This window comes from Lissotriton helveticus, chromosome 9, assembly GCF_964261635.1.
Source record: "Lissotriton helveticus chromosome 9, aLisHel1.1, whole genome shotgun sequence".
Classification (NCBI taxonomy): Eukaryota; Metazoa; Chordata; class Amphibia; order Caudata; family Salamandridae; genus Lissotriton; species Lissotriton helveticus.
Window position 1 is genome coordinate 717,197,077 of NC_136070.1, and position 144,179 is coordinate 717,341,255.

A 144,179-nucleotide genomic window follows, 5' to 3' on the forward strand; every position below is an offset into this window, starting at 1 on the left:
CACAGTACACCCTGGCACTCACTCCCAACAACATAGCATCTATCCACTACACATACACATTGGCTAGAATGTCACACACACAACAGGTGCACACTCCAAGGTATTGCACACATCACTCACCTGATCCTCTGGTCTCCCATACAGCTTGCTGTAGTTAGGCAGGAGGGCATCCGGCAGGGCCTTGTTCTCACCATCAGTGAATGCAGGTGCCCTCTCCATGCTCAGCTAATCAGGGTCCAGAAGATACAGTGACAGCAGCTGTGGTAACCACTCCAATGTTGTGCAGGCAAGTGCCCTCCCACAGCCACATACTGCCTTATATTTGTGCTGCAGAGGGCCTGTGAGTCCAAGGAGTAGTGTGTGATAGGCCACCATAGTTAGCATCCTATGTTTCATCCAATCACATCACACATAAGGCCATGACACACATATGCATGGTTTGAAAACTGAGCCAGAGCTGAACAACAACTTTTGCAACATTGTATACTTTTGCCCAACTGAATTTTCTAGAACACCTGTAGGAGGCTCAACACTCTCTGTATCCATGACAACCTGGTTGCATTCTGATCATTCCACTGTTCCCCTAGATGTTCCCTATGTATTTATTTGAATACCCACACAAGTACGGTGCCATTGCCGTTGCAAATGCAACCCATTCAATGGTGTAACGAGGCGTACACACGCACGTACCATTGGGGTACGCTGTGCTCGCGTATGGCTAAAATGCAATTGGGAAACGAGGCGTACACACGCACGTACCATTGGAGTACGCTGTGCTCGCGTATTGCTAAAATGCAATTGGGAAACGAGGCGTACACACGCACGTACCATTGGGGTACGCTGTGCTCGCGTATGGCTAAAATGCAATTGGGAAACGAGGCGTACACACGCACGTACCATTGGGGTACGCTGTGCTCGCGTATGGCTAAAATGCAATTGGGAAACGAGGCGTACACACGCACTTACCATTGGGGTACGCTGTGCTCGCGTATGGCTAAAATGCAATTGGGAAACGAGGCGTACACACGCACGTACCATTGCGGTACGCTGTGCTCGCGTATTGCTAAAATGCAATTGGGAAACGAGGCGTACACACGCACGTACCATTGGGGTACGCTGTGCTCGCGTATGGCTAAAATGCTATTGGGAAACGAGGCGTACACACGCACGTACCATTGGGGTACGCTGTGCTCGCGTATGGCTACATTGCAATAGGGAAACGATGCCTACACATCCACGTACCATTGGGGTACAGTGCGTTAGACATGCTCAAGTGAACGCTTGTGTAGGCTGCGTTCCTGACCTCCTTCATGTCACCATTGGGAGAGTGACTCCAGGAAAGCACATTGCAGGGATGTAGTCTACACTCATGTTGACGATGTGGATGCATACATCAGCATGGCATCCTTACATCAGCATGCCCCAGGTGTGGCAGACATTGAAGAAGCACAGGGACTGTGACCTTGTGGCTCAGTTGATGTGTGAAGAGCTGTTGAGACATGTCATTAGTCATTTTGCACATGTGTATCACATACATTCAACACTGCGCACCTGAGTAACGTCTGCAACATATCGTGATGCACATCAACACTAGAATGTCACACCATTCAGTACAGGGAACTGTCACATGATGACAGCAACATGCCCACTGTCACAGAGGTCGAATTGATGCACAGCATGACCCTGTGTGACCACGTCATGTGTGTGCCATGTGCGACATTGTGCATGCTGTTTGCATATGAAATAAACAGGTCAATATTATATTCCTCACCTTAGAATATCCCCAAGTGTCATCCTGGATATGGCAATTTCCGCTTAGCAGTACACTTGTGTGTCGGTATGCATCTCCTGCGGCTCCGCGTGTGTCGTTGGCGTTGTGTGCGCCGTGATGATGTTGTCTGAGTACTCATACGTCGCCTCTGCGTGCTCACGTCAGGTCCTCTTTTTTCACACCACCAGCGCTGTTCCCGTATAAGTGTAACCTTACTCATTTGTCTTTTTCAAATCATAGTACGAACACTTCTGACCATTTAACTTGGATTGTCCGACTCAGGACGGTGCCAATAGGGATAGCCGTTTCCAAGCCTGTGAGGATTGCGACCGATTCATGTCGGTGACTGACCCTCACCGTCGGTGTCTCCACTGTTTTGACGTTAAGCACGACAACAAGAGCTGCTCCGACTGCCGGGACCAGACATATGAAGCTAGGTGTGAGTGGTCACACAAGTCGCTCGGACTCCAGCAGTTGGCCCTGCACTGCAATAGCTCATGGTCTGGACGTAGGTTGAGTGCCTGGGCGTGGGTGTTGAGACATCAGAGCCCCTGGATTTGACATCAGTCCTCCAGGGCAAAGTCATCAGGTAACCACAAGAAGTCAAAGAGGGGTCATCGCACTTCAAAATCACCACAATGCACGTGCAATGCTGCATGGGATTCAGGTGACACTGCCCACGCAGCTCCGTCAGATTTGCAGCCGTCGTAGCCTGAACCACGACCTCCGGTCCCTGGCCAGCATGCGACGCAGGAGGACTAAGTGCGCTTCCTCATGGCCATGATGTCCCTTACTCCACCGACGGACTACGCGGCGGCTTAGGGCCCAGCAGACTCGTCTGGGGGCACTAGCAGGTCTGGTGCTTTGTCCCCGACGCCATCACTCGCTTTGGCTCTGACGCCGGCGGCGCCATCGTCCCGGCCCCGCTGGGACAGACAGGATCCGATTGGTGATCCTGGTCCTTGCTGATTCACCTCACAACCTCACCGGCAACAGTCCCCCAGATGTCAACCTTGGCGCCGTACTCGGGTGGTGCTGTCCCCGATACCACACACTATACGGCTCCGGCGTGGGAACTTCGCGGCAGAACACCGCTTTTAATGCTGCATGGGGAGTTAAACTTCAACGATCCGGGCACAGCTTATGACAACCCTGTTTATCAGGGAATGGTTGATAAGGAGAATTGGGAGGGTTCTGAAGACCCACTGACACGTGAGTGTCAGTCCCAAGACGACAGGACTGGTGGACTGGGGGATGCGAGTGGTCTGGACACCTCGCCAGACACTGGTAATGTCTCTACTCCAAACGTGTCTTTGGATGAACGGGCAACGTACAGTGTTGTGTTTACGTGGGTGGCCAAAGCCTTGCCCCTTTAGCTCCACGTTGCGGCCGTGAGGACCAACCTCCTCACTGAGGTCCTTAAACTGCAGTCAAGCTCCGCTGAGCCTCTGCAGCCGTTTCATGAGGAATTGACTGATTCAATATTGGCCACCAAGTCCAGGCCCGCTGCAGGTTTGGCTGTAGATAGGCACGTTGCCAGACGCCCATACCCCTCCCCGGACGACCCATGTTTCCTGTCCTCCCACCCCACCCCAGAGAGCAGGGGCATCCAGGCCTCCAAATCACAGATCGCATTCCCGTTTACTCCGCGCTGGACAGGGTATCCAAGAGGTATGAGCAGTATGGAAAGATGGTATCATCCTCCCTGAGTCTGGGACTGAGGTCTTCCAACATCACATGCCTCTTCGTCCGCTACACACACTCTCTGTGTGACACGATTGTGGAACTGCTGCCAGAGTGCGCATTGTAGGTACGGGCAATACTTGGCCAAGCCCTTGTAGAATGCCGATCAGCGACACGTTATTCGATCCGGTGTGGGCTGGATAGCCCCGACTCACTGGGCAGAGCGATGGCATCCACAGAGGCAATTTGTTGCAAAGCCTGGTATGTATTCCAAGTTGGGAATATGCTACTAACTACTGTTCCTTACAGATAATTCGTTACAAAAGGTAAGTAACTAGTTCATACTGTTCAGTATATCTGCTGCAGGAGCATCTATGTTGGGTCCTTGCCGTGATGACTGGGTTTCTAATGTACGCACACCATGCCACTTGTGCAAATGAACCGCTCATATGTGTGATGGCATCACAGACCATTTGTCACAAATCAAACATTTATTCTGTCTGATGATGTCCATGTAATAGTTTGGGAAATTTCACACCGCAATAGGAATATGTCAGATTTGTGCAAATGATGGCACATGTGATGTGGGCGTGTGTATTGCTGTCAGCTGTCTGGATGTGCAGACAACCTCCTAATGCAATTCACGTGACGTGTGTCACTGACATGATACATTGTCATGCTCACTCAGACCTTCCCATCAGATCATTTGTATGCATGTCATATCCATTCCACAGACCACAGGTCTTTTACTTTTCACGGAGGAGTGGCTGGCAGCTGGCACATGTTTCCTCAGTGTGTATCCCACGCCACAATCAAAATTGTCTAGATTTGTTGAAGCAGTGTTGCTTGTGCCATGTACATTGTTATTGTCTTAGTCAGACAGTTGTACACATTTTCTACTACATTTGTTTTGCAGGGCACCCCCTCTGGAAAGGCCGTTGCCAGACTTGGAAGCCATGAGGGAACGTAATTGCATACGGCGTTACCGCTTCACCAGACAGTTGATCAAGGACCTGACAGACAGGATGGAAGATCACCTGCAACCACGACACAGGTATCCAACTGCGCTGACACCCAAGCTAAAGGTGATGGCAGCCTATATTTCTTTGCCACAGGTACGTTCCAATTTACCATAGCTGATGTGGGAGGGATGTCTCAGACAATGTTCAGCCGTGTATTGTCCGATGTATTGGCAGCTATGTTGCTGCACCTTGATGCATTCATTACATTCCCTACTCCAGAACAGTTGACACATGTCAAGGGGGAATTCTATGCCCTGGGACGCATGCCACATGTAATTGGTGCAATTGATGGTACACATGTTACTCTGGTGCCACCACAGGCTCAGGAGCAAGCGTACCGCAACAGGAAACACTACCACTCGATAAATGCCCTGGTGGTGTGTCTTGCCAACATGATTATCTCACATGTTTCTGCACGTTTTCCAGGATCGTGCCACGATGCTTTCATCATGAGGCGTAGCAGGGTACCACAGACGATGCTGCAGCTGCACAACCACCTGGCATGTCTTGTTGGTGGGTAAACTCTGTCAGCTATGTATGTCAGTATGTCAAAACTTCATGGACTGCATCATATTACACACTCATTTCCATGATGTCAATTTGCAGGAGACGCAGGATATCCAAACATGCCGTGGCTAATGACTCCGCTACGCAACCCCAGGAAAGCTGCAGACCAGCGGTATAACAATGCTCATGGGAAGACCAGGCCGGTGATCGAGCGAACATTTGGACTCCTGAAGAGCCGGTTCAGGTGCCTGGACAAGACAGGTGGAGCCCTCCAATACAGCCCATGCAAGGTGTGTGACATCTTCACCGTGTGCTGCATGCTACACAACATGGCAGTGGAGAAGGCCGGGCCACTCTACCTTGATCCTGATGAGCTGGAACATCCGCCCGTTGAGGATGAAGGCCTTGCCCAGGATGCCAGTGACAAGGAGGATGAAGATGATATCCGGAGTCACCTCATCCGCAACTTCTTTTCATAATGGTGAGTCATAGGTGCTTTCTGGTAAAACATGTACTATAGAGTTATATGGGTAGCATGCTGTGTATGCAACTGACTGTATGTAATGTCACTTGGATGTTTGTTGTGCAGTGTCACACAGGTGCAGATGTAATGCAACACACATACGTGCTATGTGTGTACTTGGAATGTACAGGTGTACTACAACATCAGGCTATTCAACAGGACAATGTCAGAATGACATTATACGGAACTTGACCCCTTGTGTGCCTCTCATCCACAGGTCGCCCTGCCTGTTGTCCGTTGGGGTCATCGTGGTCAGCCTGCTATTGCTCATTATGATTGCAACGTCAGCCGAATCAACGGAGCATGCATGGACATGTGGAGAAGTCAATTTGGGTAAGGACTCATATGAGGCTGTTTAGCGTTGGTGTGGTTTCAAATGTGTGGTACATGTTCATGCGCATGTAGTGAGACCATGCATACATGCAACAACATCATGTTTCTTTGTACATGTATGCCCACTCCCATTACAGGATAGTCACCCCATCTGACAGTCATCTGTTGTAGTTTTATACTCGGGTGAATGCATCAATGTGTGTAGACATTGACACTGCAACATTGCATATACCATGGTTTGACATTGTGTTAGAGGTCACAACCACGGACTCTGTGGGGGATTGCAGCCTCACTGTGTGCATTAGAATGTGTCTGGTCCTCACCTCCACCTTGTGGGCCAGTCCAGTTTGTTTACCACTAAACCATGTCGTGTAGGTGTGGCCCAGTGTATGTTCCACATGTTAAGACAACTGTCCTGTGATTCTGTTCGCATGGATGCATTGCCCCTTGTTGCAGTATGTCATGTCACTGTCATGTCGTTACCTCAGTGCAGGTTGAGAATACTGCTATGCCAGCCTTCACAGTGAGTAGCATTTCTGTTTTAATTCACAGTGCGTTCATTCACATGATTCTCTTGTCCCGTGCAGCATTTCTGTGCAATGGTAGGGTATCATTATGTGGCTTGGATCAACATCACTTGCTGATGAGTTATTTTCAAACTGCTTGTCATGTTTAGCATAGTGATGCAAAGTTGATAGATCAAAAGACTGGCTACAGAGTGCCTTCATTGCATGTAGGTCATTAGCTTCCTCATCATATGTGATTCTTACAGCTGTTGTGGGTGATGTCAAGTTTGCCTACATGGCCCTTACGGGTACACATAATCAAATACAGATTTTACACTTTGCGTAAGTAGCATTGCCATATGTTTTAATTTGTTTGTAGGGTCCACATCATCAGAGACAGTGAATTCGTTTTTGTCCACATAGATCTCATTGCATGGTAGCTGACTTGTGAGCGTTACACAAGACTCAAATAGATGACAGACTGTCCTAGGTTTTATGTGTTCGTGTTACAGCATCAGATCTCATGTGATAGCATGATGAGTGACCTCTAATTGGCTACAGTCGTTACACTTCACAGGTGTGACTGGTACAGTGTATCTCATGAGGTATTTGTAGTGTCTGTGACATTATAAACTACTCCTAATGGTTATTTGCCTCTGTTTCAGGTCTCCCTCCCTACAGTTCCCATCCTCTCCTTCCCTCGCCTGATCACCCTTTTGTGTCTGTCATTTGTACTCAGACCAAGGGACTATTTGGAGGTGGAACCCTTTGAGCATCACACCACTCTGATAAAGAAAGGTACAACCAGTCCCTGGCAGGCTTGTAGCGAATCGTTCTGCTGCATTACAGGTGACATCATTCATAGACTCTTTTTGTCTTCTTGCCAATTCCAATGACCATGTATGTTTGATAATGCTTCATGGGCTCACAAGGTAAATCATCATGTTGTGCATGACGTGTGATTTCAACTGAATCTTGTGCCTCCTTGATGTCAACGCACATGTCCTACTAATGTGCATGTATACTATATGGCATGAAGTAAGCTCATGCTTGTTATGTGTTTACGTGTACTTTGACTACATGCATGGTGTTGTTTAAGGCTAAAATACTATAATGTGTGTGAGGTCGATGGCTGTGTAGCTGCTGGTTAGCTTGGAACACACTAGTTGTAGTCTACACCTGCTGACGCTGTGTGTCCTGTGCCCCACTTGTCCCTAAGGGGCCTGATCCAGTGACCGTGATCTTTGGTGATTACTGTGCCATTTTATTTGCATGGACCCTGAGTGAAGCAGACACTCCTGCATTCACATACACATGTCACTTTGTGGCTTGCCAATGCCCTTGTGGTATGTGCTTGTTTTGCTAGTTGTCACACCCCTCCTGCTGTCATGTCTTCACTCATTCCTGCTGCTGCTTACACAGCCACAATGCAGCGCACACTATCCAGGACCACACACGCCTACAGGATACCCCTCCTTCCATCCATTTGTAGAGCATGCTCCAGCCACCCTACACACAGAGAACACCAGTCAATCATCCTCCTGGTATCAGGATGTCTCAAACTCAGCCATTACAACTTCTATGCCTGTGTGTGCAACACATACTGGCAAGACTATGCTGAGCCACATGACATTGTGTCTACGTACCACCAGGTCATGTGCCTTGTACAGCACACACACACCTTCCATAGGCACAATATTGTACAGTGTTACCTTGTCAACACCACAGCAGCAAAAATCGGCTTCCTTACAGTCACGTGGCAGTACACGACCCGGTCACACCACTTCAACATAGCCGTCACAGTCAGTCAAGTATCCACAGGGGACACACACCATGACCACGTCTCTTGGGTGTGGTGTGATTTGGCCGTTCTGGTGTAGATAATTGTCAGACGTGGGTAGTTGTTCTGGATGCGTTGCACCCATCACAGGAGTATAGTACTTGTAGCTCCATAGGAGGAGGTCACCTAATCAGGTGAGCTTGGGTAGAGTTATACAGCCCATTGCCCACAGTCTGTCCTGCCACCCTTGTCCTGTGCGCCATTCATCACATCAACAGTACAGCATCATGCTGATGATAGTTCACATACCTGAGGACACAGATGTAGGTACTCCCTACGTGGACAACTAGTCTTGTCACACTGATCTATACACCTCAAAGTGACTCTCCTGGACCTAGCTGTTATTGCAGTTTTGTGATCCAAACCCCCCTCCAGCATTTACTATCCCTCACAGGTGTGTGTTTCCATCCATGTATCTAGTTGTTAGGAATTTGTGACCCATGTGTGTCCTCACCCGGACTCAGATCCAAGTGTGTGGATGGCTGCAGTTTGTTGAATACCCTTGCATTTCATACATTTGCACACACATATCATTTTATACTGTGGGTACAAGATAACTCACCAAATGCGTATGATGTTTAGAATATTTATTGGGTGATCTTGTGCAGGAAATGTGAAGAGGTGCTGTACAGAAAGGGGGGGAATCCAAAGTTCACTGCTGGAGATGAGATGCCTTACAGTTTGAGTCAACAGATTCCAGGCCACAGTGGTTGGCATCATTGGGCAGACTGTGACCAGCAAGTCCATGTGGGAGAGTCTCATAGGTGATGCTGTTGCACTCAAGGGCAATATGCCAGGTCCGGTGTCCTGGGAGTTGTGCATGGCCCACTGCCTCTCAACGTCTTAGCCGTGGACGACCCACCTTCCTTGGGGGACCCTCACGTGCAGGCATGGACGATGCATGGGACGCTACGTCAGACAGTTTCTCCTCCTCCTCCTCCCTCCCTGTGTCTGCTGTTGCACTTTGCCTTGATGTAGCTGGCCTGGTGACACAGGGAGGGTGCCGCATGTTGGCAGAAATCTGACGTAGTGATTGGCTCATTTCCCGATGCACCGTCAAGAGCTGAGCCAGACTTGCCTCCACCCGTCCATAATGTTGGTCTTGCCTGGCTATTTGCTCTGCCTGCTGTTCTTTCACCTGGTTGAGGGCCTCCGCTAGCTGGCTTACCTCCCTGGTGTCCCGCCGGTATGCCTCCAGGATGTTAGTGAGTTCAGGCATACCGGGCTCTGCAGCTGACTGGCCAGAATCTCGCCTCCGCCTTGCGTCACTCCCACCACCCTGACCCACACGAGCACGGCCTGCGCTTGTGGGCACATCCGATCGACGGGCCCCCCGAGTGCTGGCAGGGTGGAGGTTGTCTGCCACCTCAGGGGCGCCCGACAAAGGGTGTTCCTCATTTTCAGACAGGTTCTCTGGTGGATCATGGGCAGGGCTCTGACCTGTCTGCTGGGATGTGGTGGGAATGGTTCCGGTGGTTGGCACAGATGTCGCAGGTACAGTTGCTGCAGGGGTTTGGGATCCAGAGGAGCCAGGTTGGTTGGGGTCATCCACAGTGCGTTGAGTGGCGTCGCTGTCGGTGGGGTCAGGGTCCTGCTGAGCCTGGGACTGGGATCCTTCTCCCCCCTGGTTGGGGGGGGTCTCCACACGTTGCCCTGTGTGTGGGAGAGACAGACACTGTTAATGCACTATCAAGTGACATCTTAATTATTTAGCCATTATCAGCATCACAGTTCCACAAGCTTTACATTGTTGTCATTGTTCAGTTGTGTATGTAGTGGTAGTAAATTGACATGTACTCTGGGGTATTTTCCTTCTTCCATTCTCTTGACAATGACTGACACAGCCATTGCTGTGTCTTGTCTTGCCGGCACAACACATATACAGCAGTGCTCTGGTTCACGCAACATCCAGGATACGGTGTTAATCCTTATGTCTGCGTCAAGCATGCACAGAGTTTAGATGCAGCATGTCCATGTAAGAGACAGAGCATTACTTTTTAGGGTACATTCTTCTACTTTGGATAGGTGTTGATGTTCCGTGATGGCCAACCAATGCCAACACCCCTGGACCTGTACACCCACTTCTAGATCATGGCTTTAGAACGTGGCACTTCTCCAAGACGCATCACCTTGTCAATACCCATGTCCATGTTAGTACTTAAGTGCATCCACAACGTTCATGAGATGGGGCACGTGCATTGTGTGAGAGGCACAATCGACTGGAGCATCTGCAATGTGCCTGTAAAAGTTGTATGCGTATTCATATGAGTGAGTGTTTAGTTGTGGTACATGACAATTGTGACAGTGTTGCACTCCATTGCCTGTCCCCAGGGGATGAGTTTCTGTAAGGGGGGTGTATGACAGGCCATTCTAGTAGTTTGCGTGTGATTTGCAAGCGTTCATCCTTCATGATTTGATTGTCCCCTCATGTAGCATGCTGGCTTAATCGTGGTTGTGAGTTCCTGCACAGGATGTGTGACCTTGTCCTGGTGTTTGTGTTTGCAATGATCACAGGAGGGACTTGTGCTGCCTACACCTGTTATGTTATGTTATGTTATGTTATGTTATGTTATGTTATGTTAGTGCTATTTGTATTGCGCACAGCTGCTCCAGCGAAGGAGCGTCCCGGCGCACCGACAAGGTGGCGAACACAACACAACAGGAGACAGAAAATATTAAAAAGGAGTTTAAAATTTAACAAAGCTGGGAAAACAGAAAGGTTTTAACGGCCTTGCGGAAGGAGAGCAAGTCGCCACCTGTGCCCATTGTGTACTACAGAGCTTTCCAAACTGTGTGTCCTGACACAGTACAGTGTCACCTGCAAATGGTGGATGTGTCGCAGGCACTTAGTACATGACTGCTGGTAATTAGGAGACATCCCTAAACACTCTGCACTATGCTCTTTAAAAGGCCTGTGCAGTGCTCGGGTGCAACTGTGTGTGTGCCCAGGGAGCTGGGGTGAGGTGTCAGAGGGAGGAACACTGAGGGATGGATACAGAGGGAGGGAGGGACACAGAGGGAGAGAGGGACACAGAGGGAGGGTGGGAGACAGAGGGAGGGAGACAGAGGGAGGAGGGCAACAGAGGGATGGAGACAGGGATGGAGGGAGTCAGAGGGAGGGAGGGAGATAGAGGGAGGGAGACAGAGGGAGGGAGACAGAGGGAGGGAGACAGAGGGTGGGAGACAGAGGGAGAGGGAGACAGGGATGGAGACAGGTTGTTTTTGCTTGCTCGCTTGCTACACTGCCTTACTGTGTCACGAAATGATGCATCTCCGGAAGGTGTGTCAGCAACATGAAATTGTTTAGGAGCAGTGGTCTACTATCTTGTGTGATATTTCCCTATCCCTGTGCATTGGGCATGGTGCTTGGGTGTGTCCCTGGGACATATGGTATGAGAGCAGCCTCCTACCCTCCATCTTCCACCCTTTGTGCCTCCCCCTTGCAACTAACCCCATTCGGTTGTGTCCTGCTGGGACTCATGGCCACCCACCCCATGCTGCTGGGCACTGTTGTAAGTCCACCCATGTAACATGTGTTTTTTGTACACTCACCAGACTCAATGGTTCCTTCAATTCCATGTACTCCCACCGGTGGTAGCAGGGCCATGACTTTCTCCTCCCAGGGATGGTATACAGGAGGTCTGCGGGGACCACCACCTCCAGTGTAGTGTGCAGAGGCGTAGTCCTGGTCCATTTTCTTCTTGACCATCCTCCGCAGATCATACCACCTGGACTGGCATTTCGGCCTGGTGCGCCTGATGGGTGCAACAGCATTGACCTTGTCTACGATCCTCTCCCACAGGCGTGTTTTTTCTGCCATGCTGGTCTGTCTGACCAATGCGCCAAACAGCTGTGGCTCGACTCTGATGACTTCATCTGTAAGGATCTCCATCTCTGGGTTAGTGAACTTTGGATTCTTGGGTGTGGTCATGGTGTGGGGTGTATGTGATTGAGGGTGTGATGGTATGTATGGATGAGGGTGTGTGGGTCTGATTGTGAAGGGGTGGTGTGGGTGTAGATGAGATAGGGTGTATGTGTGAAGGTGTGTGGCTGCAATTGTTGGTGAGATGTCTGTGTCTTCGCAATAATGGGTATGTTGCAAAGGATGATGGGTTGTATGTGTGGACCCTTTTATTGGTCAATTTGTGGGTGTGGCTTAATTTGGATTGGTGGTGTGTGTGTTATATGGGGTGGGTGTTAGTTTTGACCTCTGTTTGCCTGTTTGGCTGTGACCAGGACATTGATTCTCAATGGTGTGTACACAGGAGACATGCTCAGTGTTGTTGTGCGACTCGTTAGCAAAGTCCTTGTGCTGGTTTAGGTGTTGGCGTTATGTGTGCGTGTCATACTTGTGCGTGCGGTTGACTTGTACGGGCCGTTGGCGGGTGGGGGGGGTTCGCGTAGGCTTGTTGGGGGGGTGTGCGTGTCGTACTTGTGCGTGCGGTTGACTTGTACGGGCCGTTGGCGGGTGGGGGGGTTCGCGTAGGCTGGTTGGGGGGGTGTGCGTGTCGTACTTGTGCGTGCGGTTGACTTGTATGGGCTGTTGGCGGGGGGGTTCGCGTAGGCTTGTTGGGGGGGTGTGCGTGTCGTACTTGTGCGTGCGGTTGACTTGTACGGGCCGTTGGCGGGGGGGGTTCGCGTAGGCTTGTTGGGGGGGTGGTGCGTGTCATACTTGTGCGTGCGGTTGACTTGTATGGGCCGTTGGCAGGTGGGGGGTTTCACGTAGGCTTGTTGGGGGGGTGTGCGTGTCGTACTTGTGCGTGCGGTTGACTTGTACGGGCCATTGGCGGGGGGGGTTCACGTAGGCTTGTTGGGGGGGTGTGCGTGTTGTACTTGTGCGTGCGGTTGACTTGTACGGGCCGTTGGCGGGGGGGGGTTCGCATAGGCTTGAGCGAGGGGTACACGTGTGGTATGTGTTGATGCCGCTTGCTGTGAGGCGAATAATCCCGTACGAATCATTCTTCATGCGGGAATACTTTGGGCCTTACGATTCGCGGACCGGATTATCATACAGGATCGTACTAGTGTGTTTGTACAGCCTGGTTACGATTCATACGGTAGGATTCCCGATGCTCATTCGTACGGGTCATCGACTGTGGTTCGTACGGTTCGCTGATATTCGTACGGCAATCGTCGGGAATGGATCGGAATTCGCAGGTCGGACGGTAATTTCCCATTCGTACGGATTGGGATACGAATACGAATCGTACGGCGGAATATTTTACCGGATCGAAATCAACGCCAGAGTGTCAGAATATCGAATGTTAAAGTATAGTATTAGAATATCGAATGTTAAAATATAGAGTGTTATAATATTTATTTGTTAAATATAGGCTGTTTATTATGTAGAATTATTAATGTATTTGTATGTAATACAATTTTAAGTTGTTTAATAATGTCCAAAATATCTATTTATTATTTTTAAATTTATAAAAATATTTTAATTAAAAAAGTATAATACATTTTAGGAGCGACTTGTGGGTTTTTAGGGGAATAGGGTGGGAAGTGTTTTAAAATATATATATTATAATTTAGCAATATTTAAAAAAAAAATTGGGGGGAAAATTTGCGCCAAATTTTTAATTTGTTAATTAATATTAGAAATTATCAATATAAATTTATAAAAAATAAATAATTTTTTTTAAAAAAGTATAATAAATTTTAGGAGTGGGTTGTGGGTGTTTAGGGGAATAGGGTGGGAAGAGTTTTAAAAAATATATATTTTAAATTCGAAAAATTAAAAAAGTAAAAATGTTGGGAAAATTTTTAATACATTTTTAATTTGTTAATTAATATTAGAAATTATAAATATAATTTTTTTTTAAATTAAAATTAATTTTGTATAAAAAGAATAATATATTTTAGGAGTGTGTTGTGGGTTTTTAGGGGAATAGGGTGGGAAGTGTTTTAAAAAATATATATATTTTAAGATAGTCATATTTTTTTTAAATGAATTTTTTTTCAAAATTCAAAAAAAAATTAATATGTGTTTATTAATGTTGAATATTATTTATATAATTTAAAAAAACAAGAACTTTTTAAATAAAATACATAACACATTTTAGGAGTGGGTTGTGCATTTATAGGGGAAGTGTGAAGTGTGAAGTGTCGTACAATATATATATTTTAATTTAGTATTATTGTGAAAAGAAAATTTCAATTTAAAAAAAAAAATTGACATTTTTAAAAATACATTTAATTTTGAAATTGTGGGTTGTGGGTTTTTAGGGGCATTGTGTGGGAAGTGTTTAAAATATAGATTAATTAATTTGTATAAATTGTAAAAAAATAAAAAAAAATAAAAAAAAATAATTTTAAATTTCAAAACAAAAACTATTTAAATTTAAGTATGGGTTGTGGATTTATTAAAAATATGCAATTGATTTGAGTAAATATGTTAAAAATGTAACATATATTTTTTTTTAAATTTCCTTTACATATTTTTCAAAAATTCAGTTTATTTATTGGTTGGTTGTGGAATTTTAGGGAAATATTGTTAGAATTTGTTTAAAAAATGTTTTGGAAATTAAGCAAAAAAGAACAAAATGTATTTGGATTTTTTTTTTAATTAAATCATAAACAAAAATTTTAAAAAAAATTATTTGCAAAATTATACAAAAAATAATGTAAATAAAAAAGTTTAATTTGGAAATTAGGAAAATTAAATTAAAATTTGAGTGTAATATTTAAATTAGGAAATTTTTCATGAAAATTATTTAAAGAAATTTATACAATGAAATATTAGTTATAAATTTGTGACAAAAATATATAAACACATTTTTAATTTATTACATAGATGTGTTAAGAAGAGTAAAACATTATTGGAAATAAAATTTAAATCAATTTATAATTTTAAATGTATTCTAGGAAGTAAAATTGCATATTAAATTTAATAAAATGCAAATCATTGCTTAAAGTAAAAAAAGTTTTGATACTACAATAAATATTGATTTAAGAGAGGTATGTACACATTTTTATTGTTAATTGAATTGTTTTATTATGAAGCATATTGTTAGAGTTTATGCTTATTTGAGTTTTAGTAGTGTAATAAATGGGAATAATGTTCATTATCATTCTGGAGTTTATCATTGATGGTGGTGGAATAGTAAATTAACTGAGTTTAATGTCCAGCACCTTCCCTGAGTTTATACTTGGTGGGGTGGGAATAGTAAATTATATGGGTTTAATGTCCAGCACCTTCCCTAAGTATACACTTGGTGGAGTGGGAATAGTAAATTATATGGGTTTAATGTCCAGCACCTTCCCTAAGTATACACTTGGCGTAGTGGGAATAGTAAATTAAATGGGTTTAATGTCCAGCACCTTCCCTGACTTTACACTTGGTGGAGTGGGAATAGGAAATTAAATGGGTTTAATGTCCAGCACCTTCCCTGACTTTACACTTGGTGGAGTGGAAATAGTAAATTATATGGGCTTAATGTCCAGCACCTTCCCTAAGTATACACTTGGTGGAGTGGGAATAGTAAATTATATGGGTTTAAAGTCCAGCACCTTCCCTAAGTTTATACTTGGTGGAGTGGTAATAGTAAATTACATGGGTTAAATGTCCAGCACCTTCCCTGACTTTACACTTGGTGGAGTGGGAATAGTAAATTATATGGGTTTAATGTCCACCACCTTCCCTTTACACTTGGTGGAGTGGGAATAGTAAATTAAATGGGTTTAATGTCCAGCACCTTCCCTGACTTTACACTTGGTGGAGTGGAAATAGTAAATTATATGGGCTTAATGTCCAGCACCTTCCCTAAGTATACACTTGGTGGAGTTGGAATAGTAAATTATATGGGTTTACTGTCCAACACCTTCCATAAGTATACACTTGGTGGAGTGGGAATAGTAAATTATATGGGTTTAATGTCCAGCACCTTCCCTGACTTTACACTTGGTGGAGTGGGAATAGTAAATTATTTTTTTTAAATATATTTTTTATTTTCCAATTTGCACAGATTATACATCATAGCGCACTTGACATCCTAATGTATCAGTAGTTAATAAACAGTACATTTTGTTTGCAATTACATTTCATTACAACTTTATTATGACATAGCTTCACCTATTGGCTAAAAACAAAAACAACAAAAGAAAAACTAAAAAAGAAAGAAGAAAAACCAAGAAGAAAGAAAATGAACGACACCATTAATGAAAAAATATCACATAATCTAGTTCAAGCATTATTCCATACCCTCAGGGTAGCTCCAGACCCTCCTTCCATCTATTAATGGGCTCCCATATTCTTAGACCCAGCTGCCTCCCTTTCCTGCCTTTCCGTGCATAGATGGGTTTTTCCAAGTCATATACTGCCAGAAGATTAGCCAACCATACTTGCAATACCGGGGGATTTTTATCCAACCAAGCCTAGCTATACTTAATCTATACACTGCCATAGCAATAAACATAAATTCTCTCTGTGGGGTATTGACCTCTGGGCCTATCCCTAGTAATATTTGCGTAGGATTAAGCGTTGTTTGTATATCTAAAGATACATCCAGGAACTTCTCTATATCTCTGATTAGAGTATGTAGTTGGGGGAAGGTAGCAAATATATGTTTCATACCTGCTTCTAAAGAATTGCAACGTGGACAAGAGATACCCGTGGTGCCGCCCCACTTTGCTATCCTGGCTGGTGTAAAATACAATGAATATAAGGTTTTATAATGCTGTGATTGTAGGGGAGCTGAGCAGAGTATTGTAAGCCCCAAGTCCAGGGACTCCTGAAACCAGCCTACTTCACCATCCAGTTTCTCTGCCCACTTACTTATATTTATCTCTATCATCAAGTTTCCCTTCTGCAAGGCTTGCGTAGAAACTACGGATAGTACAGTCCCCCCCTAGCCTTATTTTCTCCAGTATTTCAATTTTGCCAAACCCCGCCGGTCCTCCCCGCTTAGTGCATAAAAAGCTCCTCACTTGCAGATATTTGAAAAAGTACCGCCTATCTAAACCATATTTATTTGCCAAATCTGAAAACTGCACGAGGACCTCAGAGTCCATCACATCCCCAATCTGGACCATCCCCTTCTCAACCCACCCTGCCATTGTCATATCTGCAAAGACTGCCACTGGAAAGGATCTGTTTTTATACATCCTGGTGTACCAATTGAATCTCCCCAAGCCAAATTTCTTTAAAAAAGCTTCCAGATTTTAATTGCTGCACCTACTGTCTTAAACCTCGTCCTCTTGTAATATCCGAAGTCAGTACAATTTAAAAAGCAGTTTTCCGCCTCAACCCCTAAAACCGCAGTATAGACTTTGGTGGAATTACTAGTGATTCTTTGATCGAGACCACCGCCCCCAATCAACCCCTGCATATTTTGTATGGCAGCTGCCCAATAATATAGTCTAAAATCTGGTGCACCCCACCCGCCCCTCTCTCTCGGGAGGGAGATGAACCTATAGGCCCTCCGCGTTTTACCCTACGCCCAGATGAATCTATTAAGAATTATCTCCAATGCATTGAACCATCTACCTTCAAAAAATAAAGGAATCAACCTAAAAAAATACAAAAATTTGGGCAATATCAAAATCTTTATAACGTTAGTACAACCCACTAGGGATAGATGCAAGTTATTCATTCTTTCCAAATCTGTCTTCACCCTCTTCATTAAGGGAGCCATATTATTCTGAAGCACGGTATCTAGATCTGCTGAGATTACCACACCCAAATATACAGCCGAACCTACCACCCTTTGATCATTACAACCTACATACCTATTGCCTACTATCTGGGTCTTGTTTCTATTCAAACTATACCCCGAGGCCTGCCCAAACCGCTGCGCCTCGGCTTCCACTTCTCTGATAGCCACAGACGGGTTAGGTGTCAAAATGGCCACGTCGTCCGCGTAAACCAACGTCTTAACCTCGCACCCGTTTAATCTCATTGGCAGAATCTCAGGGTTGCCTTCCAACCTTTGCAAGAGAGGGTCCGAATATAGCGCAAACAGAAGGGGGGATGATGGACAGCCTTGCCTGGTCCCCCTACAGATCTTAACTGCTGCTGAATACCCCCTGTTGACTCTTATCCTTGCCGTTGGATCTTTATATAAAGTCTGTATAGCTTTTATATAGCCCTCTCCTATGCCGCTCCATCTCAAAGTTTGCCACAGGTAGGCCCAGGAGACCCTATCGAACGCCTTCTCAGCGTCTAGAAGAAGCGCTGCCATAGGGTTTCCCAGGGTACCTGCCGCATCAAACATTGTGATCATCTGCCTCACATGTTGGGTAGTGCCCTTGCCAGGAATAAACCCGTGTTGTGAGGGGCTTACCAAACACTCTATAATCCCAGCTAGCTTCATGGCCAACATTTTGGAGTACATTTTGGCGTCTGCGTTCATTAGTGTGATCGGCCTATATGAGCCAGGTGCAATTGACGGTTTCCCTTTTTTTTAAATCACAATAATGTCCGCTCCCCCCCATGAATCAGGTATCGACTCCCCCTTTTGCGCCTGCAGCATAACATTAAACATATATATAATAATCACACCTTGGAAAACTTTGTAGAACTCCACCGGTATCTGGTCCGGGCTCGCTGCTTTACCAGAAGGGAGACTACTCAAAGCTGACATGAATTCCTCAAGGTGGAATGAGGAGTCTAACCCCTCCTTTTCTTCCTCTGCTATAGGCGGCGGAAGGATATCCCTTAGGTAGCTCTCTATCTCCACTAGTCCTCCTACGTTACCGCTAGCATATAAGTCCGTATAGAATTGCCTGAAGACTTCCCTCACTGAGTCTGCTTCGGAGACAGGGATACCCTGCCCGTCCATTATTTCCTTAATATCTGACGACGCTAGTCTCTGCCTGGTTCGTATGGCTAATATATCGCCCACCCTCTTGCTTAACTCATATGCGGCTTCCTTTTTAATCAGATAGTTCTCTGCTGCCTTCTTGGTGATATTTTCTGTGGCTTCTGCCCTGAGAGCCACAATTTTAAGCAGATGCTGGTCTAGAGGGAGATGCTGCTGTATAGCTAATGATAGTTCATCCTCTTCTTTAAGAAGATTTTTACATAGTTCCTCTATCCTGGCTTTTTCCCTTTTCTGTCTAGACAATACAAAACTCAATGTCTCGCCCCTGACCCCCGCCTTAAAAGCATCCCATACCACCCCCGGGGACGCTGTTTCTCTATTAATATCCCAATAGCTCTTGATCCACCCCTCCATATATTTTCGATATGCCTCGTCCTTCAATAGCGCTCTTTCGAATGTCCATTTTGTATCCCTTCTTTGCGTCTGACCTAATCTAACAGTTAAAATTAATGGACTATGGTCAGAGATAACTCGAGGTTGCCTTTCGATTTGTGCACCCGTCATCAGGGAGTTGGTGATCAAAAAATAGTCCAACCTAACCATGACTTTATGGGGAGTTGAAAAAAAGGTACTTCCATCCATATATGGGTGTATCTTGACCCATGGATCATCCAGGGAGTTATGTAACACCATATCTGAGAGTGCCCTATGTGTCCTCTTCTTCCTCCCTGTATACTGTCCACCTGGCTGTAAAAAAGTGCTACTAGGGTCATGTGTATTGAAGTCACCACAGCCTTCAATTGGCTCTGGCCACTGCGCCAGCTCTGCATCCAGATATTGGAAGACCTCGGGGTCATCCTCCGTTGACCCATGGATTGTGGCCAGTGTTAACTTCTTTCCTTTGAAACCTATCTCCAGTAACACCCATCTACCCCATTGGTCCTCTTTCTTCCTTGTCACCACCACATCCCTACTTCTCCCTAATACTGCTACCCCCCTAGTTCTTAATCCCTGTTTAGAGTTTGCCAGAACTGTAAACCCCAGGTGCTCCAGCAGGTATCCCTTTGAGGCCTCTATGTGTGTTTCTTGCAGGCAAACCAGATCCAACAGGAGTGTTCTAAGTAATGCGGCCACCCTAAGCCTTTTATTCATATCATTAAGCCCACAGACGTTAATTGTAGCAATCCTACAAGTCATTAAAACACAACAAAAGTCTTGCCCAAAATAGAAAAACGTTCATAAAACCTCGACTGATACTGGTGCTGGTATCCTTTTTCAGAGACACTCGATTCGTGGTGAGACGAAGATCGGAATTTAGAAGCCAGCGCTCGTTTTTTTGGCGATCTACCCAAGACGGACTAGAAAGTATAGTGACCAACTATCCTGACGATTTTAACTGCAAGTGAGGATTCCACCTACCTTTTTTATTTGATGATTAAAAAGGTGTACACCCCACAGAACCGCATATCAGCAGGCTTTTAGATACCGATGGTCAGGAGAAACTCTTTGGGAACAGTCATGTAAACCAAAGGAGAGTCAGGAAACAAGCAGCAAGTGACTGTCCTTTTGAACGCTGCCGACCAGAATCTTAGAGTGAAGAGGGGAACATCCAGAAAAAGTCGGATAATTATAAACAGAAGACCCAATGTGAATGACCGAAAAAACTAAGAACAAAAATCTAAAGAACTAAAAATGCAAATTAGAATAAGTGGATTATAAAAGGAACATGACTTAAGGATTTCTTCGAAATTGGCAACCATCCAGTGCCTGATATAGAAGAGACATATCTATTTGGTCTTGAAAAAGATGGTTGTAAGTCTATGTCCCCAAGGGATTTTCTTTCTTTTTACTACTTTATTTCAAAAACACATACAGAAAGTATATATTTGCTTGGTTAAAAAATTGAAAGATTTAAATCAAATATTTGGTAGGTTTATTCACATATTTGTACACATTTGTTTTACATAAAAAACATAATTTTCAAGTTTCAATTTTTTTAAAGATATTTACTGTATAAAACAAAATATAGAAATAGTTTCAGGATAAACATGATGAAAATAAATTTGAATATTTATGGAATATACCATTTTTTTTCTTAAAATACAGAAAATTGATAGATTAATTTTTGAGATAAACATAAAACATTTACATTTTTGTTGTTTACAAAATGGTAAGAGGTTAACCTAGAAATTAATAAAATTAATATTGAAAATATTAATAATATTAATTTTTACAAAGGTAAATATTCAAAATAATAATTAAATGCATTTGTTACATTTTTCATAACATGTACATATTGCAAAAATTATTGCTTAACATAAAATAATTTTTGAAGTAATTTTAACAATTAAATTAAGAATAAACTGTACATATAAATAAAAATTTCTCTTCATTAGTTAGTCATATAACAGTGTAAATAATTTTTGTTAAACACTAACATTTTATTATTAATAAAAAAAAATGTATATAATTTTTAACATATAGGGGCCGATTCCGATCCGGTAAAATTCTGGTCCGTACGATTCGCATCCGGAGCCGTCTCCGTACGACTCGTACACACACCGTACGACTCGACGAGTACGATCCGGACCGGATTATCAGGACGCGATTTGTACGGTCCATGTCAGGTAAGGGCGATTCGTACGGAAAAGCGCACATTCACATACACACCGTACGGTGCTTACCCCCCCATGATCGCAGGGGTATGTACCGTACCCCTGCAATCATGGGGGGTACACACCGTACACCCAGCGGACATGGGGTATGCACCGTACACCCAGCGTACATGGGGTACGGTGCGTACACCCCAAGATTGCAGGGTACGCTGCGTACACCCCGTGATCGCAGGGGTACGCACCATACCCCTGCGATCATGGGGTGTTAGCACCGTACCCGGAGAGGCCGTTCCGTACCTGTTTCGGGGCGTACTCTGCTTTTACGGCTGTTTTCAGCTCCCGTAGAAAAAGAGTCGTACGGTGCGTACCCAACACGAATCGTAATTGCCGGTTCGGAAAAAGCAGCCGCGAACCGTACAGATATCACGTACAGCGGGTTCCGAGGGAGATTCGTACGGGGACTTGATTCGTACGGTCCCTGTATCATTCGTATGTAGTACCGCTCCAGGTACGAATCGTACTTTGTCGTACATACGGGGGACGTTGCAGGGTACGATTCGTATGGGAAAAATGCTCCGAACGGCAATTCGGAGCGCTTTTTACCGGATCGGAATCGACCCCATAATGTAACACTTGTTTTTACATTTTTAAGTGTTAAGAAATAGATAATAAATAGAGATTTCTATTATTCAGGGACTACTTTATAACCGTGTAGTGTTATTTTGTGTTATTTGGTTCCGGAAGAGCTTGCGGTTGGAAGCTGCATCGCGTCTGAGAGGGTAAGTTAGATTTAAATTATTTTATTACTTCACAAAGTTATTTTGAGTGTATATGTGGTGTATTTAGGTTTAGTTAGATTGTATTATCGATCGTACGTTGTGTTTTAGGTGTTAGGTTGAGTTTGAGATATTTTATTTTTCCCGCGTTTAAGGCTTAGGTGTGTGAGGTGTTGGAATATGTTTTATAGTTATTACATCGATATGTTTAGAGAAATAAAATGTATTTAGATATGTGTATGGATGTATTTTTGTGGGTGGGTATGTTTCTTTCTATTTTTCAGGTTGTCGAAGAACTGTACGTTTTTGAAGGAGGCACCGTTTTTTTTAAAAGTAGTGTGACGAGTATTATATACTCATGTTTTTACACACTTACTTTCTTTTTCGGGTTTTCCTGGAGCGTTTTTTGATATAAATACCTATTTTCGGGTTTTGAAGGGTACATCGAATGGATTATTTTGGAGAGGTCTCGACATGGATTTGCTTGTATTTTTTCATTTTTTTTTGGGTTACCTTGGATTGTATGGATATTTTTAACACTATGCTATGGATTTGTCACATGGATTACTTTGGAAGCAGCTACAGAAACTGTAAGTATTTCTAAAATTATTTATGGGTGATAAAATTGTATTTATTTGTTATATTGTTAATGTATATGTAGCAGTTTGAAAATAAATTATCATAATACATTTTTTTTTTTTTGCAGAGTTTTATATAGCGCGAACTAGACCCAAACCGAATAAGGTATCAGAGCGTTTTACATATTTTTTTCCAGTTACACTTTCATTTTAGGCACGGGGAGATTAAGTGATTTGCCCAGAATCACAGGAGGTTTTGGCGTCGTTACCGAGACTCGAACCGAGATCCCCAGGTCCGAGGTCGAGCGCCCTAGCCGTTAGGCCAACTCCTCTCCCCTACATTTAATATATGTACTTAAAATGTATTTGATAATTTAATTTAAAATTGTTACTTATAGCGAAAAAATGAACAGTTATATTTAGAAATGTTGATTGTAGGATGTTAATTTATGATATTTTTTAGAGAATCGTTTTAGCTATCATTGAGAGATATTTTAGTCCTCTGGTACTTGGGTAGAGGGTAACTTGGCTTTGGACTGTGTTATACATTTTTTTGGTTTGCTTAGTTAATTTAGGGCCAATCAGGGTTATTGATTCCTCCATTCTGAGCTCTTGGTAACTCTGCTCTTTTTGTAGTGCTTGTAGTAATTTGTGAAGGGTAGGTGTCTCTCTGCCTGTGGTTGCCTGGAAGGCATTATGCCATCCTTCAACTGCGTTGTTTGTTTTGGCTTCTTTATTTAAGGTGCTGAGGTAGACATTCCACCAGGGGATTTGATATTTCGGTTTCCTTCTGTGGCCAGATTAGTGTAGCCTTCCTACCGAAGTATCTTCAAAGTAGTCAAGCATAGGGCTTAGTCTTTCCTCGTTTCTTTTATAATAGGGACTTTCTATGAGAATATTATAGTGTTCTGCAACTTCTGTCACAGGAACATAGGCCAGGGAAATTAGTTTTTTAATTTGGTAAGCAAAGGTGCTGTCAGTGTCATACTGGACACTTAGGGGTCCATTATGATGACGGGCGGACTTAGTCCGCCCGCCATCATACCGGGACACGGGCCCGCACACCATAAGGGCGGGGGTTCCGATCAGGGCATTAGGATGCGCCCGCCACACAGGCGGGCGCATCCTGTATATGTACCATTGCGGCGGGAGGAGCAGAAATCTCCGCCGGCCGCAATGGTAAAAGTGCATGTTGTGCTTTTCTAAGCGCGACATGACAGGCACCGCGCGGTGCCTGCCATGTTGCACTTAGAAATGCAGGGGGGGTACCATAGGTACCCCCCATGTGCACCCCCCAAGCCACGGACTCCCAGGGGGCACGCAAGGGACCCCCGCAGGGAGTCTCCGCATGCCTTTCCGTGGCAGCATCAGCAAAAGCCCATTGTAATATGGCGGGCGGTGTCTAACAGACACCGCCTCCATATTAATCATTACCGGGGCGGAAAACAGGCGGGCAGTGTTTCACACCGCCATGGTCCCCTCCGCCATCCTAATATGGCGGGGGGGAATTGGGCAATAGATGTCGGGCGTATTTCCTCCGCCAGGCTGGCGGTGGCCACCGTCAGCCTGGTGGAGGAAATCCACCCGACATCGTAATGGACCCCTTAATGTAGATTTTTGGAGGTGGCGCCATATACATTGATTAAAATGATAATAGCAACCTTGTATTGCTGAGTGAGGATATGTTTTCAGAATACTGTTTATCATTGCTTTCTCGAAATCAATGATAATTTTTTCTGGAAAATAGTCATTAGTTAGCTGTTTGACTTGGGTTAGGAGTTCTTGGTAGGTAGATTGCTGCTTGTTTGGTAGAAGGGCATATAGGAATGGAATATTAGCATTTTGATAATGGCCATGGATGGTATATAGTTGGTAAAAAGGTTTCGGACATACTGTAAAAGTACCGTCCATCATCCAAGTTCTGCATTGGTGTAGTTTAGTTATGTTGTCTACAGTAGCAAAAATTATAACTCTTTTATCTTTAGATTTGTGATCATATAGGATAAATGGGTCATTACTGTGAGTTACACTGAGTTCAGGGGGAATTTTTACTTGTTCGAAAGTTGTAGGTGTAGGAGGAGTAGCTGATGCAGCTCTTTTTTGTCTAGCTATTGTTCTTTTTAGTGAATCTATAGTTGGTAGATGGCTAGAGGCATTTTGGGGTAGAACTCTTAAATGCTGTTTTAGAATAGCAGTTGTTGTTCGATCAGTACTAGTACTAGCTTCCTTAAGGGAATCAAGCATTTCTCTAATCTCAATTTCTGTTACATTGGGTGGGTGGTTATGCTCTTTGGTATAAGTAACAGTGGTTTCCTGAGTTATAGCTCTACCATAACAATTAGAAGAATAGTAATTAGTGCATTTCCCAAAAACTTTCATATCTTTCTCTTTCTCTTGAGTATAAACATATCCCATGTAACAAAGAAGCATTTCCCCTTTCTGCAAACTCACAAATTTAGCTCCTTCAGTCATGCTTTTTTTTTCAAGCTAGAAGACATTAAATATTACAATATTAGGAAAGTTTTTAAATTATGCATGTTAAATAAAACATTTAGGGGGTCAGTAGGATGACGGGCGGACTTTGTCTGCCCGTCATCCTAGCGTGGTTTGGGACCGCCCGCCATAAGGGCGGGGGTCCCAGGGGTGGCATTAGGATGTGCCTGTCACTGTGGCGGGCACATCCTGCATTTCAAGCATTATGGCGGGCGGTGCTCTCTGCACCCCCCGCCACAATGCTAGAAATGCTTTTCAGCATTTGCATAAACAAAGCCGCTTTGTTTATGCAAATGAAGGGGGGGGTACCACATGTACCCCCCCATGTGTAATTCCCACCCCTCCTTCACTCTGGGGGCCCGTAGGGGGGCCTCAGAGTGAAGTCCGCATGCCTTTCAGTGGCGGCATCGCCGCCACGGAAAGGCATCTACCAAAGCCCATTGTAATATGGCTGGCGGTGTCTATTAGACACCGCCACCATATTAAACATTTTCCGCCTCGGCAGCAAGGCGAACGGGGCGGAAAAGTGGCGTGCAGTGTTTTGCTCCACTGCGGTCCCCCCGCCATTGTAATATGGCGGGGGGGGAATTCAGGGAAGGATGTTGGGCGGATTGCCCCCGCCAGGCTGGCGGTAGCTACCGCCAGCCTTGTGGGGGCAATCCGCCCAACATCCTAATGGGCCCCTTACTGTTTTGCACTTTGATTATTTACTAGGTTTTTTTTTTGTTGAATTGAGGTGTTTATTTTCTTTCACGTTTTCTTTGCTGTGTATTTCTTCAGTATCTGTGGAGATGAATAAAATGTGTTAGCATAATTTAAAAATAATTTTGATTGTTTTGATGTGCCCTGCTACCTTGTTTTTACTCCTTTGTTGCTTTTAATAGCGTTCTCAGTTATGTTTTAAATTATATACTTACTTTTTAAAAAAAATTCTGAAGTGCAGATGTTGTGCAGGTCTTCTTTGTTTTATTTCTCTCTGTAGGAAATAGAGTAAAATTAAAAGAGTAGTTTTAGTTATTTGTTTTCTAATACAGGTTAGCAGTTTTAGATTTACGTTTTTAAATATATTAAGTTGATAGTACTTACTTTAGATAGGTGTAGATAGTTTTGTGATGAAGTGAATTAGTTTTCTCTTAGCAATCCGGCAGAGTTTTCCCCTCCTTTTCGGTGGTGGTTAGTTGTGTAAATTTTGGTGGTTAGAATCTTTTTTTTATAGTGTTAATTAAATTGATTCTGGAAGTTCATTGGTGTTTTAAATTAATAGTGTTTTCTTATTTGTTAATGTGAATTGTTTTAATTGTTTTGTCAGTTAGTTTTATTGCATGCCTGATGCCAATACATTTTTTTTAAAGGGGGAAGGTCTTCTTTTGTGATTTAAAGTGAAAGAATCTTTCTATTGTGTATGTTGCAATGCTTTATTATTTGCAATGTTTTTTATGTGATTTAAAATATGTGTTTGATGTAAATGTTTATTTAGATTTTGTTGTTTTAATTTGTTTATGCTGTATTAATTTTTTTAATTATGTTATGTTTATTTATGCTGTGTAAAGTATGTTTTATTTAATAGTAACAGATTTTAGGATGTATTTTGTAAATTTTTGTGGTAGTCGATATTTTGGCTGTGTATCTTGTTAAGGTTTGAGAGTTTATATTTTTGACATGCGATATTATTGATGGTCGATATTGTTGTAGTCGATATGTTTTACTATCAATATTGTATAATCGATATTTATGTATTTCCTTGTTTAAATATAGGTAGTCGATATTAGTGTAGTCGATAATTAATCATTGATATTTTTTCTACTCGATATTCGGTCTGTCGAGGTTATGTCAGTGATTCAAAACATAGACTTAAAGCAATATGTCAGGACCATTGACATCTCTATGTGGAGAGCTGTAGCCTTGCAGACACCTAACCTCATACTACATTTTGCTTACAATTACAGTGCTTATAATTGTATTCCCCAGCTCACATCTAATTGAACACTACTCGGGCACAACAGTAATCACATTACAGCTTACATAGAGGTCATGCATGGTCAAACAATATCATTTCCTTTCGTCTCGCCTGTTTATTTCCCAACAAGGTATTGTTGGTTAAGCTCTTCAGACCGCTTTGAGGGGGCAACAGTTCATTGTACAATCCAACTGCGTATCTCAATATAACATATACCTGGCCCAGTCCGCTACTGTCGGGGCCGGCCTGCGAGCCCAGCACATTTCAATTCTATGCTTGGCAAGCAGTAGACCCATTGCTATCAAACACCTAACCCCCTTCTTCAGATGTTTGGTGTAACCTAGTAATGTCAACAGTGTCAGTGAGAGCCCTGTGATTTCATGTAGGGTGTGAATAATCTTCTCCCAAAATTCTGCGATCTTTGGGCAAAACCAGGCGACATGCATGAATCCTGCCATATCTGCCTTGCGGTGCTCACAGTCTGCTGTGTCTCTAAGACCGTATGGAAACAGTCTCTCTGGTGTATAATAGACCCTGTTGAGCAACTTGAAATGGATGAGGCGGTGTCTCCTGTTTAATGAAATATGCTGAGTAAATTCACAGCAATACCGACAAATACTATAGTCTAGAGTTACCCGCAGATCACCCTGCCGCTCTAGCCTGGCCTTGCTGGATTGCGACCTCCTGGATTCTTGCGACAAGTCATAAATGGTGGATATAATCTTATTAGGAATCATGGAGCGCAAAAGAAAAGTGCGGGACCTTAGTTGAGGAGGTTCGAGCATGTCTTCTCGTAGAAGAAGGAGCAGTGCGTAGTTGACTCTGTAAAAGTGAAGCTATGTGAGTAGTGTGGAATCATACCCCTCTGCCTCGATCTCAGCCCACCTGGAAGCTCCACCCTCGGTGAACAATCTCCCATTTTAGTGATGTTAAGTGTCTTCAGAGTCTTTAGCACTTATTTTTCTGTACTAACTGAAAGCCAGCAACACCACTTCACCGGGATGAAGGGGGAGTACAAAAGGGCGCAAGCCTGTTCATTTAACAAATTCTGCCATGCAATTGATAGATTCCAATATGCCGAAGCGCCTGGAAGGGGCTTGAAATAGCTGTTGGGGAAGAGGAGAGGGGCTGACTGCAACTCTTTCAATCTGCAGATGGGAAAGATTCTGTGGTCCTTGTATCCAATAATGTGTGTGTAAGCATTGTGCAGCCCTGTAATATAGTTCTAAGTCAGGGACATTAAGGCTGCCCATGGAATAGGGCAGTGTAAGTACCTACCATTTTACCCTAGGATGCTTTCCTGCCCCGGACAATTTGATTAGTAATGAACGAAGAATCTTGAACATATGTTTCGGGAGAACCATAGGGATGTTTTGAATAAAAACCTAGGAAGGACTACCATTTTCATAAGGGAGATGCGACCCAGTAGCGATAATGGGAGATGGATCCATTGATTAATATCCTCCTCAAGCCTGGAAATAGCTTTCCCATAGTTCTCGCAAAGCACCAGCTCAGAGTCTGTATGGACCTTCACTCCCAAATAAGGCACCAGCTCAGAGGACCAATGCAGTAGGTCATCCAATACCATAGGTGCCATTACAGGAGTCAAAGGAAAAATAATGTACTTAGCTCAGTTGATTTCGAAGCCTGCTATTTCACCAAAGTGCATCACCTCGCTAATTATAGGGGTTAGATTAGACCCTGGTTCTCGGATATACAAAAACATATCATCAGCATATAACGATACAAAAAGGTTGTAGTTAGGGAATCAAATTCCTCTTTGTCCATGATACTCTCTTAATACACACGCCAATGGTTCCTCCACTGTGGCTTATAACAACGGGGATAGCAGGTATCCCTGCCGTGTATCTCTCGAAATTTAAATGGGAGATGTGACTGCATCCCCAATTCTAACCCTGGCAACTGGTTTGTTAAATAGGACCGATATCAAGTTGACGAAAACCTCTCCCACCCCCACCCATCTCAATACTGCTTTCAGAAAGGCCCATTCCACAGAATCAAAAGCCTTCTCTGCATCCAGGAAGACCACTGCTGCTTGTATATCTGCCTAACTTTCTGAATAGCCCCAAATACAGCCCTCAGATTGTATGATAAAGTGCACCCCGGAACAAACCCAGTGTGCTCCGGTTTGACCAAGATCGGAACTAAAGGAGCTAATCTGTGCGCTAAAATTTTAGCAAATATTTTTGTGTCCACATTTAAAAGTGACCATGGCCTATAGGACACACATTCAGTTGGGGGCTTCCCCGGTTTCAGCAGAGTCACTATGAAAGCCTCCCTCATCAAAGGGAGCATCTCCCCTCTCTCCACAATCTCCTCAAATAAAGTAATCAGATGCTGTATAAGGAGCTCTATATATCCTTTATAAAAGGTCACTGTGAGCCCGTCTTGTCCCGGAGCACTACCATCACCAATGGCATTTAGCACAATGCATATTTCGTTTGAATCCAGAGGCCCACTTACGTGCTCCCTGTGTGCAGTTGTAAGCCATGGCATTTGTATGTGTTCTAAATAGTCAAGCATAGCTGTGCCATCTGTCACTAATTTGGAGCTACATAGATCCTTGTAGTATCTGCCAAATCTGTCAGCCATCTCTGTTGAATTACGCAGCAGTTCCATCATCATGCCCAGTTCTCTTTTGCGTTGTAACAATGCAGCGAGAACTAAGCCCGGCCTCTCACCGTCCCAGTACGTTTTTGCCATATGTTTCCCCTCACTGCCCGCTAACTCATGGTATTCCTCAAGTGTTTTTTTAAGATCTTCTATGATCTTAGCATCACCACCCTGTAAAAGCGTCTGCTCCACACCAACCAGTTGTCCCACAAGTGTGACAGCCTACTTCTCATGGAGCGGAGGATGCCTGCGTGTTTGGAGATTGCCACCCCCCTGACGAACACCTTAAACGTTTCCCATATTATGGAGATAAGGTTGACTGTGTCGATTTTATCTTTAAAAAATCTTCTATGGTTCCAGCCATCTCTGGCTTAAACACTGTGTCCAGTAAGGAGTAGGGAGGAAACCTCCAGGTGAAGGGAGCAGCCTTTCTTGGGGTGCCTTCGATATCCAGCACTACAGGGGAGTGATCAGAAAATGAGCGAGGAAGCGGTGTGCAAGCGCTTACGCGAGGAAGCAGTGATCCGGAAATTAGCCAATAATCAATTCTGGTGTGGATGTCTTGGGGAGCGGAATAGTGGGTGAAACCTCCTACTCCCAGGGACCTCATTTTCCAGACATAGCGGGCATCTAATTGAGTGGTGATGTCACATATCGCTCTGGCCGCGGACAAGGGGCATCAGGAAGGGCCCTTAGAGCGGTCTAGAGACAGATCCAATACACAATTAAGATCACCCCCGATATTTGAGGCATAGTGGATTCTTTCAGCATGCGTGCAGACAGTGCATAGTAAAACTGTGGGTCCTCATAGTTAGGGCCATAAATATTGACTACATGAGTTTCCACTCCTCTCCCATAACATCTGGAAATCACATATCTACCATTTAGGTCTATGTCCAGGGCTTCCAGTATGATACCTGATTTTGGATTAACCCATGCAAAAACCCCTCTATCATGAGTAGTAATACCTGCCACCTGAAATTGACCTAGTAGTCGATTGCGTGAGAGCATAAATCCAGAAAAAAATCCAGGATATTTACTCCTCCTTTCCACTCCCGGGACCACTATATTTTCCATCCCAAACATTGTGTGCAACTAGCACGTGGGCAGTCTTTCGCCCCTTAAAGCTAGAAACATCTGCCGGGGAGCCTAATATGATAAAATCAGGCTCTCTTGTGGACCCATGTCCGGACAGATTTTTTAAACTTTTTGCCCCTTGGTTTCTCCCGCTATTGAATGAGATCTGGAACTCCTCGCTGGTGACAGGGGTCTACCCGTCCAGCTGGAAAAATGCCTATGTCCAGCCCATTCTAAAAAAGGAAAATGCAGAGCACAAAACTTTTACACCAATTTCTCTTCTTCCTCCTCCGGCTAAAATTCTAGAAAAGGTAGTCCAGAAACAACTTAAGGACTTCCTAGAGTGGAACCATCACCTTCACGATCCCCAATCTGGTTTTGGCTCCGGATATAGCATGGAAAAGGCTCTGCTGGAAATGGCAGAGACTATCCGGGAAACTGCAGATCAAGGAAGCTGTGCGATGCTAGTGATGCTGGACTTATCCGCAGTTTTTTATAACGTGTTGCACAGGATCCTCTTAAAGAGACCCAAGGGTCTTGGGGTGTCAGGCACGGTCTGGGCCTGGTTCCGCTCCTTTTTAGAGGGGCGCACGCAGCAAGTGGTTCTCCAGTCTCACACCTCAACCCTTAGCCCCCTTAAGTGTGGGGTTCTGCAGTGCTCGACCCTAAGCCCAATGCTTTGTAATGTGTACCCTACTCCTTTGGCAGCAATAATTGAGAAATATGGGGTGAAGGTCGCCTCGTATGCGGACGACAAACAATTAGTGTTCTCCTTCAAAGATCATAGCGAGACAGCCTTTGTTAATTTTAAGCCGTGTCTTTTGAACATTTCATCCTGGATGACAGAGAACTGCTTAAAATTAAACAAAGACAAAAACTGAGGTTCTGTTCTTTAATCAACCTATTACCCCACGGCCAGAGCTTTGGTGGCCGGTTGAGCTCAATCCCCCATCTCTTCCAGTTACCTTTGCCATGAATCTGGGCTTCAAGTTTGACACACAATTGTCTAGCAAAGTGCAAATTGCCCATGTTTCAGGGCTGTGTTTTTGGAAGATGAAGGCTCTTCGGAGCTTTCTTCACTATCTTCCTATGGATTACAGGAAGACTGTGGTGCCTGCAGTGGTCACCTCTCAACTTGACTATGTGAACAGTCTTTACATGGGACTTCCGGAGTACTTACTCAGAAGACTGCAGACTATTCAGAACGCAGCAGCTAGGCTTGTGCGGAATGTGCCAATGCGTCACCACATAACCCCCCATCTGATCAGTCTTCACTGGTCACCAGTAAAAAGAAGAGTAGAGTACAAGGCCATTACAGTGGCACACAGAGCAATGAACAATATTGGTCTGCAAAATCTGAGGCGAAGACTTGTACAATACAGCAACAAGAGAGCTCTCAGATCTAATGACAAGAACTTTCTGGTCATCCCACGGTTTGCAAAGGCTTGGACCGGAGGTCGTTCCTTCTCGGTTAAAAAAGCCACTCTGTGGAATACCATGCTGGAGTACCTAAGGAAGATCCACTCTGAACAAATTTTAAGGAGAGCATTAAAAACATGGCTCTTTACTCTTCCCTAACTCCTCACCACCGGTTTCCCATGACTATGTCAACAGCACTGCTAGCACTGGGACACCTCCCCTAGGAGGTAGCCGCGTGCTTTATAAGTTATCTATTATTATTATTATTATTATATTAATGTCGGGAGGTAAGTGTATCTCTTGAAGTAACGCAACATCGATGCTTAGGATAAGTTACAACCTTGCTCAACTTTCTGAAGTCATTAAGGCCTCTCACTTTCCAAGTCATGAACTGAATTCTGGTAATATAGGCATGTGTCAATCAATGCGGTGTCATTCATACCTTGCTTCATCCATCTTTGACCACCCCTTCAAATGTAGCAGTCTCAGTGTTTGAACCTTATGTGTATTTTGCATGTATACTGTGGAGTCCAAATCAAAAACATTACCGTTCCCCCCACCCACACTATGCAGTCCCCAACTGAGCCTAGACGGTACATTACCCTCCCTCCAACTACTAAGCATTACTCTGATTAGTACCATTACCACAAAAAGAAAAATGCCCTCTTTGCCATACAGTGGGTAACACACAGGGGTGGATGCTACCGGCCGATACACTTTGTCCTCCTGTGTGACCTACCCGTCCCCCCACTATATGTTCCACCCATGGGACAGTGTCCTGATTTGTGATAATTTTAGACAGTTAACAATTCACCTCCGGAGGTGACTCTGTACAGCAGAAAAATGAGCTGGCGAACAATGGCAATGGCATTAACATAGTCATTCAACAGCAGATCTGGCGATACCTCATAGTTAGCCATTGCTGCTGCAACCTGTTGTTCCTGAGTTGCCAGTTTTTATCTAGTATGCCTTTCAAACTCCCATACCTATAAACCTTGTTTGATGCGCCTAACACTAGAAGCGAGAGGCGTGCAGGCTGGGCGCGTGCCAATCTTGTTTGTCCAATCCTCCGCAAGGTGCACTGGCTTGCTCATCTCCTTCAGGTGGTCACTTCTGTGTAGCCATCTTGCTATATTATTTGAGGGCCTTCTTCAGTGTCTTAGGATCAGTGTAGATCTTGGGCCTGTCGTTCATCATGACCTTTAGCCTGGCAGGGTATAGCATTGCATATTCAAGGTTGTGTTCTCGTAGCTTGCGTTCCATGGGTGCAAACTGTCATCTCGCATCTTGCACCCTCTGAGTAAAATCTGGGAAGAGCTAAAGCGAAGTACCCTCAAATTTGAATTCTCGCAGTTCTCTTGCTCGCTTTAGTGCAGCTTCTCTGTCCCTATAATTTAGCAACCTTGCTATCACTGGTCTAGGAGAGGCACCAGGAGGCAGTCTGGGGCCAAGGAGCAAGGAGCATGCTGTACAATGAACATTGGGGAGAATATGTCCTGACCAAGCAGGTTCACCAGCAGCTGCTCGGTGAACACCTCCATATTGCTAGTTGTTGCAGATTTGGGAAGACCAAGTATGTGTATATTGTTATGCCTTTATCTCGCTTCCAAATCCTCTGCCTTTTCTTGCATTGCAGTAAGGAGCTTCCCCATTTGTTTCTGGGTATTATCAGCCTCAGTTTGGGCATCTTAAACTTCTGACACCCCTCTTTCTGCCATGTCCAGGCATTCTGCATGTTTGTCGATCCGCTCGGTCATGCGATCCATTCAGTAGGACAAGGAGTCAATCTGCCTGTCGATCGTGGTGAGACTTTTTTGCACGGCCATCAACATTTGGTGTATATCGCCCCCTAGTTCTTCGACTAGGTTGACCTCATCTGATGCAGCTGAATCAGCCCCCTCCTCCCTATTCCTCATCAAATTGCAGCTTAGGTTGCATTTTGTCACCTTTCCCCATGATGACGTGACTCACCGTCCTCTTGTAATTTGCGAGCAGCCTTTGGACCACAGCAGCTCCTCATGTAGGGAATATTACAGAGTGTTGTTAGTAACTGGGTTTGGGCCAAAGTCCTGCGTTATGTTAACCCTTCAGCGATCAAAGACTAGCATATGGCACACAAAAAAACGGTGGAGCAGAATTACACACCGCAGTTCCCTTGATATCTTAAGGCGGTATTGAGCATTTGTGGCAAGGGAGCAGAACACAGCCAGGCCATGTGTGCCCATCCAAACGATAAACGTGCCCCCCTCTAAGAAGAAGCAACGCTGTTATTTCAGCTGATGTATTAATATTAGGCCACACACTGCAATGTTCCCAAGGCGTCCAGGTTCGCTGCTACCTGCTTTCAGTGCAGGTCTACGCAACTCCGTGGTTTCACTGCATCCTCCCAGGGCTATGGCACGCTGTTGGTCTCGGTGACCCTGTAGCTTTTCAGGCAGGTGGTCGGTACAAGCGTCTAGGACTCCTGCTGGTAAATGAGCGTGTGTCACCACACCTCCTCCAGCAGGCAGGGGCGCAGCTCTATCAATTTCCTCACTGCAGTGGAGGCCCTCAGCGCCTCCTCTCGCCCCCTTGTGATTCTTCTTGAGGGTATGCTCAATGGCACTACCCTAGGTTGTCATAGTGCAGCACGCAGCACTCACCGTCAGGCCGCTCTACACCATCAGCATCGCCGGCCAGGCGCCGCACACCATCATGTGTCTGCCGGTATTGTCTGTCTCTATTTCCTGATACAGTGGTCTATTAGCACCAGGCTGCAAAGCTTTCCGCCGCAGCAAGGCCTGCTCTGGCCGCTCCGCTTGTCCGCTCCGCTCAGTATAACTCAGCTAGGCCGTTCCTTCAGCCTTCACGAATCTGATCACTGCCAATGTCTCTGGCCACTAAAAGGACTTCCTCGTGTAGCGCTACTCAAGCTCTGGTATATACTTCATTTATCAGGTCGACTTCTGCCTCGGATGTAGCTAATAATTGACGGACATTGTATAAGGAGCTCACTTAGGCTGCAGCCATCTTGAAGCCAGGCAAGCACTGTCCCCCTTTAGTTTCCATTCTCAGTGACCGCCCACAAGTCTTTAATACTATATCTCTCGGCTGGGTTCAACACAATTGATCATGCAATTATAGTCTAACTGTAGTGTCTTGAGAGTTAGAATTGAGCAAACCCTTTTGACTCCTGATAGACTCAGTGGAACTGTGACATGTTAGAGCAGAATGCAATGAAATTTGGTTTAGAATGTAGAGTTTGCAGTTACACACAAATGAGTAAAGAAGAGTGAAACTAAGCTTGTGTGTGGCATAGTCATTGGCAGGTACACAGGCTGGGGAGGACACTCCAACTGGCAGTGAGTTATGGATAGGAAAACTGAAGATCAACAGGGCTCTCCTAGAGAGTTTGCTGTGGTCCTGATGCAGCGGTTCTCCGGAAATAATTTCTAAAACCATGACACCTTTCCCTGAAGTACAAAATCATACATATACTCGACAGTGGGGCCCATAACACCGCGAGTCACTCACAAAACACTTACACCCTACTTCATGGATCGGTGAGATTCAAAGGAGAGCCGCTGTATCATAGTGGAGTGTCTAAACTATAACTGGATATTTATACTATTTACACCTGCAGATTGAATGAGTTTACCATGGTTTTTATTATCAAAACATTTATATAGATACGCCACCACTGTGGTCGACGAATCTGCTAGTAAAAAGTAGGTGTAGGAAAACTCAAGACCAGCTTAATTCTCCATTTATCTACTTTTTATTAAAAGCAAATTTAACATGTCTAAAGTTTATTCACTTTATTTCTTTATTCAAAATGACATTTTAAAAGGAAATAAGGATTTTATTTCAAACAGTTAATTTCATTTATTTTTAGAAAGTTCCGAAATAGACATTTTATTTACATTTCAGAAATGCAAGTGTTTTAGCAAAAGACAGATAGTTTCCAAAATTCATCCTTTCTCCTAACTTCCCTGACTAATAACCTCACCTAAAGTTCAGACCTCATTCAGAATAAATAGAAAAATTATTTAAAGTCTTACATCTCAGGAAAATCATCATACGGACAGCATCTTGGGAGGAAATGGAAAAGGAGTTTTTTCCTCACTAAAACAGCACTTTTTATACCCTTTTCCCTAGCTCTATCTATCTAAAAGAGTAACTTTTAGCCTAAATTCAAGTCCTGAATGGAAAATTTAGGGTGGATGAGCATCACCTCATCATTATAATATTCAATTCTCTTCCGTTAGCTAGATTATTAAAAGGGTTCTTGTTTTGGGCCTAGTCCTGTTCTCAACTAGCAACTTTACGAGATCTTCTCACATTCAGAACCATTGTGCTCATCCTTTTTGGCAGCCATCTAGACTTCAAGGCCACACCGTCCTTGAACTGCATTCACTCCAGGCACAAGCAGCTTGCATTCGAACTCCGACTTGGGCTTGCGCATGCTCAGTTCATCTTCTATTCACAGTTTAATAAGTCAGCCATATTTTCACTAGGCCTCACAGGCCAGATGGGAACTATCATAGAAACAAACACAAATGAATGTTAATTTAGTTAATTTAACCCTTCTGTTTACCTCCTCCCTTACTAAGGTTTTCCCTATTAGTAGTTACCTAGCAAAATAAGCAACACTTAGGCGTAATATGCTCACCTGTCCTCAGGTTTTGCCACAAAAGACATAAACAAAAAGCACATTTATGCCGCATTTCATTATTTCAAAGCTGCTTATTAGTTTAGGACACAACAAAATCACATCATAAGTTAATTATGATTGCAACATAAGCAAAATTAGTTCCCACGTGTACTTGTGTATGTGCATTTCTTATTCTAGGTTGGTTAATTACACATACCACTCAATTAGTTCAAGTTATGGTTATGGAAGTGTGATTTTGCAAGGGGTACACAACATTTTGTTTCTCCACCTTGCTCCATCAACTCCCCCCTTCTGTGATTTAATCACCAAATATCTCCCAAAATTTAGCAAATTTTTATCAAAACATGTTTCAGGTTCTTCAGATTAGTATGGATTTATACTCTAGTATCTTTTTCTCTTGTCTCTTTAAAAACTTTTTCTCTGAACTCCTCCATTTCTATATCACTTTTTTCTCTTTCTCTTTCTTGTTTTTCTTTGATTATCTTCTTTAATGACTTTCTAACATTCCTTCTTTTTCTGTATATGCAACATAATCTTATCATTAAAATTACTAATACTATTACTGTTACTGGAATTAGTATTTTACCTATAATTGAACTACCTATTTCTTGAAACCAATGTTTAACTGCTGTAAAACGTTTACCAAGTCGTTCAAGAATACCATCAACCTCCAGTTGTTCAATTTCTCTATGCAACTCTGTAATATTTCTAATGTACTTTCCAATGTTTTGACTTTTGTCTGGAATGTAGGTGCAGCAGTGCTGTACCTTCAAAATTCCACAAACTCCTCCTTCTTTTGCTAATGTTATATCAAGAGCATGACGAGTTTGCATTACCCTAGTTCTCATAGCAATCATTGAGGTGTTTACCATTAAGAATCCACCTGCTCTACTATCGTTGACAATTTTCAAATTCGATTTGCATTGAAAAATACATCCCACTGCTGGTATCAGTACTCCAAAAACATCACCTTTTATTTCTATGACACTGTCACTTTTTCTACGACTTAAAGGTTTACCTATCTCATGGATGCCATTAGTACCTCTATCTACATGAAAGAATTTAGGAAAGACCAAGCCCACGTAGAAAGTCCCGTACCAGTGGTCAGGTAATCTATAATAAGCCTTGTTTCCACAAATGAAATAAACACCAGGAAAAACTGGATCTTTTCCCCCTTTAAATCCCCAACCCCCTTGGATTCTATAAGTGTCTTTACATTGACTTGCTCCCACAAAATAATTTTCATACACAGTGTTGTCTCTCCTAATACAGAATTTCCCTAACAATGGAGTGTCTATGTTTATAGCCACATTCACATTTCTTTCATCAAGATTCTCATCATCAAATGTCCAATATTTGGATTTCTCATGCTTTATCTTTTCTTTGCGTTTATAGGCGATTCTTCTTTCCTCAACCATATCTAAAAATGCTTTCTCTTCCACTCTCATTATACATGTCAAATTATTTTTAAAAGCGTAATCATGGCTCAATTCATCTATTTCTAAAAAGAATTCTCCCATAACTGTGGCAGGCTTTTTCTTATTCAATGCATTATCAATTTTTAATTTTGCAAAGACTTCATCCGAATTAGAATAATGATATTCTAATTTACCTGTCTGATAAAACAGGGTTGCAATCACACTACACGTGACTCGATATGTAAGTGGAAGGTGGTGATATGTCACCCCTTCGGAAACAGATTCAGGAAACTTTACACACACATAACAGTCACTAGCATCTATTGTCCTGACATATTCAGACAATAATCTTGAAAACTTATTTTTAGTGAAATCACTAATAGAACTATCCTGATGTATTTCTGGCCTATATACATGCTGCTTGTTGGACTTTGATTTCACATTTTGTTCACCTGAACTCACATTATGTTTTAATTTCACTAAGTTATCCTGAAAAGGAATGACAATAGCCAAAATTATCCACATCAATATTAGAAATCCATTACATATTAGACATGATCTACAACATTTTCTAAATATAGAACATTTCGTTTTGTGCTCATTGTTAACCATTTTTTTTCCACAGCTAGTTTTTCTAACAGATTTTCTTCGACCTTATGTCACCTACAAGCTTGTATTTTTCTAACAAGTTTTTTTCGACCTTGTGTCACCTATTCTAATTTTTCACTTACAGTGCCCTCTCTTTTATCAGGTTTTAACTTTACCTTGTCTTTTTAATCAATTACCACTTTTCTCTGTAATTCAATTCTTTACTCACTTTTCTGATTTGTCGTTGTGCAGTTCAGATTCTCTTGACTGCTGTTAACTTCTTCAATTGGAGGCAGTATTATATACGTCCATTCAGGTGATATGTACTTCTGATTTGGTCTTCTCAATCTTTTTGGCCTTTGGACAACTTCTATTCTTTTTCCCAAAGATTCTCTTTGACTGGTTATTTCATTGACCTATTCCTCTGGCTTTCTTTCTTTATTAACCATTATTAATCATTTCCTTTAGGCAAATTATCTCCTTTACAAACTCTTTTCATCTTAGGCTCCGTGGTGTTATGTTCCACTCTCCAAGCCTTTTTTCTTGGACTTTTTCTCAATGATGTTTCATCTGCACTGTGGTCAGTCTCTCTTTCAGTGTCCTCGACAGTTTCATTTATGACAAACTTTACAACGTCTTTCTCTTTTTCAGAGTCAGTTTTCTCTTTTGACAGTTCTTTCACTCTGTTAGGAACATCTCCATAGCTGATACTTGGAATCTCATACTTATCGTGAGTTTTTCCTCCTTTTCCAGTGTCAGGATTTTCGTCCCTGCTTCCAGAGCTTTCTGACTGTTCTTCGGGATTTTCTTGATCACCAGTTTTTTCTTTACTTTGCTCAGTGTCCTTACTGGTGTTATTTTCTACCAATTCTTGATCTTCAGATTGATCTTCAGAATCCGGTACTTTAATAATTTCTCCTTCTCCTTCAGAGGCAGAGCTATCATCTGATACTTCCAGATATCGACGTTCCTGTCGATCTTCAGTATCTGGACCTCTCTCTGGTTCACCTTCAGAGTCAGAATCAGTTATGCTTTCACCTTCTTCGTTTGGATTTTCAGGTTCAGGCACATGGATAGTATGGCTTGCGTGTACCCATCTCTTTACTCCGGCACACTTAACTGCGGTGGAGAATACCAATATGACCTGTCTTCGTCTCTGCCAACGAGGTACCAAACAGTTTCTTCTGCGGTGTACCTTTATGCGTACCCAGTCTCCAGGAACTAGATCATGAGCTGGATTTTTCTCTTTCGTGTTCGATTCAGTTCCCACTTGAGGGAACACAGAAGTCACCACGTCAGATAGGTTTTTGCAGTAATCCAGTATGATGTCATCATTTATTGTTAACAACTTATCAGCTGGTACAAATGCCTGTCTCATCACCCTGCCCTTTAAAATCTCATGTGGACTCAATCCAGTTTTTCTGTCAGGAATGCGTCTTAATGTCATTAAAGCAAGTGGCAAAGCATCTGGCAACTTCAGTCCTGTTGCCAGGCACATTTTTGCAATCCTGGTTTTAACTTTTCCATTTACCTGTTCAACTACTCCTGAAGCCTCAGGTCTGTAAGCCCAATGCAGTTTCTGACGAATGTCCAGTGCTTCACATACCATTTGCATGAGTTCATTTTGAAAATGTGGGCCACGATCAGTTTCAATTGTTACTGGGAAACCGAACCTAGGGATGATCTCACGCAGAAGTAACTTTGCAACAGTTAACCCAACGTTCCTCCTTGTGGGGAAAGCCTCTACCCATCGGGAGAACAAACAAATTATCACCAAAACATATCTGAGTCTGTTACAAGGCGGAAGCTCAATGAAATCCAATTGCATTCGCATAAATGGACCTCCCTCCCGTCCTATGGTTTCCAGACATACAATTGTTCTTCTGTTTGGATTAAACTGTTGACATACAAGACACCTCTGACATAAGCTTTCAGCAATCATTCTGAACTTTGGATTGTACCACGTCTGTCGGAATAGACGAAGCATGGCATCTCTCCCAATATGAGCTTGACCATGGTACATTCGGGCCATATTTGAGATCATGCCATCGGGCATTACTGGTCTCTCATCTTTGTATACCCAGATTTCATCTTCCTCTCTTTGTCTACATCCTGCTTTTAACCAGACATTTTTCTCTTCCTCATCAGCTTCTTCCTGCATTTGCCTCACTTCCTGCAAAGTTTCAACTACAGTTGTTAGCATTAAAGGACTTGAAACATGATTGATGGATGCAAGATTTTTAGCGCAGTATTTGGCAATTGAGTCTACATACCTGTTACCTCGGGTGATGTAGTCATCCCCCTTTGTATGTGCTGCACACTTCACCATAGCTATTTTGTCTGGCAGTTGAATTGCATCAATCAACATTCTCACGAACTCTGCATTACATATGGGAGATCCTGCAGAAGTCAAATAACCTCTTTGGGACCACAGCTGTCCGTAATCATGGAAAACCCTAAATCCATACTGACTATCAGTCACTATAGTAACCTTGATCTCCTTTCCCAATTCACATGCTCGAATCAAAGCAATCAATTCTGCTATTTGAGCAGAACGAATTCCTTTCAGACAAGAAGCTTCCAGTACATCTGCCACTGTACAAACAGCATATGCTGCACTCAAAACACCCTCATCTGTTCTCAGACAAGAACCATCAACAAACATCACATAGTCAGATTCAGGCAATGGCTCATCTCTGATGTCTGGTCTTGGTTTGGTACAGTATTCAAGAACATCTAGGCATTTGTGATCAACCTCATTTCTCACTTTGGTTTCCATAGTATCAGGCAATAATGTAGAAGGATTCACATTTACGCATCTAGAGATTGTCACATTTTCTGCTCCCAGAATTGTTTTTTCATATTTTGTCATCCTATTGTTGGTCAGGTACTGTGTTTTTGTTCTAGTAAGGAGAATCTCCATAGAGTGAGGTACATACACCCTCACAGGAAATCCAATCACTATTCCTTCACTTTGTTCTAGACTGACGCTTGTAGCTGCTACTGCTTTCAGACATCCTGGCAATGCTTTTGCAACAGGGTCCAAAACAGCTGAGAAATATGCAATAGGCTTTCTCAATTTTCCATGTTTCTGAATTAGTACTGACAATACACATCCTTCTCGTTCACTGCAGTACAATTCAAACTCTTTTTCATAGTCTGGCATCCCTAAAGCTGGTGCTTCACATAAGCTTGTTTTAACTGTTCAAATGCTTCCATCTCAGTTTTGGTCAGAACTATAGGGTCTATGATATCTGCTCTGGTTAATCTCTGCAATGGCTTTGCAATCAGTGAGAATCCACTAATACACTGTCTACAGTAACCTACCATTCCCAGGAACATTCTCACTTGTCTTTGAGTTTTTGGTGGCTGCATCCCTTGTATCATTTTAATTCTTTCTGCAGTAACTTGTCTTATTCCTTTGGCAATCTTATGACCTACGTATTGCACCTCTTTCTGACAAAAGTGTAGTTTTGATGGAGACACTTTATGTCCCTCTTTTGCCAAATAGTTCCGCAATGCAATAGTATCTGTTACACATGCATCTTTTGTCTTTGATGCCACTAGGAGATCATCGACATATTGAACCAATACAGACTCTCCAGGCAAGCTCAACCTTTCTAATGATTTCTTTAGCAACTGATTAAAGATAGATGGACTTTCAGTATACCCTTGAGGAATTCGGCACCATGCCAAAATACGATCTCTGAATCTGAACGCAAATATTGGCTGGTTTTCTGGGTGCAATGGAACTGTAAAGAACGCATTACACAAATCGATTACAGTGTACCATTCTGCATCATGTGGAATTTGATATAAAATCACTGCTGGATTTGGTACAATCGGACAACATGGGACACCTATTTTATTAACCTTTCTCAAATCCTGTACAATTCTAAATGTTCCATTTGGCTTTTTCAATCCCATTATCGGTGAATTACAAGGACTACTCTCTATTTCTCTCAGTATGCCTTGTTCAATCATTTTGTGTATCACTGGGGTTATTCCTTCAATTATTTCTGCAGTCATTTTGTAATGAGGAATGTTCAGGAAATTCGCACCTTCTTTTATAGAGACTTTTACAGGATCTACATCTTTCATCAACCCAATATCTTCTCCTGTGAAATCCCACACTTTCTCTTTCACTACCTCTTTTAATTAATCAGGTATCTTTTCTCGATCAAACACAGGGAACAATTCATTTTGCTCTGTCTCAAGCATAAGCATAGTCATTTTATACAGGCTATCTTCATCTGGGGTTTGCAGTTCTATGCCATCTGGTGAACAGTATATGGCACAGTTGATTTTACACAGAATGTCTTGTCCTAGCAAATTTACAGGGCTACTATCACACACCACAAATCGATGCATGTCTTTAAAATGTCCAATTTCTACTTCAACTGGTTGTGTCAAAGAAGTTTTAATCTATCTATTAGCTACACCTACAACTTGGATACTCTCTCCTGAGAGAGGAAGATTTTGGACTTCCACTGATCTAACAATAGAACGGGTAGCACCAGTGTCCACTAGGAAAGGTATTTCTACAACATTCACTTTTCTGTTTACAAATGGACCAGACTGATCTACCTCCAGAGTGGCTCCAAGCACACGCTCTTCTTCCTCTCTCAGGCACCGTCAAAAAATTTCATCCGACTCACTCCCACCTTCCTCTTGTAACCAATACTGGGGACTCACATTCACTCTGGGCGATCTATTTACCTGCTCACCTCCGCTGAATCCTGTCTCTGCACTGTATCTCTGATGGTTTACACCGTGTGGAAGTGGCGGTTGTGGCACCTGACTTTGCTGATTAACTATCTGCTGCTGTTGCAGTTGCTGTTGAATTACCTCATTCTGCACCTATGGATTCAATGATGTATTTTCTGGATTAACTCTTGGTGGATACTTACACTCTTTTCTCCTATTATGCCACAATTATGACAAGGGAACCTTTTCTTGAGCTCTTCTATATTTCCTACTAATTTTGTTTTGTTGAAATTTCCTTTCAATTTTCCCTGCCTTTCATCAGTATTTTTATTTTCCAATCGTGTTCTGCTACCTTCACTTGCGCTAACATAGCTTTTTCTTTTAATTTCTTTTGTTTGGCATCAATCTCTTCTCTACAATATTTTGCTTTTCTGAAAATATCATCTACAGTGCTCAACTGCCATCCTATCATACTATGCCTAATCATGTCTCCAATTTCTGGTCTTAATCCATACACAAATCGATATATAAAATGACTCATGTCCTTTTCGCTCAACTCTTCATATCCACTGTATTGTTTAAGAACCAACAGCAATCTTTCGTAAAATGCATGTACAGATTCTTTCGGTTCCTGTGTAGTTCTGTCTATTTTAACCCAATCTGTTTCTATTGGTGGAATTTTATTTTTCAAAAATACTATCACTTGTTCATATGTCCTCATCACTTCAGGTGACGGAGCACCTGTTACTTTGTCTCGAGGATATTCCTCTTTTGGCCAATTCACAGTTATTTTACATTCAGTCCATAAATCTGCTGGCACAACTATGTCAAATAATCCATCCAGATCAACCCATAGCACTTTTGAAACTTTCACAAATCGATCCACCCGTTGATACGATTCTACTGGTTTTTCTCTCAATCTGGGGAAACCATTTGTAAATGATAATATATCCTGTCTACTCCAAGGAACATGCACATATCCTCCTCCAGGTATTTCTCTCATAGGGAACTCATTTGCGACTGTCTCCTTATCTCTGACTGGAAAGCTAATGTGGATTTATCACTAGCCTCCTCTTTCTTCTTTGCCCATTTCACTCTCCATTTATTGACATCTCCCCATCTCCGTAACAGTACAATTAATTCTTTTATTTGGGTTAACCTTCCGGCAGTATTCATGTTTTTAAAGTCTTTTTCTGAAAAATCCACTCTATAGGATTTCTGTAATGTGTTATTCTTTGTAAATTCTACTTCATATTCATTTGCCAATCCTTCTAATTGATCATGTACAGACTTCGCTTTCCATGTTATGCTTTTACACATGAACATAAGTTCATCATCTTGGTATGTTTTTAATTTGCCTGTTTCAATAATTAATTCTTCCATGTCAACTTTTAATCTCGCTACATCCAGTACTTTAGGTTCATGCTTTTTTTATTTCAGAGTTTTAATCCAATCACTTAATTCTTGTTCTGATGGTCCTACAGGTGTCTGCATTAAATCTATTTTCTCTATATACTCTTTTCAGGTGTAGCAGAGTCAGACTCTGCCCCGGTGCATATTTATAGGGTAAACTCTGATTGAAAGTTAAGTCAGGCGGATTTACATTATTCATTCGTCTGATTTCTGACAAATCTGGATAAATATTTCCTTTCACTTTCTGCAAACTCTGTTGTAAAGGGATTGTCAAACTTGGTTCTTTTATTCTTTGGTTTTCAACACTGGAATTACAGGTCCTATCATTATTGGGACTGTTACTGCTTCTATGTTTTTCGTAAACTCTTGTATCTTTTCTGTCAATGCATTTGTAGTCCGTATATATTCAGCAGTACTTGCTTGCTCTCCAACTCGTATTTCTACCCTATTTACACTTTCTCGTTCATTGATTTGCTTTGGAGTACCAGTAAGTCTTGGTTCTGTTATTGAAGTACTCGGATTATATCTCACTTCTACTCTTTCTGGTACATCTCTAAAATTTGAAAATTGCCTTGGGGTTTCATTAATCCGTTCATCTACGGGTGGAGCATTTGGTGTAGTCCATAAAAAATTTGGTTGATATGGTGGCGGTCTCCTATTTAATATTTCTTCTAACACAGCATCCTCTGATTCACTGTCACCATAACCTTCTTTGCCTGTTTCTACATGTGTCCTCTTTTCTGTGCATTTCCGCCCTTCATAATCATCCACTAATCTGACTGGATACATGCCATCACACATGTTAGCATTTCTCCATCTACGCATTCTACTCTCATGTGTCTCTCCCCATAAATTACGAAATCTACCTCTTGGTCTGATGTGTCCTTTCAACCTTTCACTTTCCAATTCATGCATCTCATCTTCCCATCCAACTAAAGCTTCAAACTGGGTCGATCTAGGTCTTGGGTCAAGTTTCATCATCTTTTCTCTCAAATTTCTCAAAACTGCCACATCAAAAGATCCTCCTTCCGGGAAAGCCAACACACCATCATTTCTGGTATACCTTACCCAATTCTCTAGCCAAACACACGTATGGTAACCATGTTTTGACAACATATAGGAAGCAGGCATTTTCGGCGGAGGAAGTAATTTTCCCTCTCTTGTGACTATCGCCTTGTCCTTCACAAACACATTCTTCAATTTCTTAAACCATGAAGGTTTCTTCCTTTCCTCTTCGTTATAGTAATCCATTTTTCGGTAAATTGCCTGTTTTTCAAAAGATCGCGCACTATTCTGTCGCTGTTCCATAACACCAACCTATCACAGCGCAGTTCACACTAGCGTACCAATTAGAACAGGAGACATCTCTCTAGTGCTTAACCAATAGTTTTGCTGCTTTTCGTGATGCACCAATCAGCCTTTGCTCTGTCTTGGTCACGGGGACCAATCCCAGTGAACACTTTTGACGTCACCAGCGCTCCGGCTTCTGCAGCGCCGATTGACCTCTCCTTTACAAGGTTTATTGAGAAGCCGTATTTACAAGATATTTAACTGAATTGGTTAGTAACTTACACAAAACAACTCCATTCATCTGTTTCGCTAAACAAAGTGATAGAATGTTCTCAATCACACAAGTACTCTGTATTTCCAGTAGACAGCGCTTACCTCTTCTCTACCACAGAATTTTACATTCACCAATAAAGTAGCACCACTTTCTCTACTTTACCCTTCTCTCAAGCTCAGGTTAAGCTCTATTACTCTCCCAGCAGTACGTTTTAAATCAGGATACACAATGATCCCTGTACTTGAAAGCCAAGATTTTATAGACTGCCCTCGCTATACATTTTTCCTTTCATACGGAAAGTCCCTAAACCAGTGATGTGCGACAACACCACTTGTGATATACGACGATACAACTGCAGTATACGACGATACTACTTTTTGAAACAGACTATGCGATGTGCGACTTCATTGACACACTTCCTCTGCCTGCAGACTGAGTGACCAGCTTCACGCAATACTCAGAAGCCTTTTCAGGACTACATGTAACGTAATACAAACTCAACTCAACAGATGTTAGTTATACTTCTGTACATCAAAAACCCTTATATAGCGCTTTATACATGATCCTAGCTAATTCTATAGCAACCAATGCTCTGCTACCAAGCTAATTACTGATGCAGCAGTTCTCCGGAAATAATTTCTAAAACCATAAACCATGACACCTTTGCCTGAAGTACAAAATCATACATATATTCGACAGTGGGGCCCATTACACCGCGAGTCACTCACAAAACACTTATACCCTACTTCATGGATCGGTGAGATTCAAAGGAGAGCCGCTGTATCATAGTGGAGTATCTAAACTATAACTGGATATTTATACTATTTACACCTGCAGATTGAATGAGTTTACCATGGTTTTTATTATCAAAAAATGTATATAGACACACCATGTTAGACCTGTCAGCCTTAGGGTGGTCTTTCCCCGTGTTTTTTTTGCCCTGGCCTCATTTTTTCCACCTATTTTTTTTGTTGGCCCTTAGGTCTTCGGGCACCTTTTCACAGCTAACCTGTGTTAGGGTGCAGGTGCTCTCTACTTTCAACATGGCTGCCACTGGCCCCTCCTACTGCAGCGTGGTCTTTTTAGTGTAGCACCCTAGTTGCCAGGAGCAGGCTGGGTCCCCATACAATGTTGCAACACCAGCCACCCAGCCCCTGTCCATAGTTAGAGTGGGGAAGCTCCTGGAACCTTCCAGAAGGAAGGCGGACCTGACTTTTCCTGCCTTAGAGAGTGGTCACCTGACCTGGGCATATATAAGCCAGGGAGGGAACTTTTTCCAGTCAGTTGGGGCATCACTGACCTGGGGAACCCACGCAGGAGTTTTAGGCAGGAGGGCCTAGTGAGGAACCTATGCTACTGGGAGTGACAGGATCTAGGTGCTGCCTCTTAAGCTGGGTGAGGTGTCCAAAGCTAGCCCCCTGATCTGGCCCAGTGGTAGGGAACCCCAGGGCCCATCTGCAGTGACTGAGGAGAAATTCTTCAAGCCCTCAACTCATCCCCCCCCTGCTTCCTGGGACCAGGTACTGGACTGAGCTGCCCTGCGCATCCCCTGCCTCCAGCTGGGCCTACCTGTCTCCCCTTGACTGAACTGTGTGACAAGCGCTATAATTTCCCCCCATCCTGCCTGCAGTCGTGGCTAACTAACTTGCAGAGCGCTGTAATCTGCCCTCCTGCCAAGCGCTGTGACTCTGAGGCGCTTTTCACCTCAGAACCCCTTCTGCTGCAGTTGCCCCCAAGCGCTCTCCTGAGCCGACTGATTTACCCCCCCTCACAAGTAGCGCTGCGGTGCCCGACACCCTCTCCACGAGGCGCTATTCTGATCCCCACTCACCGCCGCAGCCCGGAGCTGTGGGAAGCCATCTGAGGCGCCTGACGAGGCCCGGCGACCATCGCGGCATTCACGCTGCCCCAGCGACGCCCCTGAGGTGAGGCTGCCTGGTCGGTGTGTGGCGCCTCGCGCCAGCCTCAATTACCCCATCGGCGGCCCCCGTATGTGAGGAGAGGGCCGCCGTTCTTCATCACGCTGGGCCGCGGTAGGCCGAAGCTAAGCTGTCCCCGATCACCTGACCGGGGAGCTCCTCCGCCCCGCCCCCGGGCACCGCGCTGCCATTGATCCCGGCAGACGCGCACTCGAGGCGGGCCACGCGGTTGGCTGGAGCCTCCCCGGCCACATCCTGCAGCGGCCCTGGCCCGGAGCCTTGCCGGTGGGCCCCGAGAAGGCCCATCAATAACGCGGAGGGGGCCGTGGAGCCTGAGTGCCCCCTCCCTTTAGCCCCGCATATCGCCCTTGCCACGGCCCCGGCACGGGTGCCCCGAGGCCACCCCTACCCCGTGCCGAGGGAGGCCCAGGGAGGGACGAACACCCCCTCCCCTCGGCCAGAACCAGCATCTCCGCAAGGGCCCCAGAGGGCCGAAGAAGAGAGGTAACCCCCTGGGGAGGAGGGCGGTAGGCCGAGTGAGGCCCGAGGTCGCCCCTCCCCCGGGGTTAACTGTGACTGGGCCCTGTTGGCCCCCTTTTGAATGTGCCTCACTTTATCGTTTAACCTGCATATTTACAATCCTGAATTACTCATCATGACCATATTTACAAGCCTGAAAGGTTCATCGTGTACTGTATTTACAAGCCTGTTAATGAGAGGGAGAGTCACTTCACTGTACTGAATTTTCTTGCAGAGATGGATTTGATCTGGGTCGCAGCCGACCTGTATTCACAAGAAGAAAGGCTTGTCACGGATGACTAAAGGCTGTGTTCTTTGAAGTTCTTTGTTTGACTGATAAGTACTTGCTGATATGTTTTATTCCTTTCTAGGAGAAGCGTCCATGAGAGGTTTGATGTGCTACTTAGATGCCTTATAATTGTCGCTTCTTGTAGGATCCTCCAGGTTTATACCATTACCCCTTTGCCTGTCCAAGAGTCTGATGCGACAGGCGGGGTCAGTTGATGTTTTATTGCATAGATGAGCTGGCTGTAATTTTAATGAAAAGCCTTACTGAAATGCTTACTCTTCACAGGAAATGCAACCTGCACGTGATATATGAAATGTCTTAATGAAATGCTTATGAATTACCAATGCCTTGCTCTAATTGAAAGCCTATATAAAAGATCTTGATTTTTCAAATACAACATCTGGTGTGGTCTCCATTATTGCGCCACTGTGTGTTACATTGGATGTGTGTGTTAAGTAGCTACTTTACACATAAGCCCCTGGCCGCCTTCCTGCTCGAGCCATGCTACCCCCCGGAGAACTGGCGGTCCCAGTTCTTACATTGGTGCCAAGCGGTGGGATCCAGGACCTGTAGCTACCTAACACCCTCCAGTGAGACAGGGTGTGCTGCAATTGATTGGACACCTATCGTGCTACAGGCAAACCCAATTGCTCACCACTGTCTAGCCTGCAGCAAAGTGTGTTGAACCAGTATTGTTGCCCACGTCCTAGAATTTTTCTTCCAGGTTATCTAGGTCCTCACCTGACAGAATGGAGTTCCAGCTGGCTGACCTTGATAGGTACACGGCAGTGCAGTTAAGGGAGTTTTGTCAGGGGATGGGGGTGCCTGTGGGGACGAGAGCTGTAAAAGAAGAGCTCCGTACCGCCTTAAGGGCATGGGTAAGGGCCCACCCAGAGGAAGAAGAGGATGGGGAACAGGTCACACATGGGGAGGTGGACATGTAGTGTAGTTCCTATCTTCCCAATAGGCTCTGCGCATTGGAATAATACCTACAGCAGTAAAGGCCTAGGCCAGACGTTAACTAGGTCTACTACTGTCGATACTAGACTTAAGTTTTGGGTTTGCCAGCGTAGCTCAGAGTTCGCTAGAAACTTTCTCGAATGTTCAGGAAAGAATTAACTCCCCTGATTAGACAAGAAGGGATTTAGTTTCTGACAACCATAGAACATGACAACTTTGCTCTCCCCTAATCAAGAGTGTATCTCCAGAGTCGTGTGAGCACAAGGCAATTATTTTACTCAGTCAGTACGTGCATTCTTAGTCTCATCAGATTGTAGAGAAAAGGAAGAGACGGGCGTGTTCAATAAAAAGGTGTTATTTATTGATCAGTCTCTTTTCTCGTACAAGAGAAATGGATCGATATTATTGCAATACTTATAGTTAAGTAAAGTGCATACATTAAAAGCAATAGTATAAAATAATACTGTAAAAACATTGATATGGTTTCTGAGCCATATGATGTTTAAAATGATTAAAATATATTACATACACATATACATTTGACTAAACGTACTCAACTGGTGTTTCTAAATACGCCTACCCCGTGTACCTGACCTAAGTCTAATGCGTGGGCGGGAATAGAAAGTTACAGTTTAAGTTAAGTTTGTTTTTGCCAAGTGAATAACTAAAGAATTCTCTGTGAGGGGTTATTCAGTTCTGTACCTGGAAGTTAGGATGAAATGAGGAATGGTATCTCTTTCTCTGCTCTCGATATTCCAGGCCGCCTGCGAGGGCTGCCCGAAAGCGCCGGTGCTGGGTCTCTCGGCAGGAGATAGCAGCGCGTCTCTCAGCGCGTCAGGAAGGCGGGGCTGCTGCCAGCGGGGTCTGCTCTGCTCTTGGCTTCGGCAAGTATGGCTGCTCCGTCTCGTCACCACGCGTGTGTTTGCATAGGGCAAGATCGGCAATATTTATACCTTAAAGGTGCCGAGATTGACGTAAGGATGGACATAGATACGTCAATAAAGATGTCATACGACTTGCTCGTTAGCACATTCTTTTACTGAAGTTCTCTGTGAAATCAAAACAATGGCCGCACGGATTTTCCAGGTTGTCATAGGTTTGATTTGTTATGAGAACGTCGTATGCCTTATCAGGGGCTGAGGAATGTCGCTTGTCTAATTAGATCTCAAGCGTTATGACCTAATCAGATAACACGTTCCTGTGCCGTAGTGTGACTGCGTCAGATAACGGTACCTGCATCATGGGGGCTTTTCTTGCCTCATGGGCTGACTGTTAGTTAACTTGATAGTTAGTTTAACCAGAATAGGGTCAGGAATAGGGGGATCGATTCAGAACCTATAGGAATACATGACACCCACTCCACGCTAACTATGGTCATATTTACTAATCTATGCATAGTATAACATAGTACAACATACTATAGAGTATAGTGTATACCTTACCACCCCAAAATACATAAATGCATTTGGAAACGTTCAAATATACTGAAAAATTGCAGTCATATGTATCGTATGCACTCAAGCTATGAATTAAATGCCAAAGTAAACACGCATTTGTATACATTATTGCTTATATGGTATATGAGAAATACACATGAAATGGCTCTTAATACGGCTATACAGAAAGAAAGTTCGAGACCATTTCATCACATAATAAAATATTTGTGAACATACCAGCGGGCAACTAAATTTTATAAAGTATCTAAAAATAGAAATCTTAGTTCTCTAGGAATAGTTTCTTACTTTAAGCAGAAGATAAGTGTCCCGAAATTTTTTGTATAAATTAATTTGGGGCTGCTAAAAAAATTGTTGTCCGTGAACTGGTGGGAAAAATTGTTCATGTGACTTTAATTTCAAAGTTGAAGGCCGAATTCAGGGAACGCCGTGTGCGAGCTTGCTCAAAAGTCTCTATTTCTGTTCTGGAGAGAACATCATATCATTAAGGCTTTCGAAAAAACTGTCAACAGCTTCATGGGAAAGTTCCACTAAGTCGGAAATAGGTGTAACCATGCATTCGTGCGCATGATTGTCTCCATTGACATTCTGATTCGCATTGCTGACAGAAGGTCGTACCTGATCGATGCTGCTTTCATCTTGAACTTCACTACTCTTCAATCGTAGTGGTGAAGACTCCACGAATGCCGTCATCAGGATTGGCAGCCTTTGAGGGCAGCACAAAGCGTGAACCTTGGTAGGAACCAACAATGTATCTGCATCCACTGGCGCATCCGATTGTAGCGTCAGACAGGTGTCTAACACGCATTCTTCTCCGCATAGCAGACACCTTAATACAGGTAAAACACACCTTTGCCACATTGGTCGAAATGATAGAAACCAAGTCATGTTCAGGTCTCTAAGCCGGGAGAGTCCCAGGATTTTTGATATCCGGTCCCGGTATCCAATGGCTAGGATTGTATCTTCCATTGTCGCGAGAGTTTGATCTGTGACATGGGTTGCCATAACGAAAAATAAGGACTAAAAATAGGATTCCTGCAATTAGTCCCAGGATCAGGGGAAGTCCGCCAAAAATCGAATGGACGAAATCTGGAAAAATACCCAGTATGGCTTTGAATGGTGTTAATGCCATCGAAAATACTGTCTTAAATACCTTTGAGACCCCAGTGGTATCAGAAATATTTAAGATTTCGCTCAGGATTTCCGCGAAATGTACGGGTGAATTAGTTGATAATAATGTATGTATCTCTGCAGTCGTCCTTGCGACTTGTAGATCATACGTTTCTTTTGATGACGTGAGCCTTGTAGGCGTCTGAAGAAGCACTGTTTTCATTCTGCTTAAAGTATCTATTCGAATAGAAGTAATTTTCAAATTGGGCCATGCCCTTGCCTCCCTGTCTGGAAAGGAGCTGGGGAACAAAGAACGTCCACAGCACTTGACCTTCGCAGTCGTAGTTACTAGATAAGGAGTCCCGGGCGTAAGACTACAACATCTGCGGTCTACAATAAGAATGTAACTCCCATTATAGAGTCTTTGAAAGAATGGTTCTATTTCAGTTGCAGGTGCGCCTTGCTGGTGACATGAAAGGTTGTATGAATTCCCTTCACAGGCTCCATGCAAACTAATTCCGTTACACAGAAGCGTGCCGCTTAGTGACATAGCACAATTGTTGCCACTAAGAAACACTTTCTGTCCTTTATTACTGACACATGCATGTGAATAGGGCAGGTTCCAAGTTGTTTTAAGGTACCCCTTTCCCAATCTCTCGTACATGCCAGCCTGTATATATTTTTGGCAGTATTGAAACCTGAAGGTTGAGATTGGAATATTTATGATTCCGTGTATTATCCATTCACTGACAGGTCGTTCTGACATTGTCATTGGTAATCTTTCTAGTTTTTCAATGCTCAAGATTGTATAATCAGCACCCTTTTGCGCCATACCGATTTGTCTATCAGTAAGGTTAAAGATTTGGAATAGTGACGTTGTGTTGATTAAACGCCAAGGCACATAGCCTGAACGAAGATTTTGTAACGTCCAGCCAAGCTGTACAATAGAACGCAATTGTGACTGACCATGTTGTAATAACAGTAAGTCTTGCGATAATATATCGATTGCTGAAGACACAATGCTGTCCAATGAAAAAATTCTGGAGGACAGAGTCATTAACCCATTGTCCACTACAGAAAGTGATTTTTCCAAATTAATACGGTCAATTTCCCGTATTCTCTCTGCTGTTTCAATTTGATTAACCTTCCAGGCCTCATTGTATGCTGCATATACAGAGGCTGCTATGAAACGCTTCTGACGCTGTTTTCGTGGTCCCAAAATGAAATCACGCAAGTCAGCACCATCAGTAAGTAAAGTTAGGTGTTGCTTAATTTCAGGCAGTGTGGACGTTTGTAGCCATTGAAGGCATAATTTGCCCACACTGTAGGTTGTTATTATCCCTGGGTGATGTCTTTGGGGATATCTAGGGTCTGGCCTGGTCATTTTGAACCCCTGTGTTTTATTCAGGAATCTGTCTTGACAGTTATTTGTATCTGTGGGCCAGATCAACCATTGTTTCCAATCAGGATGTGTTCTGTTTTGGTTTAATATATGGTTTACGTCTATCTCTTCATCCGTATCAGAGCTATTGCTAAACATTGTTGGCTTTGGAATAGACGGTTTATTTAAATCTTTGATTTTGGCTAGGCCAAGACAGGTGGTTTGTTGAACAGTGTCATTTAAAAATATCATTTGTTCTGGGATCATGCAAGCTCTAAACAAAGCTTCTAAACCCTGTACTTGCCATTCTTTTGTACCCCAAACACTTTTCAAATCAACATTTTTGTCCCAATAATCAAATCCAAAAGTATTCATTTGTTCAAAAAATGAGTCTGAATATAACAATTTTGTGTTGGTTATCATGGTTTTCATCCCTGTCTTGTTTGATAATTTAAAATAAAATGTTTCAGCATTACTTGTGTTAAAACCTGAAAAATATGAATATTTGTCGTAAACGGTTCTTGAGCTCCCTTTTGGAGGTGTCGCATAAGGTTCCCATTGATTATAATTTAACACATTTCTAGGTTGTGCAGATCTATGTAAAAAGTGATTACCATAGTGGTTATAGCAATACATACTGTCATAATTTGTAGAACCCTGCAAATAATCATGTTTGGTAAATTTAGCAGACATTACTAAATCAGACATCATGTTATTAATGCTTTCGAAGTCCCAATCATCAGCAAATGAGTTTGGTTTTACAAAGTCACTCAAGGAGATCTTAATTTGGTGTGGATATTTCAGGATTTCGACCGGACCATAAATTTCATAGTCAGTGTTGTCCCAGGCTACCCCACCAGGTATCGGATTGGCTGTGAAGTTGGCTGAAGAAAGTTCTCTGTTCTCGACGTGTGAAGATGTGTGTGGTTTGAGGATCAAGTTGATGTTCTGACTTGCTGTGTCCATTTTAGCATATTTTCCCTCAATGAAGCGTCCCAAAGTTAATACCATGATGAGCCAAAGTATGAGGATAAATGCACCAAAACCCACCCAAAATTCAATCCATGGAGAAATCAGATATGTTTCTTTCAGTTGGTTCAAAAGTTCATTAGCTTTTTCTTTAAAGGTTTTTGATGATGGCTGTGTCTTTGATTCACTGAAGCCTTCAGAGGAATCATCGAAGTTTATGAAGTAGCCGGATGCAGTTCTGTCAATTGTTCCAATTGGTTCAGGATTTCTGTTTCTTGCATTTTCACTTGGTACTTCATTATAGATTGGTGTGTCTCTGCTAAATGTTTTTATTTGGGTTTTCAGAGGTCTTAGTTCTATTGCATTGTTGCATAGTCCTTGTTGTTCTTCTGTAGGCGTTTCGAATGTGATGAGCCTCTTCGTTAGGACCTCTGTACTGGTAGCAAACCTTGGTGTTCTGCTACTTATTGGGAGTCCACTTGGCCTACTGTTTGTTATCGGCCACATGTTGTGGTTTTACCAGGTCGATGGATACAACTCGGTTCTCCTTTTTACCAGCAAGTGGCGGTAGTACAACTGATCTTGTCCCGTTGACAGACAAGACAGGAACTGCTTTTCTGTAAGAAGGCCCAAATTCCTTCTTTACCGCGATCTTCTCCCTGACTAGATCCCCGACTTTTGGAATCCAGACAGGTCTTGCTGGGACAGGTGGTGATTCTTCAGTGGTTGTTGGCTGTTGTTTCAACTGTATGTTGCTCAGGTCTTTTCTTGTTTTGTTTAAGTCCTGCAAAATAGCCAAACGGTCTTTGACATCAAAGCTTTTTTCTTTAACCACTGAAGTCTGACTGTTGAGGTCAGAGATAATCATTCTAGTTCCAAATAATAATTCGTACTGACTGAATCCCTTCAGAGAATTTCTTGGCAAGTTATTTAGACTACGTTGGACACTTATTAGATGTTTGACCCACCCAGCTCCCGAACCTAATATCCTTTCCATTATAGATTGCTTTCTGCCTTGGTTTTTTCTTTACACCATCCCGTACCCTCAGGAAGGAAGTGAGAAGATTCCCGCTGGGCTGTGCTCATTTGGCCATGTTTCCCCCCCGGCCGGAGGGCTAGAGTGAAGACAATGGTCAAACGTAACATGCTCTTAGCGTATATGCCATTTAGACTCGCAAATCTTTGTATAACAGTCCGGACGTCAGCCGAGTGCTGAGGATCGACATTATAAGTGGAAACTAGCCTGTATATGTTAATCGCAAGCCCTGCTTTTTACTGGTGATATTATCTGCCTTGATACGACGAGGTATTAAACTGTTTCTCTCCCCACTGCGATCTCTGTTGCAGTTTGGGCAGTTTTTTACAAACATGGTGTGATGCAGGCTCATGCCTGGCCACCAGTACCGTGATTGTAATTCTTCCAGAGAATCTTTTAATTTAAGGTGTCTGAGACCCTCGCCCATATGTGCGTCTGCGATTAACAAGTTTCTCCTGTCCATGTTTGGAATCACTCTATCCCCCACTCCAGGGATTCGAGCAAAAGGGACGGAGTTTGCATCGATTATGTATGTATAATTGAGTGGATAGTTGATCGGTAACGCTGAGCAGTCGCCTTTTGATGACGTTTTCACCGCCAGCACTGTTTCACCGTCAATGTATTTTAATGTATGCTTTTTTCGAACTACGGGAGCCGATTTAGTGGCTGCCGCTGCGGCTGCTTCAGCCAATGAATTCCCTACAACGTGAACGCCATCACGCTGATGACTCAGTGAGTGTGTCACGTGAGTCTTTGGTAGTTCTTTTTGTAAAAGAGCTACTTGTTCCCAGAGCAGTTTCTGCTTTATTGGTGCATCTGTGTCATCTTTGTAACCGTTTTGAATCCATGCCTGCAAATCGCTGTTATATGATTTGACACAGTAATATGAATCTGACACTATAAGTGTCGGGAATTCGCGATCCGCATTATCTAGCGCCATTTTCAATGCTATTATTTCAGTTTGTTGTTCTGAATTAGTTTCTACTGAGTGTGATTTTGTTAATAGAGGTTTTAGTTTACCTCCGCGCCACACTTCTTTTGTAATCTCACATGTGGGGTTGTATGCTTGTTCTCCCCAAACGGGGGGTTGAGCATGTCCGTCTTTATAGATTACACAGGCGTAATGTCGTAGAGGCAGAATGTCGATTGGCAGAGGATACGTCTTTTCATACTTTAGATTTTCTACTTCTTCTAGTTTTAGAAAATTGTCAGCCAGGCTATACTTGATAATTCATATCCTAAGAATAGGACTGTCAGATGGGCAATTCTGGATTTTTTAAAGTTGAATTTGTAACCCTCTGCTGCGAACCCAAGTATTATGGTGTTCACTCTTTTCAAGTGAGTCTCCAAGTCATCATCTGTTAAGTAAATGTCATCGACATAAGATAATGCTTCATCATCATATAGTTGTAGTAATTCTGTTACTCTCGCTGAGAATACCCCCGGGCTGTTCTTGTACCCCTGGGCTAACCGACAGAATTTTTTTTGAGTGCCATTTACCGAGAATGCAGTTAAATATCTGCTCTCTGGTGCTATGTTTTGACAAAAGAATCCATTGGAGATGTCCAAGGTTGTTTTGTATTTTTTGCGCACTATGTTATTCATTAGTGCAGCACTGTGTGAGTTTTGCACTGCAAAGGTTTTGCAACATGTGTTAAGGTGTCGGTAATCCAAAACTAGACGATATGTATTGTCTGGTTTGGAGACCGGAAACAAAGGGTTGTTCATTTGTGAGGTGCAAGTTTCAATCACCCCCTGGTATTCTAGCTGATCTAGTATTTCATTTACCTGTTTTTTAGCTTCTTGCTTAATTGGGTACTGCCTTTGTGCAGTAGGTTGTGATTTTAACTGGATTTTGTGAGGAGGGGAGTCCTCATCCCATCCTACATGATTTTGTATAAAGCAGGTGCTAGAGCCACTGCCCACTTTCTGGCAAGTGTATATTTTTTATGAATCGGGATTTGATTCGAGAAGGCAGGCATAATTATTTCTTCGCCATGAGGGCACTCCCTAACAAACTCTGGTGGCCAGTCTTTTTCAGCTAGAAGGATATCATAGCCCTTAGAGAGATTATCCCAAAATAGTCCCCTTATTTTCCTAGTCTTATCTCCCTCTATACGTAATGTTATCTCGTATATCTTGTGGGGTTTGCTAACTCTGGTGTCTGCAGTTTCCACTTGAAGATATTCATTCGTGTCCACTGTCTCCAGATGATTCATAAGGACTTTGCGAGCTATGCTCACTTCTGCTGCGCTGTCTAGCATTGTCTGAGCCCACTCTCCGTTTTTCAGTTGTGTCCTCAGTATTCTCGGCATTGTTAACTACCTTGATACTGGCTACCTTCTTTTTTGGAAATTGTAATTTCTTTTTTAGCTGAGCAGGTTCCTTGTCTTTGGACTTGGCGTGCTCTTCTCTTTGTTCTGATCGTCCTCTTCTTTCCGATTTCTGCGAGGAATTCTGAAAAGATTGAGAGGGACGTGTATCAATGTCTTGATATCTATCAGGTTTTTTAATATTATCCCTATTTCTAAGGTTATATCTTTTCCCAGAGGGGTCACTCTGGGGTGACCTGTGTCTTTGGTTCGGAGATTTCTCCCTTCGCCTAGAAGACCTTCCTCGGGACTGGAATTTCTTTTCTTTTGGATTGGATTGTTTGTTTCCATCCCAGTTCTTTTTTGGTGAATTATTAAAAAATATTTTTTCTGGACTTTCAGTCAGTTGCGGTTTTACTGGTATTCCCCCTAAACTATCTCTACCTAGTTCCTCATAGGATTTTTCTATGATTCTGGCAATTTCAGCTGGTTGGTCTGCTATATCTGTCTCTTTTAACCTTTGGCGGATCGCCACGTTTGCTGCTTCACCTTTTATATTGGCTAATAATATAGTCGAGACCTGCTTGAAGTCTTTCAGTAATTTCATACCAAGAGTTAAAGCTGGTTCTGGACCGTATTCATCTTGAATTTGTTTTAGCACATCTGGTATTACCGAAATGGATGGAACACCGTGCGTTTTTGTGTAGATTGAAGCAAAGACTGTACCCCAAGTGTCACAGTCCTCTATGTGTGGTGCGATTCCCATTGGGAGACATATAGTCAGAATCCTGTGTTTTTCTAGCGGGGTGGTGTCAGGAAACACCGCCTCTATTTGGGTGATTTTCTGTGCCAACCAGAATGGTATCTGTTCCCGTTTAGCCGGAACTTTACCTAGGCAGGATTGGATGTTCTGTGGTGTAATTTTATTTGTGTTCCCCTGGTGAGGGGTCAGCTGTGGAAGTTTAATCGCTGGCTGAATTGTTGAAGTCCGCATTACATACTGGACTAATTGTCTATGAATTTTTAGTAATTGTTTTAGCTGTATTAACAGCTCTCCAGTAGACATCCCTTCGATGTCTGGGTGTGGTGTGTATCCGGCTAAGACCGGCCACGTTGCTCCTGGTCTACCTAAAGGACCGAGCCTTGTAATGTGATTGTTATGTATTAGGGCGCCATCAAATAAGAGCAAATGCTCTTGGAATTTGAGTGGTACTTCCACCTCCTCGAAAGGAGTGTAAATGTCAGGTGGTACCTCTATTTTGTAATAGTGGAAGTACTTTGTTACAGCATTTGCTGCTGGAAAATGTATCCATGTATAGTATACCTCTGTCTGCCGATATTCGTGTGCCTCAATTACGAATATGACTGTGCCACCTCTAGGTGTCAGTCCATTTTCTATAAGTTTTAAGGTTATAGATCTCCTTTTGCTGACCGGAATGAGTATTATATCCGCGTCTGCATCCTTTAGTGCAGTATCTGCTGCTGCTATTTCAGCTGCTAATCTAACTGCCTCTCTTTCTTCATCACTGTCTCCCATTTTACCGACAGGATGGTATTATGCTTGTTTGCAGATCAGGTTTCTAATGGAACAAAGATTAGATGCACAATATTTCGGAACAGTGTATCCTTCAACGTTGACTGTACCAAGAACCATACATAGGAGTTCCCTCCTGCGAGGTTTTGGAGGATATTACCTTTCACCCACTCCAGACGTCTTTGGAGAATTTGGGAAAAGGGGTCTGAGTGAGAAAGCACGACTGAGTTACTCTAAATGTCTTACGTTAGTTTTATCGCCCTTTCCAAACGCGTTGGGCGCCATGTAGTGTAGTTCCTATCTTCCCAATAGGCTCTGCGCATTGGAATAATACCTACAGCAGTAAAGGCCTAGGCCAGACGTTAACTAGGTCTACTACTGTCGATACTAGACTTAAGTTTTGGGTTTGCCAGCGTAGCTCAGAGTTCGCTAGAAACTTTCTCGAATGTTCAGGAAAGAATTAACTCCCCTGATTAGACAAGAAGGGATTTAGTTTCTGACAACCATAGAACATGACAACTTTGCTCTCCCCTAATCAAGAGTGTATCTCCAGAGTCGTGTGAGCACAAGGCAATTATTTTACTCAGTCAGTACGTGCATTCTTAGTCTCATCAGATTGTAGAGAAAAGGAAGAGACGGGCGTGTTCAATAAAAAGGTGTTATTTATTGATCAGTCTCTTTTCTCGTACAAGAGAAATGGATCGATATTATTGCAATACTTATAGTTAAGTAAAGTGCATACATTAAAAGCAATAGTATAAAATAATACTGTAAAAACATTGATATGGTTTCTGAGCCATATGATGTTTAAAATGATTAAAATATATTACATACACATATACATTTGACTAAACGTACTCAACTGGTGTTTCTAAATACGCCTACCCCGTGTACCTGACCTAAGTCTAATGCGTGGGCGGGAATAGAAAGTTACAGTTTAAGTTAAGTTTGTTTTTGCCAAGTGAATAACTAAAGAATTCTCTGTGAGGGGTTATTCAGTTCTGTACCTGGAAGTTAGGATGAAATGAGGAATGGTATCTCTTTCTCTGCTCTCGATATTCCAGGCCGCCTGCGAGGGCTGCCCGAAAGCGCCGGTGCTGGGTCTCTCGGCCGGAGATAGCAGCGCGTCTCTCAGCGCGTCAGGAAGGCGGGGCTGCTGCCAGCGGGGTCTGCTCTGCTCTTGGCTTCGGCAAGTATGGCTGCTCCGTCTCGTCACCACGCGTGTGTTTGCATAGGGCAAGATCGGCAATATTTATACCTTAAAGGTGCCGAGATTGACGTAAGGATGGACATAGATACGTCAATAAAGATGTCATACGACTTGCTCGTTAGCACATTCTTTTACTGAAGTTCTCTGTGAAATCAAAACAATGGCCGCACGGATTTTCCAGGTTGTCATAGGTTTGATTTGTTATGAGAACGTCGTATGCCTTATCAGGGGCTGGAGGAATGTCGCTTGTCTAATTAGATCTCAAGCGTTATGGTTTAATCAGATAACACGTTCCTGTGCCGTAGTGTGACTGCGTCAGATAACGGTATCTGCATCATGGGGGCTTTTCTTGCCTCATGGGCTGACTGTTAGTTAACTTGATAGTTAGTTTAACCAGAATAGGGTCAGGAATAGGGGGATCGATTCAGAACCTATAGGAATACATGACAGACACTCAGGAAGACCCAGGCCTGCTCAACATTGACATGTCAGATAATGTGTTGCCAGGACCACGTTCCAGGGCAGGGAGCAATGTATCTAGGTGTGTCTAGAGTGTGTCACCGCAGGAGTACGAGGACAGGAGGGAGGAGAGGCGATTGAAGTGGGAGCTTGCCAAGTTAGAGCACGAGAGAGAGAGAGAAAGGGAAGATAAGAATCTGGCTTTAGAGAGAGAAAGCGAAGATAGGCAGTTTGCTTTGGAGAGAGAGAAATTAGCGTTGGAGGAAAAGAAGCTGGCGCACGAGCTGCAGCTCAAAGACATGGAGCTGCAAGCATTGCAGTTGAGTGCGCCAGGAAGTCCTAATGGTGGCAGCGGACCAGAGGCTCAGCAGGAGCCCAGATTCTGGTTACCCAAGGAGGTGATAGCGAGCTACACCAAGGGGGATGACATTGCCAGGTGGTTGGAGGCGTATGAAGTGGCCTTGACTGCCCATGGGGTGCCTGAGAAACACTGGGGAGGTGGTTTGTACCGGTATATACCTCCTGATGTCAGGGACTCACTCCTGTATTTGGAGAAGGCAGACCAGTTTAGGTATTCCCCCATGAAGGAGGCGCTTATCAAACATTTTGGCCTCACCCCTGAAAGGTATCGCCAGAGGTTTAGTGGCAGCCATAAGCTGTCCACGCAGAATTGGGTGGATTTTCTTGAGTATGCCCGAAAGGCTCTGGATGGTTGGGTGCGTGGCAGCGAGGTGCGTGATTTTGAGGGTCTGTATAACCTTTTTTTGAGAGAGCACCTCTTGGATAAGTGTTTTCCGGAGTTGCGCCAACATTTGGTGGACCGCAAGCTTACTGATTCCCGTGAGCTCGCGGAGGAGGCGGATATTTGGGTTAGCACCCGGGTGTCACACAAGGGCCCCGGGGGAGATGGCCCGAAAGGTGGACAGGGCGCCCCTCAGAAGAAAGAGGGTGGAGATAAAAGAACAGAGTTCTCACGAGGCCCACAAACTAGACAGTTTGGGAAAGGAGTAGGTACCCCACCTCAGAACCGTTCCCCAAAACCCACTTACCCTGACAAGAGTCAGCAGCCAAAAGTGGTCCGGTGCTATGAGTGTGGAGAGGTCGGACACTACAAGGGAGACCCCCAGTGTCGCAAACGACCCCCAGCCCCCACTGGTGGCAAGAGTCCCGGGGTGGCTAGTATAGTGCTTGGGTTGGAGCTGCCCCTAGATAGGGAAGGGGAGTGGACAGGCCTGACCCTGGTTTCACTCGGGGATAAAGAGATGGTCCCAGTGACGCCCTTACCATCGAATACTGCTAAGTACCAGCAGAGGGTGAAGGTCAATGGGGAGGAGGTGGACGCTCTGAGGGACACAGGAGCCAGCATGACCAACGTAGTGAGGCGGCTGGTGTCCCCTGAGCAGGTTGTTCCTGATGTGTACCATCCGGCCGTGTTGGCTGATGGCAGAATGAGCTACTATCCCGTGGCTCATGTTCCCTTTGAATGGGGAGGAGTGTCAGGCCCGTTGAGAGTTGCGATCAGCCCTGCCTTGCCTGTGGACTGTCTGCTCGGTAACGACCTCGAACATACCGCCTGGAAGGAAGTGGAGTTTAAGGCCCACACTGAGATGCTGGGATTACCAGGGTGGACGTGCATAGTCACGCGGTCCACGGCTGCCCGGCAAGAAGCTCAACCCGGGTTGGAGCCTGAAACAACCGCCCAACCCACTGTCGGTCCAGAGGAGAGTGTTGTGGAGGACACACCCCGTGTGATGGATGGGGAGCCCGCGGAGGTAACCCCGGAGTCTGTGGAGGTGGATGTCGTTCCCGTGGGGGATTTGCCGACCCTTGCCGAGTGGCATGTGGAAGGAGGTCCTACCCGGGAGGAATTCTGTTGGGCGCAGAAGGAGTGCCCCACGCTTGAAGGCATGCGGCAACAGGCCGAAGCCCAAGCGGTGAACAAGGAGACCGGCAACTACCACGTATATTGGGAGGATGGCCTCCTGTACAGTGAGCCAAGGGTTCCGGTGCATAGATCCTCGAGGGCCTTAGTGGTCCCCCAGTGCTACCGAGCCTTTTTGATGGAACTGGCGCATGAGATACCTCTAGCCGGACACCTGGGCCAGGACAAGACCTTTGCGAGGCTAGTCCCACATTTTTATTGGCCTAGGATGAGAGTTGCCTCTGACACTTATTGCAAGACCTGCAAGACTTGCCAGGCCAGTGGCAAGACTGGGACCAAATTGAAGGCCCCATTGGAACCACTCCCAGTGGTCGGGACCCCTTTCGAGCGGGTCGGAATTGACATCGTTGGGCCGTTGGACCCTCCGACCTCTGCGGGACATCGGTTCATTCTGGTGTTAGTGGACCACGCCACTCGGTACCCGGAGGCCATTCCTCTGAGGACCGTTACTGCACCTGTGGTGGCGCGGGCCCTGATGGGGATATTCACCCGAGTGGGATTCCCCAAGGTCGTGGTGTCAGACAGGGGCACAAATTTCATGTCGGCCTACATGCAGGCCATGTGGAAGGAGTGCGGGGTGACCTATCGGTTCTCCACTCCTTAGCAACCCCAGACTAACGGGCTCGTGGAGTGCTTCAACAAGACCTTGAAGGGGATGATCCGGAGTCTGCCAGAAGACCTGAGGCGGAAATGGGACATCCTCCTCCCTTGCTTGCTGTTCTCGTACCGCGAGGTACCCCAGAAGGGAGTCAGATTCAGCCCCTTCGAATTGCTCTATGGCCACTCCGTTAGGGGATCCCTTAGTCTGGTCAAGGAGAGTTGGGAGAAGACTTTGAAGAAGCTTCCCCGGGATGTTGTCAACTAAATGCTGGCATTCCGCAGCCAGATGGCTAAGCTCTGGAAGGAAGCCTCGGACAATCTGGAGGCTAGCCAAGCCGTCATGAAGGAGTGGTATGACCACAACGCTCGGACGGTGGAGTTGGACACTGGACAGAAGGTGTGGGTCATGGAGCCTGGGGAGCTTAGTGCCCTCCAGGACCGGTGGACTGGTCCGTACAAGATTGTGGAGCGTAAAGGCCAGACCACCTATGTCGTGGACTTGAAGACCCCCCGACAGCCCCACCGGGTGCTCCACATCAACCGCCTGAAGCCTCATCATGAGCGTTCGGAGCTTGCTCTCCTCATGGTGATGGATGGGAGCGAGGAGGAGGAAAGTGAGCCTCTCCCTGACCTTCTAGCGGCTCAGGAGAAGGATGGTTCAGTAGAGGGAGTTGTCCTCTGTCCATCCTTGACCCCAGAACAACAGAGGGACTGTCGCCAGGTTTTGGCGCAGCACGCCTCGTTGTTCGCCCTCACGCCTGGAATTACGCATCTGTGTACCCATGATGTGGACACAGGGGACAGTCCGCCAGTGAAAACCAAGTCTTACCGGCTGTCCGACAAAGTAAAGAACAGCATCCAGGGTGAGGTGACCAAGATGCTGGAGCTGGGAGTAATCGAGCCCTCCAGCAGCCCGTGGGCTAGTCCGGTCGTTCTAGTGCCAAAAGCGGCTCCACATGGCGCCACACCGGAACTTCGGTTCTGTGTGGATTATCGGAGGTTGAACTCTGTCACCAAGACAGATGCTCACCCGATACCATGGGCAGACGAGCTGATTGACCGGCTGGGAGCAGCCAAGTACCTCAGCACCATCGACTTGACATCAGGGTACTGGCAGATTGCCATGGCCGATGGAGCAAAGGAGAAGACAGCGTTATCCACCCCCGAGGGTCACTTCCAATTTCGAGTGATGGATGACATAGCTGTCTTCAGTAGCACCTGGGAGGACCATCTGCAGCATCTCCAGGAGGTGCTGCGGGCGTTACAACGGGCTGGCTTGACCATCAAGGCTAGCAAGTGCCAGATTGGACAGGGCTCTGTCGTGTACCTGGGACACTTGGTGGGCGGAGGTAAGGAGCAACCCCTCCAGGCCAAGATTGAGACCATCATGGCCTGGGAGCCCCCCAAAACTCAGACTGAGGTCCGAGCTTTCCTCGGCCTCACTCGCTATTACCGCAGATTCGTCAAGGGGTATGGTACCCTCGTGGCCCCCTTGACCGAGTTGACGTCCAAAAAGCAGCCACGTCAGGTCATCTGGACGGCTGCTTGCCAGGAGGCATTTGAAACACTGAAGCGCACGATGTGCACCGCTCCGGTGCTGGCCACTCCGAACTTCCAAAAAGAATTTATCGTGCAGACAGATGCCTCAGAGCATGGCGTAGGCGCCGTGCTGTCGCAACTCAACGATGATGGTCAAGACCAACCTGTGGCCTTCATCTCCCAAAGACTCTTTCCTCGGGAACGGCGATGGAGTACCATCGAGCGAGAAGCCTTCGCTGTGGTCTGGGCTTTGAAGAAGTTGAGGCCATACCTCTTTGGCTCTCACTTCCTGGTTCAAACCGACCACCAACCCCTTCGCTGGCTCATGCAAATGAGAGGCGAAAACCCAAAGTTGCTAAGGTGGTCCATTTCCCTACAGGGGATGGACTTTAGGGTGGAACATCGGCCCGGAGCTGACCACGCCAATGCTGACGGTCTCTCCCGGTTTTTCCGCCTTAGGGACGAGAACTCCCTAGAGGTTGGGTAGTTCTCCCCACTTTCAGCTGGGGGGGGACGCATGTTAGACCTGTCAGCCTTAGGGTGGTCTTTCCCCGTGTTTTTTTTGCCCTGGTCTCATTTTTTCAACCTATTTTTTTTGTTGGCCCTTAGGTCTTCGGGCACCTTTTCACAGCTAACCTGTGTTAGGGTGCAGGTGCTCTCTACTTTCAACATGGCTGCCACTGGCCCCTGCTACTGCAGCGTGGTCTTTTTAGTGTAGCACCCTAGTTGCCAGGAGCAGGCTGGGTCCCCATACAATGTTGCAACACCAGCCACCCAGCCCCTGTCCATAGTTAGAGTGGGGAAGCTCCTGGAACCTTCCAGAAGGAAGGCGGACCTGACTTTTCCCGCCTTAGAGAGTGGTCACCTGACCTGGGCATATATAAGCCAGGGAGGGAACTTTTTCCAGTCAGTTGGGGCATCACTGACCTGGGGAACCCACGCAGGAGTTTTAGGCGGGAGGGCCTAGTGAGGAACCTATGCTACTGGGAGTGACAGGATCTAGGTGCTGCCTCTTAAGCTGGGTGAGGTGTCCAAAGCTAGCCCCCTGATCTGGCCCAGTGGTAGGGAACCCCAGGGCCCATCTGCAGTGACTGAGGAGAAATTCTTCAAGCCCTCAACTCATCCCCCCCCCCTCTTCAACTTCAAGAAACAAGCAACTAAGGGTGCAGAACCATCCAAGCGCCAAGAAACCTGCTTCCTGGGACCAGGTACTGGACTGAGCTGCCATGCGCATCCCCTGTCTCCAGCTGGGCCTACCTGTCTCCCCTTGACTGAACTGTGTGACAAGCACTATAATTTCCCCCCATCCTGCCTGCAGTCGTGGCTAACTAACTTGCAGAGCACTGTAATCTGCCCTCCTGCCAAGCGCTGTGACTCTGAGGCGCTTTTCACCTCAGAACCCCTTCTGCTGCAGTTGCCCCCAAGCGCTCTCCTGAGCCGACTGATTTACCCCCCTCACGAGTAGCGCTGGGGTGCCCGACACCGTCTCCATGAGGCGCTATTCTGATCCCCACTCACCGCCGCAGCCCGGAGCAGTGGGAAGCCATCTGAGGCGCCTGACGAGGCCCGGCGACCATCGCGGCATTCGCGCTGCCCCAGCGATGCCCCTGAGGTGAGGCTGCCTGGTCGGTGTGTGGCGCCTCGCGCCAGCGTCAATTACCCCCATCGGCGGCCCCCGTATGTGAGGAGAGGGCCGCCGTTCTTCATCACGCTGGGCCGCGGTAGGCCGAAGCTAAGCTGTCCCCGATCACGTGACCGGGGAGCTCCTCCGCCCCGCCCCCGGGCGCCGCGCTGCTGTTGGCCCCGGCAGATGCGCCCTCGAGGCGGGCCACGCGGTTGGCTGTAGCCTCCCCGGCCACATCCTGCAGCGGCCCTGGCCCGGAGCCTTGCCGATGGGCCCCGAGAAGGCCCATCAATAACGCGGAGGGGGCCGTGGAGCCTGAGTGCCCCCTCCCTTTAGACCCGCATATCGCCCTTGCCACGGCCCCGGCGCGGGTGCCCCGAGGCCGCCCCTACCCCATGCCGGGCCGAGGGAGGCCCAGGGAGGGACGAACACCCCCTCCCCTTGGCCACAACCAGCATCTCCGCAAGGGCCCCGGAGGGCCGAAGAAGAGAGGTAACCCCCTGGGGTGGAGGGCAGTAGGCCGAGTGAGGCCCGAGGTCGCCCCTCACCCGGTGTTAACTGTGACTGGGCCCTGTTGGCCCCCTTTTGAAAGTGCCTCACTTTATCGTTTAACCTGCATATTTACAAGCCTGAATTACTCATCGTGACCATATTTACAAGCCTGAAAGGTTCATCGTGTACTGTATTTACAAGCCTGTTAATGAGAGGGAGAGTCACTTCACTGTACTGAATTTTCTTGCAGAGGTGGACTTCCATAACATTCTGTTGATTTGATCTAGGTCGCAGCCGACCTGTATTCACAAGAAGAAAGGCTTGTCACGGATGACTAAAGGCTGTGTTCTTTGAAGTTCTTTGTTAGACTGATAAGTACTTGCTGATATGTTTTATTCCTTTCTAGGAGAAGCGTCCATGAGAGGTTTGATGTGCTACTTAGATGCCTTATAATTGTCGCTTCTTGTAGGATCCTCCAGGTTTATACCATTACCCCTTTGCCTGTCCAAGAGTCTGATGCGACAGGTGGGGTCAGTTGATGTTTTATTGCATAGATGAGCTGGCTGTAATTTTAATGAAAAGCCTTACTGAAATGCTTACTCTTTACAGGAAATGCAACCTGCACGTGATATATGAAATGTCTTAATGAAATGCTTATGAATTACCAATGCCTTGCTCTAATTGAAAGCCTATATAAAAGATCTTGATTTTTCAAATACAACATCTGGTGTGGTCTCCATTATTGCGCCACTGTGTGTTACATTGGATGCGTGTGTTAAGTAGCTGCTTTACACATAAGCCCATGGCCGCCTTCCTGCTCGAGCCATGCTACCCTCCGGAGAACTGGCGGTCCCAGTTCTTACACGCCACCACTGTGGTCGATGAATATGCTAGTAAAAATTAGGCGTAGAAAAACTCAAGACAAGCTTAATTCTCCATTTATCTAATTTTTATTAAAAGCAAATTTAACATGTCTAAAGTTTATTCACTTTATTTCTTTATTCAAAATGACATTTTTAAAGGAAATAAGGATTTTATTTCAAACAGTTAATTTCATTTATTTTTAGAAAATTCAGAAATAGACATTTTATTTAGATTTCAGAAATGCAAGTATTTTAGCAAAAGACAGATAGTTCCCAAAATTTATCCTTTCTCCTATCTTCCCTGACTAATAACCTCACCTAAAGTTCAGACCTCATTCAGAAGAAATAGAAAAATTATTCAAAGTCTTACATCTCAGGAAAATCAGCATACGGACAGCATCTCTGGAGGAAATCGAAAAGGAGTTTTTTCCTCACTAAAACCAGCACTTTTTATACCTTTTTCACTAGCTCTATCTATCTAAAAGAGTAACTTTCAGCCTAAATTCAGTTCTGAGTGGATAATTTGGAGTGGATGAGCATCACCTCATCATTATAATATTCAATTCTCTTCCGTCAGTTAGATTTGTAAAAGGGTCTTTGTTTTGGGCCATGTCCGGCCTAGTCCTGTTCTCAACTAGTAACTTCACGAGATCTTCTCAAGTTCAGAACCATTGAGCTCATCCTTTTTGGCAGTCATCTAGACTTCCAGGCCACACCGTCCTTGAACTGCATTCACTCCAGGCACAAGCAGCTCGCATTCGAACTCGGACTTGGGCTTGCGCATGCTCAGTTCATCTTCTATTCGCAGTTTAATAAGTCAGCCATATTTTCACTAGGCCTCGCAGGCCAGAATGGGAACTATCATAGAAACAAACACAAATGAACGTTCATTTTGGAAATGTAACCCTTCTTTTTTACCTCCCCCCTTACTAAGGTTTTCCCTATTAGTAGTTACCTAGTGAAATAAGCAACACTTAGACGTAATATGCTCACCTGTCCTTAGGTTTTGCCACAAAATACATAAACAAAAAGCACATTTATGCCGCATTTCATTATTTCAAAGCTGCTTATTAGTTTAGGATATGAAAAAATTACATAATTAGTTAATCATGATTGCAACATACGCAAAATTTGTTCCCACGTGTACTTGTATAGGTGCATTTCTTATTCTAAGTTGGTTAATTACACATACCACTCAATTAGTTCAAGTTATGGTTATGGAAGTGTGATTTTGCAAGGGGTACACAAAATTTTGTTTCTCCACCTTGCTCCATCAGTCCCAGCAAACTGCTTGTGCGTGCCAACTGTGTTGCATTCAAGTACGGAACCAATGCTTAATGCATGTGGAGTCAAACCACAGCCCCAGCTGTTGGAAAAATGTTAAAAACAACAAAAGCATTAAAAATAAATCTATATATCAGTGGCTAAGAATCTGCTGGTCAGACTGTACATAAAGGTACTGCGCTGCTACGCAATATTCAGTCATACATAATAAAGAGTGCTAACGCTGAAGGCAAATACAACCAGGTGCTCAAAGAGAAGTTATTGATAATCACAAATTGCCAGATAACATTACGATTAGAAAGTGGTGAAGACAAAGAGAGCGCAAAGAGACGCCAAAGGATAAAAAAGTAATTTACTCACCAGAACGTGAGTAAATTGTGCTGATACGACCACAGAGCCAGCCGCTGCATCCTATGCAGAGCTCAGGGGCTGTACTTACCAAGCTGGTAGCAATCTGAAATGATCAAAGATATTTTCAGAACTGTGGAACGCTGAAAGAAGGGAGGCAAAGACTGAGGCTGTCTTTCCAAAAGTGAACGAGGATGATCCAGAGGCCAGCGCAGTTCAAGGCCTTAGAGATGGCTCACACAAAGAGGATCAAAATGAACAGACAAGGGAGACAGAGAGAGCTCCACCCTCAATGTCAGTCACTCCCATAAATGGCTACAATGCTGCCACTTTCTTGAAATCACTCCCACCATTCGTTAAAAAGCCAAAAACCAAAGATTGTCAATTGATAGACTGCTTGGATAGACACATTTGATGACTTCATTGATGCACTAAAAGAAACTCATGACAAAAAGATGATCAAGTATCTAAAACATCTTGCTGGTGATGGCATAAAAGAAGTCATAAAGAAAATGTTTGAACTGATGAAGACGTCACATATCAGCAAATTAAAGAAGTGCCGAATCTCAAATGTAATTCAATGCCAAATGTTGGTTACAAACTATACATCTTCAACCACAAACTCAAGAAAGTTGGTGAGACCATTGATGAGTACATAGAGAGACTCAACACACTCAAACACTGTAAGTTCAATTAATCTAATGATGAAGAAGCTATGGGGCATATTCTCAAGGAGTTATCGCCGAGTTATCAGCACTTTATCACAGCCAAACTTGCGATAAAATTATCACCCTACTCACAAGCTGGTGCTAAAAGCCCATAGCACCAGTTTACCTGCGATAGCAGCCACAAAAAACATCGCCACAGATGACCCCCGCAACTATTGCTAATAAGATGCAGAGTAGGCATTCCCATGCAAAAAACCACAATAACACCACTCTGCAACATTCTCAACGACCAGCCAGATCGTCGAGAAGAACCCAAAACATGCGATAAGGCACGTTAGCAGCAGGAAATTAACACTTGCTCTGACCTGGTGTAAAGTCGGACCACAGCCAGCACCAGAAACAAATCATGCAGCTGGGAGCCCCAACAGGGCCACAACACCCACCGCCAACACCCCCAGGACCCCCCCCTCCCCTGGCACTCCCCTGGTCAAAGACATGCCACATCAACTACACGGAATCATGTACCAAATAATTTGCCTGATGTCGCACAATCACATTTGGTGACATGAATGTGTTGTCACAAAAATGAGCATCATACATTCACCTTCGAATTAACAAATGAGAATTTATTCAAATAAACAAAGAACAGAAATGAAGACACATGGTGGCTGTAGGCCACAGCCTGCAAGACAAAAATCACGATGAGAATGTGTGTCTTGCGCACATCCAAGGACAGAGAGGGAGCGAAGTGGAGAGAGATATATAGAGAGAGAGAAAGAGAGGGAGCGAGAGAAAGATGGACAGAGAGCGGGAGAGAGAGATAGCTGTACAGAGAGGGAGAGCAAGAGAAAGACGTACAGAGAGGGGGAGCGAAAGATAGACGTACAGAGAGGGGGTGCGAGAGAAAGACAGACGGAGAGGGAGAGGGAGATATAGACGTACAGAGAGGCGGAGAGATACACAGATAACAGAAGAGATGTACAGGGAGAGAGAGTGCTGACACTGCGCACCCAGGCCACACTGCTCACCTGCTGGCACCGGTGTGTCTCCCACCATGTGCAGGTATGTAGTGCAGCTCACCAGGTCCCACATCTGTAACAGATCCATCATCTGAAACAGAGTCCAGATGCATGAATGGCAAAGTACATACAATTGTACACAACATCATCTCCTGTCTGCCCCTGCGCACCCAGGCAGATGCACCCCAGCCCCTCCCACCGCCCAGCATTGCATGCCCACCCCTGCACACCCAGGGAAATGTACCCCAGCCCTTCCCACCACCCAGCGTTACATGCCCACCCCAGAGCACCCAGGCAGATACACCCCAGCCTCTCCCACCACCCAGCGGTGCATGCCCGCCCCTGGCACCTAGGCCTCATTGCTCACCTTCCGCCACTGGCATGTAGCAATGAGGGCCCACCACATGCCGGTGCAAGACACAAGCCCGGGGCCCGCTGACATGGCACCCTCCACATCATGCAGCCCCGCTCCGCAGGCCACCAGGTCTTTATTTCTCCATGGCAGAAGACATACCAGTGCACCCGGCATCATTGCAGGCTGCACACCACTCAGCCTTTGAGGTGCCACTAACTCTGCGATCCAGGAGGCGACGCCACATGGTGGTAGGTCCCCGCTGTCTGCTGGCTCTGGCCTACACTGCGGTCCAGCAGGGCACACAAATTCTGAGCAGTCCGGCCCGCCAGAACGGGGCATCATCGCAGGCTGCACACCTGCTCAGCACTTAAGGTGCCCTACCTTAGTGCACCGAAAGTCACTGTCCCGTGGCGGTGTGCATGTGCCGGCCGCAGTGTATCCAGTGCCACCAAGTCTGTGCCCCGCAAGCGATGGATCCTCAATGATAGGTATTTTGGTGCAGACGCCATCATGTCACCTCCGGGTTGGTGGACATGTGATGTTGCAGGGCCCTGGGCCCCCATGCCTACATGGACAACTCACCGATACAACCCGAGAAATGTTGGAAATGGCATGAAGCACGTGCACCTGACCCTTTTTATTGGCAGGGTCACGTGTCGGTGACGCGTTTGCTGGATGGGTGTGGTGTGGGTGTTTACCAGCCATGAGGGAGTGGCTGTAGAATGCTGACAACTAGACCTGTGATCAGCAGATTACTACAGGGCAGACCCGGGACATGTAACGTTGCCATCCCCCCCTGTGAGCGTAAGCAGAGTGGGCTGGCCTTGCACTTGCCAGTCCAGCGTAAGGGTTTGAACAATGACCGCGGGGTTCTGGGCGTTGTTCCCTACGGGACTGGACAAGAAAGTAAGTAATGCTTGTGTCCCTGATGTTGTGTTTGCACCACACGGACCGCATTTGGCAATGTGTCATTCTGTGACCCAAGTCCAACGACATGAGCCACATGGACGTAAGAGGAATTCACTGTGCCTACATACATCCATCAACCCACACTTGAAAGACCATAGACATGACACACCTGTGTGATTATGAATGTTTAATGCACATTCAGTGGGGTGTTGCATCTGGAGCAGTACATGGCCGTGCAAACCCCACATTACGATGTTGGCCCGTGGAGGGCCAGCCAGAGTCCTTCAGGGAATGACAAGTCCAAAGGAAGGGGAAGAGTTCAGTCTGCAGTCTGATTGCTGTGTCATTGGCGATCAAACAGAATATGGCAGACCATGTCGAGGTCCAGGGTGAGTGTTGCAAAGTGCATCGGGGGACAGTGGAAGGTGCTGATGCAGAGGGCAGAACCAAGCAGAAACAGGCCATATGGCGGAGAGGAATGTTACTACGTCCTTCTGACCACGGAGGCAGAATCATCCGCATATTCGTCCTCTGCTGTTTCATGTGCCACAGGGTTCCAGTGATTATCAGCCATGGTTGGAGAGTATGGAGCGGACTGTGGGTGTCCGTTAGGGACCGTGAGTGGTCCCTGATGGGATTCAGACACCCACGTATGGCCTCTAGTTTTTCTGCCATGCGGTCTCAGCCCACCTGCACCTGTTCAGCCAGCAGCTCCTGGCACCCCAACACACTGCGTTGGAAGGCCATGTGTTCTTCGTGGGGGCCCTGGGAGGTAGCTGTGGTGGTGGTTGCTACCTGCTGTGTGGTCTGTGCAGGGGATGGGGTCTCCTCGTTGCAACTGGGCTGCCCTGCTCCTGGAGGTGGGCTGCGGGGGCTGTCAATGAACTCTTGGAGGGTGTCTGAGTTGAAGCTGTGGTGGTCCTCTTCATCATCAGAGAAGAGAGGGTCGGGCTGCTCTGCAGGAGGTGTTGATTCTCCCTCTGCAAAGTGAAAGGGAGATGCAGTTTAACAATGTGTTCACATGTTTGTTGTTGCATTGTACATATTTTCATACAAACTGCTTAACTTTGTACATTGTGGCTGTTTGGGAGGAGCTGCCTATTTAATGGGGGAGAGTGGACATTTTGACAACAGACGTGTATGTGTTTGTACTTGTACATTATCAACTCACATTTACGTGCAATGCCAAATGTGATTGGCCAGTGTCTACACCCATGCGGCATCAGTTGTGTCCTGTGTTCTGTTGTAGGTGTTTTGCGGTTTATACCACATTGTTGTCAGTGGTGGTGCGCTCTGCATGTTATGTGTTTGTGCTGCATTTTGGGGGAGTCGCCCCTGCAGCTCTGATTTTGCTGCCCCTTATCCCTTTCATGCGGTGTACCTTTGACTACTGTGCTTGTACAGTGTTGAGCTGTTGCATACTTGAGTACATTGGTCTCTTGGTGAGAGATGGTGGTCTGGGGCATGGTGTGTCCACAGATGTGCTCTATTTAATTGTGCATGTGCGCCATTGTGCCCATCTCCCACCGTCCCCCGGTATGCAACGTTTACAACGAAATTTTTACAACGCACTACCATTACAACGCAGGTATTACCACGCAAACCATTACAACGCATTGCGCTGGGGAGCGCTCTAGGGTAGGAAATAAGTTTAATTTTCTATCCAACACCTTCCCTAGTGTCCACGGGGACTGGATTTGGAATAGAAAATTATACTTATCACTATCCAGCACCTCTAAGCGCTATGCGTTGTAATGGTATGCGTGGTAAAAAACGCGTTGTAAAGGTATGCGTGGTAAAAGTATGCGTTGTAACGTCATACATCCCCGCCCCCCCCAGTCCCTGGTCATTACTCAGCCTGGTGCTGTTGTGTTGTGTCCGGCCCCCCCCAACTCCTGCCACCGTCTCCCCACTGATGACTGTGGACACCATTTCCTCCATATCGTCCAGCTCCTCCTGTGGTGCAGGACTCCCACCCCCAGTCTGCATTGCTGCCTTCAGGTTGTTGGCAGGTTTCAGCTTGGTTTTGCGCTTGACATCATTCCAGCACCTCTTGACCTCTTCCATTGTCCTCTTCAGCACTCTCACTGCATACACCTTGTCCACGATGGACTGCCATAGTCCGTCTTTGGTTGCCAATGACACAGTGGAGGTGACAAACAGTTGTCAATGGTGTTCTACCAACTCTGTTATCGGGATCCTGTTTTCCTGTGGACTGAACCGCTTCTTCCTACTCTTCTTCTCCTTGGCCTTCCCTGATCCAGAGGTCCCAGGCTGGTCCTCCGGGGGGCTTGTGGGGTTCTGGTTCTCCTCCGTGCTTGCTCCAGCAACATCCATTGTGCTTCGCTGTTGTTTGGCATTTGTTTGTCTGTTTTTTCCTACTTTTAATGTGATTTTTCCCACCTGACGCGTGTGAATTGCAGGCCTGTTGCTGGTGTTTGCCGCTTTTTGTATTGCGATTGGCCTAATTGCAGCTTTTTTTGCGTTCGTGTTTGCATTTTTGCGGCGTGTTGTTGATTTTAACGTGGTCATTCGACGCGGTATCTGGTGACTATCGCATGGTACCACCGTGTTGTGAATACTTAGTTAACACGTCATAATTTTCCCACGATAAACTGCGATGTTGAGAGTTGCGTTAAGTTACTTTTGCGATGGTTATCACACGTTCTTGAGAATATGCCCCTATGTGTCTTAGAGTTATTGAGGGATGCTTATCAAATTCATTCAGAAGACGAATGCTGAGAGAAACTCTTAGTCTGGCGCGAGTGCTGATGGCTGCCAGAGCTGAAGAGGGTGCTTTAGAGGCCAGAGATGACCAGAATGAATCTGCCATGAGAGTGAAAGGTACGCCTAAACAAAAGGCTAAAGGGCCCAAAGTGATGTTTAGCCATAAAAAGTTGTGTTTTAGTTGTGGATTTTTGTTTCCACACAACAGTAAATTGCCTGCCCTTGGACCGATATGTAAAGGGTGGGGAAAGGAGAGCCATTTTATGACCGTTTGCAAAGCAAAGAAAAATGTATATGTATCACGGCGCGAAGAGGAAACATTCAACGCACGGATCACTGACACAATATCGACGGACAAAATATCGACCTACACAAAAATCGACGTTGGAATATCGGAAGCAAGAATATCGACAGCCTATCTACAACATGGTAAGTACAAAAATATCGGGAAAAAAACTATCGAAGTTAAAAATATCGTAATTAAAAATATCATTTTTTTTATTTAAAAAAGTATAAAATAATGTAAATAATAATTCTAAACCAAATAAACACAGTTAAAAATATTTAATAATGTTTCAAATTAATAAATAATACATATCCAATAATATAACATTAATTATACATATACATAAAAAATATAATATATACTTACCTAATAATAAGTTTTAATAATTATTTTAAAAAATTCAATATACTTTCAATATTTTAAAAATTATTAATATACTACATTATTAAACATTAGAGAGCGTAACACTTAAAATTAATATTCCAACTTCAGAAAATGCAACAGTGGGGAAAGCGTTGGATAGCGTAGGGATAAAAATTACTATTCCAACTCCAGAGGGGGCAACAGTAGGGAAAGCGTTGGATAGCGTAGGGGTATAAATTACTATTCCAACTACAGAGGGTTCTACAGTAGGGAAAGTGTTGGATAGCGTAGGGGTAAAAATTACTATTCCAACTTCTGAGGGGGCAACAGTAGGGAAAGCGTTGGATAGCGTAGGGGTAAAAATTCCTATTCCAACTCCAGAGGGGGCAACAGTAGGGAAAACATTGGATAGCATAGGGGTAAAAATGACTATTCCAACTCCAGAGGGGGCAACGGTAGTGAAAGCGTTGGATAGCGTAGGGGTAAAAATGACTATTCCAACTCCAGAGGGTGCTACAGTAGGGAAAGCGTTGGATAGCGTAGGGGTAAAAATTATTATTCCAACTTCAGAGGGCGCTACAGTAGGGAAAGCGTTGGATAGCGTAGGGGTAAAAATTACTATTCCAACTACAGAGGGCGCTACAGTAGGGAAAGCATTGGATAGCGTAGGGGTAAAAATTACTATTCCAACTCCAAAGGGTGCTACAGTAGGGAAAGCATTGGATAGCGTAGGGGTAAACATTTATATTCCAACTCCAGAGGGCGCTACAGTAGAGAAACCGTTGGATAGCGTAGGGTTAAAATTACTATTCCAACTCCAAAATGTGCTACAGTAGGGAAAGCATTGGATAGCGTAGGGGTTAGAATTACTATTCCAACTCCAGAGAGTGAAACAGTAGGGAAAACATTGGATAGCGTAGAATTTAAATATAACATATTTATAAACAAAATTTGTATTTAAAATAATAAATAATTTAATTGTTTAATAACTACATCTTTTACAAATACACATTAATAATTATTAAAAACATAATTACAATTGAATAATTAATTAACAATAAATTATCAATAAATTAATAATAAATACCAATAAATATTAATTAATTAATATTAGTCACCAAATAATAAATATTGAACAAAAAAAATCTATACAATAAAAAATTTAATTATTTGAAATGAATTCACAATTAAAAAATATTAAACAATAAAATTATTTTTCATACCAAATAATACTTTTTACGAAACACTGATTACCAATTTATTAAAAATATTTTCCAATTAAGAAAAAAATAATTACCAATTAAAAACATTAATTACCAATTACCAAAATTAATTAACTAAAAAAAGTAATTACCAATTAAAATAATTTTTTGCCAATTAAAAAAATTAATTACCAATTAAAAAATTAATAACCATATAAAAAAATAATTTCCAATTAAAGCAATGATTTACCAATTAAAAACATTAAATACCAATTCAAAAAATTAATTATCAAATAAAATAATTAATTACCAATTAATAATTAATTAAAAATAAAATATTTACCAATTCCAATAAATAAAAATAAATCATTATTTAATTATAATTAAATTACTTCCTACACAATTACTCTATAAACCCACAACCCGCTACAGAAATAAACACAAACATTAATTAAAATTCATTTATAATTCCTAAAAATGTATAATTAATTTTGTATATTTAAATTACTTCCCACCCTATTCCCTTATAAACCCACAAACCGCCCCGGTACTAAAACATAAAATTTACTTAAAAATAACATTATTAATATATAAAAATAATACACATATCATTTAAAACAAGAAAAATACTTAACAAAAAAAATATTACACATACATAATAAAATACATAACAATAATACAAATATCGATATTAGTAACTTCGATATTACTTACATCGATATAAAAAAATCGATATTACTTACCTTAGGGTCGATATTCTGTCCAACGATATTCTTGACCTCCATATTATGTACCTTCGATATTTCCAACACGATATTTTTGTAGGTCGATATTTCAAACTCGATATTTTGACTGTGCACCTCAACGCACATCCATAAGGCCAAGTGGAGACATAAGTTAGGAGAAATTAGCATTGAACTAAGTTGATCGCCATCTAATCTCATCAAATCTAAATCACCATCAAATAGTTCTTCTTTATCAGTATCAATTGAAAGTGAAGAAAATGATTGTGCCATGTCGATGTTTACCTCAGAAAAGCGTGTGCATGTTGGTTTGTCCGCTTATGAAGAAGAAGGTTTGTCAAAGAAAGATTGACATGCCAAAACACCAGTCATTCAAACATTGTTCGAAAATTAGACTGAAAGTACATAGTTGTTTGATATGTTTCATTATCGACAGTGGTGCCCCGATAAACCTTATGCCTGAGGCAAAATGCAATAAATTATCTCTATTGTCGCAACTTTCTCCATCGAAAACCAAAGTGTGTACATGGGCTGCTTGAATGCAATTAAGAAGTGTAGGTTCATTTGTGGCAGCAATGAAACACAATAAAACAAAGGTGCAAGCACCTATCTAGGTGCTTCAAGGCACAGCGTCAAATGTATATATATTCAGTTTCAGCAAAGCCGCTGATATGGGACTGATTTCCATGAATTACAACATGAATGCTCACCATGAAATAGTAAGTCAGTTCCCTTCATTATTTCATGGTTTGTGAAAGCTTAAGACTATGGGGTCGATTACGATGGCGGACGGAAGGACGACTGCCGGCCTGGAGTAGGCGGAAAATGCCTTTTTCCAGTCCACCAGCCGCGGACAGTCCGTCTGCCATATTAGGATGGGAAGCACTGTCAAATGTCCGTACACCGCGGAAGAGCACGCACTGCCGCGAAACTACACCCGACCCCGCGGCGGACGTAACCAATCGAGAGACACCGCCGTACGGAATGACGTCTCCGACCGTCCTCTAAATCACAATGGCGGAAAACACACATCAAATCGCTGCGGAAAAACAACCTGCCTGAACACGGCGGATTCATCACAGCGGAGAGGCAAAACATTGCAGAGATAACCACCACAGGCAGATCGCCGTCATGGACCCAGCGCTACACGCATTCCGTATACTTTTCCTGCTTCACCACCAGCAAATTACCTTTCTTAAGAACCATAACCCTAGGATACCGGTGTTCTACGTTCTTCCCAAGATGCATAAGAACGCATATGATCCACCTGGTCGCCCAATAATATCAGGGTGTGATTCATTGACAGAACCGGTGGCTAAGTATATCGACTTCTTCCTGAAACCTCTTGTTGAAAATGTACAGGCTCACCTAAAGGATACAACGGCTTTTCTCAATAAGATAACATCAATACAATTTGACGAAACCAGTCAGTTAATGGTTACAATGGACGTTGTTTCATTGTATACCCAGATCCCGCAGGACCAAGCACTAGAGACTCTAACGTTCTATCCCGAGCAAAGGGAACAACCAACTAGAGTACCCACAAGCTTCTTGGTTAAACTGGCCAAGTTTGCGCTGCAAAAAAACTATTTCCAGTTTGATACTGAATTCTTCTTTCAAACAAAGGGGGTGGCCATGGGCTGCCCCTTTGCACCAGAATTAGCAGTGTTGTTCATGGGACTTTATGAAACCAAATTCGTGTATAACAACAACCCCTACATTCAATCCATCACGAAGTACATCAGATACATCGATGATGTATTTTTCGTTTGGTCAGGGACCCAAGAGACATTAAACGATTTTGTGACATGGCTTAATCAAAGGACTGAGGATATCAAATTTAGTCACACCGCTTCCAACAAAAGTATCACCTTTCTAGATGTGGAAGTGTATGCCACGGAAGGCACATTGGGGACAACATTGTTTCGGAAACCAACCGATAGGAACAAAGCCCTCCATTACACAAGTCAGCACCCTAGAAGCCATAAGCAAAATTTGCCATTTGGTCAGTTTTTAAGAATTCGGCGCAATTGCTCCAATAAGGACGAATATTTCAAGCATGCCAATGCATTAATGGAGCGGCTGCGTGAAAGAGGATATCCCCAAAAACTTTTGAAACATTCATTGAGGCGAGCTTGGTGGGTTCCTCGTGAATCTCTGTTACAAAAGAAGGAACGGCCTGAGATGAATAGGTTAGTCTGTGTAACCACCTTTTCCCCAGTTCAAACCAACTGCGCAAAATGATCATGCAAAACTGGCATTTGGTTAAAAACCTACATTGCGATTTTCAAGAACCACCGCTCTTCGCTTTTCGAAAAGAGAAAAGTTTGTCCAACCATGTGGTACGTGCTGCTATACCTCGGGACACTAAACCGACACTAAGAGGAATGCTGGGGCTTCCCCCGATTAAAGGTCATCATAAGTGCGGAAATTGCACGTGTTTTGCACAAACGGAGGAAGGCGAGGTGTTCAGTTTTGAGGGAATCCATTGGAAACATGATAAATTTACTAACTGTCAGACAAGAAATGTGGTGTATGGTATTTGGTGCCCATGTCCAAAATTGTATATTGGCAAAACAACGCAGGAGGCACGCCAGCGTATTACGCAGCACAAATCTCGAATACGAAAAGAAGTCCCCAGTGCACCATTGGTACACCATTGGCTATCGGAAAAACACAACGAGGATGATCTACGTTGGACCGTAATTTCAAAAATTGAACGAGACACTCGAGGTGGCGACATGGATTTAAAGCTGGGACAGCGTGAGGCGCTGTTAATAATGAAATACAATACAGCCCTGACTGGTCTCAATGAGATCTCTGAAATTTTCAGATCTACTTCTTAATCTATAAAATATGATCTGAATAAAGAGAGGACACATGCTATAGTTCACCGGGACGGCAACTTGAGGTATAGCGCATGGGTAGAATCAAGGTGCATGCACCTTTAATCACCGCATTGGAGTCATCATTCAAATATCCCAACCAGTACCGGTTCATGTGATGTTGTAGTAAGATTTATCTGAACACCCATGCTACTGGAATTTTCCACTCTCAGTATTCATTTTTTTATCAATACCTCGATCATGAACGATGGGCAACTTTTTAATAAACACAGACGTGGCAGCTCTACGGATACACCTTCAGCATTACGTCATCTGGGAACTGTCAGCACTATCCGGGTTGCAATAAAGTTTTTCAAGTACAAGCAGACTATGTACCTTTAAGAGCAAACCCGACCACGTGGTGCGGAACTAGGGCGTTACATACGCAGGGACCAGCGTCTACGAGCCAACTGTCGGATTGTTTACTGAGAGCAGCAACGAGCGTTAAAGTAAGTCCTGACAAGAGGAAGCCGGCGTTCTTCTGCTTCTCTGGCAGTCTAGGATGTGCTTACTAAGTCCGCTCATTTGTTTTCCACTTTAGGTTGTGTTTAAAAACGCCCGGTGACTTAAGCACCGCCAGCGATCTACTAGCCCGACGAGGGTACAGTTAGTTCCAGACCGGGTAAGTCTGTTTGTTTATAGACGTTACGCTCTCTACGAGTTAGATAACATTACTGAAGAACTGCGCTAAATGTTTACACATGCGTTCTTCATTCCAGGCACCATGAGCCCTACCAACGCGCTAATAAGGTCAGTTACAATCAGAGTTGCTGCCATTTACACGTCATTGCGTTGTGAGCCCCAAAAAAATAAAAACAATCATTTTTCTTTCTTTACTCAGCGCCGCTACACCAGTGTTATGAGGTGAGCCCCTGCAAATCGCCCCTTTAACAATGATGAGCATTTGTTGACTTTATATATTTTTTTGGGTGTAGTTAATGTCTACATGTGATTGTGTTTCGTCTAGCACATGGTGGTAACATCTTTCAACCTTACAAGGGATTTTCAGCTCTTTAGACAAAAGGTAGGCGGCCGGGGGCCGGTTGGTGGCTATCTATGATTATAATAAGTGGTAGTGTTATTCCACGGATAACTGAATTTGGCATTTTTTGTTTGTCTTGTTTTTAGAAATATTCGGTCCTGAGGAGAACCCCGCAACCAGGGGGTTCGAAACGCGTTGGCCCTTAGTCAACAATTAAATTAGATGGACTGTGTTAGGACTAACAGAAATTTAGTTTGGATTGTATATTTTCATGCAACATAGTCACATTAGGAAATGGAATAGGGTTCATGATATTGCTCATTGATATATTTTGTTTTGGCAAAGGGTCATTTTATATCATTTTTATATGTTTTTTGTCATATATATGCGTGTGAGAATGTGTGATGTATGGACTAGTCATTAGTGAGGGTTGGATGTGTTGTAAATATGTACAGTGATCATTCTTTATTGTAATTTTTTTCTATCCTGATATTGTTGTATATGTATGTTAAAAGAGTATTTTTCACAAAACAAAAAATTAAAGTGACTAGTGAAATAAATAAATAAACAAACTAGTGACGTTAGAAAAAATGGACCAATATGTGTTATTCATATGGGGGCGACTAAAAAATTAGTCAAATATTTCCAGTACTGGCATTTGTGTTGTTGTTTTTCTTTTTTTCTCATCACCAGCAAGTCATGGACCGTCGCTGACGACGACGCAGGTACGCCAACACACCAATTGCTGTCGGAAGAGGAGTACCTTCCGGGGCCGTGACGTGGGGAGGGGGAGGGTCATGTTGGGGAAACAGCATTTACGTTAGCACCAATATATCAACAATGCAAGGAGACAACCAGGAATGACAAAGACAAACCACTACACACGATTGACTTGCTTTATTGCACATAATAGGGGTCTAATCCTAGAGTAGCCAAGAGCATGGGCACTGGGTAGAACAGAGCAGGTACATCTGAAGCAGCACATGAGAGAGCACAATGCAGTATCAGAACACCAACAGGGCAGTGTCCCTAACAGAGCGGGTACATCTGAGGCAGCACATGAGAGGGGTTAAGTGCATCAACAGTCCATGGCAGAGAACAGAGCAGGTACATCAGAGGCAGCACATGAGAGGGGCCAAGTGCATCAACAGTCCATGGCACAGAGCAGGTACATCAGAGGCAGCACATGAGAGGGGCTAAGTGCATCAACAGTCCATGGCACAGAGCAGGTACATCTGAGGCAGCACATGAGGGCACAATGCAGCATCCTAACAGCAACAGGGCAGTGTTCACAACAGAGCAGGTACATCAGAGGCTGCACATGAGAGGGCAAAATGCAGCATCAGAACAGCAACAGGGCAGTGTCCATAACAGAGCAGGTACATCAGAGGCAGCACATGAGAGGGGACAAGTGCATCAACAGTCCATGGCAAGGCACAGGTACATCAGAGGCAGCACATGAGAGGGACTAAGTGCATCAACAGTCCATGGCAGAGAACAGAGCAGGTACATCAGAGGCAGCACATGAGAGGGCACAATGCAGTATCAGAACAGCAACAGGGCAGTGTTCACAACAGAGCAGGTACATCAGAGGCAGCACATGAGAGGGGCAACGAGCATCAACAGTCCATGGCAAAGAACAGGTACATCTGAGGCAGAACATGAGAGGAGCTAAGTGCATCAACAGTCCATGGCACAGAGCAGGTACATCAGAGGCAGCACATTAGAGGGGCTAAGTGCATCAACAGTCCATGGCACAGAGCAGGTACATCAGAGGCAGCACATGAGAGGGGCTAAGTGCATCAACAGTCCATGGCAGAGAACAGAGCAGGTACATCAGAGGCAGCACATGAGAGGGGCTAAGTGCATCAACAGTCCATGGCACAGAGCAGGTACATCTGAGGCAGCACATGAGAGGGGCTAAGTGCATCAACAGTCCATGGCAGAGAACAAGCAGGGACATCTGAGGCAGCACATGAGAGGGCACAATGCAGTATCAGAACAGCAACCGGGCAGTGTTCACAACAGAGCAGGTACATCGGATGCAGCACATGAGAGGGGCTAAGTGCATCAACAGTCCATGGCACAGATCAGGTACATCAGAGGCAGCACATGAGAGGGGCTAAGTGCATCAACAGTCCATGGCACAGAGCAGGTACATCTGAGGCAGCACATGAGAGGGGCTAAGTGCATCAACAGTCCATGGCAGAGAACAAAGCAGGTACATCTGAGGCAGCACATGAGAGGGCACAATGCAGTATCAGAACAGCAACAGGGCAGTGTCCATAACAGAGCAGGTACATCTGAGGCAGCACATGAGAGGGCACAATGCAGTATCAGAACAGCAACAGGGCAGTGTCCATAACAGAGTAGGTACATCTGAGGCAGCACATGAGAGGGCACAATGCAATATCAGAACAGCAACAGGGCAGTGTTCAGAACAGAACAAGTACATCTGAAGCAAAACAAGTACGTGGGTCAAGCGCCCCGTCCCATGGACATTAATAATGCAAGGGTGGTTACAATGGACAATCTGGACACCAAGTCAAATGACATGTGAGTGTTGGGAGCTACACCTCACAGCACCGAATCTGGTGGACTGCTTGACCTAGTCGCCTCGGACACACTGCCAGCACCAGAAACAGGAGTGTGAGGCACAGCCACAGCTCCAGTGACTAACACATGAGCCATAGACCCAGACACACTGCCAGCACCAGAAACAGGAGTGTGAGACACAGCCACAGATGTGGTGACTGACACATGAGCCATACACCCAGACACACTGCCAGCACCAGATACAGGAGTGTGAGACACAGCCACAGCTCTAGTGACTGACACATGAGCCATAGACCCAGATACAGGAGTGTGAGAAACAGCCACAGCTCTAGTGACTGACACATGAGCCATAGACCCAGATACAGGAGTGTGAGACACAGCCACAGCTCTAGTGACTGACACATGAGCCATAGACCCAGACACACTGCCAGGATATGTCCCTGTACACTGACCAACAAATACCATGCCAGCATCTGAGACATGAGAGTGGCGGACACACACAGTGCCAGTACCTGAAACAGGAGAGGGCACAACTGACACAGTGCTACTACACGAGGCATGACAGCGAACAACAGACAAGGTGCCACTATCTGACACATGAGAGTGAACTGCAGCTGACCCACTAGGACCACTGAAATGATGAGCCACAGGGCTGTATGGGCCAGGAGGCAGGGTGGCTCTGGGAGCTGGGGACAGCTGTACTGGAGCGACATTGGGGTGGTCAGGTGTCACTGGTGTGTGTCTCCGTTTCTTTGGGATATGTAGGGGCACCCTGGACATGACTGGACTGGTAATTGGCGTGGCCTCATCAGAAACATCACCCATCAAAGGTGGATCATGTGCTGGTGGGGGTCTGCTCTCTGGGGATGTGCTGGACCCTGCTTGACGTTTGCTGTGGCCCTGCCTTCTGCCCTCTGCTTCATGTATAATGGGGGATGCAACAACAGTGTACTCCTTCCTCTGCTTCTGCGGGGTGTGGATGGGAGTAGAGGTATGGGGGACTCCACCGCTGACACATGTGTTTTACGTTCTTTCGCCAACATTAGCCTCAGGGCAGGCAGGGGTGATGTATGCCTGTCCTTGATGGAGCTCGTGTCCATGGGAGAACCCTTGGCCCTGGGAGGTGCCTTGGCCGTAGGAGGTGTCCTGGCTCTGGAATGTGCCTGATCCATGGGCGGTGCCCTGTCCCTGGGAGTTGGCTTGTCCTTTGTAGTGTCCCTGTCCATTGTAGTGTACCTGTCCTTAGAAGTGTCCTTGTCCCTGGGAGTGTCCCTGGCCTTGGGAGGTGCCCTTTCCTTTATAGTGTCCTTGTCATTGGGAGTGTCCCTGGCCTTGGGAGGTGCCCTTTCCTTTGTAGTGTCCTTGTCCTTGGGAGTGTCCCTGGCCTTGGGAGGTGCCCTTTCCTTTGTAGTGTCCTTGTCCTTGGGAGTGTCCCTAGCCTTGGGAGGTGCCCTTTCCTTTGTAGTGTCCTTGTCCTTGGGAGTGTCCCTGGCCTTGGGAGGTGCCCTTTCCTTTGTAGTGTCCTTGGCCTTGGGAGTACCTTTTGAGGGGGATGCCTGTGTTACATGTGAATCCCTGTCCCCCAACACCCCTTGAGGATCCTGTTTGTCAACTCCAGGGTAGCTGATGTCGTGTTCGGTGAAAGATTTCCTTGTCCTAGGGGATGGTGTCTGTGCCCCCCGTGCCCTGCCTTGCTGCCTGTGGCTGCTTCTAGTGCAATACCCAGAAAATGACGCCTGGTCTGAAATGTCACTCTCCCCTGAGACATCAAGTGGTGTGGATGGGGCAACTGAAGTAGAACCTTGTCCATGCGACTGTAGAATGGCTGCAGACACTGTGTTTGCTAATGACTGAACTGTTCTATGGAGACCAGCAACATCGCCATGCATCCCCTCCATGAATGCTACCACCTGCCCCAACTTCCTATCGTGGTCTTGGAATGCATTGATCATGTTGGTCTGCCCTACACACAGCTGTCGCAGCAGATCAACAGCCTCATCACAAAGTCCACTTTGTGTCACAGCGGCTGGGTCAGCGGTGCCTTCACCAAAGGCAACTCTTCTCCCCCTACTCTGGCGAGCACAAGCAGTACTTGTTGCAGTTGGTGGCAGTGTGGGCCCTGTGTGCTGTGTACCGACTGAAGGTGTTGATTGCCCACTCCCTGTGTCTGCCAACAGTGCTGACTCACCACCACTGTCTGGAGAAGAGGACGATGGTGTCTCCACATTTGAGTCCTCAGGGACAGTTCTGTCCCCCTCTCCGGGGCTGCTCTCTTCTGTCTCAGTCTGCGTGTGTGTGATCTCCGATCCGGATGCATTGCCACCACTCATCTTAGTCGTCTGTGGGTCAGTGCCCTCGGCCAAATCTGAAAGAGAGAGAAAAGAGGTTTACCTAAGTGCCACACTCACGTACTGAAGGTTACAAAATCACAACTTTCTTCACAGTCGACTAACATGTATCACCCATCCTGCACACAAACCACCCTTAAAAGACATCCTCATGTCAAAGAACTGGGGGTGCCTGTGAAACATGTACATCAAACAAACAGGGCAAGTGCATGCAGACCACCACACATATGATGCCATGGGACCACAGACCTCAACGGCATGTCCTGGGACCCTGCACTACAATGCAACTGGTATGTCCACCTGGCGGACATGGTTGCTAATGCTCACTCCGCTAATGGCACCAACATGCATTTGCAGCAAAACATACGCACCACGGATGTCACTACTGTGTCTGAGCACCAATACATGCATGCACTCACAAGTCACAGACACATACAGTCTGCTTGCCGCTAGTTTGCTGTTGATCCCCTCCCAGCCGGGCGGACAGGTCAGGATGCGTCACAGCTATGATACGGTGCATTAGAGGGGTCATGGTGCGTCGTGCAAGCTGGGTTGATCTTGGAATCAGCCCCAGTGTCATCTCCGCCACATTCTTGCTGAGCCTGGATATGTCGTCCCAGCACTTGTGGCAGTGTGTGTGTCGTCTATTGCACACCCCCACTGCCCATATATCACGTGCTATGGTCCTCCACATGGCCTTGCGAAGGTGCAGCTTGACCTACCATGATGGGAGACAAGAGGGGAACGTCAGTGGACAGTTGGACATTCACAAACATAGTAGCAACAGGTATCTTTTAGCAGCCAAGCACAGTACAACACATGTGAAAGTCCCACAGCACACCCCCAAGCTTGCAGAAGCCAGGAGTCAGTGACCACCTCATGCACACCAACATGTCCCCCACTGCACTTACCACCTGCCCAGGGGCACCGTAGAGCCGTTCATAGTGGCGGAGCACACCGCCCACAAGGACATCCAGCTCCGCTGCGGTGAAGGGACGAGACCGGATCTCTCGCACTTTCGGCATGGCAAGGTCCCGGACTGTGGCACTACAGCAGCAGTTGTTGGATAGCTCAGCAGCAGCAGGTCGAGGTGATGGGTGCAGGCAGCAGTTGTTGGATAGCTCAGCAGTAGCAAGTCGAGGTGATGGTCGCAGGCAGCAGTGCCTGGAAGCAGTGAATGTGTGCTGCTGAAATTCACACATTTAAAGGGCCCTGAGCTCACATCCGTGGCACACGTCTGCAGCAATTGGTTTTCCAGGGATGCCACATTCAAAATGAGGCAATGACTGGCCCTGGTGTGGCGGTGCATGGCTTCACCTATTTTTGAATGCGCTTACGCGCCCCGTGTTACCTGTTTCCATTGGCTACATGTGCACAGACCGTCACGGTCACACACCGGCAACCGCATGTGCGTGCTACCGCAATGGTGCATCATTTGAAATTAATCACTCACTGGCGTCGCTATGGCGGAGCACACATTCCGTGGGGGCGGGGCAGGCTAACACATACATTTGAATATGCAAGTGGAAATGGCAGTTGGTACCCCCCTTACAGTCATATTGCAGCACCCACCGCAGACCGCTGGCCCTGGCGGGTCACCCACCGCCGGCCCTGGCCGGTCACCCACCGCTGGCCATGGCCGGTCACCCACCGCCGGGTGCTGGCGGTGTGTGAGCGCCCTGTGCATTGAGGTCACCCTGGCATGGATGGCCCTGGCCAGTCACCCACCGCCGGCCATGGCCGGTCACCCACCGCTGGCCCTGGCCGGTCACCCACCACTGGCCCTGGCCAGTCACCCACTGCCAGCCATGGCCGGTCACCCACCGCCGGGTGCTGGCGGTGTGTGAGTGCCCTGTGCATTGAGGTCACCCTGGCATGGATGGCCCTGGCCGGTCACCCACCACCGGCCATGTCCGGTCACCCACCACTGGGTGCTGGCGGTGTGCGAGTGCCCTGTGCATTGAGGTCACCCTGGCATGGATGGCCCTGGCCGGTCACCCACTGCCAGGTGCTGGCGGTGTGTGAGCGCCCTGTGCATTGAGGTCACCCTGGCATGGATGGCCCTGGCTGGTCACCCACCGCCGGCCATGGCTGGTCACCCACCGCTGGCCCTGGCCGGTCACCCACCACCGGCCTTGTCCGGTCACCCACCGCCGGGTGCCGGCAGTGGGTGACCGGCCAGGGACATCCATGCCAGGGTGACCTCAATGCACAGGGTGCTCACAAACCGCCAGCACCCGGCGGTGGGTGACCAGCCAGGGCCATCCATGCCAGGGTGACCTCAATGCACAGGGCGCTCACACACCGCCAGCACCCGGTGACCGGACATGGCCGGCGGTGGGTGACCGGCCAGGGCCAGCGGTCTGCGGTGGGTGCTGCAATGTGACTGTAAGGGGAGTACCAACTGCCATTTCCACTTGCATATTCAAATGTATGTGTTAGCCTGCCCCTCCCCCGCAGAATGCGTGCTCCGCCATTGCGATGCCAGTGAGTGATGATTTTCAAAAGATGCACCGTCGGGGTAGTGCGCACATGCGTTTGGTGGGGTGTGACCATGATGGTCCTTGATCATGCAGTATATGTTATGCACAATTGCAGTATCAAGGATCATCTTCTGTGTTGGGGGAAGGCGTACCCAGATGGCGTGTGTACACACACTGCTTGTCTCCGCACACTAACCATGGGCGAAATCAGCGAAATCGCGGTCCGCGAAATCGTTACCCATGCGGTTGTGTATGTGGGCACAGCACCCTCTGGTTTACACTGCCACCCTCTGGTTCACCACTGACACCCTCTGGTTCACCACTGCCACCCTCTGGTTCATCACTGAAACCCTCTGGTTCACCCCTGCCACCCTCAGGTTCAGCACTCACTACTGCCACCCTCTGGTTCATCACAGCACCCTCTGGTTCACCCCTGCTGCCACCCTCTGGTTCAGCACTCACCACTGCCACCCTCTAGTTCATCACAGCACCCTCTGGTTCACCAGTTCCACCCTCTGGTTCATCCGTGCCACCCTCTGGTTCATCCCTGCCACCCTCTGGTTCATCTCTGCCACCCTCTGGTTCAGCACTGCCACCCTCTGGTTCATCACAGCACCCTCAGGTTCACCAGTGCCACCCTCTGGTTCTTCCCTGCCACCCTCTGGTACAGCACTGTCACCCTCTGCTTCATCCCTGCCACCCTCTGGTTCATCACTGCCACCCTCTGGTTCAGCACTGCCACCCTCTGGTTCATCACAGCACCCTCTGGTTCACCAGTGCCACCCTCTGGTTCATCCCTGTCACCCTCTGGTTCATCCCTGCCACCCTCTGATTCATCCCTGCCATCCTCTGGTTCAGCACTGCCACCCTCTGGTTCATCACAGCACCCTCTGGTTCATCACAGCACCTCTGATTCACCCCTGCCACCCTCTGGTACAGCACTGTCACCCTCTGCTTCATCCCTGCCACCCTCTGGTTCATCACTGCCACCTTCTGGTTCAGCACTGCCACCCTCTGGTTCATCACAGCACCCTCTGGTTCACCAGTGCCACCCTCTGGTTCATGCCTGCCACCCTCTGGTTCATCCCTGCCACCCTCTGGTTCATCACTACCACCCTCTGGTTCAGCACTGCCACCCTCTGGTTCATGAAAGCACCCTCTGGTTCACCCCTGCTGCCACCCTCTGGTTCAGCACTCACCACTGCCACCCTCTGGTTCATCACAGCACCCTCTGGTTCATCCCTGCCACCCTCTGGTTAATCTCTGCCACCCTTTGGTTCATCCCTGCCACCCTCTGGTTCAGCACTGCCACCCTCTGGTTCATCACAGCACCCTCTGGTTCACTAGTGCCACCCTCTGGTTCATCCCTGCCACCCTCTGGTTCATCCCTGCCACCCTCTGGTTCAGCACTGCCACCTTCTGGTTCATCACAACACCCTCTGGTTCACCAGTTCCACCCTCTGGTTCATCCCTGCCACCCTCTGGTTCATCCCTGCCACCCTCTGGTTCATCCCTGCCACCCTCTGGTTCAGCACTGCCACCCTCTGGTTCATCACAGCACCCTCTGGTTCACCAGTGCCACCCTCTGGTTCATCCCTGCCACCCTCTGGTTCATCCCTGCCACCCTCTGGTTCAGCACTGCCACATTCTGGTTCATCACAGCAGCCTCTGGTTCATCACAGCACCTCGGGTTCACCCCTGCCACCCTCTGGTACAGCACTGTCACCCTCTGCTTCATCCCTGCCACCCTCTGGTTCATCACTGCCACCCTCTGGTTCAGCACTGCCACCCTCTGGTTCATCACAGCACCCTCTGGTTCACCAGTGCCACCCTCTGGTTCATCCCTGCCACCCTCTGGTTCATCACTACCACCCTCCGGTTCAGCACTGCCACCCTCTGGTTCACCAAAGCACCCTCTGGTTCACCCCTGCTGCCACCCTCTGGTTCAGCACTCACCACTGCCACCCTCTGGTTCATCACAGCACCCTCTGGTTCACCAGTTCCACCCTCTGGTTAAACCCTGCCACCCTCTGGTTCATCCCTGCCACCCTCTGGTTCATCCCTGCCACTCTCTGGTTCAGCACTGCTACCCTCTGGTTCATCACAGCACCTCTGGTTCACCCCTGCCACCTGCTTCCTTAGCTGTAAGTGCTTCCTGTTGCAGTTTTTTTTTTTACAGGAGCATTGTGCCATACTTGTAACTATTCTCTGACCCTGCTTTGAGGGTCAGAGCAGGGTCAGAGAATAGTTGCCTACTTGGCAACTGAACTCTGGAGGGGCCCCTCAGGAAGCACTACAGGGAATGGTTACAAATTAGCTTGAACTTTTGCACCGGCTAAGTGCTTTCAGTTTTCCAAAAGTCGTTTTTCAACCATTTAGCGAGATTCGCTGGGCGCGTATTCGTGCGAAATCGAACTTGCAATCCGCAAATTCGTACGAGTTTGCTGATTTCTTTTATTTTGCGTGTTTGCGCGGTTTTCTGCTTATTCGCGGACCGCTTGCAGCGCACCGACCCCGAGGTTGCCCATGCGGTCGTGTATGGGCGCGGCCATCTTGTTTGCGTGACGTGTTTCCGTTTCCAGGCGCTTGTTGCATGCTTGCGACGTATGCGGCGCGCGATTACGTGTTCATGGGCGTTTTTGCGTGCTCGCGGGTAAAATTTCGTGCGAACTTACCCACGCGGTCCTCTACGGGCGCGGCTATCTTGTTTTTCATTCACTGCTATGGTTTTGGGCATGCTACCTTTCTATCCATCTCACATCTTCGTAATCCTATGTTTTTCAGAACTTTTTTTTGTCTTTTTTTGCTTATTATCTCTCTCTTCAATTTCCTACATCTATATTTTGTGTTTTTTTTAACTTTATGTTACTTTATTACCTACTTTATTTCTTTCGCTCTCTCGCTTATTTTTTTCACACCTATTCTTCTTTCCTTCTTCTTGTGCCCAGGACCATGGCTAAGGGAGGCGACAAGGGCAAGGGGAAGGGCCCAGCACCCCGTACCCCTTGCGGGCGTTTGAGGGGCGAGGAAGTCCAGGCCAGGGAGATCTTCTCCGCGGTGGAGGTGGCCGCCTTGATGGTGTTTGTGCAAGTCCACCTCCCTAAAACCGTGGCAGCAGGTGGGCGGATTGCTTCCGGTTACGGTCTCCGGGAGCGTCGGCAGCTGTGGGAGAAGGTGTGCCGGCGCATGTATAAGGAGTCTGGGGTCTGGCGCACCTACCAGCAAGTGACGCACCGGTGGAGTGACATCTTGGACCAGACTGCGTAATGCTAGAGACAGTAGACTCAAGTCTAGCCCTTCTTTGTACTCCTGCTGCTGCCACTTTGATGAGATAGTGGTGGATTGATACGTTGAGTTTATTATTTTTTACTTGTTATAGGACATTTGTTAGTGGTCTGCAATCATGATGACGGACTGTGTCTGTCACGCGACGTCTCGTGCTGCTGAGTGATGGCAGTCGTAGTAGAACCTTTTTGTTGTTGATGTAGTTAGTGAATTACATAACTTTCCTATTAGATGGTCTGCGAATTCTGCAATACTGTACTACTATCCTCCTAGTTGACCAGATCAGATGCAATTGATGTTAATTTGTTTCCCTGACATAATTTTAGATTGAGTACAAAGAAATCAAATATTTCCCCAAAAACAATCATCCATGTTGTGTTTCATTATTTCATGATTACCAGGACCTCCCAGGAGCAAGGCGGTGGCGGCGACAGAGACTCCGGTGGCAGAAGGTGGAGAGGCTCAGTCCCTTGCAGGCTCTTCTGCTGGCCCCAGTAAGTTGTTCTATTGTTATATTAATACTTATACTTCCCTTACTTTTACAGCTCCTATTCATTACAAACTGGTTCCTAATAATTCTGTTTTACAAAATAGTCTTTGATCTTCTTCTAATGTAGACTACTTTCTACATTCTTATCCTGCCTCTACCATCACTCTCTGTGCTACTACTATTTACAATTATGAGTCGGTCTGTGTAGGTAGCTAAGCTTGCCCATTCGGCAAATGGTGTGAAACAAAACTCTGATACAGCAATAGCTCTATGCACTGAGTGCAGTCCTCTGGGTTGCCCTTGCTGTCTATTCCAGTCTTCTTAATGTAATTGCTTTGACAATTTCCAACAACAAAATGTCATTGTTTACACCAAGTAAAAGGTAGCAGTTGCCTTTTTGATTTGAGAGGAGCACATCCCATACCGCTAATGTTTCAGGGACTATTCTGCACACAAAGAAGTATGAACAAGATAAATAGGACATTGTTGATGAAAGGTGCAGTTCGACTTTCGACAAACCTCAGTCCGAACAGAAGTTGAACCCCCATACCCCTGACCGACTATCTAGAATGTCTGACCAATGATTTTACGACCCAGAAGAACAGAAGAAGACTACCTCCGAGTCCCGGCCTATCTGAGTCACTGAAACATGACTGCCAAGTTCAGTAGTTCAAACCTTTCCGCTCACTCACTCGTGAACAAAAACCACACAGTGTTTGTTAGTTTTAAAGTTTTATTTTCAATTGAGAAATGAAAACATTATTTCTTTATTTTTAATAGCGTAGTATTCTTATGGATGAAGATGACATTTAAGTTTACTTTAAACAACATTCCCATCAATGAAATTAGTATGACTCAAACTTAATAATCGTTAACACTAACAGACACAGGAAATTAGTAGAATAACTGTGCGTGAGCCCCCACCTTCTTTAAAGTACCTAAAGTTCTGCTGGTGGTGACTCAGTAGTAGTTGGTGAATCGTCTGGCAGAAGGGCAATGGAATCTTCTTTCTGTAATGAGAAAAATGGTGCACGTTAAGCAAGCATTCATCAGTTGTCATAAGAAGAAGTGTAGCATTTAATGGAATAAGCATCTAAAAGGTTAACACCCTCCCCAAAACCGTTACTTTTTTTCAATCCCAGTAATAAAAAATGTGTTATGTAACATTTCCTTCCATTACGAGACAAAATAGGGGGTTGTGTATGGCATCTGAAAATATGACATGTTTTTCCTAGACGTCACAACATCTGATGCGGCACAGATGACCACCAGTGCCGGGGCCAGCAGTGCGGAGGGGTCCACTCTGGATGCGGCGGCGCCAACAGGAGGAGCTGGGGGGGAAGACTCAGCGGCGGCGGATGGTGGTAAGTTATTATACTCCTTACTTATTGAATTTTTTTGAGTAGGCTCGTAAAGGAGTGTCTGATGTACTGTACAGTAGTACACAGTACACTAGTATAAGTACACTGTACTGTCAAGAACATTTACTAATTTATAACTACTTTTTGGGCTATCACGGAGAAGACAGTCAACCTTGACTTGTAATAGCATTAGCGGCGGTACTTCTCTGGTAACCAATGGCCACCTCTATTTCACTTGAACTCAGCTGGCAAATTTTTATTGTGAAGCCAAGTCATATCAGATCAGATGTAGTTTAGGGATGTGAAGAACGAAAAGTTAAAGAAGGGTGAAACGAAGGACGAGCGAGTCTTAATATTTATTTATGACTGTAAAAAATGGTTTTGTTGAATCCAATTCAACATAAGAAAGAAGACGGCGGTTTTCAAAATATAATGAAAAGGGTGTTAGTTGGTTGTTGACAAAAAGAAATTTTGGTACATTTGAGACATTAAGAAGAATGATAGACGTACTTTGGAAGCCTGGATGTTATCTTCTTTATCCTCCTCGTCGATAGCAGAGGTGTATGATGTAGTAGAGCAGACGCTGAGTGGATGAAGTATGGCCAGTGGCAGTGCCACCCCTATAGAAAAGTAAGACATTCCTATTCCCACCTGCATGTACTGCTTAAAGTACTGCGAGTCTGCATCATCATGGCCTGTGTCTGTATTTCTTGGGTTAAAGCTGAGTGAGCTGCCATTATGGCGGCTACCACAAGTTCACGTACCAGTAATTTCTTTTGCAAAACAAGAGAAAAAAAGTAAAAAAGGCATTTTTTAGTACTATCTGACAATGTAAATGTAAATGTAAATGTACAGGAATTTATAGAGCGCAAATCACCAAGCGGTTTCTAAGCGCTTGCTTAGAGAACCCGTCCTGGTATTCCCCTCTGAGATAACCCCGGCAGGGTATCCACAAGGTGAAAGCCAGGCATCCCGCCGCGAGGGGCCGTTGTGGAGATTAAGCAAGCTATTGCCCAGAGTCGCAGAGTGTGAACCCGTGAATCGAGTAGGCACCGGAGCGAGAATTGTCGAGTCCATGGACATTTTAGGACTCAAGACCCCGCCGAGCCGGGAATTGAACCCTGGTCCCGGGCTGATCTCTGCTTCCAGGTCTGCCTCCTCTAACCAGTGAGCCACACTTCTCCATATGCACTAGTAGTGAGTCCACCTATAGTGCTGCTAATGGAATTCCTGAAACTCACACTGTCACAGGCTTACAAAGACGGCGGAAAGATACAGGCCAAAATGTTATACTGTGTTTGCTACTTGCTGGTGTTACTGAGTGTCAACCTTCCGTTGAATTATTTTGACTTTATGTTAAGGACTATTGGCTACAGTATTTTTCTTTCTTTCTTCATAGATGCTACTCCCAAAAAGCTCACCCGTAAGGAGATGGCTGTCCGGGCCAGGGCCCGTAAGCTGGAGGCTATTTGTGTCGAGTATCGGCGGTTGTGGGCTCGGGAACATGAGGAGACAACATCAACATCTACATCCTCCTCCACTGCCCCCGGGTCCACATGCCAGAAGCCTCCAGCCAAACGGAGCCGTGGCCCGACAGCCTCCCGCCGCCGCCGCACAGCAGCAACAACATCAGCGGCCCTCCCCAGATCCTGGATCGTTCGTGTGCGCCGACTACGCAAAAGAGTGGACTACCTGGAGCGGTTGGCCAAGAAACATCAGCGCCAGCTCCGGGACCTCCGCAAAGAGCAGCGGGACATGAAGCAACAGCTTGCAAAATGATGCCACCGGAGGAAGTGACTGTCCCTTGCCCCTTTTTTAAAGACTGTTGGGGGGTGGAAATTGGGTGTTTGGGAAAGGGGACTTTTGGACTTTTGGACATTGGTTGGGGTTAGGTAGGGGGGTGAGTTGGGTTAATTTATTTCATTTTTTGACTACCTTAATATATTTCTTAATAATTATTTTTCATACCAAAACATAGTATACGCGTTCATATTATTTTGTGTGGGGGTGGGCGGTGGTTACTGGATGTTTGGTTTCTTCCAACTTACTAGCATGAATGAAACATCTAGTCCTGAAATGTACCAAAGTGCCAGTAACCTAGTTAGTGAATTCAGTAGCCCTACTAGTACTTTACTAGTAGTACTGGCAATCTCTGCTCTCCTCCCAGTCCTAGCCCATTATTCTACCTCTCCAAAATGCTTATCTTACCTGTGATTCGTGTTTGAGAATTGGGGTAGCCCCAGGGCTGGCTGCATTGCAAATGGTGATTAAGGTTGGTTGTTGACTTGAATGCTCGACGGATGCAATATCATTGTTGTGCTGGTAGCAGTAGTGGTACACACTTGCAGTATCACCATATGAAAAAAAGAGGAAATTAAACATTGAGTGGCCTGAGCGTAGCATTAGAAACAGTACAATAGATAGTACGGTACAGAACAGTGCCCTAAATTGTAGCCTAAGCAGTGCCAACGTAAGGTAAGCATTAAGCATTAGATTGTTCACGTCGTGTAGGAGGAGGATGTTCTTATTATCAATCCACGATGGTGCACATGAACTTCTGGTTGCTTTGACCTTATCCTCACCAGCAAGTGTGTGGAATTTATTGCTGTTGTCAGTCACACATCAATGAAATACCACACAGCCCGGGGGAAGAGGGTTAGGGTTTGAAAATTGGATGGGAATGGTGGGTTTTTTTGGGAAAGTTTGGTAGAGAGGAAAAAAAACACAGCATGGACAGTCAAACAACAAATGAAGAGAAACAAAACTTTGGATTTGAAGATATCGATAAACCTTTAAAGGGACATAAAGAAAGTGCACTACTGCATGCGAGAAGTTGTTTAGTAAATGGATGGTTAGTTTACTGAAAAGTAGTACTACTACTTACTGCAACTTACTAGTAACTACGAAGGAACAAGTTGGCAAACTTGGCAGTACAGGGCTGCAGTCATTACGCAATTTCACTTGCCTCTCTGCCCTCAGACAATAAACACTTAGAACATTAAAGTAGTGTTAAACATAGCAAAGACGTATCAAATATCTGGAGGGATGAATTTGAAGCAGAGATCAAACAAACGCACAGAGTCACACTCGTAGAAGTAAGTTCAAGTTCACAAGAATATCATTGAAAAGATAAGGAGAATTTTGGATACTGTTACTGTTTTTTGTAGTTGTCCCGTTGAATTTGTGAAGTTGATGCATCCAGCCATTCCTCTTATTCGCGGTACTCCTTCATTCCATCGGATGCTCCGTCGATCAATCCTGGTGAGCAGACACACTGACTGTCCACTGCCTGTCTGATGCGGATTTGCGGATCGCTAATTGTAAGCCTGAGTAGTACATCGATGGCACAGGGTAAAAGCCTGCCTGTAATTGATGATGGAAAAACACAACAGTAAGTGTTAAAGACACCTCGGAGAAAAAATATATATAAGGCACGCTGTGTAGTGCAAAAATTATACTGTCACTTTCAGAGATGACAATCCCCAAAATCTAGAACACCCCACATTACCCTCCCAAAAACTTGCAGAATACTGCTGCTACCTCGCAGAGGGCTAATTTCAAATTGTGCCAAAACGCACTCAGAAAGTATGACCAAAACCGCCCTTTCCCACCATGGATTATCTTCAAACCACGTGCAATCACAATTAGACATTCCAACAAGTGTTCCAAGACCCCACCCAGTCGTAAAAATCTAGAACCCCCGCCCAAACACATGCAATACAATACTGCTAACCCTAATGAGCCCTAAGTTAAGAATAGTGGAAAACGCTTTCTTTAACTAGGCCAAATCCCCCCTTTCCCACCATGGATTTTATTCAAACCACTTGCAACCAAAATTACACATTCCCACAAGTGCTCTAAGACCCCAGAACCCAGTTGCAAAAATCTAGAACACTCTCAAACACATGCAATACTGCTGCCAGTGCTAACCCTAACGAGCCCTAAGTTAAAAAAAAGTGCCAAAACGCTTTTCAGCATGTCTTTTTTTCAAACCACTTTTATCCGGTATTAGACCTTCCCAGCAATGGCCCCAGACCCGTCAACCCAGGCGGAAACAAGTCGAAGACCCCCAAACAGGCCAAAATCACTCCAGGCGCGCTGTGCAGCTAGGCCATAACTCCCGTTTTCCACCATGGATTTCGTGAAAAACAAATGCAATCAAAATTAGACTGTGCCAGTAATGCTCCCAGACCCCAAAACCCACCCCAAAACACCAGGAACCCCCTCAAACAGCACCCCAAAGACAAGCAAGTGAGCAAAAAAGCAAAAAAAAATTAAACTCCGATTTTCTCCAAAACACTTTTATCCAGTATTAGACCTTCCCAGCAATGGCCCCAGACCCGTCAACCCAGGCGGAAACAAGTAGAAGCCCCCCTAACAGTCAAAAAGCAAATATACAAAAGTGGGGACTTAGAAATGTTCAGGAAAATTTCCAAAATCACTCAGCGCACGCTCTGCAGCTAGGCCCTAACTTCCCTTTGCCACCATGGATTTGCTTGAAACCTCTTGCAATCAAAAGTATCCATACCCAGCGTTGCTCCTAGACCCCAAAACCCACCCACAAACACCAGGAACCCCCCAAGCAGGCCCCCAAAAACAAGAAAGTGACAGAAAACGCTAAAAAGTGAAAAACTTTTTAACCATGTATTTTACCCAAAACACTTTTACCCGGTATTAGACCTTCCCAGTAATGGCCCCAGACCTGTCAACCCAGGCAGAAACAAGTAGAAGACCCCCAAACAGGCAAAAAGCAAAACCGGAAAAGCTCACACTTTGAAATATTTTCGGCCTCATTCCAAAATCACTCCAAGCGCGCTGTGCAGCTAGGCCATAACTCCCGTTTTCCACCATGGATTTCCTGAAAAACAAATGCAATCAAAATTAGACTGTGCCAGCAGTGCTCCCAGACCCCAAAACCCACCCCAAAACACCAGGAACCCCCCAAACAGCACACCAAAGACAAGCAAGTGAGCAAAAACGCAAAAAGAATTTCAACTCCGATTTTCTCCAAAACACTTTTATCCGGTATTAGACCTTCCCAGCAATGGCCGCAGACCCGTCAACCCAGGCGGAAACAAGTAGAAGCCCCCCAAACAGTCAAAAAGCAAATATACAAAAGTGGGGACTTCAGCGCGCGCTCTGCAGCTAGGCCCTAACTCCCCTTTGCCACCATGGATTTGCTTGAAACCTCTTGCAATCAAAAGTATCCATACCCAGCGTTGCTCCAAGACCCAAAAACCCACCCACAAACACCAGGAACCCCCCCAAGCAGGCCCCCAAAAACACGAAAGTGACAGAAAACGCTAAAAAGTGAAAAACTTTTTAACCATGTATTTTACCCAAAACACTTTCACCCGGTATTAGACCTTCCCAGCAATGGCCCCAGACCCGTCAACCCAGGCAGAAACAAGTAGAAGACCCCCAAACAGGCAAAAAGCAAAACCAGAAAAGCTCACACTTAGAAATATTTTCGGCCTCATTCCAAAATCACTCCAAGCGTGCTGTGCAGCTAGGCCATATCTCCCGTTTTCTACCATGGATTTCCTGAAAAACAAATGCAATCAAAATTAGCCTGTGCCAGCAGTGCTCCCAGACCCCCAACCCAGCACAGCAAATCTAGATCACCCCCAAATAAACCCCCAAAAACCTGCAATACTGGTATATTGAAAACATGGCAAATTGCGCTGTTCACAAAAAACAAACAGCAATTGGTTTCAACTGAGACAGACAGCCATTGCTGTCCACTGCATGCCATCTTCTCATTATTCATTACCTGTTCTACTTAATGTCCGCATCTTCTTCGGAAAGTGAGGGCCCACAGGGCAGCCTCTCCTGTAAATTTCAGAAGTAGGTCTGTCAACAATCAGCAAGTATGTAGTCAGTCAGTCAGTTATTTCAGTCCCACTTGAGGGGACTCGTCTACGAAGACAAAGTTTGTTTTTTCTCCATAATCCATCCATCTGCCTTGAGGACAATGGATAGGGGGAGTCTGGAGGAGGAGGATAGAGGAGCATGATTGAGTTGTGAACTTGTGAACATCTGAATGCAGACTGCGGCACCTTCAAATCAATACGGAAAATAAGATGAAGACAGTGCTGATGATGGACTTATTGTGATTAGTTGATTAGAGTTTTGTTGTGGTAAAAGTATCAAAACAAAGAAAGACACACAGGAATAAAAGTGAATAAGTACGGGAAAAAGGACGCAATTTTCAGTCCTCGTTGTCAGGGAAGCAGAGCTAGTCCTCCAAGTCTATGAATTGAGACGGGAGTAGGTCTGGTGACCGAGAACAACTTCCGTCGTCATCATCACCTAAGTCGGTGTCCTCTTCTTCCTGCGTGCATTCACGTATTTTGTAATCTGGTGGTATGAAGTGCTGATTCATCTTGATTATTATTAACCTCTCCACATTTTTTGGCAAAAAGGCGGGTCCTTTCTGAAGTAACAATGGCACCAGCAGCACTGAAAGCACGTTCAGAAGACATGCTTGCGAGTGGGCAAGACAAATAATTTAGAGCCAGGTTGGTGATCAGTGGCCATTTTGAGGTTTTCGTATACCAATATCCCAGTGGGTTCTCACCATGACAGACCTCTGTTGGGTCATCCATATAGGCCTGCACCACCGACTCAAGTTTCTCCAGGGTTGATCCACTTTGCGTACTATCTGTGACCTTTTCATCAGTGGACCGAGCTAACCCTTGCTGAGTAAGCCAATCCCCTAACGACGATATTTGTTTGCGGACTGGTGCAGGTGAGGGTGATGATATGGTTGCTGGTGTCGTTAACGGCTGTGAGGGAAAGTGACTCCCTTCGGCCACGGATTGAGAAGTGGAACTTGACGCCAGATGGCCTGCTAATTCAGTTGTACTTGTGCTGCCTCCTTGAATCTTCTGCCGCTCTCTTTTGAACCGAGTGGCTGACACAGCTAGCCAACGTTTGTACTTTGAAACTTCTGCTTCCGAAAAAGGAAAGAAAGTATTGGTGGGCAGTGCCTTTTTGTACCGTGGATCAAGAATAGTGGCACAAATGTAATGTTGTTCTGCATGTATCTTTTTAAGCCTTTCATTGTCAAGTAGGCGCCATAATAACTTCTGCGCCAAACCATATTCTTCTCGCTTTTCACCATCATCTCGGAATGTTGAACACACCTCCTTCAGTTGGTGCTCTAGCATGTGCAACAATGGGATAGCTTTGGTCAAAGAACAGTCCTCCCTGCTGACTTCACGCGTGAAGAGCTCAAAAGGACGAATCATGTCTGTCAGGCTTGCAATTAGCTTCCATTCCTCCAACTCTAGCATCAAGTCTTTGTGAGCAGAACCCAGTTTAAAGACAAACTCATGTATTACCTCCCACTGCTCAGACAGACGCTCAAGCATGTAAAAGGTTGAGTTCCAACGTGTTGTCACCTCCTGGATTAGTCCTTTGACTGGCAGTTGACGTTCATATTGAAGGCTCCTCAGCTGCTTCCGGGCCTTAAAAGAATGGTTGAAATGGCTACACATTTTTCGGCAGGTGGTCAGTACATTGACAACTGGCTCTTCTGCTTTCAAGAAGGCTTGCACCACGATGTTAATACTGTGTGCCACTGAAATAGCCACCATTAGACATGGCCCTAACTATATTACTGCCATTATCCGTGGAAACATAACCAACTGTGCGGTTTCTTGGATGCAGCCATTCATTGACCTTCCTGTTAAACTCCTCCAAAAGGTTAGGTGCAGTGTGAGTTTTCTCCATGGCAAACATGCCTACTGTTGCATGTTTGCGAGTAGCTTGAAAAACTTCCTCTGTGTCAACATCTTTGTGTTTTAACTGTCTTTCGACCCCTGCAAAAGAGACCCAGATGACCTCTCTGGCCTCCGGTACCATAGTTGGTACCAAGCTTACCCCGACTAACTGATACTTTACAAATTGAACAAACAACCATGTTTTCTGCCTTTTTGCTAACAGTAAAGAAGTCCCAAACTGGGGACTAGAGATGTCTGCTGGTGGTGGTGCAGGTGCTACTTTGACTTCCAATGCCAGATGAAGTGTAGGTTGTGCGTGGCTGAATTTTTCCCTGTAGTTGACTTACAGCAGCACTACTTGAGGTAATGGGGGTTGAACTGGATGGAGGTCCCTGCCGGCCCTTCTGACGAGAAAATATGGAAGCTGTAGGTCGTATTGGTGTTGTAGTTAACTGCGTTGGTGGTGGTACCACCAGGGCCGCGCCGCCCTCATCCTGCTCAGCAGCCATTTGGGCTAGGGTTAAAATGTTTGTCTGCTGCATGCCCGCTGTGGCTGGAGTGACATCTGTGATGACTGGGTCATCGTCAGACTCTTCATCAGCAGCAGAAGGCACCACTTCTTGTTCGTAGTCATCACCCATAAGTCGAAGCCTTGCGGTAACCTTCCTTTTAGGCTTAGCTACCTTTGTCGGCTCATGGCGTGCCTCACTCTCAGACTGCATTTGTGGGTTCCAATCAACATCAAGGTCATCAGAATGAAGAGGGCTTGAAGAAGAACTTGTAGTAGTAGTAGCCCTCCTTGACCTTTTTCTTGCTGGGGATCTGGAAGACAATGGATCATCATCAGGAGGAGTGGCTTCCTCGGATGATACCTCCTCTTGAATATCAATTTCCTTATGTGCCCCTACTTCTGGAGGAACAAGCGATGTAGGCAGTTGTACCGCTCCATGAACCTCTAGTTGCACCTCTCAATGCACCTGTCCATGCGCCTCTCCTTGCGCTTCTCCTTGCGCCTCTCCTTGCCCATGTACTTGCGCTTGTACTCGTTGCACCTGTGGTTGTCGTTGCGGCTGTGGTTGTTGAACACTCGCCAGCTGAGTTACACCCGGCGTTGATTGGATGGTACTTTCTTGTGATGAGCCAACATCACTGGTCGATGGTGATTGAACAACCAAAGTGGCTGCCGCAGCAGCACTCATGGTCTTGGACGTAACGTGGCGTGGTTGCACTGACCCCAATGAGGCGGAGGTGCTGCTTCTAGCTTGGTCCCTGGCGGACACCGCTGCTGCTGCAGGCGTCGGTTTTTTTTCTCCCAAAAAAGGTGTCGGTGGGCACACCTGTCTCCTTGGTAGGTGGTGCCACTTGCTTCTTCTGCTCCTTCTTACTGGCAGTGGCACTGGCAACTTTCTTTGCTGAGGCGCTACGGCCACCTTTCTTTGGGCCCATCTTCTTCAGATGTCAGAACAGCAGGCCGCAGTTGCACGAGTTGCAGAGTTGTCTTGTCTGTGGCCACACGTGACTTCGCGTGACGCTGTGCTGCACACACCGCTGCAGGACTTCTTCCTGGAACTGGTGGTTCTCTTGTGCACCTAAAAGCAATGGAAGACAGAGGAACATCAGTTATACACCCCCAAAAATCGAAAAACACATAAAAATCACCACAATCCCATGCCATCCATGCCCTCAATGATGTTTAAATTCAAGACACCCCACAGAAAGACTAGGCCCATGCACCACTCACTACCCCTGGGCATAATGGATGAAAGCTAGGCAAAATGGGTGCAGGCCTTAGAACACTGCCTGCCTTCAAAATGGCCCCCTGCACCCCAGCACATGGCCCGTCCCTGCCTGTACCAGCACTCAAAATGGCCCCCACCCACATGCACAGACCACAACAACACCCCCAAAAATCGAAAAAACACATAAAAATCACCACAATCCCATGCCATCCATGCCCTCAATGATGTTTAAATTCAAGACACCCCACAGAAAGACTAGGCCCATGCACCACTCACTACCCCTGGGCATAATGGATGAAAGCTAGGCAAATTGGGTGCAGGCCTGAGAACACTGCCTGCCTTCAAAATGGCCCCCTGCACCCCAGCACATGGCCCGTCCCTGCCTGTACCAGCACTCAAAATGGCCCCCACCCACATGCACAGTCCACAACAACACCCCCAAAAATCGAAAAAACACATAAAAATAACCAAAATCCCATGCCATCCATGCCCTCAATGATGTTTAAATTCAAGACACCCCACATAAATACTAGGCCCATGCACCACTCACTACCCCTGGGCATAATGGATGAAAGCTAGGCAAAATGGGTGCAGGCCTGAGAACACTGCCTGCCTTCAAAATGGCCCCCTGCACCCCAGCACATGGCCCGTCCCTGCCTGTACCAGCACTCAAAATGGCCCCCACCCACATGCACAGTCCACAACAACACCCCCCAAAATCGAAAAAACACATAAAAATCACCACAATCCCATGCCATCCATGCCCTCAATGATGTTTAAATTCAAGACACCCCACAGAAAGACTAGGCCCATGCACCACTCACTACCCCTGGGCATAATGGATGAAAGCTAGGCAAAATGGGTGCAGGCCTCAGAACACTGCCTGCCTTCAAAATGGCCCCCTGCACCCCAGCACATGGCCCGTCCCTGCCTGTACCAGCACTCAAAATGGCCCCCACCCACATGCACAGACCACAACAACACCCCCAAAAATCGAAAAAACACATAAAAATCACCACAATCACATGCCATCCAGGCCCTCAATGATGTTTAAATTCAAGACACCCCACAGAAAGACTAGGCCCATGCACCACTCACTACCCCTGGGCCTACTGGCTAGTGAGGCTTTACAGGCACCCCAAAATTAAAAAAAAAACATATAACAGTGAGCTAAAATTCCATGACATATATGAGAATTAAGTTTAAAAAAAATCAGAGAAACAGTTGTATCATGCACCCATGACTAACCCTGGGCCTACTGGATACTGTGGCTAGCTACCACCACAATATATATTTTGTTAAAGTTGTGAAAAAAGTTTTAGAACTGGAGCTGCCTCAAGTGCAATGCCCCAAACAAACAACACCAACTTACTTGTAAAATCTCAAGTCCAAAAGTGATCCAAACTACAAAGTCCAAAAAGTTCTCAAATACAAAAATCCACCACCAGCAAGAAAAAGTAATCCTTCCTGCTCAACAGCCAAATGAAAAGTGGCCAGTACATGGACAAAGCACTGGGAGGAGCCTGCTGGACAGCAACAGGAAGTTGGAGACTCTGAGGCACTTCCTTCCTCCCACCCCATCCCAAAAAATGAACCCCTGCACCAAAAAGTGCAGCCAAATGTCAATCTGAGGAGTTATTCAGATCAAAATCATCATTTCCACAAGGTTTATGCTTCCTGCGGTGGATTTCTTGTGCAGAATTGCAATTTTTGCAATTTAGGGAACTCGAGCTGTTCAAACCTCCCGCCGGAAGTCAGCTGCGCGCCGTCGCAGGCATTTATGACGTACTCGCGTTGTGAAACTCTCGCTGTGCAAGATGGCAAGCCGCGATGACGTAATTGCGTTCAAAAAACTCTCGCGCGATCACGCAGCAGGATCGAAAATGGCGCAGCACACGCAAAACCGGGAGAAAAACAACTCGGCAGGCTCAGAGTCAACGCCGCGCGCGCGATATTGTATTTTTAAAGCGCGACCAATCAAAATAATTCGTAGCTTGCGAATTTGCGGATTATTGGGTAATTTCGCACGATTCGTAGATCGCGAAATCGTCAAAAATCCGCAAATTCGCCCGCGAAACGGATTTTACGCCCATGGTTATCGCACACATGTAATGTTCATAGTTGTACATGTGTGTCTGGACATGTCCGGAATGCATCAAGAATCATTATGTCAAGTCAATGGGCCGTGTCCACGTGTCTCATTCATGTCCATTTGTTGCATGTGTGATCATACTATTGACCTTGCCAGTGGTTAACAAAGGCCAGTGATGTGCACCCAAGTTGCGTCAGATGTGCATGGCGATGTGTTGACGTCTTAGTTTTGCGGACACACGTTTCGATTTGTACACATCTACACAGTACATCAAGGCTGTGTACCCACATTCAGAAGCTGTTGTGAGTGTGTTGTTTGTGTGGGCAAGTAGCAATGATGGGGGTATACATGCATTCTATGTATGCGTATGTGTGTCGCCTGTTGTGTGCCCATGCATGTCATGTGAGGATGCCCAGCATTGTAGGTGGGGTCATGGGTGCATGAAGACAAAGAGGGTGTGTTCCATGTTCGTGTTGTGTGTGCACCTCCATGTGTGTCTGTGGGGACGCTTGTCCACACTTGTGCCCTCAGTCATGTGTTGTTGGCTGTTCTTTCAACGTGTGTGCACTTTACATTGGACATGTTTGCACACAGGATGTTGTTTGTGGGTGAATATTGTGTGTGTAGTTAGCTGTAGTGCCTTATATTTCGGTCACGTCACACATACAATCAGTGTCTGCAACATGTATTATTTGTATTGTGTTGGTCAAGATGTGATAGTGTGGCACAGCTATGCGGTGTTGGTCAATTGACATCTGCTCCCATCTACTCCCACACAGGAGGGCTCCAAATGTGCATCGACCATACACTGTGCTGGAGGACATGGTTAACGAGGAGGTGATCCGCAAATTCTGGCTTGACGGACGTAGATTGCAGGAGCTTGAAGCCCAATTGGCACCTCATCTGCAGCCACGCAGGACATATCCAGGAGCTATTACACCCACAGCAAAGGTGATGGCGGCACTTCACTTCTTTACAACAGGTACTTTCCAGTACACAGTTGGTCATGCCGGGGGGGATATCACAATCCATGTTCAGCATGGTACTGCGGGATGTTCTGAATGCCATGATGCATTACAAGGATTATTACATCCATTTCCCACGTCCGGCAGAGCTGGCTGCAGTGAAAGGTGACTTTTATGCCCTGGGCCAGATACCACACGTAGTGGGTTCCATTGATGGCACACATATTGGTCTCATTTCACCCCAGGCACGTGAACCCTTATATCGCAATCGGAAGCACTACCATTCAATCAACGTGCAAGTGGTGTGCCTGGCTGACAACATCATCTCCCATGTGTGTGCCAGATTTCCCGGGTCCGCACATGACTCCCACATCCTGCGGAGCAGCATTGTCCCCCAACTGATGTCCAATCTGCGTCAAGAACGTGTGTGGCTTGTAGGTGAGTGTGCTGTGATGACTACTGTGTTGTATGTGTGCCATGCTGTTCCCACCAATCCTGGTAATGATGTATGTGTCTGTCATCCCCCCACCTAGGTGACTCTGCCTACCCAAACTGGCCGTGGTTGCTAAGCCCCCTACGGAATCCTACTACCCCAGGTGAAATGCGCTATAATGAGGCCCATGGGAAGACACGTCGGGTGGTGGAACATACATTTGGACTGCTGAAGTCTAGGTTTCGCTGCCTGGATAAAACCGGAGGGGCCCTGCCATACTCACCAGGCAAAATATGCAAAATAGTGATTGCCTGCTGCATGCTCCACAACCTGGCCGTACACAACAATATTGAACTGATCATGGACCCTGCAGACCAACAGGTTGCTCCGCCTCCCATCGCACCCATGTCTAGTGATGAGGATAGTGGGGAGGAAGAAGGTGTGGACCAGAGGCGTCAGCTCATTGATCGCTACTTTCCTTGAATGTGAGTTACTACCTCTTGTGCTTCTGTTCAATGCGTGACGTATGTCTGCTGGAGATGGTTGGATGTGGTGTGTGAATGCTGCCTGTTATGTTATGTTTGCACATGGGTGTGGGTCATGGTGTACGAGCAATGCTCCCTGATGTGTGTCCTGTGATCCGCTTACTTTGTGATGATTTTGGTTTGTGGGATGTTGCAGTACGTTCTTTTGTGATGGTTGTGATTCAGTTTCCTGACCTGTGCTTGTTGTTCTCTGTTTGTCCCTAGGTCACTCACACCGAGCCAGGATTCAAAACAACATTGATCCCTGCACCTGCTGATGACAACAACTGAGACATACCTGTATATAAACATGGAGATCACACAGCATTGAGTGTTACAGTGATTTTTATTTACAGGGTGTGGATAAGTGTTTCTGCATATTTACAAAAAGGTGGTGGTGGGGAAGAGTGAGTTCAAAGTCATGTCAGATGAAAACACCGATGTGGACACCACATCGTGTGATGTACACCTTGTCCAACAGACATGTGACAATGCTTGGCAATGTGGGACAAGATAGTTCGCAGGGTCAATGCCAGGCTCAAGCAAGGGTGAAGTCATTTTCGGCCCCTCTTCGGGCGGGTGGATGGGGCATTGCCACTGCTCAGTGCTGGGTCCAGCCTCGGACGGCCCTTCCGTCTTGGAGCCGGAGCAGACCCAGCTGTGGGGGCAGGTTGTTCAGGGTCCACCTCCCTGTCAGTGGCCTTGGGGGAGGGGGAGGTGGTGTGGCGCGGGATAACCACTCCCTCCAAAGAGCAGTTTGCTGCCCCATGAGGTCCACAATTTGGCTCATACGGGTGTCCATGGACCTCAACAGCTGGCAGGTCTGTTGCGAATCTTGATGTGCCCGATCCGCCTGTGCCTGCGACCGTGACCGCTCGTAGGAGGCTTCCACTCTGGCAATGGCTTCCAGGGTCTTGTTCCCAGGATGGGCTGGGTCTTGCCCCCGACCTCCCCTTACACCTCCAGTCCTGTTGGTGAGCTGTGGCCTCACCTGTGTCCTCCCACGTCCACTCTCCCTGCTTGCCTGAGACGTTGATGGCCCATCACCGTCCGATGGGTCAGGCACGGTGGCACTGGCAGTGGTGGTGGTGGTGGTGGTGGTAGCTGCACAGCTCACAGTGGCAGTTGTTTGTGTAGTACCACTGGCCAAGGTGGTGGAGGCAGGAATGTCCTGGGAGCCTGATTGCCCTGGAAGTGTGCTTGGCCCAGCATCGTCCTCTGCACCCGAGGTGTCCTGGGAATCCTCTCCGGAGAGACCTGGCTGTGAGGGGGACGACTGGTGCTGGCAGTTGGTGTTTTGGCGTGTCAAGTCGTTTTCACCTGAGGGACAAGAATGTAAGAATCAATGCTGTGGACATGACAGGTTTGTTGTAGTAACATTTCAAATCTCAATGGAATCAGGACATGGTTGTTGGTGTCATCATATTGGTGTTGCACACAGTAGTGGACATTTTGGTGGTGTGGAGGTGGGGAGACAATACTTGGCTATGTGTGTTCCTGTCCTGCTATTGGATGGTGCCCCTGTGCAGATGGCTACCTATCTGTAAGTTTGAAGGGGGAGATGCACTGATCACCAAATGGGGGACGGACTACATCTTGATCTGGGATGGGACATGTGGGCCTGTTGGGAGTTGTAGTGCTGGACCCCCCTAACCCCACCCCCACCCTCCCAGGAGACATGTGGGCCTGTTGGGAGTTGTAGTGTTGGACCCCACCACCCCCACCCCCACCCTCCCAGGAGACATGTGGGCATGTTGGGTGTTGTAGTGCCGGACCCCCCCACCCTCTCAGGAGACATGTGGGCCTGTTGGGAGTTGTAGTGCTGTACCCCCCCAACCCCACACCCACCCTCCCAGGAGACATGTGGGCCTGTTGGGTGTTGTAGTGCTGGACCCCCGCAACCCCACCCCCACCCTCCCAGGAGACATGTGGGCCTGTTGGGAGTTGTAGTGCTTGACCCTCACCACCCCAACCCACCCCCACCCTCCCAGGAGACATGTGGGCCTGTTGGGAGTTGTAGTGCTGGACCCCCCCAACCTCACCACCACCCTCCCAGGAGACATGTGGGCCTGTTGGGAGTTGTAGTGCTGGACTCTCACCCCCCACCCCCACCCTCCCAGGAGACATGTGGGCCTGTTGGGAGTTGTAGTGCTGGACCCCCCCACCCACCCCCACCCTCCCAGGAGACATGTGGGCCTCTTGGGAGTTGTAGTGCAGGACCCTCACCACCCCCACCCCCACCCTCCCAGGAGACATGTGGGCCTGTTGGGAGTTGTAGTGCTGGACCCTCACCACCCCCACCCCCACCCCCACCCTCCCAGGAGACAAGTGGGCCTGTTGGGTGTTGTAGTGTTCGCTGTTTGACCACATGCGAGCATGGGAAGGTAGGAGGCAACATTTGTGGTTGATCATGGTGGGTGCATTTGAGCCCTGGCCTTCACATTTGGGTGACTGTGTGATTCACATGCGTGGATTTGAGCCTGGGAGATGTGTCTTAGCAGTTGTGCAAAGCAGAACATGACAGTGTGATAGTGGTCGTTGGTATGTACTTACCAGCCTCAAGTCCCTCTTCTATTCCTTCCAGGCTCACAGGGTGCAGTATGCATCCCAGGATGCTTGTGTCCGGTTCAGGGAAGACATGGCTTGGCAGTTCGGGCTGGACTGTTCCCACGAGGCACAGGGTCAGACTGATTTGCATATAGCCATGTCTGAACTGGGGTGGCTGAGTGAACTAAAGAATGGTGATGGATTAAACCCAGATCTGTTGACTGGGGGTGAGTGTTTGATTTGTTCAAACGCTCCGTCCTTCATCCCCTTTTGTATCGCTTTGTTTGCCCTAAGTGTGGCAGGGTATGCTCAGACGTGAGTCCCTTGTTCACTTGGCCACTGGATTCAAGATAGCCTGGCTGATGAGGATTATGAATCCGAAACCGGTCCCAGGATGCTTGTTTCCGGTCCAAGGAAGACGTGGCTTGGCAGTTCGGGCTGGACTGTTCCCACGAGGCACAGGGTCAGACTGATTTTCATATAGCCATGTTTGAACTGGGGTGGCTGAGTGAACTAAAGAATGCTGATGGATTAAACCCAGATCAGTTGACTGGGGGTGAGTATTTGATTTGTTCAAACGCTCCGTCCTTCATCCCCTTTTGTATCGCTTTGTTTGCCCTAAGTGTGGCAGGGTATGCTCAGACGTGAGTCCCTTGTTCACTTGGCCACTGGATTCAAGATAGCCTGGCTGATGAGGATTATGAATCCGAAACCGGTCCCAGGATGCTTGTTTCCGGTCCAAGGAAGACGTGGCTTGGCAGTTCGGGCTGGACTGTTCCCACGAGGCACAGGGTCAGACTGATTTGCATATAGCCATGTCTGAACTGGGGTGGCTGAGTGAACTAAAGAATGCTGATGGATTAAACCCAGATCAGTTGACTGGGGGTGAGTGTTTGATTTGTTCAAACGCTCCATCCATCATCCCCTTTTGTATCGCTTTGTTCGCCCTAAGTGTGGCAGGGTATGCTCAGACGTGAGTCCCTTGTTCACTTGGCCACTGGATTCAAGATAGCCTGGCTGATGAGGATTATTATTCCGAAAACGGTCCCAGGATGCTTGTTTCCGGTCCAGGGAAGACATGGCTTGGCAGTTCGGGCTGGACTGTTCCCACGAGGCACAGGGTCAGACAGATTTGCATATAGCCATGTCTGAACTGGGGTGGCTGAGTGAACTAAAGAATGGTGATTGATTAAACCCAGATCAGTTGACTGGGGGTGAGTGTTTGATTTGTTCAAACGCTCCGTCCATCATCCCCTTTTGTATCGTGCAGTATGCCAAGCACCTTCTCCTCCCATTCGGTAAATGGTATGGGATCCGGGGGAGTGCCGCCGCCAGTGTGGTGTGCCCGCAGGTGGTTCTTGGCCCTGATGCCCTTCACCCTTGTCCTGAGGTCATGCCACCGCCTCTGGATGTCATGTTTGGTGCGTGGCACGGTCCCTGAAGCATTGACTCTGGTCACTATCCTCCTGTCCCACATGGTGGTTTTAGTTGCCAAGGTGGTCTGCTGGACTAGGGTACCAAACAAATGTGGTTCAACACGGATGATTTCATCCACCATGACCTTCAACTCACTCTCTGGGAATTTGGGGGTTTTCTTGGGTGCCATGGTGTGTGATGTACAAGGTGTTGGTGTGGGGTGTGCAGGTGTGTGGTATGTAGGGATGGTGCTGTGAGGGTTGGTGTGGTGGGTGTGTTGGTGTGCAGGTTGTATGTGTGTTTGTGTGTCTCTGTTGTTTCTGATGTTCTGCCTCTTTGTTCCAGCTGTGCTGTGATGCAAAGGATTGTGGTAATGGGAGGGATTCCTTTTATACTCTGTGTGGTGGTTGTGTCCCAATGGTTTATGGCGGTCAGGTGTTTTTTTGGGTGTGATGACTTGGGTGCTCTTGTTTGTGCTGGGGGGGTGTCATTGGAGCGTGTAGTTGTTGGAGGTGGGTGTCTCAGGTGGGTGTGTCTTCTGTTATTTTTCATTTGCTATTTACTACCGTCCCCCATTTTTGCTTCGGTTTGACTGCAGGGGTGATGTTCGTTTGCTCCTTCCGCAGCCAAGCTCCGTTTGTCGATGCTTTTTTTCCACGGCGGTCGTGGAAGTTGGTGAGTTCCGTTGGGATGGCGGGGTTATCCTAATCGTGCGTCCGGAACCTCCGAAGGTATGGCGGCAGTTGAGCCTGTTTCCGCGGCCTTTGCGTCCGCGGCAGACGGTGTTTCTGTGGTTCCGTCCGCTTGCGGCGGTCGTTGGTGTGATCCGTCCGCCGCGGTGAGTGAGTGTTGACAAAAATATCCTAATCGCACCGGCGGTTTATCCGCGGAGCGGTCGGGAGTATTTTTGCCGCGACCATGGCGGACGGAACCCGTTTCCGTCCGCCATCCTAATAGGCCCCTATATTTGGCAATTCAAATGCCTCCTTGCATTGAACGATGGGGACTACGGTTACAAGGGTACAAATATACCATTATGCATCGTCCAGGGAAGGATCAGAACCCTGCTGACTACTTTTTCAGAGGGCCTATACAAGGTCATGGAACTCTATCCAAGACGGCTGAGGCCTAAAATATTAATTTCATTGTAAAATCATACACATCAGTTGCCATTTTGTTAGCCCAGATTATCACAGCCACACGCCATGATAGTGACATGTTAAAATTCTCTCAGTTACTGATAACATCAGAATGTCCCTTGACAAAGGGCATTCTATGATTCTGGTACTGTTGGACCTACCTGTGGCTTTCAACACAGTTTCCCATGATGTCCTGCTCAGAAGATTGGAGGAGGTGAGGCTAAGGGGGCCAGCTCTGTCGTGGATGAGAAGTTTTTTGCCTGGTCGATCGCAGACAGAGTGTCAACCTAGGCTCGTATCGTTCGGCTTCCACAGAATTGACCAAGGGAGTACCACAGGGCTCTTGCCTGAGTCCAACATTATTTAACATTTACCTCGCCCCATTGGCCAGTCTCTTGAGGACATACGGATTCATTCCTGTATCATATGCCGACGACACCGAGCTCCTCTTTCCATTCAGCAAACTTACAACTGCGGTCCAGTCGGCCTTCTCGATTGGAATGCGAGCTGTATCACAGTGGATGGCAAATAACTTCCTACAATGTAATGTGGGAAAAACGGAGGTGATGCTCTTTGGCAAGGCCTCCCTCCTTTGGACTCCTGATTGGTGGCCATCTGATCTGGGCCCTAACCCCGCTCCTAAGCATGTAGTTAAAATCCTGGGTATCCGGTTAGATCAAGCCCTGAGCCTAAAAGAGCATGTTGCTCAGACAGCTGGCTCCTGCTTCCATGTAATAGGACTACTCCGTAGAGTTTTCCCGTTACTCCCAAATTCCACCCGTAAGACCCTGGTCCAGGCTCTAGTGCTTAGCCGTTTGTACTACTGTAATGGGCTGCTGATTTCAGTTAATGACACCTTACTCAGCAGACTACAAGTAGTTCAAAATACAGCTGCACGGCTAGTCCTCAATGAGCCTCCTAGGTCGCCTTCACGCCCCCTGTTGACTAAGCTCCACTGGTTGCCCATCCGACAACGGATCAAGTTCAAAACTTGTTGCGTTATTCATAAGGCATTTCAGAACTTTGGCCCCTCCTACTTGGTGGAGAAATTCATACCCTATACACCATCACGTGCTCTCCGCTCAAGTAGTACATCTCTTCTTGAAGTTCCAATCATAAAGAGGGCAAGATTGGGAGGGATGGCCCTTTCCTACCATGGTCCGCGCCTCTGGAATGAACTTCCTGTTTCTCTTAGACAGTGCCCAGAACATGTAAAATTCAGGAAATTGTTAAAGACCCAATTGTTTTGTACCTATTAAGTACGTCAGTATCCTCAATCTCCACCTACAGACCGCTCAGCGCAGAGATACTTCTTCGATAGTCGATTCTAGTGCTATACAAATGAATAAATAAATAAATAAATAAATAAGGATATAATTACACATCAGTCATATAACCAACACACTCGACAACTCCCCAGTGATGGTGAATATCAAAAATACAAAAATGTAAAGGATAAACTGTCCATAACTCAGGAAGGAGTTATACTATGAGGGTCGAGAATCCCGATTCCGAAGTGCCAGTGACACAAAATAATTGAAGTGCCCATGCAGGACATTGTGGAAAACGTGCTCTGCAATGCGGAGTCTATTTTCCTTATCTTGATGAGAGGGTTGATAAGAATTTAAAGGCCTGTCATCTATGCAACTGCCTTTCTACAAAAACTACTTACCACACCTTGAACATGTCAGAACACCTGAAGCATGCATGGAAGACAGTAGCTATTGAAATTTTCGGTCACTCGACAATGGACATCACATGATGGTGATTGTAGATGAATTCTCACAATTTCCATTAATTGAAGATCGTTCATCTACCACTCAAGAACGAGTCATTGAAAGACTAGGTGGCATCTTTAGGACATGGGATTTTCCCACCATAGGGAAGTCTGACATTGGCCCGCCCACCTTGCAATAGTTGAGAGTTGAAAGATTTCTTGGAGAATTCACAATAAAGCATCACAAGAGAACACCTCTGTGGCTGCAGGCCAATGGACTTGTTGAGCGTTTTATGAGTACACCAAAGAAAGCAGTGCAGCGTGCTACTTTTGAAAAGCTCAATTTGAAAATTGTGCTAAATCCTACCTTGAGAGCTGATCATTCAACACCTCACTGAGCCACAGGTGAAAGGTCTGCAGCATTGATGTTCAGGAGAGCAATGAACACCAAGTTACATCAATGGACCACTGAGTGAAAGAAAGATGGGAAAGCAACTCATGAGCAGGACTTGATTAACAAACAAAAGATGAAAGCATATGCTGACAAAAGACGAAATGCAAAAAACATTGAGGCCTATTAGGATGACGGACGGACCTGCGTTCGTCCGCCACCCCCGAGGTGGAGGGACCGTCCGCATGGGCAGCGGCGGTCCCTCCATTGCAATTAGGATGTGACCACCACCCTGGCGGTCACATCCAATATCTTTAACCTTGCGGCGGGTGCTGCTTGAAGCAGCACCCGCCGCAAGGTTAAAAATGCATGCTTTGCATTTACATGCACAAAGCGGCAGACACCGTGCGGTGCCTGCCGCTTTGTGCATGCAAATGCAGGGGGGTACCATAGGTACCCCGAATGTGCACCCTCACCCCCCTTTACCCTGGGGGCCCGCAAGGGGCCACCAGAAGCAAAGGTCCACATGCTTTTCCACGGCGGAAAAGCCGCCACGGAAAAGCATGTTTAAACACACATCCTAATTTGGCTGAGGGTGTCTTGCAGACACCGCCACCAAATTTCGCTCAACACCCCGCGGATCAGCGGCGGACGGACCTGCCGTCCGCCGCTGTTACCACCGCCATCATAATCTGGCGGTGGGTGTTTTCTGTGACCGCGGCGATGAATCCGCATCCTCCGGTGGCTTCCACCGGCCCGGAGGATGCGGATTCACCGCAATCATAATCGACCCCATTGTCTTTAAAAAAAGGAGATTGAGTGCTCGCATGACAAATGTGAAGATGAAAATCTGATACTCCGCTTGATGCAGAACCTTTTCAAGTGGCGCCTTGGAAAGTCTATTACCAGATACTCTTCTCATTTTAGGCACTTAACTGAAACATCAGTGACTGCTGTTGCCTCTACACCGTTGATGCTGATTCTTGAGATCGGTGACGACAGTTTCCAGTTTACAAGATCAGATCGAACAATTAAAGTGCCAAAAAGATTGCCCCTTATCCGTCCTTTTCCTGATGAAGACCCTCTAGCAAGGTTCCATCTTACACCTGCATTAATTTGGGTCGAAACGTCGACACTCCTTTCCTTTTCCCAGCCTCTTTCTTGATATATCATTTATGATTTTGTTTCTATGAGGCATGAGTTTATTGAAGTAATTATTTTATGAATTGTAATTTTTAGTTCGTCATAATCAATTATTAGTAATTTTTATTGAGGTCATAATGACCAGTGTTTCATCATTTGTATAGTTACTGATCTCTTAAGACAGGTTGTGTCGCGAAGTCATAAATAGCTTATTTACCCTGTTTGTAATCCTGGGATATGTTTCCAAAGTTTGGGATGTGGGCACCTACAAAATAAATGTAATCCTCTGAAATATAAATGTCTCAATCAGTAATCTCTTCTTTCTATTTCCAAATATCTCCGATGTTAGCCCTGTGATATAGCAGACTTACATTTTATTAAATGCCAGGCGAGTTCTGTTTGGTATGAACGATGTGCACAGCGGGGCCTGCATGACCATCTACTGCTGCATGACGCCGCTGTACAGCTCAATCAGTCCGCCAACTCTACAAACCTGTGTATCCGCATCCACAGGGCCGTCTTCAACCTGGAGTTCTTCCCTGACAGTGAATGGTGGGGACTCATCGGCGTTGGTGATGAGTGGTATTGGGGAGAAATAGCTTCACACATGCTAACTGCTGACAGTTTTATGGTTCCATCGAAGCCTTTGCGGGGTCCGGTTTTGGCCGATTTTATTACAGGACCGATTTTACAGCAATGGTGAAAAAACGGCCCTGTAACAAAAACGGCCCCCAGGGGCCCAAAACCGGCCCACACCCTTGCGGCGCACCGGGGGATTGCCCGGTGCACGTAACGGCCAGTCCTGGCCTGATCAACCCTCATTATAGCTTGACAACTATATATTCAAGAAACCCTAACCAACTGCACCGAGCTATTGAATGCCATCGAGCAGTGTAGAACACATCTGGATAGCTTGAATGAAGATTCAGGGATTCAGAGCCTGCCCAGTGTAGGAAACGTGCAGAACTAACCCACTCTGGGTACATCCAGAAAAAGTGCATTTTGAGAGGTTTTAGAGGGGGTGCTTTCCATGAGTTTGCGACACCCCTTCTGTCAGGGTGTTTGGATTGCACAGGGAGAAGTGTGTTAGTGCTCCAGGTGTGTGTGGTGTATGAGTACTGATCCTGCTCACTGTGTATTTTTTGTTAGCACTACACTGTCCAGTGTGGTAAAGAAAATAGAATTCCACAAAGACGTGTGTTATCGTGCAGTGGTGAAACTAGGACCACATACCTCAGCCAATGAAAGCAGTGCTCTCATGCTGTTTCTAATAGTTAACAGCATAAGAGCACTGCGAGGATTGGCTGGGACAGATGAACACAGGGCTCCATCTGAGACCAATGGGGCTGTGTGTCTGGTTCCCCATCTCACATTCACAAATGATCGGGAAAGCCTGAACTGTGCATTGCAGACTGGCCAGAAGCAAAATACCGGCCAACCTCACATGCGCAGTTCAGATACACAGCCCCAGCTGGTCACAACAGTAAACCACGGCTCCAGGTGTACACCTCCTGTCTGCTGGCATAATGTGTACAATATAATTGCTTACAGGCAGGGGGTCAACTCTCTCTTGCCCTTATGGTGAAACCTCCCCTGTAAAATGTGTTTGTTTCGAGTGGTACAAGTCACATCTGTTGTACCAATATGTCTGGAGCGACACATTTAAAACATTTCCACTATGTACATGTTACAAGGCTAGACTGAGATCTGACACCAGGGTTCTTTAGGTTTATAGCTTTGTATGGGTTGGGAGCTGATATCCTGCCACTGACCCCCTTCTGGATGAAGAATAAAGTCCCCATTTGTCTGCATTCCTCTGGCTTAAGGGTGGAGACCAGACGCTGGGGTAGGAAGAAATAGAGACTGGCTCTTCTTGGAAAATCAAGGAGGCCCTTGGTAGGGAGGGGCTTTTAATTAGCACTGCTAGCTTGGCAAATGGGAAGTGTGAAAAGTGGGACTACAGTTTCTATTACTCAGGTGAGGACATTTATAGGCAGGGCCTTTTCATTTGTGTGTATGATTACTGAAACAGGAAGGCTAAATGATAGCCAGATGCAGAATCTCACACTTAGTTAGTTATGGTTCAAATTGGGGAGTATTTAAATTTTTGGGCTACTCCCTTGCTCACACTTCATTGCACTTATGTTGTGGGTGCTTTAGATTCAGCACTGTCCAGAGTTTGAACCTTACAAGAGCGGCAGGCCCTGATAACCTCCCGGCACAGATAATTAAAACACAACCAGGCCGGTGGGCAAAATTCTTTGCAGATATGTTCCAAATAATCCTAGAAACTGGGATACTCCCCTATACCTGGAAAGGGGCCATAATACCGCCCATACACAAGAAAGGGGATATGTATAGTCCTAAAAATTATAGACTAATCAATTTACTCGACATTGAGGAGAAGATTTTCACCATAATAGTGCTAGGCAAATAAAAAAACTGGGTAGAAGCAAACCTAATTATCCCTGTGAAAGAGGGAGGATTTAAGGAAGGTCACTCCACGGTGGACCACTGTTATGCACTCTGGGCACTGGCCCGGAAGTCGATAGAGCAAAGGGGAAATATGTTCTGTTGCTTTGTCGACTTCCGGGCAGCCTTCGACTCAGTGGACCGCGGGAAACTTTGGGAGTGCCTGATTAAATACGATATTCCAGTTGACCTACTAGTGATACTAAAAGAATTACATAGAGGAAACTGGGCCCAAGTAATAAAAGATACACAGGGGCACTTACAAGGAAAATAGCTATAGATAATGGGCTACCACAGGGTTGTGTCCTGGCCCTTCTTCTGTTTTCAATCTTTTTAGCAGACTTGCCTGCAGTATTGGAGGTGGAGAAAAGTGCTAGCCCCAGAATGAGAGGAAGGAAAGTCTCATGCTTACTGTATGCAGACAATCTTGTCATCACTGACCAGACAGAGCTGGGGCTTCAGAGGAAATTAAATGCTTTTAATGAATACTGTAAGAGTAAATTGCTAATAGTAAATATGGACAAAACAAAGGTTATGTGCTTTGGAAAAAGGACAAAGAGCTTTTGCTGGTATCTAGATAAAACCAAATTAGAAATGGTAAAAGAATAGAAATATCTGGGCCTATGGTTCGAATCCTCCTTAAAATGGGACAAACATGTAGAAAACCAAAATGCAAAAGCCTCTTCCTCCATTTGTGGTTTAAAAATTTTTAACAAAATCTATGGAGATATGTCACACAAACCCATGCTAAAAGCGTTCACAGCCATGGTTCCCCCCCAAGTACTATATGGCGCAGAGGTCCTATTCTTTAGTGGCAAAGGGGATTGGAATAGGGAGGAAGGTAAAGCTGTAAAAACGCTTCTGTCCTTGCCAATGTCAGCAATGTTACAGGCAATCAGACTTGAAACAGGATTGATAGGGTGGAATACCCAGGCCAGAATGGCGGTGGCATGAATTTGGAAACGCCAATCCCAAGGGGAAGTCCAAAAGGTCTCAGATTGGTGTAGTGAGGAAATCCGACATTGTAACCTAAGATGGGCAACTGAGGCAAAAAAGAGGATAAAAGAGACAATCTGTTGCCTAGATGTGGGTACAACTCCAAATCCCTTAGAGGTAGCTTTTACAAAAGGGGCACTTAGAGCACAAGGAAGGGAGCACTCTAGAATGCAGGACCTAGGTTACCTAAGAAACAAAAAATCGGTAAAAAACATGATAGAAGTATGGGAAACCGATACAGGATATCCTTACCTAGAAGCACTCCTGAACTATGGGTTTAGGTGGGATATCTTAAAAAAGAGAATTGGCATCATCCCCTGGCGAGTGGAGGGGAAAGTCACTGCAGAAATGATGTACCCGGATGGTATATGCAAGTGTGGTATGGGGACTAAGTGTGATATAATGCACATTCTACTTGATTGTCTCATGTATGTAGAAGAGAGAAAACGGATTCTGCGACCTATATTCGTAAAATATGACATAAGACTGAGAGCCCAAGCAATTAATTTATTGTTAAGAATGGAATACCTAGATATAGCAATAGCACTGGGTTACTATCTGAAAGGAGTAAATCAAATGATCAGGGGAAAGCTCAAAGAAGTGCAGTGAGGAACCCCCTGTTACCTTGTATATAGTAAAAGTAGAAGAATTAGGAGGAACAAGCTCTAAGGGTTTTTAATATCTTTTACGGCAAAGGTGTACTGCAGAAGACAAAGAACTGCCATCATTTTAAAAGTCCTAGGAGATCTAGTTTTTAAGTAGAATGTATAGAATGTTTTTATACGTTTTAAAGATTTTAAAAGCTGTGCATTGTTTTATTAATAATTGACTATGTATAATACCTTGAATTTTATTCGATTTTGTTTAAAGACTAAGGTCTAAATAAACAGAGTTTTCTCTCTCTCACTATCCAGTGCTACCTGCCCTGAGAAACACTAATTTATTCCAATCCACTAAACCACACTCTGTTGATACTTTCGGGGGCGTGGCCAAGATGATGGATGGATAGGACGTGTTTCTCGGTTCCTTTATTCTCACCGCCCCCCGGACTTCCCGCCTGCCCTTCAATCTGACCAAGGCAAGGGGCTGAGGGAGCAGTGCTGCTGCTGTAGATGGCGGAGCCCCCCCCCCGGATGCCACGATCCTCACCCAGAGCCGTAGAATAAGGCAGAGACGGTGCAGTCTGGACCGGAGGGCGCTAGGCCTGCTGGGGCGCAGTCCCCTGCGATGAAGAGTTCCAGAGGCGGCTGCGCTGCATCGCCCATCAGCACATCAACTCGCTGGTGCAGTCAGCGGCCTCAAGCCCCTGCTGGTTCTCCCCTGATTGGCGCCCGGAGAAAGTTGAAATCTGCGGTGGGCCCCGCTTGGAGGTGTAGTGGGGCCAGCAGAGGTGGCCTTGCCTGGGGAGCTCGGGTGGCTTCTCGGAGTTGGTGGCGGGCCCGCAGCGATCCCTAAACAGAGCCGAGGTTATTGGCGGAGACAGTGCAGCCAGGACTTGATGTAGCTGAGCCTGCTGAGGTGGAACTCCCTTGGTGAGGAGTTCTGGAGGCAGCCACGCTGCTCCGCCTGCCAGCGCAGTGACCCACTGGAGCAGTTAGTCATTTGAGGCCCGGTCTGGTTCTCCCCTAATTAACCCCCTGGAGACCCGCAGCGCTACGACAGTCCCCCTTTGGTGAAGATGCGGGCTGTCTGATGTGATGTTACCCAGAGTCCAGGGGCAGCCTCTGTGCGTGGGTGTAGGGCCTGGGTGGCTGTGCTTCTGGGCCACGCTTGGTGGGGCCCATATCCCGCCTGATTGGCTGGGCCCCCTTCTCTGGGCTGGGGGTCTCCCTCCATGCTGGGGGTGGCCTCCTGTTCTGAAGTTAGGAGGCCTGAAAAGGGGTAACGTGAAGCGAAGGGCCCAGGGTTGAGGCATGGCCTGGAGTGAAGCTCTCTTGGACCACAGAGGCTGGTGTTCGGGTGAAGAAGGGCTCTACGGTGTCTCCGACAAGTGAACCTGCCTGAAGCCTGGATTACAGAGGAGACGAGGCCCTGTGTTGAGCGCTGGATGCTGGGGTGGAGAGAAACTGGATCACCAGGTGGCCTTTTGGAGGACTCTTTTCTCCATGGGGAATCTGTGGAGGGGCATGACCGGCCGACAGGAGAGGGCCCACTCCCTAGTAGGGCGGAATGCTGCTCTTCCAGGCCCTAGTAGTGGATGGTGCAGACCCAGGGGGTTGGCCCAGAAGGCACTTGACATCAGATTATCAACCCAGACTTGGGCTGCTAGATGCCATCCACACGCAATAAGAAGGGGGTACCCTCAAGGACTTGTTCAGAAAGTCCGCAGGTACTCAGACTGAGGATGGCGAGACGGCACCTGTAGAGTGGTCTCACCGTATAAGGAGGGACTGGAGGCCCGGTCACGAGACCCTGTTTGCCTCACTGCAAGATGACCTATTGGCAAAGAGAAACCTGGTGCATGAACTACAAGTGGTTCGAAAGGAGGTGACTGACATCGGAGATAGAGTGGATGTGTTAGAAAACCATGAGACTTCCAGGTCGGATACTTTGTTCCCCTCCTTGTTCCAGGGACAGGTGATAATTTCCGTTTTTGTTGGGTTGTCGGGTGCACATCCCTAGGTCTTAGTAATTTTAGGTTTTCTACACCCGGGGCGAACAGGTTATTTCTACTGCTAGACAGGGAGGGGATCCTTCTGGGGCTGGGATGCAGGTTTCCCATGAGAGAGAATTACAGGAAGGCATTGTCACTAAATGGACTGAGGGATCTGACTCTCAACGTTAAAGGGCTCAACAACCCAGCTAAAAGACAAGCTATCTTCTCTTATCTAGAACATACACATGCTGATATTTGCTTGTTCCAGGAGACTCACCTACTAGCGAGTGATTGGCATTGGCTCAAGTCTAGGGTCTTTCCCCAACAATATTTCTCCTCTTCAGCTCTATAAGCAGCAGGATTAGCAATATTATTCAATACAAATGAGGAAGGAGGGGCGCATATAGGTCCAGCATACAGACCCCAATAAATACAATGTAGCACTGAAGGAGTATGCAGTTCCTCTATGATGGGGAAGGAAGAGAAGGAGGCTAGGTTGGTCAACACTGTTACTCAGTAGTGGAGTGTGGGTGTCTCCCAATTTGGGAAGTGGGGCCCTCACACACCCATTTGGGTGTCATGCTTCATCATAGGACTTGCTCCTCATCAGGCGGGCACCCTATGAGGGGCTCTTTGTCGGAGATCTCTTTCCCAAGCCATACAGGTGAGGTGCGTGTGAGGGGTCTAGTGGTGTAGATGTGAGGTGATGTGAGGAGGAATAAAATGAGGCGAGGTGGTGCGCCAAAATGGATTTTAATCTGCAAGCCCATTTGTCTCAATTAAAACTAGAATAGGGATACTGCCAATTATATGGTTGGCGGTGCCTATATGTGTTAAGACAGAAAGCGCGCAACCAGTCGTCTCATGAAATTACAGCATGAACAGCTTAGCGTAGACTGGCATACCAAGCACAGGCGCAGAGCAAAGCGCAACTTTTAATTGCTCAAAAGCTTGTTGACATTCAAGCATCCAGGGCAAGGGTTCATGCACATCTTTAGGGGTTAGCTGCAGCAGCAGCTTTGTTAGTAAGGAAAAGTTAGGTATCCAATGCCGACAATATGAAGTAATGCCAATGAAAGCTCGCACATCCCTCTGATTCTTGGGGATGGGCATTTTAATTATAGCACTAATGCGTTCAGGTGTTAGTCTCCTTGTCTCCTTCTCTCCTTCGACAGTAGGTGACCGAGGTAAGTGACCTCCTGTTGACAATATTGGGATTTTGAAAGGGACACTTTATGTCTGTGATGTGCCAAATGTAGCAATAATCTAACCATTGCATCTTAGCAACTTTCTTCAGTGTCGTAAGCAGTCAAAGATATTGTCCATGTACTGCAGTAATACATTATCTGGGGAAAGTGTGAGGGACTCCAATTGGCCTTTTAAAGCTTGACTATGTAGGCTAGGACTTTCAGTATAGCCCTGAGGAGTCCAACAGAATCTAAAGCTTCTGCTGGCTAGGGCAAATCCAAATAGATATCTGCTATCTGGATGGATCGGAATGCTAAAGAATGCATTCTTCAAATCGATAACAGAAAAGAATTTGGCAGAGGAAGGAATCATTGTCAGAAGGGCAGTGATGTCAGGGACCACTGGGAACTGAGGGCCACAATCTTATTAACCTAACGTAAATCAATCACAAAACAATAGACATCAGAATGGTCATCAGAAGAATGGGAAGGATAGGGATATTACACACGTTTGCAGTCGTCTCTTCAACAACCCCTGACTTAATCAAGTCCTGTATAATCTGCGATAGAGGTCGCTCCCCTGCTTGTGGTATTTTGTACTGAGGAATACGAGGCAGAACAGCATTGTCTTTGGCCTTAATAGAAACTGGAGGTATCTGCAACAGCCCTACGTCAGTATCATCTGTAGCCCACAACGTGACCGGCACATCTTTAAATTCAGCAGGGAGGGGTGCATCCTTGGACAAACACTGCTTTGTACTAACCACATTAGGACCCATTGTCATATAGACACCATCCGGGGAACAATACATTGTAGCATGCGACTTCTTTAATAAATTCAATCCCAATCCAATCCCATCAAATTCTCTCTGCAATTAGACGTCAGCAAAAATGGCGAATCAACAGTAAAGGGACCAACGGTCAGGGCAAGGGGTTTGGATATGGGGCTAACAACCGGCACACCAGAAAAGCCTACTGAAACATTATTATGGCCAGACACGGCTGCCCGGGGACCACTGAATGAGAAACAGAGCTGTTCACCAAGAATTCCTTGGCTGAGCCCTGCAAGTCAGTAGTAACATAATGTCCGCGCTGATCTACAGGTATCCAAACTGGTAACTCGTGCTGTCCCTGGCTGTCCTAACTGTGGGAAAACCCCATCACTTCATCCAAATCATAGTCATCATGATAATACTGTCTCCCTCGAGGGTCATCAACATAGTTCTGATAAGAGTGACACTGCGATGCCTCATTTCCTGAACCCCGTCATGACCACCTGCTCCACAACCCCGTCCACGAGAACCCCGTCCTCTAGGGGCTGCAACTTTCTGCAACATCGTCGGACACTCACTACACCAGTGTTCCTCCTACTTACAATATGCACACTGATTCGGCCCCACAGGTGCAATATTTCTGTTAGTGCGGGGAAGCTGTTGGGCTGGACCAGTGCCGTGCCCTCTTCCGTTCCCCCTAGATAGCTGCTGCATCAACACCTTTGTCTTTAACTCCTTATTTTTCATCTCCACCTTCTCCTCTTCGTTCTCCCTATGCTCATAATGATGTGCCATACTCAATATCACTGAGGGGGAGGAGGTAGTCCAAGTGCTCTCTGAAGCCTGTAACCGAGTCGTGCTCTCAGGAAGCAGGTTCATAACAAATCTGTTAACGAACAATCGGACACTTCCTTCCATTGACAAATTCTGTCCACTGAAATCCAAGAACACAGCTTCAAACCAAGTGTAAAAATCAGATACATTTTAATCTTTCTTCTGATGACATGCAGTTAACTTGTCCCAATCTACTCTTCTAGGTGGAATAAGAGAGTGCATGCAGGTAATAATTTGACCTGGCAAAGCTAGCATCTCAGCCTTAGGCCTCTCACCAGGCTTCCTCTCCTTATCTCATGCTCTGATCGCCCCCAACTACACAACATGGTCCTGTGTATGCACCTGCCACCAAATATCAACTGGTACCAAAAAACCAAAAAACATCTCAATGTCTGCCAACGTCATCACTGTCAGCGATGCAGCCTCTGTCAATTCTTTATAATATGCAGTAGGATTTTTTTTAGGATCAGGTAACTGACTCTTGAGGGACAGAACCTCACGTCTTTTCCACGGGGTATAAATCCATTGCTCCTGAAAACAGTTTTCCACTTGCTGCCGTACAACAACATCTTGTGCATTTCTTACCTCCGGTATTTTCGAGTGACACTGCACCAGTACCAAAAACCTGATAAGGTGTCATGTCAGCTGCATATACATGGTCCCTAATATCATAAATGACATGAGGAGCCACTCTACCAAAGCACTGCTCCCAGAACCCAATCAGGGTAGCCGACATGTGTTTGAGGGCATGTCGCTGCACAGACGGCTCGGTGTCCTTTAACACACTTCACACATCCTCTATGCTATAAATGGGGTTACAAGCCCACTGGGCGGATTGATTAGCTACCATTTTCTTCTCTTCCTCTCCCACATCTGATCGTATCAATACCCGTCCAATCATTCCTTACCAGCCACCAAGTTCCCACTTCCAAATCCACGCACTGCCGTTCCAATACTCAAAGATGTTGGGGTATGGGAGAGCGGGGAGGCAGTAGCAATAGAAGCATCCGGTACTAAAGTTATCAGTAGATGCGAGAGCTGGGGAAAGAGATGCTGATTCAACAGGCTTAGCAAGAAGACTGGCAGTTGTAGTAGCCGCAGGGAGAGAAGCTGAAAGAGAAATTGGAGAGGCAATTACCAAAGCAGCCCGGTCGCTAAAAGAAGCAGGAGCTTCAGACACAGGAGGAGCAGATGGCTGGGGCTGTGAAATAGCAGAATATATTCTCTGTGGGACATTTGGAGTTGGAGGGCGGGTCTCCAATAGTTCCTCCACAAATGGGTCATCTTCCTCCCTAGAAATATTAGACTTATTGCATTGTAATTGAGACTTCCTACCCACACATTCTGTCACTTTCTCTATTTTCTGTCTATCATACACTACAGCTTTCTGAGTTACTGTCTGTCTCCTCCCTTTCCAAGCCTCTTTTTCTACCTTCATCCACCTCCTTTTAGCCTCTTTCTGCCAGGTTGGGAGTGAATCAAACATTGACTGCCTTCTTCTATTTGCGGGTAACTTATCCTGCAAGAAATTCAATTTTTGTTCATCAAAGGTGCCAGTCAACGACCACTGCAACTCGGCATTGTGCCTCGTATATTTGTGATAATGTACTAAACATAATAGAGCCAATGTCATGCTTTACATACATTTATAAATTCAGCGTGCCTTCCGGAGGCGCAGGCTGACTCTCTTCCAATCGTGCATCAGTAGACCAACAACGACATCCCACACAACACAACCTGGTCAGACAAGGCATTCTCTTCCACAGACACATGTTCACTATTTATACCAAACAAATATTTGCAAATTCCAAACACCAAAACTGGGTCACAGACCTCGTCAAATACAATTCTCAAATGGTACCGTGTTCAAAAACAGCTCAAACAAAATCAAGCACTTGTCCAAAAACGATCTGCAGACCGTATCCAATTCATACCAATGTGGCGCCACATTCACAAAGAACAAAGGCAAACTCACCAAAATCCCCGATCCTCCACACCCGTCCGCGGGCAAAGATAGGTCACTCGCCCGATGGAGTTCCTGTTCTGGCGCCAAATTAAGTAGGTGACCCGATTAGGGTCACCTGGATCATTTGCAATCACCTCTCAGCCTTCCAAACAAATGAAGAGTCGGTCAGACAGCAGAGAATACAAACCAAGTTATTTATTAGTATTGTGCTTGAGCGGAGTCCAGTCTGATTAGCCTCCAAAGATGCTACAGAGGGGACTGACCCTCACCAACATTACATCAGATGTTATACGTATCCAACGCCCAGCAAGACCCGCCCAAAACTAGAAATTTCCAGTTGGAGCAAATTAACAAAAGAAGACACAGAAGATGAGCTACACTCTTGGGATCGGTACTCTGCCCGTGCCCGCCACTGTAAGCATGAGAACAGGCATATCTAACTAGGAAGGTATGCGAAGGCACATTCATGTATTCATTGGTACAACAAAGCTCAGCCTTGGAGAAATAAAAAAAAAATATATTGAAGCTGCTTTCTGCTGAGGCAGGCAAAAGAAGACAGAAGTTAGTTTCGATCATCACACAAAATGGCGGCTAAATGCAAAATGGTGCCGCAAATGCTAACTTAAGCATAATGCTAATAGGGGGAGTCGAATGGAACAGGTACAGAACAAAGGAAAGGAAGAGTTTGTGCGCAGGGCAGCAGCAGACATCATGACAACACAGGACTGGTGGGTGGTTCACGAGGGGGACCTTAACCTTTTGTTCCATGAGTTGGACCGCTCGGCCCAGAGGCAAGGTGCAGCGGGAGCTATTACCACGGGGGTGCCCTCTGGCTCCAGGAGATGGGATTGAGGGATCTCTGGTGGGATAAACATCCACTAACGTGAGATTACATGTTTTATTTGCACGCTCATAAATCATACTCCTGATTATACTATTTCCTGGGTTCTCGAGAGGTGCAGTTGGAAGTCAACTCAGTGGAAATGGAATTGTGCTCACTGTCTGATCACTCAGCCATTTTGCTAGGCCTTACACTCCTGCACAGTGACACTACCACCCATACCTGGTGGCTGCAAGAGACCCTCCTGCGTAGACCAGAGGTAGTTCAGCAAATAGAGAAGGCAATTAGGGACTTTTTGAGGATTAACAACAGCTCTGGAACCCCTGTCTCGATTGTCTGGGACACGCTGAAGGTGGTCATATGCGGGGAATTTATCGCCAACTCAGCTGCGGGCAATAAAATAAGGAGGGATAAGAGTGCACAATTACATCAGCAGGTTTGGCAGTTGGAGGGCATCCATCACCGCACAGGAGCTCCTATAGTGTGGTATCAGCTGGACTCTTCCCAGAAACAACTAGCAGGGTTGGATCCAGAACAAATGTGGGAGGTTATTGGTGAATAAACTCAGGGCCCAGCTTCAAGCCACCATGGTAGATACCTATGAGGGAACCCTCGTTGAGGGGGATGGGCCTGTGGCGGCACGGTTCGGGGAATTCTATAAAGACCTTCATTTCACACAGGCTCTTCTTGCCCGTACCATAACTACTTATTTGGAAGAATCCAGAATGACCTGTATGACAGAAGATCCAGCAGGGGGATTAGATGGTCCGATAAGGATATAAGAGGTCATATCAGTGACCTCAAGGCAGAAATGCCTAAATCACCTTGCTCAGACGGTTTCCCGGAGGCCTTGTACAAGGTCTTCTGTTCGTCCATAGCTCATCTCCTTACCAGAGCATTTAACTCCATCACGAGTGCAACCTCTCTTCCTTCCTCAATGACGGAAGCTTCCATAGTGGTCTTAGCAAAATCAGGCAGCATTGTGTGCTCTATTGACCCATTTCTCTCATAAATGTTGATGCAAAATTATTCATTTGCAAAAAACACAGTTGATGGACAGAATGTAGAACAATGTCATACATTCACCCCAGTATTGGATCAGTGTCTAACCCAGGGTGGTGTGGAGTGCAAAAAAACGATGGATTTAGGCCCAGATCCTTGTACTGGGGTGAATGTATGACATTGTTCTACATTCTGTCCATCAACTGTGTTTTTTGCAAAATTATTCATGGCCGTTTTGGCAACCTGCCTTGCACCTTTAATGCCCAGATTAGTGGCCCCTGATCAAGCGGGTTTAATGCCTAACAGACACTGCACAGACAACACTAAACTGATTTAACATCTCATAAACAAAGCCACTTGTTTCCAGAGAGAAGTCTTGCTATTTTCCATCGATTCCGTAAAGGAGTTTGATTGCGTTCACTGCCCCTTCTTATCCAAGACACAGGCACACTTCGGCTTAGGGGAACAATTCCTCGCCTGGATTCTTAGTGGATATGGGGAACTGGAGGCCTCCGTCAGGGTCAATGGAAGATGCTCATCCCAATTTCCTGTACATTGCAGCACGCGGCAGGAGTGCCCCTAGTCTCCACTACAATTTGCACTCTATATGAAGCCGTTTGCCCAGAGGGTCAGGGATAACCCGGAATTTCACATGGGTAAGCTTTGGGGGTGAAGAACATGTCATTACACTATACACTGATGATGTTATTGTTTCTCTAGACAACCCTAGGAAGGCCCTTCCCAGTTTCCAGTTTCTTGGATGAGGTGCAACACTTCGGAGCGGTGTCAGGATTTCATATGAACCTTGCTAAATCACAGGCCCTAGACCTCACAGTCTCACCCGCCATAAAGGTCTATTTGACCCAGAATCACTCGATCCAGTGGGCTTTCGGATCTATCCTATACCTGGGTATCCAACAGGCCGGACTATTGCCAGGGCCTCGACTCTTAACTATCAGGATCTAACTAGGAAGGTGAAGGGTGACTTGGCACGTTGGCAACTATATCCCCTTCCTTGGCTGGGATGAATCGCCACCCTTAAAATTATGTTTCCCCCCAAGATTTAATATATTTTTAACCCCCCCCCCTAAAGCCCCCGTCAGGGATGCTCCAGGTGCTACAAGATTCACTACAGCGTTTCGTGTGCACTGGTAAGTGACCTGAGATGAAACGTGATTGAGGTAGGAGTTCCCCGGTCAAGGGTGGCCTGGGAGTCCTATATCTACTACATTGTTTTCAAGCGTCACAGCTTTGGTATTTGCTGGAGTTGTCTCCCTCTGAGTCTGAAAAGGCATGGGTACTCATGGATAGAACACTAGCGGGAACAGCTATATGGAAGGTTCCGTTTCTAGCTTGCAGTCACAGCCCTGTAAATCTTTATTTGTCCTTGACCACTGTGCCGACCCTGAGGGTTTGGTATAGTCTGGCGACTCGGAGAAGCCTTACTTCATTTACATCCTTCATAACTCTGGTTGTGGAAAATGGAGACTTTACCCCAGGTCTGGATAGCACACTCTTGTTAGCTTGGGAACAGGCAGGATGCCGGTCTATAAGCCACTTTTTTGATGCAGAGGGCCCCATTTTGTTTGCATCCCTGCGTGCTGACTTTGAACTTCTGGAAGGGAAATGGTTTAGATGCACACTGATCAGAAACTGGCTAATGCACCTGGTAATAAGGGAGGCTGCAAAACGACAACTAACAAAATTCGAGGCTAGGCTTCTTAGCAAGGACTCAGATAGGCACCATATTACCAAACTATATGGAATACTGCTGAGTGAGGAGTCTAGGTCGAAGTCCCCAGTGCAGGTCCAGTGGGAATTGGAACTTGGCAGACAATTTTCCCCTAAGGAATGGCAGGATGTTTATTGCCATGCATGACACACAGCGTCTAACACCTCCAGCATAGATCTGAAACACACAAAGACACGATGGGAGGGTATATGCCGCCGCACTAGTACCGGTAATCTCCAAACAGTAATAATAGGTTTTCTTATACAGTCTGTCACAAGTTGCCCACCTCTAAAGGCCAGTCAACAGTTATTGGTCTTAAATTTAACACATATAAACAAAGGTAAGAGAGGCACATTTAAAGAGACAAGTTCACAACAATCCTTGCAAACAGTCCACAACACACGGACGAGTGACGATGACAAGAACAGGTAAGGCTTGATGTAATAAATCCTTTATTCATAGTTTATATACAACACAGCAAACGTGTTTCACCCTTGCAGGCTTCTTCAGGTTAAAAAGTGCTCCAACAAGTGTAAATAGCCCGGTTTGGTCAAGGAAGCTATTGCAGAGTCCTTGCAACAAGACTTCAATAAACATGCAATGTAAATCACGCCAGCAATCACAAGTGAACAGTTTGTCGCTAATAATAATAGTAGTTCGCGACAGGTAGCCTCGCAAACCCTAGCGCAATTAGTGTTGTGCTGTACCACCGAATAGTATATGGCAGAGAGACCGCTGTACCGCCGAATTGCACACGTCCGAGAAACGTTCTTCTTCCACGTGTAATTTCAAAAGACCCGTCCTTTGAATATCCACTAAGAATCCAGGCGAGGAATTGTTCCCTTAACCCGTTTTGAGAGAGACTGACAGAGGGAGACTGACTGACTGAGAGAGACTGACTGACTCAGAGAGAGAGACTGACGGACACTGACTGACTGAGAGGGACTGACTGACTGACAGTGAGACTGAAAGAGAGAGAGAAAGACTGACTGACATAGACTGACTGACACTGAGAGAGAGAGACTGACTGACAGAGAGAGAGACTGACTGACTGAGAGAGACTGAATGACAGAGAGAGAAACTGACTGAGAGGGAGAGGCTGACTGATGTTGTCACACTACGTTTTGGGCCCTTGCTTGTCGCGGGTACTTGGGCCTCCCACACGAGTGAGGCACCATTTTTATCAGGAGGCCCGGGGGAACGCTGGGTGGTAAGAAATTTGTGTCAGCCCAGTGATGCCAGAAATTTCCCACACAAAAATGTGTGAAAAAAGTGCTTTTTTCAGCTTAAATTAAGGTTTGCAGGGGATTCTGGGTAAGGAGACATTGGGGGATCCATGCAAGCCATACCTCCCTGGAAGCCCCCAGGTATCTACTTTTCAGAAATGTGTGGGTTTGGTAGTTTTCCCTAGGTGGCCACCAACGACGGGGCCAAAAACCCAGGTGACCCCCCCTTGCAAAATCAGGTTGTTTTGTGACAGGCAATTTTGATGTCGCCTCACTACGTTTTGGTCCCTTGCCTGTCGCGGGCACTTGGGTCTCCCACATGAGTGAGGTATTGTTTTTATCGGGAGGCCCGCAGGAACGCTGGGTAGTAGGAAATTTGTGTGAGCCCGGTGATGCCACAACTTTCCCACACGAAAATGTACGAAAAAAGTAATTTTTTCAGCTAAAATTTCGGTTTGCGGGGGATTCTGGGTAAGTAAACGTTGGGTGATCCCCGCAAGCCATACCTCCCTAGAATCCCCTGGGTGTCTGGTTTTCAGAAATGTGTGGATTTGGTAGGTTTCCCTAGGTGCTGGCAGAGCTATGGTAAAAAAAACTACAGCTAGGCACTTCACCAAAAAAGGGTCATTTTTCACTGCGAAATTGAGATGAGTCCACGTAGCGTTTTGCGCCATTTCCTGTCGCGGGCAGTAGGCCGACCCACACAAGTGAGGTACCATTTTTCTCAAAAGACTTTGGGAAACACGGGGTGGGTGAAAATTTGCGGATCCACCCAGATCCCAGACCTTTCCACCACCAAAATATGGGGCAAATGTGTTTTTTGCCAATTTATTAGGTTTGCAAGGGATTCTGGGTAACAGAACCTGGTGGGAGGCAGTCAAGTCACCCCATCCTGGATTACCCTGGGTGTATAGTTTTCTAAAATGTATAGGTTTGCTAGGTTTCCTAAGGTGCCGGCAGAGCTTTGGTTAAAAAACTACAGCTAGGCACTCTGCCACAAAAGGGTCATATTTCACTGCAAAATTGAGGTGTGACCACATTGCGTTTTGTGCCTCTTCCTGTTGCGGGCACATGGCCGACCCACACAAGTGAGGTACCATTTTTCTCGGAAGACTTTGGGGAAAGCGGGGGGGGGATGGAAATGTGTGTATCCATGCAAATTCCACAACTTTCCACCATGGAAATGTGGCGAACATTTTTTTTTTGTTGCAATTTGTTAGGTTTGCAAGGGATTCTGGGTAACAGACCCTGGTGGGAGGCAGTCAAGTCACCCCATCCTGGATTTCCATGGGTATCTCATTTTAAAAAATGTATAGGTTTGCTGGGTTTCCCTAGGTGCCGGCAGAGCTAGGGTTAAAAAACTACAGCTAGGCACTTTGCCAAAAAAAGGGTCGTTTTTCACTGCGAAATTGAGGTGTGAACACATTGCGTTTTGCGCCGTTTCATGTCACGGGAACTAGGCTGACCCACACAAGTGAAGTACAATTTTTCTTGAAAGACTTTGAAGAACGCAGGGTGGGTGGAAATTTGTGGATCCACACAGATTCCAGAACTTTCCACCACAGACATGTAGGGAAAATGTTTTTTTTTTGCCAATTTGTCAGGTTTGCAAGGGATTCTGGGTAACAGAACCTGGTGGGAGGCAGTTAAGTCACCCCATCCTGGATTCCCCTGGGTGTCTAGTTCTCAAAAATGTATAGGTTTGCTAGGTTTCCCCAGGTGCCGGCAGAGCTATGGTTCAAAAGTTACAGCTAGGCACTTTGGCAAAAAACTGTCATTTTTCACTGCAAAACTGAGGTGTGTCCACGTTGCATTTTGCACCGTTTAGTGTTGTGGGTACTAGGCAGACACACACAAGTGAGGTAACATTTTTCTATGAATACTTTGGGAAACACGAGGTGGGTGGAAATTTGTGGATCCATGCAGATTCCAGATCTTTCCACCACAGAAATGTGGGGGAAATGTGTTTTTTTGCCAATTTTGTAGGTTTGCAAGGGATTGTGGGTAACAGAACCTGGTGGGAGGCAGTCAAGTCACCCCATCCTGGATTCCCCTGTGTTTCTAGTTAAAAAAAATAGGTTTGCTAGGTTTCCCTAGGTGCCGGCAGAGCTAGGGTTCAAAAACTACAGCTAGGCACTTTTCAAAAATAGGGCAATTTTTCATTGTGAAAATGTGGTGTGTTCACATTGGGTTTTGAGCCATTTCCTGTCATGGGCTCTATGCCTACTTACACAAGTGAGGTACTATTTTTATCGGGAGACTTAGGGTAATTCAGATTTGTAAAGTAACCGTTATTGCCCATTGACTTTCAATGCATTTCTGCCTTCCAAATGAAAGACATTGTGTAAAAAAGAAGTCATTTTGAAAAAAGACCGATAATTCTCATGCTAGTATAAGTGTTCCGAATTTCGAAAATGTGGAAATATCTACTGCTTCTAAACTCTAAAATTTGTTCCCATTTCAGAAATACATAGGTGTCTTTCATACCGAATTTTCCATGTATACATTTTCCCACAATAATTGCTATATTCCCGGTACATAATAAAAAGCCATTGCAAATTGCTGCTCAGTTTTTGACTCTGGGTTCATGGGGTTCTTGGTGAACCTACAAGTCCTATATATCCCCACAACCAGAAAGGTCCAGCGGATGAAACAGTATATTGCTTACAAAGAGCTGTCATAATTAAAAATGTTGCTGTATTTTGGCTAATTTCTGGGACCCCTCCAGGGGAATCCACAAACCATGGGTACCTTTAGAATTCCCATGATGTTGGAAGAAAAGGATGCAAATTTGGCCCAGTTAATAATTGCTTTTGCTTCTTAAAACAATGTGCCTACCCTACGTTCTTTTCTACTTTTAAGTAGCAATACCAGAATTATTTGATCACTGTATTAGTAAAGTGAAGTGAAAAAGACTTGGGCACCCTTTGGAGCTGGCCACACCCTGTAAACCCAGCATTCTGAAATGAAATGAATGAAATGAAATGAAATGAAAATTGCACTTATATAGCGCGTAACTACCCGGAGGCCTCACATTCTCCTTCTCCTGTGGGCTCCAGCTTGCTTTGCATGTGTGTTTAGTGAAGTTGATTTTCTTTGTCACAAAAAACCATTCAAAGTTTGTCTATGTGGATGTCATTTTTTTTCCATGTGAATAATTTGGGGATATATTATATCAACAATACAGTCAATTAAGTAAAAGGGCCTACTTAATAATGGAGTTCTAGATCAATCAGCAGAATAGTTAAAAAGGTTTTACTACAAGAATCAAAGCTAAGGCAACATAGGCAATGCCATTTAGGCCCATGGTAAATAGAGTTATACAGAAGAATGCAAGATCAAAAATTAGTCTACTTCCCAAGTAGGCAGCGAAATCAGGACAGAAACGGACAGCCTTCCTAGTAGAACAAGAAGAGAAACATCTCTGGCTCACCCCCAAAATCGAGAATTTTGATGCATTTTTTTGCATATGAAATTAAAAGAGCTGCAGAATCGTTGTTGTATGATTGAAAATGTATGCATGGCATATCAGAGCACAATCTCATAAAGCATCACATTGCCTTAGCACCTAAGCACTATCCCACTACATGCATAAAATGTTGCCCCCTCGATGCTAATGTCATCTGGGATGGAAGAACAAACTAGATACATAAACAACAGCGTGCTATATAAATGAATAGGATACAGTGATCTAGTGGAAAGACCTTTAAGAAATAGTTGCAGTTTTGTGACTGAGCCGAAGAATGTTCAACAAAGACTGCATGAACGATGACAATGGAAATAAACAATATTCTACTTGACTACATACTGCAGAAATGACAGGCAGTAAGATGTGCAGGGGAGGACAAGGGCAACATCCATTTTAGAAGTAGACCTAGTTGACAAAAGTCAGGAAAATGTGTTTCTACACATTATAGGAAATTAATTTAAAAAACAATAGTACTATATCAGCGTATACATGGACAATCAAATGTGAAACTATTCTGCACATTGTTACTAATGCACAAAAATATAAAACAAAATCCTTTACAACCTGTGCTATTGAAATGGGTCAAGCAGTTCGATGTTTTTTTTCCAAACCATCAAAGTATACAAAATCCATACATTTAACAATCTTGTTTTTAATTACAATATTTATAATAAAATTCCATATAAGCAATGTCATAAATGTATAATAATTTTAAAATAGAGAATAAACCAAAAACAATGCATACATTTCATTAGGTAACTTCGCAACCACATTGGTAAAAAATTAGTAGAATTTAAAGTGCAAGAAAAGGACCATTGTTCCCTAGACTGTAGCTTTCCCTAATTTGCTCTAACTCCAAGGTCATATTAAAAATCACTTACCTGTGCACCAAAACGTGTAAACACCCTAATCAACCTGGGCATAAACGTCTGACGCCTAATCCAGAAGTTTAATAAAAAGCAGCTCACCGCAAAAACTTTTTGAATCAGATGTATCAGTCTTCAGGAATCTATAAGTGACCCGTTATTGTCTGAGTGCTAAATTCTAGCATATTGGTCGTATCTACCTCCTGCGAGTTAGATGATATTCAGTGCAAAAGAACAAAATATGTTCTTTGGATTCTAGTGCTAAGCCACATGCAGGACATATTACTGATGTTGGATCAATGTACTGGTGGCTAAAAGTCCATAAAAGTAAGCATCTCAAACGAAACATGACAAACAAACTTTTTGCAAAGGGTGGTGAGAACAAATCCAGAAATGGTTAAAAAATAGGTCAGGGATTAAAACATAAAAACTGAGTTGTTAGATGACCATTGGTCGTTCTCACAGCATGACATTCTGCCACATAAACCCAATACTTAACTTTTACTCTGATCAATTCATCTTTGCTAACCCTCTCTGGGCTGTCCCACAGGCTCAGCATTTCCAACAGCCTACACAAGTTGGCAACATGTTAAAGCCATGGTAATTTTTTGGCACCATTGATCATTAGGATCTCCCTTAATGACTCACAATAATCATTTAGCTCAGGCATGGTCCACAGGCCCAACCAGTACATTAGGGGTTTAAGCAAAGCCATATCTCCAATTGTCTTGAATCCTAGATCGAAAAATAATAGGGTCAGAGGAGCCCCATCTTGTACAGAGACAAGAGATCTAACATAGATTTTTCCCAAACGTCAATTTATGGGTATCAATGTAGCCCCAAATCTAGGCACCCTAATGTGCGGGCTTTGGCACGGTGAACCTCCAGTGCACGGGTCAGCGTCCGTACCTGTGACTGTTTATGAAATATCAATATTGACTTGGACTTGTGGCATAAAATAAGGTACCTTTTGTCAAGTTGCCGCTCCCATCCAAGCGAATCAGACAGCCTTATCGCCAGATAGTCAAAACTCTTCATCCGCTCAAGAGGTTCAAATATGATCCTAACTGCTCACGATTTTCCCTTTCCCTTCTCAAAAACCATAAATTGTATTTTCTCAACATTAAGGTTCAGGCCCCCTTGCTTGCAAAAGACCAGAAATGTATCTAGTAGATTTTGAAGGCCCATTGGTGTTATTGAAATAAGTAAAGAGTAATCTGCAAAGAGTAGGATCGGTATTTTCTTGCCATTCAGGAGAGGAGTAATTTCTAAAATCCATAAGCATATTGGCCACTTCGTTAATATATAAGGAAAACAGAGTAGGTGCAAGTACGCACCACTGGCACACCCCGTGATGAATTGGGATCTTACTAGTTAGTTCACCCTATTTTCCCCATCTTACCTGGGCATAATTGGCCTCCTGCATTCTTGCCATTAGATTTGCCAAATAAGCCAGATCTCCCATGCCTTGCATGACTCTCCATATCTTATTGCGGGGCACAAGATGGATGTCAGCCCCAGCTCAACGAATGCTACATATAATTTTAGTTTCTTTATCAGCACATACTTCCATGAAAGTAGTGTGAACCTGAAAGCCTGATCACAGGAATTTATCTTAGTTCAGAAGCCAGGCTGGTAGGAGGATAAAATCGCATTTTCATCCATCCAGGCTTGCAATTTATCTAAAACTTGCCTCGCCAAGACATTTTGCAGATTATCGGTTGAACTATTCAGCCTATAGTTGGAGGGGATTGAAGCATCCCCTTTCTTATATATAGTAATTATCTCAGCCCCTTTCCATGTTTCTGCGATATCTCCCTCAGCTGATATGCAATTTGACAAAAGGTTTATATAGGGAGCCCATACCATAGGTTCAGATTTATACAAGTCGCCGGGTATCGGGTCGGGTCCAGGAGCCTTTGCTGCTTTCAATCTGTTGATCGCTGATAAAGTGTCATTTAGACTAAAAGCTAGCTCTGTGCTAGTAGTATCGGGGGAAAAAAAAGAATTTCTGGAATATTAGGATTAACGCCCATAACCTCTATAGTGCTAGTATCCTACTCCCTACCGTATAGCCCAGAAAACTGACTAACCCTCTTCTCCGTCTGAATATGGTAGCGAGGAGTGATAACACTGTATAAACTTCCATGTGCAATGATATGCCAAAAGGAATAATTATCATTGCACTTCTCTGCTGATAGTAGATCTTGCCGGTTCATATCAACCCAGTCTCGCTTGGCAGTAGCAAGCACAGCTTGGTATCTGCATCACGCCAAAGCTGTTCACGATTGGCTACGTTCACTAACTGCTCTCTTTAGGGCCCTTCAGAATTAAACCATTTGTAGTTACTTTCCCCAGTAAATTTCTTTCGAGCCTTTTTGTTTAGAGAATACCACTTGTAAGGACTTGTTAGTATTAGCCCCAGTGATAAGAGAGCACTTTCCAAACCAGATAAAAAAACGCACAAATAACTCAACAATCTTTTAATACAAATCATTATCAGTAAGAACCCTGGGCCAGTTACGCTTCTGAGATTATTAGCTAAGAACGGCACCTGCGCTGTTGAAATATGAATTAATACATTTCTTTTGAGAGGAGCACCCCCATATTTGAAAGAGCGGAGGGTTGTGGTCACTATCAAACCTCGACACAATCCCCATGTCTTCTCTTAATGAGCACATTTTAACATCGACCAAGATCTTTGGCATTTTACGTAAGTACATTACTATTATCTTGTGTTCAGGATACATAATCACATTTCCATCATTCCTGTTCTATTGTAGTCTAGTTCAACTCCTCCTCCCCCTCCCCCCCTACACTAGTCGCTTAATTGCAGCTTGGTGCATCTAGCAGTGCATGAACTCGCCTACTAGCTCATCTGTTGGTCTCACTGGGGTTGGCTTATAGCTAGGGAGGCCATGTGCTACTTTCATTCCCCTATTCTCTTTGGGCCGTCGTGCCTTCTTCTCTGTCCGGTGACAGTGGGTCCGAGTGGATTGCTGCTGTCTCATCCGAGTCTAGTGCTTGTATGATGTCGTCTACTAGCCTCCCCTACATCCTTGCAGTTTCCAGTGTTCCTATAGCCCGCCCTGCCTCTCTCAGTAGGATTCTGCTTTCTGCACCTGCCCACCTCTCTAGTTCCCTTTTCCAAGTCCCTATTCTCGGTCCCCCTGTCGACTTCCAATTCTTAGCGATTTCTCGCTTAGCTAATATATATGCAAGGTCCTGGAACCTCCCAGCAACTTTTATCTTGGCCGTGTGTGGGAACCAGCTCAGCAAACAGTGGCTGGGTGTGTGTGGTATATCTTTATCTATAACATTTCCTACCATGTTTACCACCTCCTACCAAAACGCCCGGAGACCAGGGCAATCCTAGAATATGTGCAGTATATGTGCCTCTCTGTTCCCACATCTAGGACAAGCCCCCTCTTCTGCTTGGAAATATTGTCTGTATCGTGCGGGTGTGAGGTACGCCCTATGGAATACATAGTAGTTTATCAACTTAAGCTGTGCTTTCCTGGATATCTCTAGGGTCCTTTACACAATGGCTTCCCATTTTTCCTCTGTAATCGTCACTCCCTTAAGCTTCTCCCACTGAAGCCACAATCGTTCCATGGGTCTCAGGATGTCACTCCTGATCACCCTGTAAATACAGGAGACCATTTTAATTCTACCTGCCAACAGGGCCACATATTTACAGCACTTTAGTGCCCTTGGCTCCATGGATCCAGTGCCCCAATGTTTCTTGAACGCCGCAGTGAGGGCACTGTGCATAAAGAAGTGACCTTGAGGGAGGTCAAACTCCTCGCTGAGGTCCTCAAAAGGAAGCTTCTGGGAGACTCGGAATAGGTCTCCTACTACAGTCGCTCTCACTTCCCTCCTGTCGTCAAGTCTCGCCCAGCTCCCTCCATGCGGTAAGTACCTAAGCATGTCCAGTGGGAAGTCTGGGGAGTAGGGAATTCTGCAGCGGGCATACTGCAGCCTTCTGGTCCAGCACTGTGTCACTGTTTTTGTCTCTTCAGTGTCGACGTGCAATTGTCGCTTCAGTCTTAATAGTATTATCACCAGGTCTGGGGTGTCTGCAGCAAATGGGCATTCCGCTCCTCCCGGGTTCATACTGGCCGCCAACCACCTCACAAACCACTGGAGCTATGCCGCGAGGTAGTATGCTTCAAGGTCTGCTAGCCTCACATTGCCGTGGAGCGCTGTATCGTGGCCAAGACTACAACCTGCCCCCCATATAAACGTTATGAGTTGTGAGTTCAGATCTCGGAATGTCGCACTCTGGATCCATATCGGAAGGGTCCCAAAGATGTATGGCAGGCACGGGAGTGCCACCATTTTTAGCAGGGCCATCCTGCCCGCCACAGACAGCGGCAGGGAGCCCCAGAACTCCATTGTGGAGCGGAGGGATCGTATCCTCCTACCTACGATGCCCTCTACTAAATCTGCACCCCTGTGATATATGCTCACCCCAGATATTCTAAATAGGTGGGTTCCCATTGTAGGCATCCCAATCCAACTGGAGGGAGCCTATCAGGTGTTGTGGGGAATAGTCTCGACTTTTGCCAGTTCACCCTCAGTCCCGAGAGATGACCAAACTCATCTAGCATACTTTTGGCACCTCGCAGGTTCTTCTCTGTATCCCGGAGGAAGAGGAGCAGATCATCCGCATATAAAGCAATATGGTGGCATGTCTCCCTTACCTTGAGCCCTACATAGTCACGCTCAGCGGGGTCCGGCACGCCAAATGCTCCATAGCCTGGGCAAATAGAAGTGGAGATGGAGGGCACCCCTGCCTTGTACCCCTTTTCACTCCCTGGCTCTGGGATATAACCTTCCCTGTGAGTACTTTGGCCTTCGGAACTGCGTGCCTTATCTATATCCACCGTGAACTCTGCTGCGTCCTCTTTTACGTAGTCCCCTGCGTCCAGTATAGCCATGAAGCACCTTATACTAATGACAGTTTCCTTCATGGGATAAAGCCAGCCTGATCAGAATGCACTAACTTGGACATATGTGGTAGCAGCCTGGTCGCTATTATCATGCTCAGTATTTTATAGTCCATGTTTAACATAGAAAACATTCTATAGGCTGTACGATCATAAGCCAGCTTCCCCGGTGTCAGGTAATATTTTCAGTTCTCTAGCTGCCTCATACAGCGAGACCAACCTAGGGACTAACTCCGTTGAATAAGTCGATTAAAATTCGGAGGGTAATCCGTCAGTGTTTTCTTATGTGCCATGTGCTTGATGGCGACTTTCACCTCATGCAGGGAGACAGCCTCTCCTAATTCCTCTGCCTCCCCCGGTTCTAATCGTTCCAGTCTCAGTCCCTCTAGATGTTCCCTTACTACATCGTCTCCACACTGTAGGGCTCTGCGATATAGTCTGGCGTAGTACTGGGCTAAAATATCATTGATCCCTTCCTGTCTATATTGTCTGTTCCCATTTTCGTCTTCCATTTCAACTATTGGGGACTCCCTGCTATTTGGGTTCGCCAGCCATGCCAGTAAGGAGCTTGACTTGTCCCTTTTGGCATGTGTGCGGTCTAGGTACTGTTGATAGTCCAAACAGCGCACAGAACTCCTGGCTCCCTCTGAGCCCATAGCTGCGGGCGCCCAGGCTGCTCTCTCCCCTCCAGTCGGAGCTCCTGATCTCTGTCTCAGAGGCTGAATGTTCGGCCTGCTGTCCTCATCTCAGCCACCGTGCCGGGTCAGGGGTAGCTTGCGGGCCTCACAGATCTCAGTAGTCAGTGGTCCCGACTGCCTCGCCATCGCGTCTACCAGCTCCGGTGTACGCCGCCATTTTGTTTAGTCTGCAGCTCCGACTGTCCATGTTTTTTTCCCAGACTCCTCACTTGTGGGTTCACTCTTGGGACATTTCTGCAGCCCACTCATGTCACGGGACTGCAGGGCCACGTTCCTGTCATGGAATGTGCACTGTACGGGATCAGGGTGGTGCCAAACGGCGGCCGATGGGTCAGAGCTCACAAGCGTTGCTGCCTACTCGATTGGTGGCAAGCCATGCTCCCAACATCGACCAAGATATGGTCAATAACACTGAAGCTGGAGCCCAGCTTGAAAGTGTGCTGCCTATTCAAATATGAGTGAGCCCTCCCATTGCAAGCCCTTAGACTCCTCCCTATCACTAAGGATGGAAGCTGAAATCTCATCCTCCTTTTCGAATAAAATATTCAGATATTCAGTAGGGGGATGGTTCAAAGGAAACATTAAAATCACCCGCCATCAAAACCTTGAAACTAGTTTGATATACACCAATAAGGTCATCTAACAAGGTCAGTGCCAGAGATTCATTGCCTGGGGATACAAACCTAGCATACACATTAAACACAATCAGGATTAAGCCTGTAGGAAAAGTGAACTGAATCCCCATTATATCGGCAGAGTTGATTGCTAACTGTTTGAGTTTATAGGCCATAATATTCTTCACAAAGATTACCAGGCTCCCGCTTGCTCAACCTGATTTTCTTGGGGCGATTGCTTCAACAGTGTAAGTAGACCAGTCATTAATAAATACCCTATCCACAGCCCATGTCTCCTGGAAAATACAGATATAATTTCTCTCTACAAAAGCAAAGCAGCTAGGATCAGAAAGTTTGGAATGGATCCCTGCCAAATTCCAAGAGATCCTAGACAAACCTGAACATGCCCCATCATTCTTCGTAGTTACACTTCTAGAGGTCCCTGACTCATAAGAACACACTACATCTATGTTAGGGTCAACATTTGAGACAGCTAGGTCTTGCTTAATCATAATAGGAGAAGCATTGGTTACAGTAGAGCCATAATTAGGAAATACTTCAGCGTTAGTTGTAGTTTGCCTTTGGAGGATAAGTGCATCATAATTTAAATTATTTAGCCAAACTATGTGAGTGGCACTACTCAAAAGAGTAGATCTTTGTTAGAGAATAAGATTGATGCTGGCATTGCCCATTGGTCTATAAAGACTGAAATTAAATTGTTTTTTTTTCAACTATGTTACAGCGAGGCAGAATCGTAGAAAAACCCTAACACATG